The sequence below is a fragment of the Corythoichthys intestinalis genome, unplaced genomic scaffold (assembly GCF_030265065.1).
Source record: "Corythoichthys intestinalis isolate RoL2023-P3 unplaced genomic scaffold, ASM3026506v1 HiC_scaffold_23, whole genome shotgun sequence".
Classification (NCBI taxonomy): domain Eukaryota; kingdom Metazoa; phylum Chordata; class Actinopteri; order Syngnathiformes; family Syngnathidae; genus Corythoichthys; species Corythoichthys intestinalis.
Genome location: NW_026651592.1, coordinates 8533455 through 8638148, shown reverse-complemented (window position 1 = coordinate 8638148; position 104694 = coordinate 8533455). Strand labels below are relative to the sequence as shown.

The 104694-nt window shown below is 40.9% G+C and overlaps 3 protein-coding genes across 5 annotated transcripts; all 3 read right to left on the bottom strand.

Moving 5' to 3' along the window:
* Positions 1 to 8494: 8494 nt before the first annotated feature.
* On the bottom strand, positions 8495 to 17163 carry LOC130911119 (uncharacterized). The gene has a single exon (XM_057828838.1). It carries the CDS (start codon positions 15837 to 15839, stop codon positions 9891 to 9893), a length of 5949 nt encoding a protein of 1982 aa, XP_057684821.1. The 5' UTR covers positions 15840 to 17163; the 3' UTR covers positions 8495 to 9890.
* A 216-nt stretch (positions 17164 to 17379) lies between these two features.
* LOC130911123 (dicarboxylate carrier SLC25A8-like) lies at positions 17380 to 32753 on the bottom strand. 2 transcript variants are annotated; one of them, XM_057828841.1, is made up of 6 exons: positions 32545 to 32753; positions 32277 to 32484; positions 24788 to 24991; positions 21177 to 21278; positions 20918 to 21098; positions 17380 to 20854 (listed from the first exon to the last, which is right to left on the bottom strand). In XM_057828841.1, exons 1-6 carry the CDS (start codon positions 32671 to 32673, stop codon positions 20740 to 20742), a joined length of 939 nt encoding a protein of 312 aa, XP_057684824.1. In that variant the 5' UTR covers positions 32674 to 32753; the 3' UTR covers positions 17380 to 20739. The 2 variants fall into 2 exon arrangements, with proteins under 2 accessions (XP_057684824.1, XP_057684825.1); XM_057828842.1 differs by lacking the exon at positions 24788 to 24991.
* A 175-nt stretch (positions 32754 to 32928) lies between these two features.
* Positions 32929 to 100663, bottom strand: LOC130911118 (C2 domain-containing protein 3-like). 2 transcript variants are annotated; one of them, XM_057828836.1, is made up of 31 exons: positions 100451 to 100663; positions 95201 to 95470; positions 94982 to 95139; positions 93337 to 93509; positions 93167 to 93270; positions 84098 to 84203; positions 83882 to 84022; positions 83673 to 83817; positions 83488 to 83597; positions 76522 to 76713; positions 76326 to 76441; positions 76044 to 76162; positions 75822 to 75947; positions 73827 to 74246; positions 72035 to 72186; positions 71625 to 71871; positions 68103 to 68464; positions 67761 to 67933; positions 64255 to 64390; positions 63920 to 64188; positions 63768 to 63845; positions 54990 to 55586; positions 53419 to 53724; positions 51980 to 52118; positions 48645 to 48906; positions 48300 to 48430; positions 47937 to 48104; positions 47689 to 47852; positions 47129 to 47603; positions 44965 to 45061; positions 32929 to 33214 (listed from the first exon to the last, which is right to left on the bottom strand). In XM_057828836.1, the coding sequence occupies exons 1-31, from the start codon at positions 100500 to 100502 to the stop codon at positions 33080 to 33082; spliced, it is 6123 nt and encodes a 2040-aa protein (XP_057684819.1). In that variant the 5' UTR covers positions 100503 to 100663; the 3' UTR covers positions 32929 to 33079. The 2 variants fall into 2 exon arrangements, with proteins under 2 accessions (XP_057684819.1, XP_057684820.1); XM_057828837.1 differs by having other exon boundaries at positions 83888 to 84022.
* Between the last annotated feature and the right edge of the window lie 4031 nt (positions 100664 to 104694).

The following is a 104694-nucleotide window of genomic DNA, read 5'->3' as shown; positions in this document are numbered from 1 at the left end:
TTAATGTAAATGCCATCTTGAGGATTTATTGTCATAATAAACAAATACAGAACTTATGTACTGTATGTTGAATGTATATATTCGTCCGAGTTTTATTCATTTTTTTCTTAATGCATTGCCAAAATGTATATGATCGGGAAAAATGATCGGGAATGATTGGAATATAATCAGGAACAAAAAAAGCAATCGGATCAGGAAATATCGGGATCGGCAGATACTCAAACTAAAACGATCGGGATCGGATCGGGAGCAAAAAAACATGATCGGAACAACCCTAGCCGCGACTGCAGCGATTCCAAATTAAACACTACAAACTTTCTTTAAAGAAAGGAATATTAACTTACGTTTGACAGTGGATGGACAAAAGTTCTCCTCAGACCCATCCTGCCATGTTAGCTGCACACCGCTCTCTCACCGTTAATGCCTTCGCCGTTTCGTTAAGCATGAATGAAGATGCGTAGCAAGGTTTTCAGTGTTCTCATAGCGCTGTCAGGATATTCCGGAATGGCTTTAATTGTCTAAAATGTACATTTAAGGTTGCCGTCATTTGCAATCTCTACAAGCTGATCCTCCTGTTGCACAGACATGCTCGAATCACTCGGTTTATTCACAAATGGGTCACGAATCCACTCCTTCACAGTTCGTGGGTCTTCGAGGTTGTAGGCTCATCTTCTGGCTAGTCAGGTGCCCTTTTTCGCCGTAAAAAATCTCTCCAAAGACGTCTGTTTTCCAGTCATTTTCGCGAGTGTGGGGGAACAAATGTGCTGCGCCCGGGGCCTAGTCATACGTTATTATGGAGGACAAACGCACATAGATATATATCATATATACAAAACAAGATGTACTGCTTGCAGTCCAATCAATGGATTTCTATGACGACAGTCTAATCTATACTGTAGTATTATATCTAGTGTAGACAGGGATATTGATGTGTTAAGCAGGGGCACAGGCCAAAGTAAATTCGGCCAGAATGCGGTCGTTGGTAAAATATTATTTCTGTGCGGCACAGCATTAAATGCCAACCCCTGACTTAATGTGCATAGTCCATAATCCATAGTCTTGGCTGTGCATTTGGGATGAAATGCATTACTGATGCTACAACAATCTAACGATATACTGGCAAGCGGGGTGGCCAGTAGGGTGGCCAACAAATTTACAGGGGTGGCCGTGGCCACCCCCTGGTGGCGCCACTGATTAAAACAGCAATATCACAGCACACTACCTAAAAATTAATATCAGCACACAGGTTAACATATAGGTTTTAAAATACAGTGCTGGCCAAAAGTATTAGCACCCCTGCAATATTGTCAGATAATGCTCAATTTCTCCCAGAAAATGTTTGCAATTACAAATGCTTTGGTAATATCTTCATTTATTTTCCTTGCAATGAAAAACAAACGAGATTATCAAAAAAATTAAAATTAAATCATTATCATTTTACACAAAACTCGAAAAATGGGCCGGACAAAAGTATTGCCCCCTTTTGAAAAATCATGTGATGCTTCTCTAATTCATGTAATTAACAGCACCTGTCACCTACCTGTGGTGGCAATAACTAAATCTCACTTGCAGCCAGTTAAAATGGATTAGAGTTGACTCAACCTCTGCCCTATGTCCTTTAGTGTACCACAATGAGCATGGAGAAAAGAAAGAAGACCAAAGAACTGTCTGAGGACTTGAGAAGCAAAATTGTGAGGAAGCATGGGAAACCTCAAGGCTGCAAGTCCATCTCCAAAGATCTGAATGTTTCTGTGTCTATCGTGCGCAGTGTCATCAATAAGTGTAAAGCCCATGGCACTGTGGCTAATCTCCCTACATGTGTACGGAAAAGAAAAATTGATGAGAGATTTCAACGAAAAATTGTGCGGATGGTGGATAAAGAACCTCGACTAACATCCAAACAAGCTCAACCTGCCCTGCAGTCTGAGGGTACAACAGTGTCCACCCGTACTATCCGTCGGCGTCTGAATGAAAAGTGACTCTATGATAGGATACCCAGGAAAACCCCACTTCTGACCCAGAGACATAAAAAAACCAGGCTGGATTTTGCCTGAGAAAAACCTTCAAAGAAAAGAACACGGTCCTCACAGTCAAACATCGCAGAGGTTCCCTGATGTTTTGGGGTTGCTTTGCTGCCTCTGGCACTGGACTGCTTGACCGTTTGCATGGCATTATGAAGTCTGAATATTACCAACACATTTTGCAGCATAATGTAGGGCCCTGTGTGAGAAAGCTGGGACTCCTTCAGAGGTCATGGGTCTTCCAGCAGGACAATGACCCAAAACACACTTCAAAAAGCACTAGAAAATGGTTTGAGAGAAAGGCTTCTAAAGTGGCCAGCAATGAGTCCAGACCTGAATCCCATAGGACACCTGTGGGGGGATCTGAAAATGGCAGTTCGGAGAAGAGACCCTTCAAATCTCAAAGACCTGGAGCAGTTGGCCAAAGAAGAATGGTCTAAATTTCCAGCAGCGCACTGTAAGAAACTCAATGATGGATGCCGGTAGCGGTTGTTCGCAGTTATTTTGTCTCAAAGTTGTGCTACCAAGTATTAGGCTTGAAGGTGCCAACACTTTTGTCTGGCCCATTTTTGAAGTTTTGTGTAAAATGATAATGATTTTTTTTTTTCATTGCCTTTTGTGTTTTTTCATTGCAAGCAAAATAAATGAAAATATTACTACCAAAGCATTTGTGATTGCAATCATTTTCTGGGAGAAATTGAGCATTATCTGACAGAATTGCAGGGGTGCCAATACTTTTGGCCAGCAGTGTATAACTGACTGACGACCTGTTTAACAGTGTTCGCAACTATTCGAAATAAGATAAATGAATTACTTCCAACTATTAGGTCTGATAAAGAGCCCCGTCTCATCTGGCTAGATGGACCTCTTCTTGTTCCTTTACTCCACTGCATGTTTACGGACTGTAACTTCGCCTGCTAATTCCCATTAGCAGTCCTGGGGCTTCCCGTCTATCCGTCCTGGGAGTGAATCTCTCCTGACAGTGGTACTCCCCAAGGTTTCTCATTTTCTCCCAAAGACTCTGGAGTTTTTGGAGTTTTTCCTTGCCCACATGGAGGGTCTAAGGATGGGGGATACCCAGGACTTGAACTTTATTTATTCATCTGTGTTGCTTCATTTGCTGTTTCTGATTGTGTATCATATTGCCTCTGCAAAGCCCTTTGAGACAACGTTGTTGTGATCCAGGGCTATACAAATACAATTGAATTGAATTGTCTGCCTTTGGCCTGAGGTCAACTGGGATAGGCTCTAGCGACCCTGAAAAAGATAAGCCATGTGGAAAATGGTTGGATGGAGGTTGACATGTTTCAGTGCAACTGACCTCCAATCGAAAAGAACTGGGATTAGTTAAAATGAATTATATAACGATGACAGTCAATAGAAGTCCAAGACTTAACGATCTGAAGCACAACGGGTTCGTATTTCGTTTTCACAAGGTAACCCATGAGGCAGCACTGCCCCCTGCAGGATTGGAGTAGAATATTGCATTCGATAACCTTCTAAATGCCAGTGCTTTTGTACATTTTCTTGACCTTCACATATATTAGGCAACCACCAACTATGTCACAGAAACCCATAATGAAACTTACTAGGACATTATGTAAAAATATTTATTGTATGTTTAGCCATGGGTTTATAATTTGAATATATTGTACAGGTAGTCCCTGGGTTACGAACGATTACTGTTCCTACACTGGCGACGTAACCCGAATTTCCGCTTAAGTTGCAATTCACCCTTCAAAAATTCAAAATAACTATCCAAAAAGTCCAAAAGTATTGTTTTTTGTTCAATGGTGGAGGATATAATGCCCACTGGTGGCAGCAGTGGGTCTGGCTGGACTGTCGTTCAATAATGCTTCCATTCAGGAGCACTCAGACGTATGACATGGATAAAGTATAGCGGCGCTCTGGTTTTGCCCACATAAGGCTGTAAATTGCTGTAGCTAATATATGTTTTTGTAATTACGTTTAGAGCTACAATTTGTGGACTTATGTGTGAGCGATTTGCTATGAGAATTGTAAATACGTTAGCATTCGTAGCATTTAAACTAGCAAACTTTTGTGAGGCAATTTAGGTAAAGTAAAAAGTAAGTAAAAAGCTTCCAAAAGCACAATTGCTTTGTCTTCGGCTAGGCTGAAAAACTTCAGTTTTAGTGAGGACAGAACAAATCAAGTTAATAAAGTAAAGTAAAAAATAAGATACTGTGAGGCACAGTGGGGCAAATAAGTATTTAGTCAACCACTAATTGTGCAAGTTCTCCAACTTGAAAATATTAGAGAGGCTTGTAATTGTCAACATGGGTAAACCTCAACCATGAGAGACAATGTGGGAAAAAAAAAAACAGAAAATCACATTGTTTGATTTTTAAAGAATTTATTTGCAAATCATGGTGAAAAATAAGTATTTGGTCAATACCAAAAGTTCATCTCAATACTTTGTTATGTACCCTTTGTTGGCAATAACAGAGGCCAAACATTTTCTGGAACTCTTCACAAGCTTTTCACACACTGTTGCTGGTATTTTGGCCCATTCCTCCATGCAGATCTCTTCTAGAGCAGTGATGTTTTGGGGCTGTCGTTGGGCAACACACTTTCAACTCCCTCCACAGATTTTCTATGGGGTTGAGATCTGGAGACTGTTTAGGCCACTCCAAGACCTTGAAATGCTTCTTACGAAGCCACTCCTTTGTTGCCCTGTTTGTGTTTTTGGGATAATTGTCATGCTAAAAGACCCAGTCACCTCTCATCTTCAATGCCCTTGCTGATGGAAGGAGATTTTCACTCAAAATCTCTCGATACATGGCCCCATTCATTCTTTCCTTTACAGAGTCGTCGTGGTCCCTTTGCAGAAAAACAGCCCCAAAGCATGATGTTTCCACCCCCATGCTTCGCAGTGGGTATGGTGTTCTTCGGATGCAATTCAGTATTTATTCTCCTCCAAACACAATAACCTGTGTTTCTACCACGTTTTATTTTGGTTTCATCTGACCATAACACATTCTCCCAGTCCTCTTCTGGATCATCCAAATGCTCTCTAGCGAACCGCAGACGGGCCTGGACGTGTACTTTCTTCAGCAGGGGGACACGTCTGGCAGTGCAGGGTTTGAGTCCCTGGCGGCGCATTGTGTTACTGATAGTAGCCTTTGTTACTGTGGTCCCAGCTCTCTGTAGGTCATTCACTCGGTCCCCCCGTGTGGTTCTGGGATTTTTGCTCACCTTTCTTGTTATCATTTTGACGCCGCGGGTGAGATCTTGCATGGAGCCCCAGATTGAGGGAGATTATCAGTGGTCTTCTATGTCTTCCATTTTCTAATAATTGCTCCCACAGTTGATTTCTTTACAGCAAGTGTTTTACCTATTGCAGATTCAGTCTTCCCAGCCTGGTGCAGGTCTACAATTTTGTCTCTGGTGTCCTTCGACAGCTCTTTGGTCTTGTCCATAGTGGAGTTTGGAGTGTGACTGACTGAGTATGTGGACAGGTGTCTTTTATACCGATAAGGAGTTAAAACAGGTGCCATTAATACAGGTAACGAGTGGAGCCTCGTCAGACCTCGTTAGAAGAAGTTAGACCTCTTTGACAGCCTGAAATCTTGCTTGTTTGTAGGTGACCAAATCCCTTTTTCCACTGTAATGTGGAAATAAATTCTTTAAAAATCAAACAATATGATTTTCTGTTTTTTTTTCCACATTCCGTCTCTCATGGTTGAGGTTTACCCATGTAGACAATTACAGGCCTCTCTAATCTTTTCAAGAAGGAGAACTTGCACAATTGGTGGTTGACTAAATACTTATTTGCCCCACGGTACATTTAGGTACTATTTGTGCGACAAAAACAAAAAAACACTGGAGACAAAATGGTGGACGAGACGCCGGCGTCGTAAAGTCAAAATCGCCTTAGTCGAGCACATCGTAACCCGTGGACTACCTGTATTTCACTTTTAAAATTCATTCTGAAACTGTGTCATTGAACCTCATCAACAACCAAGCAGGGCCGACCCAGGCCATTTGGGGGCCCTAAGCAAAATAATGCAAAGGGGCGCATATTTTTGGCCCACCATTTCGTCATAGTGTACTGTGAAACCCATGCATGCAATCCAACCCATTAGACCATAGTTTGTATATTAATCAGATTTTGTTGCACTGCATACTTCAAACTTCTCACCCCAAATGATTGTCAGTACTTACAGTAGATAGCGCCAAACCTTTTTCTAAAAGAGGAAAGAAAGAAGTTGAGGAAGAACTTTTATTTTTTTAAGCTTGTAATCAAGTATTAAAACTCACAAAAGTCAAATAAAGCGAACTGTAGTAAACAAAATAGAATATAAATGAAACAATTGCCAGATTGGGGGCCCCCTAGTGGTCAGGGGCCCTAAGCAGCTGTATAGCCTGCAACCAAAGCGTCTTGAATTGATAGATTACTGTTCAAACCTGAACCACTATTGTCATTCCCTGTTCCTCCTACTGCAAGGGTCGGGAACCTATTGTCACGAGCCAGATCTGGCTCTTTTGACTGCTGCATCTGGGTTGCAGACAAATCTTTAATTAGAGATGTGCCGATCGATCGGGTCCGATCACATCAATTTCAAAGTATCGGAATCGGCAAAAAAATATCGGCCATGCCTTTTTTTAATATATATATATATTTTAATTAAATTGTCTTCAACGTTACAGACATAACGTAACACTCATCCAGAGTCTTTAGTTTAGGCTTAAAGTAGAGTTATCAAATTTATCCTGATAACAGCGGCAATTATTATTATTATTTTTTAAAATGTGTCACGTTAAAAATATTTAGCGCAATTAATGCATTTGCTGCGCGACCCTCTCACTCATTGTCGCGCTCAATCTGTAATGACGCCGTTTTAACTATATAGAGAGATAAATGGCAGTGCAAAATGAGTAGAGTGAATTTTGGCAGCCTTTGGAGCCTTTTTTTAATTGGCTAAAGCCTTGCAATCCCTCTCCCTATGACTAAAAATATCATGGGAAGCAATGTGGGGAAGCAAGGTGGCAATTGATCTTTGTCTTAACACCGTGTGTTATTTCCCAACGCAGAGAAGATATATCAATTGGTAGCACAACGCACAGTCATGGTTCCACTTCCCATCATGCATTTGGGATGGCCACAGTATCATCTACTGAAAGCTCAACAAATACACTAGATGGCAATATTTAGTCACAATATACAAAGTCACAAGTCTTTCTATCCGTGGATCCCTCTCACATAAAGAATGTTAATAATGTAAATGCCATCTTGAGGATTTATTGTCATAATAAACAAATACAGTACTTATGTACTGTATGTTGAATGTATATATTCGTCCGAGTTTTATTCATTTTTTTCTTAATGCATTGCCAAAATGTATATGATCGGGAAAAATTATCAGGAATGATTGGAATTGAATCGGGAGCAAAAAAAGCAATCGGATCAAGAAATATCGGTATCGGCAGATACTCAAACTAAAAAGATGGGGATCGGATCGGGAGCAAAAAAACATGATCGGAACAACCATATCTTTAATTATTACAACAACCAAAAAAAAAAAGTTTCGTTATTATCCTTTGCGGATTGTGCGAAACAGCAACAGTCACCGGTTATATGCTGGTGTTGTCCAGTAATGAGCAGTGTATGTTAATTTTTTTAATGCACCGACAACACTTGCGCAATTAGCATTAAATATCATCAAATAGCAACCTAGATGTGCTACGTTAGATCCCCCCAAGTCCCATGCCATTGGCTGAGTGAGCCCAGGGTGATCATGGGAAACGTAGTCCGTATACTACAACCGGCGACTAGAAAGCCGGTTCGCAGCAATTTCAGTGGCAAACATCCATGTCATTGTATCTATCTATATTTTTATTCATCTATCAATCACATTGGCAACGCAGATGAGGCAGAGACACTGTTCAAGTGGGGTTGCAGTATTTTGCTTTCAAAAATAGCGGCCGATGTGCGCATGTGCGTGAAGTAAACTTCCCACGGTTTTAGTTTCATTTCCCGCGTTTGTCATCTAATTTTAGAAACCCTTTTGAGAAGATGGAAAACAGAAAAAAAGACGAGGAGTATGTAGTTTTTAGCGGGAACCGACAGAGGAATTTGCCTTAGTGGAGTTTTTGACAACTTTTCGAATAAAGACCGTCATGGTGCCAAATCAAATTGAGGCAACGCAAGTGAAGGACATAAATGCGACACCGTTTTTTCTCTCGCTTTGGATGAGTCAATAGACGTAAGCAATTCATCCCAATTCAGCGTGATTGCAAGGTTTTGACAATGAAAGGGACAACAAGAGGGGAGGATTTATTCAAGTCCTTCAGTGAGTTCGCAAAATAAAAAAATCTACTGATGGATCAACTTGTTTCGGTGTGCACTGATGGTGCTCCGTGCGTGGTGGGGAAAATCAGGATTTGTGGCACTTCGTTAACATGAAAAGAGACGCATCCCAAGTTTCTCAACGCCTGTGTAGCGCCTCTCTAGTGTGACAAACTATTATGAGAGGTGGCTAACCTGAGTTCTTTCCCTTTTTAGAAAAATCACAATTCAATTATCTTAATTCTTACTATCTGTTATATAGGCATTCACTGTGAATTTTGAAAATAAATATTTTCTATTAAATTATCAGTGTTCGATTTCTTTTCCCTAGTTTCTCACTATTGCAGTTTAAAATTCCAATTCAACCCTCACAAACCTCTTACCAAATGGCTTAATAAACACACCAGTTATGTATGAACTATATACATTTAATGAAAAAAATAGGCAGATTAAATAAAATTTGTTCTCCAAAAAAAATAAGTTTCAACACAAATTGTCCACACACACAAGCTAAGCTATGGGCCCAAATTAATAAGTCTAAAGCCGGCAAAAATTAACTAAATTTGTCTTACGTGGCTGGCCAGATTCGCTGCTTGCGTGCGTAGTAGCCTTAAACAAAATGGCTCCTTCACCCGAAGGCCAAAAAAAAAACTGAGGGTACCTTAATGAATGTTGTTTCCTCCAAACACTCAGAAAGGCAAATGTTCGTTGAACAGGCGATGCTCCACTCTCTCACGATGCCCGTAGAATCCCTCTCCGTCGGCGGGTCGGCGTCGTCCTCCTCGTCGGCTTCGGCGTCGAGTGTCCCTTCTCCCAGTTGGTTCGTCCACAAACGCTTCGCTCACTTGTTTAGCAGGTCGCTAGACGTTTAGCCAAGTGTTGGGGCTCACCACGAGTCTCTTTGTTAGTGACGGGCGTCGCTAGCTTCTCGGTTAGCGACGCGCGGCCGTTAGCCTCTGTGTTAGCGACGAGCGACTGTTAGCCTCTTTTTTAGCGACCAGCTCCACTCGTCCCGCTTGAGTAGACCACTCAAAGCATCCAACAATGATGGTTGACGTCCTCAAAGTCCTCTTTTTGAGCACTTTCGCCAAAAGTCAATCAACAAAGTCCACAATTTCTCAGCTCTTGCACTCGGCCGTTACCGGACGTCTTTCTACTCAGCCTTCTCGAACGTTCTTCCTCCTCTCTCTTCTCTCGCTCGCTCTCTCAACCCCGGAAGTCCTTACTCCCAAACGGTCATGCAATTAACATTTTTAAAAACTAAATATACATCTTTTTACATATAATTGTGCAAAACATCTCAAAAACTGTTTAAATGAAAAAATATATTTACAAACATGAAATAATTTTACAGAATATATTTTTTGCTCATAATATATAGTAAACACATAACTTGGTGGTTAATGGATGTAAACCTTATAAACTTTTATTTCTCCAACTATTAATATAACATTTGTTTGAAAATACTGATGTATTTTTAACTATGTTACACCCTCCCCCTTTTAAAATGTCTGTGTCCTCACCAGACACTAAATTTGGGCACTGGTTTGGGAAACAATTTAATGTTTACCGATCTTAATGACAATACCACGGTGAACTATAGTCAAAGACTGTTCACTAGGTTTACCGAGCTCGTCATATGTAAGTCTAAGAGTAGGTTTACGGAGTCTTTTAGAATCAGGCTTAGAACGAGTCTTGGGTGCTAGACTGCCTTCTGAATCTTCATTCTTGGGAACTTCTTCATCTGACTCCAACTCCACTTCATTTTCCTCTTCTGAATTCTCATCACATTCCTCATCTATCTTGTCTTGAGATTCATGGGTTATACTTTCTGGATCCAATCCATCCTCTTCCACAGATTCCTCTTCAAGATGCTCCTCTTCACTTAAATCCAGATCTGACTCCGAGTTTTGGTCATGTTGGGATTCAAAGATAGGATCATGGTCGAATTCAATGTCATTCTCTGTATTCTCTGATCTAGCAGCTTTCCTCACTCTTTGTGCTGTAGGTGACTTGGCAGTTTGGGGAATAATGAAATACTCCATATCAGACGATGAATCTGAGGTTTCTTGTAGCTCTCTCGTCTCTCGAGTTGGAACTCTCGGATTATTTCTGGAACTGTTTGATCTGGTCTTGGGCCTGGGAGGTGGCTCTTCAGCCTGACACTCAGATGGCATTCTAACAAACTGTCCAATAGGCAGAAGATGATCCCTGTGGATTGTCTTTGTACCTGGCCGTCCATCCTCGCGTTTGATTTTGAACACAGGCAGATTTGGCATCCTTCCTATTACCACGTAGGGTTCAGGATTCCACTTGCTCTCCAACTTGTGTTTTCCTCTCAGGCGCAAATTTCGGAGTAGAACTCTGTCACCCATCTCTATGGACTGAAAAGTTACTCTCTGGTCATACAGTTTTTTGTTTCTCTGGTGTCTTTTGTCTGCAGCATCAGAGGCCAACTTGTATGCTTGCTTCAAGTCTTCTTTTAGCTTTGCGACGTAGCGACTGTGGCATGCACTCTCTATGCCATCAGGGGACGTACCAAAACAGAGATCAACGGGTAGTCTCGCTTCCCTACCAAACATTAGGTGATAAGGCGAGTACCCCGTTGAATCACATTTTGTGCTGTTGTATGAGTGGACGAGATAGGGCACATGCTGACTCCAGCTACGTTTTTTCTCTCGACCAAGCGTACCAAGCATGGAGATCAGAGTTCTGTTGAACCTCTCTGGCTGTGGGTCACCTTGAGGATGATATGGCGTGGTTCTTGATTTTCGAATACCCATTAGGTTCAACATTTCTTTTATCAGACGACTTTCAAAGTCTCTACCTTGATCAGAATGTATTCTTGCAGGAAGTCCATAATGCACAAAATACTTTTCCACAAGTGTCTTTGCCACAACTTGTGCCTTTTGGCTTTTGGTCGGAAATGCCTGTGCGTATCTGGTGAAATGGTCAGTGACTACTAGGACGTTACTGATCCCCTTTGAGTCTGGTTCCATTGATAGAAAGTCCATGCACACCAAATCCATGGGTCCATGGCTTATGATCTGTTGCAATGGAGCTGATCTTTGCGCAGATGTCTTGTGAGTGACACACTCGCCACAATTTCGAATGTACTCTTCCACTTCCGATGCCATCTTGGGCCAAAAAAATCTACTCCGGAGCAGATCAACAGTTTTTTCTTGTCCAAGGTGCCCAAGATCATCATGCATGGCTTGCATAACATTCTTGCGGAAAATTTTCGGAAGAACCAGTTGACTGACCTCTTCTCCAGAAGGTTTTTTGCTTAGGCGGTACAACAATCCATCTTTCAACGAAAGTTTTCCTGCTTCTCTTTGAAGTCTAACTATTTCAGAATTTGTGGGTGCATCAGGCCAGTGTCCATGCTTTATGGCCTTTACAGCTTCTCTGATGGCTTCGTCTTCCTCTTGAGCTCTTGTCAGACTTTGCTTGGACATCTGTTCAAGGGAATTCAACTGAATTTGTGTGGGATGTGCATACAGGTCTGGAATGCACTTGGACGATGCACCTAACTGAGCGACATACACTGGTGTAGTATAGGTGGGTTCTGAATTGCAGGCAGGATGACAAAGGGTCTTGACCCCAGACGGTGGTATAGTTACCCAACTGTCATCTTCAGAGCTGACTTGGTTTCTTGACAACAGGTCAGCGTCGATGTTCTGTCGGCCTGGTCTATACTGGACATCAAACTCATATGTGGACAAGGCAGCGAGCCAACGGTGCCCCACCGCATTGAGCTTGGCAGTTGATAGTACGTACGTTAGAGGGTTGTTATCAGTACGTACCGTGAATCTTGCTCCATACAAATAGTCATGGAATTTGTCCACAACGGCCCACTTGAGGGACAAAAACTCCAACTGATGAATAGCGTAGTTTCGTTCAGATGCGCTTAACTTTCTGCTTGCGAAAGCAACCGGGCGCAGACCTTCCGGGTATTCTTGGTAAAGTACTGCCCCAAGTCCCTTCAAGCTTGCGTCCACATGCAGAATGTAAGGCTTTTGTGGATTTGCGAAAGCCAATACAGGTGCATGGGTTAGGCAATGTATGATTTTGTGGAACGCGTCAGTGCAAGACTTGTTCCACCTTTCTCCAAAAGGCTCTGACTCTTTCAGATAGACTTTGTTTGGATCGGGAGCTTTCTTCTTACTCTTCTGAGTAGGTGCATAGCCTTTGGTGAGTTCAGTCAGTGGCCTGACTATTTCTGCATAACGTTGGATGAATCTTCTGTAGTAGCCACAAAAACCTAGAAACGATTGCAGCGTCTTCAGATTTGTTGGCATGGGCCAGGTGGTTACTGCTTCTATCTTTTCTGGGTCAGGGGTGACACCATCGGCTGACACTATATGCCCCAGATATTTAACTCTAGGAAGACAGATTTGACACTTATCGACTGAAAGTTTTAACCCAACCTCTCCAAGTCTGTCTAGGACCTTGAGCAGCCTTTCTTCATGCTCTTCAAGTGTTCTACCGAAAACAATTAGGTCGTCAAGGTACACTAGAACTTGCAAAAGGTTCATGTCTCCCACAGCTTTCTCCATTAACCTCTGAAATGTTGCTGGAGCTCCTGTGATGCCTTGAGGCATTCGTTCAAACTGGAAAAATCCTAATGGGCAAATGAACGCCGTTTTTTCCTTGTCCTCTTCTGACATAGGAATCTGGTAATACCCTGAACGCAGGTCAAGCACGGAGAACCACTGACTTCCTGTCAGAGCGTTCAAAGCATCTTCAATGCATGGCGTCGTATATTGATCAGGTATTGTACGACTGTTCAATAATCTGTAGTCAATGCACATTCTCACAGTCCCATTCTTTTTCCTGACAACGACTATTGGAGACGCATAGGGGCTACGAGACTCTTTGATGATGCCAGCTTTTAGCAGTTCTTGCAAATGCTTTCTTACATCTTCAATGTCTGCTGGTGCTAATCGACGAGATCTTTGTCGAAAAGGCCTGGAATCTGTTAATCGGATGCTGTGCTCGGTCCCTTTTGCCAATCCCACATCCCACTCCTGTACTGAGAAGACATGAGACTTCTGGGCAAGCTTTCGTCGTAGTCTGTTCTTCCACTGTTCAGATATTGTGGAATCCCCGAAGTTGATTTGGCTTGCATCAAACTCTGAGGGAGTCTCCTCTTTGGGTGGAATGTTCTCCACTGAGTCAATGTGAAACATACTCCCAATTACTGTTCCCACTGGAAGAGAAATGTCTCTTGTTGATTCATTTTTTACCAGTATTCGGAAACTGTTGATTTCTAATGCTTCACTGGGCACAATCATTGGATGAATAAACACGTCAGCAGGTAATGTGGTTACTGGTGCCGTGTCCATCATCAGGATTTCTTGCTCAACTGGGTGCTTTAGGTCAACTTTGCACACAATTTGCATCGCTTTATCTGGTGACAGCAACAAAGGACCTGGTCCCATCCATCGAACACGCCCAGCTTCGTCGCCTTCTTGAGCTGGTAGCTCAACACTTGACGGCGTACTTTTATTTGTGCCGACAGAAACACGAAGCCCTAGTGCACTCATGACATTAGCATTGTCTTTAAACTGGTAGGCCAACCGTCTGACATGACTTGTGTTGGTGCCAACAATTATTGAAGCTTGTCCTTCCACTCTTGGACTGGGACATATGAGGGCTAAGACCGTGACTATTTGACTCGTCCCAAACACCTCAGCTGGATATTCAAAGTCGACTACAACATATCCACGGTAAGGATAGCTAACATCTGTCAGACTTAATCCCCATAAATCTAGTCCTTCAACTGGAGAAATGGGAACATCAGCCAAATGTTGCTGGTACCAGGAATCAAATATTATTGTCACCTGGGAACCACTATCCATCAAAGCAGTACCTTCGTGCCCATTTACTTTCAATGTCACCAAGCTAGGTGGTCCAACCAACCCCTCAGGAATTCCAGACATTTTTGGCACATCAATTGCACTTTGTGTGACTGAACAGTTCACCTGAGTTGTTTTGGCCTGATTGCATGCTTGACTGTTTTTTGACAAATTCAGCGCTTGAATGAGCTTCTTTATCACTTTAGCTTTGTTTTCCGAATTTGGGCACTTGGCAGCAAAGTGTCCACCTTCTCCGCATTTATAGCAAAATCGCTCCTCCGAACTTTGTTGCTGGCGTTGTGGATAGGTGCTAGCTGGTTGGGACATTTTCACTGATGAGACAGCCACTTGAGGTTCCAACACTTTATTGCTGACTTTTTGTTGCAAGCGTTTTAACTCTTTCTTCAAAGCAGCAACTTCTCGATCAGCGTTACTATCACTGTCTTTTGCATTAACGGGACTCTTTGGAGCATTTGTGGCTTCGGGAGTCGGGTTTGAGACTACTGCAGCTACTAAAGCTTTCAATTCCTTTATCTCAGATTTTAATTGTTGTATTTCAGTTGTTTTTACATCAACAGCTTGTTGTACATGTGAACTTTGTACAACAGGAAAATGTTTTCTTCTTGAAGCTTCATATTCTTCTTCTGTGCGAATCTCCTTTAGCAATTGGAGAAACGATGGGGGTTTAGCTTTTCTTTCTCTTAGTCGAAGATTAACCAGCATCATATCTGAGGCAACTGCACCCCGCAACAACTGTTCTAACCTTACTTTGTCAGCACAATTAGCCAAAAGACCACCTCTTTGGACCACCCTACTCAACGACTGTTCTAGACGTCTGAGGAAGTCTGAGAGTTTCTCCGCTGGCTGCTGCTGCAACAAACGAAAGGCAAAATACAGCTCTTCTCCTGATTCTGCTGTCCCAAAAGCATGCTCAAGTGCTTCTAAACAGTCTTCTGGACTTACTTCAGGATCACCAGTGCGTGCTGCCTGAACAATATCAAGGGCTGGTCCTCGCAAACTTTCCATCAATCTTCGCCTTTTTTCTTTGCCAGAGCATTCACACTCTTCCACAAGTAGTCGTGCCTGACGTAACCAATGTTCAAATTGTTCCTCTCCAGCCGGAGTGGGCAACAATCCTGAAAATGTTCGTAAACGGCGATAGCTTCCTAAATCGTTCGACGGTTTAGTTTTGCCGAGCAACTCACTCACTGCTTGTAGAATGGCTGCTGTAGACTTAGCCGCCTCCTCGGTGTTGGGTGATGGTGCATGCGCGTTCGTTGTGGGATTGCTATCTGCTTGCTCTTGTTCGGTCATTTTCCGGTGTGTTTCACTAGTTACTGGAAAGTGATCAGCTGTGAGCACAGTCCAAGGTCCTCCACCATCAATGGGGTAAACATCAACTGGGACCGATTTACGTTCGACAGTTTCTTTGCATTCACACAAAGCTAGAAATTGTTTCTGTTGTAGGCTTGACGTTCTAGCTCGAACACGTACACGTCCAAGACTCTTCACCGTTTCCATTGTTTCTTCAATGGCTTCTGTGTTCACATCTTCAAACATGAGCACCAAGACCGCATGAGCCTGCTCTAAAGACTCACTTTGGCACCAATCTTTTAATTTTTGTACTAACTGCACTTGAGTTTCCATTTTGGGTTTAAATGAATCACTGACTAATCTACACAATTTACTAACAAACTTCACAGAATGCGCAAAAAACTACAAATTATCCCAGCGGTGCCTCCATTTTTATGTAGCGCCTCTCTAGTGTGACAAACTATTATGAGAGGTGGCTAACCTGAGTTCTTTCCCTTTTTAGAAAAATCACAATTCAATTATCTTAATTCTTACTATCTGTTATATAGGCATTCACTGTGAATTTTGAAAATAAATATTTTCTATTAAATTATCAGTGTTCGATTTCTTTTCCCTAGTTTCTCACTATTGCAGTTTAAAATTCCAATTCAACCCTCACAAACCTCTTACCAAATGGCTTAATAAACACACCAGTTATGTATGAACTATATACATTTAATGAAAAAAATAGGCAGATTAAATAAAATTTGTTCTCCAAAAAAAATAAGTTTCAACACAAATTGTCCACACACACAAGCTAAGCTATGGGCCCAAATTAATAAGTCTAAAGCCGGCAAAAATTAACTAAATTTGTCTTACGTGGCTGGCCAGATTCGCTGCTTGCGTGCGTAGTAGCCTTAAACAAAATGGCTCCTTCACCCGAAGGCCAAAAAAAAAACTGAGGGTACCTTAATGAATGTTGTTTCCTCCAAACACTCAGAAAGGCAAATGTTCGTTGAACAGGCGATGCTCCACTCTCTCACGATGCCCGTAGAATCCCTCTCCGTCGGCGGGTCGGCGTCGTCCTCCTCGTCGGCTTCGGCGTCGAGTGTCCCTTCTCCCAGTTGGTTCGTCCACAAACGCTTCGCTCACTTGTTTAGCAGGTCGCTAGACGTTTAGCCAAGTGTTGGGGCTCACCACGAGTCTCTTTGTTAGTGACGGGCGTCGCTAGCTTCTCGGTTAGCGACGCGCGGCCGTTAGCCTCTGTGTTAGCGACGAGCGACTGTTAGCCTCTTTTTTAGCGACCAGCTCCACTCGTCCCGCTTGAGTAGACCACTCAAAGCATCCAACAATGATGGTTGACGTCCTCAAAGTCCTCTTTTTGAGCACTTTCGCCAAAAGTCAATCAACAAAGTCCACAATTTCTCAGCTCTTGCACTCGGCCGTTACCGGACGTCTTTCTACTCAGCCTTCTCGAACGTTCTTCCTCCTCTCTCTTCTCTCGCTCGCTCTCTCAACCCCGGAAGTCCTTACTCCCAAACGGTCATGCAATTAACATTTTTAAAAACTAAATATACATCTTTTTACATATAATTGTGCAAAACATCTCAAAAACTGTTTAAATGAAAAAATATATTTACAAACATGAAATAATTTTACAGAATATATTTTTTGCTCATAATATATAGTAAACACATAACTTGGTGGTTAATGGATGTAAACCTTATAAACTTTTATTTCTCCAACTATTAATATAACATTTGTTTGAAAATACTGATGTATTTTTAACTATGTTACACCTGCATGAAGCTTAACCCCACCAAGTATCAACCAGACTACAAAGCCATCAGCAAAAGCAAGCAGCACCAGAAGTCGCATTAATGGTAAGAAATACCCATCATTGATTAGCAACAGCGTAACGATGTTATTAAAAATAATTCAGACTAACACAAACCCTTGTACCTTGAAAGTGTTGAAATTACATAAGATGCACACATTACTTGTACTGTATTTTTAGTTTTAAACTTATTGTATGGCTCTCACTGATTTACGTTTTAAAAAAATGTGGTGTTCATGGCTCTCTCAGCCAAAAAGATTCTCGACTCCTATCCTAGTGGCTGCCTTCACAAAAACAGTTTGCATTTGTAGCACCATCCAAATTGCAAGCAGACAGCTGTATCACTCTCAGCTACTGATCTCCTCATAAGAAGCCATTCAACCTTCATAATGTTTTTTTACCTCAAGAAAATAAGGGGTCGGGGTGAAAATGTCATGACTCAGTATCTAAGAAAACACTACGCTTGAAAAGAGGTGCTTGGTTGCACCTCAGCCTCAACAGAGCCCAGTTTGTTGGTGTAAAGTGGGCGTGGTTGGGTGAGGGGTGTGTCAAACAGAAAGGTAAGATGATGCTTATATCATGTTTTTTGCTCCCGATCCAATCGTTTTAGTTTGAGTATCTGCCGATCTCGATATTTCCCGATCCGATTGCTTTTTCCAATCGTTCCCGATAATTTTTCCCGATCATATACATTTTGGCAATGCATTAAGAAAAAAATGAATAAAACTCGGACGAATATATGCATTCAACAAACAGTACATAAGTACTGTATTTGTTTATTATGACAATAAATCCTCAAGATGGCATTTAAATTATTAACATTCTTTCTGTGAGAGGGATCCACGGATAGAAAGACTCGTAATTCTAAAAGGATAAATGTGAATTAGTATATTGTGACTAAATATTGCCATCTAGTATATTTGTTGAGCTTTCAGTAAATGATACTGTGGCCATCCCAAATGCATGATGGGAAGTGCACCCATGTCTGTGCGTAGTGGTACCAATTGATATATCTTCTCTGCGTTGGGAAATAACATAAGGTGTTAAGAAAAAGATCAATTACTACCTTTCTTCCCCACATTGCTTCCCACGATATTTCTAATCATAGGGAGAAGGATTGTAAGGCTTTAGCCAATTAGAAAAAGGCTCCAAAGGCTGCCAAAATTCACTCTACTCCTTTTACGCTGCCTTTTAGCTCTATATATAGGTAAAACGGCGCCATTACAGATTGTACGCGAGAATGCGTGAGTGGGTCGTGCAGCACATGCGTAAATTGCGTTAAATATTTTAACGTGATAAATTTTTTAAAAAATTAATTACCGCCGTTAACGGGATAAATTTGATAACCCTACCTTAAGCCTAAAGACTCTGGATGAGTGTAACATATTATGTCTGTAACGTTAAATACAATTAGAAAACAATTTAATTAAAAAAAAAAAATATATATATATATATATATTAAAAAAAGGCATGACCGATATTTTTTTGCCGATTCCAATACTTTGAAAATGACGTGATCGGACCCGATCGATCGGCATCTCTAGCTTATAGCTGTAATATACTGTACAGGTGTCAAAATATCAGGTACGAGGGGTGGGGGGGGCTGTTGCTACGCATCGCACCCGTGGCCCTGTTCACATTTGTTCCGCCACTGGTGCTTTTGGGCGGAACAAGCTTAAGTTTACAGGAAAACACGCCACTGTCTGCGGAGATAACAATCCTGAAAAACTTGAACAGCCAGCAATCAGGTTCGACAAATAGGATTCAATTCTGTGAACAAAGTCGATTCTGTAGACATTATGCCCATGGAAATTTCTAGTTTGCCTCCCATAAATGCAACATTTAAATGTTGTTTTAGCTCAACTAACAAAGGAAAGATTTGTATCTTTTCAGCCTGTTTGCATATGACTGACTGACTGAGCTTTTTATAGCAAACAAAACTTGATTAAGAAAAAGGATCAGAGCAAGTTACATTTTTTAGCTTTATTGTGCCACAGATATTCAAAGAGACCCTCGTTTCAATACTTTGTCAATCCTCCAAAAGAGGTAATTGCAGTTTTCTGCATAGGTCCATGTTCAGTTTACCACAATTTCTGTAAGACTACAAACGGCCCTGGGGTAACACAAGTTTCAATACAAATTTCATATGAAAAATATAGCGATTCCTTGAAATTGAAAATTCAACTGCAAATAGGACGCACACACATGGAGATGAACAGTGTTATCGTCTTATACGAATTTCCCGCTTTAACCCTTAAAGCAACACTAGATAACTAAGAGGTAGTGTTTTGCCTGAAGGAAGACTGCGTTTCCCATGAGGATGAGAGCACACCCGCACAGTGTCGTAAAATCCTGATCTTTCTGTCACCTGCAGATGGTTTAAACGACATTTCTGTTTCCAACGGCTGTGTGAAGGATAAGGAGTAATAAGGTAAAAATCCTGTTGTGGCAAAACAATAGCATATAACGGTTAGCAACCTGCCTAAGTGCTTTCCTTCAAACCATTTTCTAGTGCTTTTTAAAGTGTGTTTTGGGTCATTGGCCTGCTAGAAGACCCATGACCTCTGAGGGAGAGCCAGCTTTCTCACACTGGGCCCTACATTATGCTGCAAAATTTGTTGGTAGTCTTAGGACTTCATAATGCCATGCACACGGTCAAACAGTCCAGTGCCAGAGGCAGCAAAGCAACCTCAAAACATCAGGGAATCTTCGCCATGTTTTTTCCCCCCTGTAAACTCTGTTTCCCCAAAAAACTCTACTTTTGTCTCATCTGACCAGAGAACATCCTTCCAAAACATTTTAGAAATGTTTTTTTCATATTAGAAAAAAAAAAAAAAAAATGATTTGAATGAATGATTTACTCCATCTGTTTCTCTCTCTCTCTCTCACTTAAAAAAAAAAAAAAATTTATAGATGGGGCCATTCTCAACCGAGGTAGATTTAATTAAAAAAAAAAAAAAGCTACCATAAATATGTTATAGTATATGTTATATTTATATTACTCTCATTACTTAGTTGCATTTTCATCAAAATCAAATGAATTAGCAATTCTTTTCTCAAATACAAGAAAATAAATGTACTCAAATGTACTGTACTGATATTAGTACGTACTTTTATTATTTACAATTGAAAAATTCTGTGAGAATACTAAGTAAAAATTTTCACAGGGGGAAGGAGCGCAAAATTCTTTTTGTTAAATATGACAAGACTTTCCTTCATTCATCTTCTGACTTGATTAGGTAAATATTAATGCACTGAGTATGTAAATAGGTGTGTAAGATTAAACAATGGAGCCCTACTCGGGCCAGTTCATAGCTCAATGGCACCATCCCGCGCCATGTACTATAGTATATGATTTATGTATCTTAGCGGTAATGTCAAGTTTTCCCCTTACGAAATGACAACTGGTTGGACGGGTTAAAGCCGCGACTCCAGGGACTTGTGCAGTCTTGCTATCCCTCTTTTGATTTGCTCGTAGCTCATAAACATAACTATGTTCCACGAGCCCAAGCGCAAGAAGGATGCCAGGAATCTAAAAAAAATGAGGAAAATATCAAATTAGATATGCACTTTTAGTCTTTGTTTTTCATAATACCCTTTATAAAAGGCTGTGGGTCCTTCTTTGAACAGCATAGTGAAAGCGCAATTAAAGGCGCCGCTATACTGTCCAGGTAGGGAGTTCATGTAGCGCGTTTTGATCACGTCCACCGGAGACGCCACCACGGTGGTGCAGAAGCCGGCGGCAAAGGCAGCCGTGAAGTGGCAGGGCATGTTATCTAGGGTGGCGGGGTTAGGAAGATAGGCGTTAGGAATATGTTGTGGTGATCTTTCAACGTGCGCGAGATTCTACTTGCCAGTCATCAGCTTGGACCGCAGGATACGCTCCTTGATGATGTCATAGGTGACCATCTCGCAGCAATTCACGATGGCATTGCGAGTGATATTTGGCAGACAACCTGGGGATTTCACTTTACATTACTATACATTAATCATAATCGAGATAGAAAGTTTAATCCTGATTCAGATTTTTTTTCATAATTGCTCAACCCACTGATGCACTTTAGAGATGAAAATAAGGGAGAATGAGATGAGGGGACAACCAAATAAAGCAATGTATTACTCAAAGATAGGTTAAGTTGAATACAGACATTTATTCTGGAAGTTTTGCAAATGTTTGAGTTTTTTTTTTTTTTTTTTTTTTTTTTTAATAAAGGTTTGATTTAAATGGTCTATAACCTGAACCAATACGAAAACAAGAAAGTTAGTATGCAGTGGTATGAAAAAATATCTGAACCTCTTGGAATTTCTCACATTTCTGCATAAAATCACCATGAAATGTGAGCTGATCTTTGTCAAAATCGCACAGATGGAAAAACTGTCTGCTTGAACTAAAATCACCCACACATTTATAGGTTTTCATATTTTAATGAAGATAGTATGCAAACAATAACAGAAGGGGAAAAAAATAAGTACTGGTAAGTCAGTGCTTCTCAATTATTTTCTGTTACGCCCCCCCCCAAGGAAGACGAAAAAGTTTCGCGCCCCCCCCAAACTCTCTGCCGCCACTGTAAATAGTATCATTTGTCTATAATATTACTATTATAAGTACACCTCTGCCTAACATTGTGTCCTTTTTTCTATTAAAGAAAAAAAAGTAGCGTAGATCAAATTATAATAAAGTATAACTTTATTAGCATTGTTTTGTTTGTAACAGAAAAGACTTACCGTGCACCAGTTTGCTTAAATTAAAAAAAAAAAAAAAAAAGACGTCCAAACTATAAAAGTTCACTCAAGGTACATTTTTGACCATTTGATACTGAAAAATAAAATGTAATAAAATCAGTAAATAATAACAAATTCAAATTGATTAGAAACATTAACTCATGAGGACAATTTGCCCCAAAAATTGACCGAAAAAACAAAGCTGAATCGAAGGGGGGGGGGGGGGGTGTCTTTGGACAGAAGGGCAGTTTTTATTTTCACTGCTCACAGTATCCATTCCTTTGCAATGGTGTGGGGTTATTTTGCACTGAGCATGCTAACAGTGCTCACTGGTTTACTGATATAACACTGACAAAGCGGGACGATTGCTGGCAATATTCGGCACGTTTTCACTGAAAAACAATCAAGCGGCTTATCAATGAGATTGAGGTCTAATGTCTTTATGTGGCATCTTAATTGATCTAGCTTCCAGCTGTCCGCTAAATCATTTTTGGACGCAGTAAACAGTGGTCTTTCCTCATCTCCCACTGCATTAAAAGTCAAAGCCAAAAGGCAAAAGGCCCGAAAAAAGCGCATTCTCGGCGGCCGAGAGAGAACCGTAGGTGAGGGCGGTTGTCGTGACGATCCCAAGCCCAAAATGGCACTTCTCGGGCGGACACGTGAGAACCGGACAAGACAGTGGGTCGCTACGTGAGTCTGGCCGGAAAACGGCTTTCGAAAACGGCGCACAGCTCTTCTTGTCTCTTGTCTGTGTGCTTTTGCTTACTGTAGTTCAAAAATACTGCGCGTGCTCTTGCTTACTTAAAAAATACTGTGCGCTCTCTGACAATGCGAGTGCCACTGCCACCCACTGAGTGGATGTGCAAATACACGTTATTCTCGTGGCAAAAAAAAAAAAAAAAAGCATGTTCCCCGAGGTCACATGCGCCACCCCTGACATCGCTCGGGGGCGCGCCCCACTATTTGAGAAGTACTGCGGTAAGTGAACCCTCTCCCAAAGGACACTTAAAGAGCAATTGAAACCAATTTTTACCAAACAATTTAAGTCATGTGTGTGCCCAATCACTGATGAGTGCTTTAAAGCTGCCCTGCCCACTATAAAACACACACCTGGTAAGAATTATCTTGATGAGAAGCATTGTCTGATGTGCATCATGGCTCGGTCAAAAGAGCTGTCTGAAGACCTGCGATTAAAGATTGTTGATTTGTATAAAGCTGGGAAAGGAAACAAAACCATCCAAGTCTGGATGTTCATCAATCGACAGTCAAAGAAGTTGTCTACAAATGGAGAGAATTTGGCACTGTTGTTTCTCTCCCTAGGAGTGGCCGTACACCAAAGATGATGCCAAGAGTTCAGAGGAGAATACTCAGAGAGGTAAAAAAAGAACCCTAGATTGTCTGTTAAAGACTTAAAGAAATCAATGGCACAGTCCAATATCTATGTGCACACATCAACTATATGTAAAACTATGGTCAAGATTGGTGTTCATGGCAGTATTCCACGGAGGAAGCCACAGCTGTCTAAAAAACATTGTTGCTCGTTTAATGTTCACAAAAAGGCACTTGGAACTCCACAGAAGTTTTGGCGAAATATTTTGTGGACTGATGAAACCAAAGTTGGATTGTTTGGGAGTAACACACAACTTCATGTGCGGAGGAAAAATGGAACAGCTCACCAACATCAACACCTCATTCCCACAGTGAAGCATGGTGGAGGGAGCATCATGATTTGGGGCTGTTTGCTGTATCAGGGCCTGGACAACTTGCAATCATCAATGGAAGAACGAATTCAAATGTTTATCTGGACGTTTTTCAGGAAAACCTGAGGCTGTCTGTCAGACAGTTGAAGCTAAAAAGAGGATGGATGCTGCAGACAATGATCCAAAACACAGAAGTAAATAACCTTCAGAATGGTTTCAGAAGAACAAAATAAGCGTTCTGGACTGGCCAAGTCAAAGTTCAGGCTTGAACCCCATTCAGATGCTGTGGCATGACCTAAAGACAGCAAATCATGCCAGATAGCCCAAGAATCTGACTGAAATACATCAGTTTTGGAAAGAAGAATGGGCCAAGATTAGTCCTGTTCGATGTGTCAGACTGATCTGCAGCTACAGAAAGCGTCTGGTTGAAGTTATTGCTGCCAAAGGAGGGGGGGGGGGGGGGGAGGCACACAAAATATTAAATGTGATGGTTCACTTACTTATTTGATTTTGACAAAGATCAGATCACATTTGATGGTGATTTAATGCAGAAATGTTAGTAATTCCAAAAGGTTCAGATACTTTTTCATACCACTGTAAGAGAATAAAGATTTATTTTTGCATTGATCATTTAGCCTATCAATTAATTCGGTTCATATTTGTCAGAAATGTAGCCCTGACCCCCGCTCACCCAATCTTTTTGGTCTGATTAATGTCCTGTGTACATGCAGGTTACGTTGTTGTATCGTCCCTCACAATGTTGACGCCTTTGCTTTAATCACATACTTATCTGAATTTTATACCCTCAAACAAGCGGCCTAAAAATTTTCTAGTAGACGACCAGACGACCAAAAACAATACTCAATTTCAGGTTAAGGCCAATATTCTGATGTTTTTAGACATTCAGAATTATCCGTCATGCACAACTGTGTAGATTTTTAATCAATCTTCCGCATTTTAGCGAATACCGGCAAACTTGTAACTTTTTGTTTGTCTTGTTGTAAATTTCACTACTAGTCACATTATACATTTATACGCAAGACCTTTCCAAAGTCCTCGGATCCCTTCGTCCCTGGCTATGGTCTTGTAGGCTTCCATGGTGCTGGTGTACCTGGTTGCCGCGCTGCCTTGCGGCATACGGACCTGCGCCTGGAAGCGGATTTTGACCACATCGGTGGGCTGGGCCACCGCCACCGCCATGGCCCCCGTGGTGCAGCCTGCCAGCAGTCGAACCACAATGCTGGCATCTACAGGAAAAATTTACATTAAAGTCATCTTTTTTTAAATTGAGAATTACAAAACTTTGACAATATTGACTGTTTAGTTCTTTTTTTAATATTATTTTAGTTAAAAATATACAAACTATTTTGTCCTTCGTTTTCTTTATTTTATACATACTTCCAAATCAATCAATAAATTATTTACTGGGATCCCCACTTTGTACAAAAATGTACCAAAAAAAGATACTTAATTGTAAGAGGCTCAATTTTTAGGTCAACAATGTCTAAATGATGAAATAATTGTCAATAATGACATTTTTAAGGCATTTAAAAGTTTGCTACATTGACTGCCATTGAAGACAATGGACGTTTGATCCACTTCAACTGGGAGAGCCTGGCCAATAAATAATCGCTGAGAGACTTCCCTGTGGAAATGAACCGGGCATCTATTGCCGTCAATGACATCCAATGAGTTAAACGTGCAAAATAGTTAGCGCTGTGTTCGCACTAAATTTTAGGGTAATAATGTCAAAGGTCAAAGCTTATACAGGTCACAAAATAAATTACACAATAACTCAAGAATGCATGAAGGAATGCATTAAGGGATGCTTAAACTTGCAAGGTATGTTTTGTAACATGAAGAGGTGATTCCATTTTGTGGTGATGAGGTCAAAGGTCAGAAAATGAATTTTGCAATACGTAACTCAAGAATAAAGAGATTATTAACAAACTTCAAATAAGCAGGACGTTTTTTTTTTTAATATGAAAGAGGTGATTACATTTTAAGGCCAAAGGTCAAAGCTCACAGAGGTAAAAAAAAAAAAATTGCGCTAACTCAAGAATTAATGTATTATTATGAAACTTCAGTGGTACCTCTACAAACGAAGTTAATTCGTTCCAGCACCTTGTTTGTAAGTCGAAAATGTCGTATGTCAAGCAGGATTTTCCCATAAGGATACATTATTATTGCATTAATTCATTCCACAGTCTGAAAACCTACACTAAATCCTTAATAAATACTGGTGGTACCATTACAAATGGCAACTACAGATAGCAAAACAAATAAATTATAAATAAAAATCGGAATAATAATTCCGGTAATAATGCAACGAATTCGGCGGATGTGTTTTGTATGCTGTACCTGAACACACCGCGAGGCTGACGTGACAGTGAGATAGGTGCGGTAGAGATTTTACTTTCTCTTTTAATGTTTTCTTGTTGACGTCAACTGCGGTGGACAGTAGGCATGTTGTTTTGCACAACTTCTAAAATGAATGATTAAAAACCTGCCAAAAATGGCGATTTCTTTGGCGATGGTACAACAATAATAATTGTCACCTTAACTTATAAAGACTGGCGAACGGAGGTCGGAGGAGGACTATTGAGATTGCAGACATTCTAAGGCCGTATTGTCGAGCCAGTTCAAGGACGCGCACAACACGCTAATATTTTTCTATCATTTCCGTCTTCATTTCAATGGTAAGCGTTATCTTTTTCCCTTTTTTACCACGCCTGAACTAACCTTCTCGGAACCCATGTTGATTTCGCTCACAAGAAAACCATGCGTCAAGCCTGCGTCCGTCATGCAGAAAACCAAAGAAAATGCGGCGCTGTCATAAATCGTCGTACATCGAGCATGTCGTCGGATGTAGAAACAAATGGCGAGTCAAATTTTACGTCAGATGTCGAAAAGATCGTGTGTCGAGGTACCAATGTGTTAAGTTTGTAATACAGTGTATCACAAAAGTGAGTACACCCCTTAGTAAATACGTACATCCCTAAATGTCCAAATTGAGTACTGCTTGTCATTTTCCCTCCAAAATGTCATGTGACTCGTTACAGGAGTGCTGTCAGCATTGCTGCAGAGATTGAAGAGGTGGGGGATCAGCCTGTTAGTGCTCAGACTATACGCCGTACTCTACATGAAATTGGTGTGCATGGCTGTCACCCCAGGAGGAAGCCTCTTCTGAAGACGGTACACAAGAAAGCCGGCAAACAGTTTGCTGAAAACATGTCAATAAAGCACATTGATTACTGGAACCATGTCCTATGGTGTGATAAGACGATTAATTTGTTTGGTTCCGATGGCCTCAAGCATACAGTGGGGCAAAAAAGTATTTAGTCAGCCACCAATTGTGCCAGTTCTCCCACTTAAAAAGATGACAGAGGCCTTAAATTTTCTTCATAGGTGTACCTCAACGATGAGAGACAGAATGAGAAAAAAACATCCACAAAATCACTTTGTCTGATTTTTAAAGAATTTATTTGCAAATTATGGTGGAAAAGAAGTATTTGGTCACTTACAAACAAGCAAGATTTCTGGCTCTTACATAGCTGTAACTTCTTTAAGAGGCTCCTCTGTCCTTCACTACCTGTATTAATGGCACGTGTTTGAACTCATTTTCAGTACAAAAGACAACTGTTCACAACCTCAAACAGTCACACTCCAAACTCCACTATGGCCAAGACCAAAGAGCTGTCAAAGGACATACCAGAAACAAAATTCTAGGTCTGAATCTTGCTGGGAAGACGTCATCTGCAATAGGTAAGCAATTTGGTGTGAAGAAATCAACTGTGGGAGCAATTATTAGAAAATGGAAAACATGCAAGACCACTGATCATCTGCCGTGATCTGGCGCTCCCCGCAAGATGTCACTCTATGGCAGTGGTCTCCAAACTATTCCACAGAGGGCCACAGGATTTCATTCCAACAAAACAAGATGACACCTTTGCACCAATCTGGTGTCTTACAAGTGTAATCCGTTGATTGCAGTCAGGTGCTGCTTGTTTTCGTAGAAACTTCATTGGTCAAACTGTTGTTTTCGTAGAAACTTCATTGGTTAAACTGTTGGTAATCGATCGATTGGAACAAAAACCAGGACCCACAGCGGCCCTTGAGGACCGGTTTGGAGACCCCTGCCCTGTGGGGTCAAAATGATCCCAAGAGCAGTGAGCAAAAATCACAGAATCACACAGAGGGAGCTCATGAATTACCTGGGGAGAGCTGGGACCAAAGTAATAAAGGCTACAGTAATTTCTGGACTATTGAGCGCCACTGATTAAAAGCTTCACCCAGCACATTTTTAAAGGAAAAACCATTTTGTACATACATAAGCCTCTCCTTCCTATAAGCCACGTGTGCCCACTTAGTAACAAGAGACATTGACAAAGAAATATACGGTTTTCAAATTTTAATAACACACCTTAACTTTTCGTTCCAAACAGCGCCCGCAAACACGGCAGTTATATCGCAACGGCACGGAAGTTACATAACATCAGCATGGAGGTGCAGCACTAATTGTGCTGGTTAATAAAAACATAAAAGTCTTTGTTAGCAATCTTCATCTTCCTCCTGTGCATTCAAACCATGGAAGTCTTCACCCTCAGTGTCGGATATGAAGACGCTCAGATGCATTTCGGCACACACCTACTCAGTCTCCTTCGCTGTCGCCTTCAGTGTCTCCCATAATGAGGCAAATTCATTCCTAGTCCGTGCTGTCCTCGTCACGCAGCAGAATGGCCCCTTCAAAACCCGTTGGTGATGGCGGACTCTTTCACAGCGCTTCACGCTACCAGGCTCCCCTGGCAAACCTATGCAAAAGCTGCTCTTTGCATGCGGCGAGTCTTGGCAAACGATCTCTCGCCGCTCGTCATCAAAGCTTCCCATACAACTCGGATGGCCAATTTAATTTCTTCAAGCATTTTCCATGATGCAGGTATGCCAATTCTACTCATGCACAAAGACGGATGCACAACGCACAAAGTTAAACTACCGGTAATAGTGCAAACTAGCGTCTTCCTCCACACATATATTCCACGTGTCTCACTCCCACATTCCATGCTCGAGCGCCCCTGGCGGCCGTCAGAAAAATACACAAATTGGCCACATCATTGCAGGACCCAAAATGAGGGAAAAAAAGTAGCGGCTTGTGGTCCGGAAATTACGGTACTATCAATACAACACTCCGCCACCAGGAACTCACATCCTGCAGTGCCAGATGTGTCCCCCTGCTTAAGCCAGTGCACGTCCAGGGGCCCATCTGAAGATTGCGAAACAACATTTGGATGATCCAGAAGAGGACTGAGAGAATGTCATATCGTCAGATGAAACAAAAAATTGAACTTTTTGGTAGAAACGCAACTTTTTGTGTTTGAAGGTGGAAGAATGCTGAATTGTATCCATACCCACTGTGAAGCATGGGGGTGGAAACATCATGCTTTACCACATTTTTTCTGCAAAGGGACCAGGAGACCTGATTCATTTAACGGAAAGGATAAATGGGGCCATGTATTGTGAGATTTTGAGTGAAAAGCTCCTTCCATCAGCAAGGGCATTGAAGATGAAACGTGGCTGAGTCTTTCAGCATGACAATTATTCCAAACATATTGCCCGGGAAACAAAGAGTGGCTTCGTAAGAAGCATTTCAAAGTCCTGGAGTGGCCTAGCGGGTCTCCAGAGCTCAACCATATATGAAATCCTTGGGGGGAGTTGATAGTACATGTTGCCCAACGACAGCCCCAAAACATCACTGCTTTCGAGGAAATCTGCATGGACGAATGGACCAAAACAACTGCAACAGTGTGTGAAAAGCTTTGAAGACCTACAGAAAACGTTTTGACCTCTGTCATTATCAATTAAGGGAATATAACAAAGTATTGAGATGAACTTTTGTTCTTGACCAAATACTTATTTTCCATCGTAATTTGCAAATAAATTCTTTAAAAATCAGACAGTGATTTTCTGGATTTTTTTTCTCATTCTGTCATCGTTGAGGTACACCTATGAAGAAAATTACAGGCCTCTGTCATCTTTTTAAGTGGGAGAACTGGCACAATTGGTGGCTGACTAAAAACTTCTTTGTCCCACTGTATGTGGCGGCGACCAGGTGAGGAGTACAGAGACTCCTGTAACGAGTCACGACATTTCGGAAGGAAAATGACAAGCAGTACTCAATTTGGACATTTAGGGATGTACAGTGCCTTGCAAAAGTATTCGGCCCCCTTGAACCTTGCAACCTTTCGCCACATTTCAGGCTTCAAACATAAAGATATAAAATTTTAATTTTTTGTCAAGAATCAACTACAAGTGGGACACAATCGTGAAGTGGAACAAAATTTATTGGATAATTTAAACTTTTTTAACAAATAAAAAACTGAAAAGTGGGGCGTGCAATATTATTCGGCCCCCTTGCGTTAATACTTTGCAGCGCCACCTTTTGCTCCAATTACAGCTGCAAGTCGCATGGGGTATGTTTCTATCAGTTTTGCACATCGAGAGACTGACATTCTTGCCCATTCTTCCTTGCAAAACAGCTCGAGCTCAGTGAGGTTGGATGGAGAGTGTTTGTGAACAGCAGTCTTCAGCTCTTTCCACAGATTCTCGATTGGATTCAGGTCTGGACTTTGACTTGGCCATTCTAACACCTGGATACGTTTATTTTTGAACCATTCCATTGTAGATTTGGCTTTATGTTTTGGATCATTGTCCTGTTGGAAGATAAATCTCCGTCCCAGTCTCAGGTCTTGTGCAGATACCAACAGGTTTTCTTCCAGAATGTTCCTGTATTTGGCTGCATCCTTCTTCCCGTCAATTTTAACCATCTTCCCTGTCCCTGCTGAAGAAAAACAGGCCCAAACCATGATGCTGCCACCACCATGTTTGACAGTGGGGATGGTGTGTTCAGGGTGATGAGCTGTGTTGCTTTTACGCCAAACATATCGTTTTGCACTGTGGCCAAAAAGTTCAATTTTGGTTTCATCTGACAAGAGCACCTTCTTCCACATGTTTGGTGTGTCTCCCAGGTGGCTTGTGGCAAACTTTAAACGAGACTTTTTATGGATATCTTTGAGAAATGGCTTTCTTCTTGCCACTCTTCCATAAAGGCCAGATTTGTGCAGTGTACGACTGATTGTTGTCCTATGGACAGACTCTCCCACCTCAGCTGTAGATCTCTGCAGTTCATCCAGAGTGATCATGGGCCTCTTGGCTGCATCTCTGATCAGTTTTCTCCTTGTTTGAGAAGAAAGTTTGGAGGGACGGCCGGGTCTTGGTAGATTTGCAGTGGTCTGATGCTCCTTCCATTTCAATATGATGGCTTGCACAGTGCTCCTTGAGATGTTTAAAGCTTGGGAAATCTTTTTGTATCCAAATCCGACTTTAAACTTCTCCACAACAGTATCTCGGACCTGCCTGGTGTGTTCCTTGGTTTTCATAATGCTCTCTGCACTTTAAACAGAACCCTGAGACTATCACAGAGCAGGTGCATTTATACAGAGACTTGATTACACATAGGTGGATTCTATTTATCATCATTGGTCATTTAGGACAACATTGGATCATTCAGAGATCCTCACTGAACTTCTGGGGTGAGTTTGCTGCACTGAAAGTAAAGGGGCCGAATAATATTGCACGCCCCACTTTTCAGTTTTTTATTTGTTAAAAAAGTTTAAATTATCCAATAAATGTTGTTCCACTTCACGATTGTGTCCCACTTGTTGTTGATTCTTGACAAAAAAAATTTAAATTTCATATCTTTATGTTTGAAGCCTGAAATGTGGCGAAAGGTTGCAAGATTCAAGGGGGCCGAATACTTTTGCAAGGCACTGTAAGTAGTTGCGGTGTACTTTTGTTGCCAGGGGTTTAGATATTAATGGCTATATTTTGAGTTATTTTGAGGGGAAATACATTAACTCTATTATATAAGCAGGACAGACTACTTTTCATTGTGTCAAATTGTCATTTTTTCAGTGTTGCCCCATGAAAAGATATACTTAAATATCTGCAGAAACGCGAGGGGTGTACTCACTTTTGTGATACACTGTATGAAACGGAAGAGGTGATTACATTTTGGGAGGTCAGAAAAAGAATTTCGTGATAACTTGTTTTATGCTTATAAGGAATACCTACTCTACAAAATATGGCGATGCTTTGAATTTGGCTTCTTAGGTGGGACGTGTGCTCTCATAGCGCTCCTCTCTCTAGTCTACCACGTGTTTTCCCCTAAAATCACATTAATGAAGTTATCAAGTTGAAGGCTGAAAATGGGGAGCAGGAAAAATGAATGGCCGCTTTGGTTAGTACGCCCTTGGTGTGTAAGGTCTTGAGTTTCAACACGAAACATTAATTAGGTGTGTGTGGGGAGGGCGCTCCGGTCAAACTGGTCTCACTGGCAACAGGTATAGTTTTACTCGTCTTACCGACAACCTAAAACAATTTAATGACACAGAAGAAAAAGCCTGCAGCAAAACCACGTGGAATGTATCGATTGAGTGAGCACAAGTCAGGACGTTTCCTATTACTGGTGGCACTCACTCTCTGAGCCGCTGCTGTAGAAGTGCTTCATGGTGTCATACAGGCCAACCCGCACTGATGCAAAGCTCATCTGTCTGTGCAGGCCGGCGATCAGTCCGTTGTAAAGTCCCCTAGCCCCCTCAGAGTTTACGATGGTGAAGATGGTACCAAACACACCTTGGTATGTGGCCCTCTGGCCTCTCACCAAGGGTTTGGCTTCGCCTTGTATCTAGAACAAATGAATGCAGTGACCCATCTATCGAGCTGAGGATCTCCCATTTCTGCTCACCTGCAGCCTGACTTTAGCAGTGTCCAACGGGAAGGTGACCAGGTCCGCCACACATCCGGCCGCCCCGGCCGAGAAGATTTTGACAAGCACTGACGGCTGCAAATCAGCAGATCTTCCTCCGTCAGCCATCGTCAAAACAAAAATGTTTGGCTGAGGATCAACAAAAACAACTACGCACCTCTGGGAGTTGCATTATAGTGACTTCAAATGTCTGTTAGGAGGAAATATTACAGCTGAGCGCTGGTGTCGCGCCTCTAGCCGTACGAGAGCTGCAAATTGTCATGCCGCTATTGAAAAAGAAAAGAAAAAGACTGGCAACCGGTTGCTCAGTCTGTTGTGCGTGCACGCTCGTGAAAACGTCAAGCGAACACGCCCGACGCAAAGCCACGTCACCAGTGCAAGTATTTGACTCCAAACTTTGAGCAAGCACATTGAATGGATAGCAAATATTTATTTAGAAAATAAATTTCTATGACACTTTACAGTAACTTTTTTCTCTCATTTCTATACATTAAAAAGCACAACATCATGTCGACTAATCATCGTCATCTAAGCGAGTGGCGCAGATTCTGGCAAATCTTTCAGTCTCTCTCCTCCTGGAGGTGGGCGACATGGAGGGACAGCGCCAACGACCCTTGTGAGGGATGTGAAGAGGAGGAAGGCCACCCTCCTGTCGAATAGCAAATTAGATATTAAAGGACAAACACAAAAGATAGATAACAAAAGGGTTGGGCAATAATCACACATTTGAACTCATTGGCTACAAATGACAGCGCTAGACATTTGACTGGGAGAGGCTGGCAACGAATGATGGCTCAAGCCCTACCAGTCAAAATGGATTGGACATTTACCACCATCAATGGCACCAAATGAGTTAATATCAAGTAATAAGCATGAGATCCTTACATATGGACATCCAAAAGTGCCGAAATGATTTTAAATGAAGATTTAAAACAAAACAAAAAAGAAAAAATAAGCTTATATATTTCAATTTTTTTTCAGATATATATACTAGTCCTTCACAAAAAATTAGAATATTGTGATAAAGTTCATTATTTTCTGTAATGTACTGATAAACATTAGACTTTCATATATTTTAGATTCATTACACACAACTGAAGTAGTTCAAGCCTTTTATTGTTTTAATATTGATGATTTTGGCAAAAAAGTCAAGAAAAACCAAAAATCCCAATCTCAAAAAATTTGCATATTTCATCTGACCAATACAAAAAAAGTGTTTTTTAGTACCAAAAAAAAAAAAAAAAAAATCAACCCTCAATTATTCATATCAGCTATGCACTCAATACTTCGTCGGGAATTCTTCTGCAGAAATGACTGCTTTAATGCAGCGTGGCATGGAGGCAATCAGCCTGTGGCACTGCTGAGGTGTTATGGAGGCCGGGATGATTCCATAGCGGCCTTAAGCTCATCCACAGTGTTGGGTCTGGTGTCTCTCAACTTCCTCTTCGCAATAGTCCACAGATTCTCTATGGGGTTCAGGTCAGGAGAGTTGGCAGGCCAATTGAGCACAGTAATGCCATGGTCAGTAAACCATTTACCAGTGGTTTTGGCACTGTGAGCAGGTGCCGGGTCGTGCTGAAAAATGAAAACTTCATCTCCATAAAGCTTTTCAACAGATGGAAGCATGAAGTGCTCCGAAATCTCCTGATAGCTGGCTGCACTGACCCTGCCCTTGATAAAACACAGTAGACCAACAACAGCAGCTGACATGACACCCCAGACCATCACTGACTGTGGGTACTCGACACTGGACTTCAGGCATTTTGGCATTTCCTTATCCCCAGTCTTCCTCCAAACTCTGGCACCTTGATTTCCGAATGACATGCAAAATTTGCTTTCATCTGAAAAAAGTACTTTGGACCACTGAGCAACAGTCCAGTGCTGCTTCTCTGTAGCCCAGGTCAGGCGCTTCTACCATTTCAAGCACATGCCTGTGCACGGTGCCTCTTGTTTCTACTCCAGACTCAGTCTACTGTTTCTGCAGGTCCCCCAAGATCTGAAATCGGCCCTTCTCCGCAATTTTTCTCAGGGTGCGGTCCCCTCTTCTGATTGTGCGGCATTCCCTGCCACGCTTTTTCCTTCCCACAGACTTCCCACTGAGGTGCCTTGATACAGCACTCTGGGAACAGCCTATTTACTCAGAAATTTCTTTCTGTGTCTTAGCCTCTTGCTTGAGGGTGTCAATGATGGCCTTCTGGACAGCAGTCAGGTCTGCAGTCTTGCCCATGATTTCGGTTTTGAGTAATGAACCAGACTGGGAGTTTTTAAAAGCCTCAGGAATCTTTCAGAGGGGTTTTGAGTTAATTTGTTGATTCAGATGATTAGATTAGTAGCTTCTTTAGAGTACCTTTTCATGATATGCTACATTTTTTTAGATAAGGATTTTTGGTTTTTCTGGATTTTTTTTGCCAAAATCCTCAATATTAAAACAAGAAAAGGCTTGAACTTCTTCAGTTGTGTGTAATGAACCTAAACTATTTGAACGTCGAATGTTTATCAGTACATTACAGAAAATAACGATCTTCATCACAATATGCTAATTTTTTGAGAAGGACTAGTATATATACTATATATATATATATATTAAGGCTGTCAAACGATTAAAATTTTTAATCGAGTTAATTACAGCTTAAAAATTAATTAATCATAATTAATCGCAATTAATCGCAATTCAAACCATCTATAAAATATGCCATATTTTTCTGTAAATGATTGTTGGAATGGAAAGATAAGACAAGATGGATATATACATTCAACATACGGTACATAAGGACTGTATTTGTTTATTATAACAATAAAGCAACAAGATGGCATTAACATTATTAACATTCTGTTAAAGTGATCCATGGATAGAAAGACTTGTAGTTCTTAAAAGATGAATATTAGTACAAGTTATAGAAATGTTATATTAAAACGCCTCTTAATGTTTTCGTTCTAATAAAATTTGTAAAATTTTCAATCAAAAAATAAACTAGTAGCCCTATTCTGTCCTCAATGTGTGTGAGTACACAAATTGACAGATAGCGAACATAAGTTCCAAAAAGAAATCAGACGGTGTGGCAAAGTTGCATGGGCTTTACTGAAGTCATCTCTTTTTGACAGGAGCACGTTTCTTGTATTTTTGTAAAACTGAAAATAACAAGGCAATGTGTCAATAACTTGCATAAATCACAAAATAACATAAAATGTACAAACACATGTCCATTTGAGCAGTAGCACTAGTCAATTCGCTCACAAGCATCTAACAATGTAACTGCATTTCACCATATATGTGAACAAATTCAAATACACATCATCAAGAACTATCTAATGCTCATGAATATAAACAAAGGAGGAATATAACTCACAAGCGATGCATGTATCAGACACAAACATTGTGATGGGGCTATGAGAACTGCCACTGAATACTGGATGCGGACGTTAGCTGGTCTGAATAGCACTGTCTATTAGTGTGAGTTCGCGTCGACATATAATCACGTCAGAAAAGCGTGCTGAAACCCAAATAATCAGCTGCACTGAATCGCCAGCAGAGGGCGACATTACGCCACATAACATATGCAAGTCACACCCAAGCGCCAGCAGAGGGCGGAAAAACTCCATAAAACACAATTAACAAGTTGGCCTTTCACTGTACTGACATTTAAATCTGTCTGAGCGGGCCTAGTGCGTTAATTGCGTCAAATATTTTAACGTGATTAATTTAAAAAATTAATTAACGCCCGTTAACGCGATAATTTTGACAGCCCTAATATATATATATATATATATATATATATATATATATATATATATATATATATATATATATATATATATATATATATATATATATAAAATTCAAACATTTTCAAAAAATTAAAGAACTTTTCCATTATATCGTAAAAAAAAAAATTCAAACATTTTCAAAAATTTAAAGAACTTTTCCATTATATCGTAATTATCGTAATTATTTGTTAAGTGTTTATACATTGTTATATAAATATTTAAAAGTGTTATTGGTAACACTTTATAATAACTATCCGTTTTACTAGTTAATATATTATTAGTAAACTGTTGATAAATGATTTATTGTTGATTTGTGAAGTATTTGTTAACAGTTAGTTAAGCATTTACAGGGTGTTCCAAAATGGTTGACCCCATTCTAAATGCCCATGCTAGTTGATGGATCTTAATAAAACTATATACACTTCATGTTGAAGGTCATAAGTTTTAGTGGTTAAATATACAAAGAAAAGTACAAATATTTGTTGGTTCTATGGCAGATTTTCATAAATGTGCAACATGAGCGCTGCCTGCAAAATGCTTTTTCAAAATGCCTTGTCTTTTGAAGTGAACGCCATTTCTTAACCTCAAAAGACAGAAATGGCAAACGTTACACACAAAAAGTTGAAACGTTTCTACACAAACCATGTTGCAGGTTAAGAACACCCTGTAAATTCTTAACAAACTGTTAACAAATACTTCACAAATCAACAATAAATCATTTATCAAACGTTTACTAATGATCTATTAACTAGTAAAACGGATAGTTATTATAAAGTGTTACTGTGTTATTAAATATGTTACTATTTCCGGATTAATTTATTTTATGACTCATTTGAATATTTATCCATTTATAGTTTCTTTAATGGTATTTCAGTTTTTATTCATTTACATTGGTATGAAAAAGTATCTGAACCTTTTGGAATGTCTCACATTTCTGCATAAAATCACCATCAAATGTGATCTGATCTTTGTCAAAATCACACAGATGTAAAAACAGTGTCTGCTTTAACTAATACTACACACACATTTATATAGTTTTCATATTTTATTGAGGATAGCATGCTGGATGATTACTATTTTTTCGTATTGAGCCCATACACCTAAAAGTTGGTCATCTTTCACCTAAATCAAGAAAAAAAAACTCTTTCAAATAATGTTTTGAACAATATTCTTGAATTAAGAACATTTCTGACAAACAGGTTTTTTTTAAGATTGAATATTGAAGCTAAAACAGCCGCACCGGACTATAAGCCGCAGCTGTCCTCACTGTATTATGGGATATTTACACCAAAAGATAATAACCGGTAACACTTTACTTGACAGCGGCATCATGAGACTGTCATAATTATGACATGACACTGTAATGAGCATTAATGAATGCTTATGACAGATGTCATTTTGTGCCATCTGGCAAATGATCTCACTTTTGAATGGTTGTGAAAGATCCGAGAAATGAAACCTCGGACATAAAGACTTGTAGGCTCTGATAAGCAACAATTGTTCTCTTTTACTAAAATATGTTATTACAAACACATATATTTTTTGCCATTGATTTAAAAACCTATAATATCTAGTATATGTTTTGTCCTGCGGAGGGCGCCATGTTTTACCCGCACAGTGCACGCTGGGGTTGATGACACGGTTGCGCTGGACTGGGAGAATGGCTGTGCTAGCTAGCAAGCGAAGCTAATATGACGACTGGCATGATTTTGTCACATTCTGCTGCTGGCCAGATTGTTTTGTTACAGAGCTGTGGGATGAATTCTGAACGTCGTACGTGCATCCAATTCCAGCTCATCAGCAGTGTCTTTAAACCGATCCTAGGCAGCTTGCCGAGATATTGACTTGCTGCCATTTGACAGTTTGTATATACCTTCGTTGCTAGTTCCATCATTGCCTTGTTTTTTTTCGTTTGTCTGTCTCACACCGCGGTTTTCGCCCGTTTTTAATTGGTTTTTTTTTTTTTTTTTATTGATCTCGACCTACTGTCACGGACATTTTTTGTGTCTCACTTTTCACGATCGCGTGTTTTTGTGTGTCCAATGAACTCTTCTACGCAATCCCAATGTTATTCTTGTCTACTTGATGTCTGAAGTGAGGTGTGTTTTCCAATTCCTTGGTCAAGCCGATATTTACCTGTTGATTTTCAGTTACTTCCTGTTGATTTTGGGGTATTTTATGGATCACTTGCTGTTTATTTTGCGTTACAGAACAGGAAGTGACCTAGGAATCACCCAAATGAATAGGCAGCGACTCAAACTCAACAGGAAATGACCTGTAAATGCCCTAAAATGAAAAGCAAGTGACCTGTAAATGCCCCGAAAATCGGACTGAATGATTGTGAATGCTCTAGTTTTGAACGAACAAACTTTCCCAGTCTAAATGGATTGGGTGGCGAGCACCGTCAAAGGCAGCCTTTTTTTTTTTTTTTTTTTAAATTGATACTGTTGAAATTCGCCCCCCCCCCCCGGCCCAGACGCACCCGGGGACAGCACCAACCAAAACAAGTGCCGCTCGGCTGACGCTGCCCCGCGTGCGCCTGCCGGGAAGGCCGAATCTCGCGCGTCCTCTTATTTTAACCCTTTGTACTGACTCCATGTTTCAAAAGCTTGAAGAACACTCACCGAAAACAGGTTGACAATTTTTTCGTCGACAATGGTAAAAACAAGGCAAAAACAGACGACGGAGGGACAATTCTGGATCCAAAACAAGGCTACATGCTTCCGAGCAGAAAAAAATCTGTCTTATCTCAGTGTCCAGTCTTTTTAAAGTCTTTGCTGACGCGGGTCATGTCGAAGGCGTGTCCGAAGGTGGGTCTGGGCGTTGCTTTTGGGTCTTCCCCTTGGTGGCCGGTTTTAGGCGGCTTAGGTTTATGCGCGGATTGGGACGCCCGCTATCAACTTTGCTGTCCGGGCTGGTTGTACTTGTTTTAGGACAAAGCGCTTTGTCCTTGGAGTTTGCTGGGAGAGCTGATTGCACGAGTTGGTGCGTCAATCTTGTGATAAGACGGCATTGTGTATCTCTTCTATTTCTTCTCATTAAACTATGGTGTGCTATTTATTTTATATTAGTAGTGTAGTCCTACCGTAAATATAAAAAAGATACTATTTCCTGATGAATTATATTACGTGTGATAGAGTAATGCAAACAGTTAGACTGTGCCAACCTGTACCAGATCGCAGGACTCGGAACTCGGAGAGTGCAAACGTAGAACGTGGACGAGCGTAGACGGCGCGCGGCCGTTGGCCGAAACGTAGACCGCGGCCCGCCTCCTCCTCGTGTCCTAGAAAATCCCGCGTCGCCGTTGGCCGAAACGTGGACCGCGGCCCGCCTCCTTTTTTCGGCCGCGGCCAATCGGCTCTCCTCGCCTACGACCGCGGACGCCCGTGATTGGCTCCGCGAACGCAGACCGCGGCGGCCCGCCTCCTCCTTACGACGCGCCTGCGGTTGGCCCAAAAGACGCAATCGGCGAAAAGACCCACGCGCTCAATCGACAAGCCGAAAAGGTAAATATTGTGTATGAAATTCGCCAAAAACGATGCAAACCGAGAGTTGTTTTTCAATTACCGATTCGAGCTAACGCTAGCTAGGCTAGCTGGTGTGTGTGTGGATAAGCCGTGTTGTGCGCCGCGCTAATAATAATTAGCCATGTGCAGGCACGCACGTAACGGTAACATTTAATGACTCCGTGTGCTATACGTCTTGTATTACTTGTAACTAGTCACAAATTTAACCAATAACTCATTCATTTCACTTGTGTTCAATGCATTTTTTTGTTGTGACGTGATCCTCCCTAGTATGATGGCCACACTGTAAATGCTCTACTACATAGACGTCATCATTTTGTAAGTGGGCCAATTTTGCATTTTCCCCAATAACTTCGGTTTTATTTGGAATTTGGGAATTAGATTAACTCAAGACACCCCTCTCAACATTTTAGCATCTCTGAACATCAAGTCATTTTTCTTTTTCTAATTGCCAGCTAGGAATGGAGGCATCCTCTTCAAAACCAACAAAAACGCAATTTTATTATTACCATCATCTAGAATTTTTCCTCCGTGTCATGTCCTGCTTTTGTGTTGACACTTGCCTCTGTGTTTCTCAGTGTACATCAGAAGCGATGACCGGCCACCACGCTTTGCTGCCTAAACTGCGCTTGAGAAGTACATGTACAAACAAGGTATTGTTCTGGATGCCTTGAAAAAAAAAAAAAACATCTCCTTCATTTATAAAATGAATTGAACTATATTATTACTTCTTGTCTGATGTGTTTTTTTTTTTTTTTTTTACACCTAACAGGTAGGAAAAACTGCCTTGCCGTCACCGCAGCTCCAACAGGCCAGCAGATCCCGGCCAGCTCACGGTGACCTTTGGGAAATACAAAGGCAAGACCTTCATGTGGCTTACGGAGGAAGATGTCGGCTATGTCAAGTAGTGAGTATATATAAGAAATTGATAATAGGCAGTGGATTGTGTGTCTTTGTTACCCAAAATAAAAAAATCGGTTTAAAACAACTACTGCATGCTCTCTTAAAAAGTCTCCTCGATGGCCACGTGAAGGAGGGGCGACGACAGAAGGGAAGGTGCGACACCAAAACTGGGGAGTGGAGGCTGAAGGAGCAGCTTCTACGCTCCGTGGATATGTTCCCTCCGGTGTCATGCCACTTGGAGCAGAACATCGACCGGGCCATCTGCGGGCATGGCCGCTTCCGGTCCTTCACGTTCGAGGATATGTGGCAGTGTTATGACTTCTCCAAGCTCATCCGTAACGATCTCCAGGCCGAAAGCGCAGAAGAATGGAAGATGGCCCAGGAAGCCTTCTGCTTTGTGCGTCAGTGGCTACTGATGACGGAGTAGGACATCAATGTCACGTTAAGAGATTTCGATTGTACATCCTCACAAAGGAGGAGGAGGTTAGTAGGTCGATTAAAAAATAACATAATTTCCTTTGCCAGTGTTTTAATGCATTTCAGGGCTTACCCGTGATATTTATTTTTTGTTCTGTAGCGAGCTAAAGGCAAAGTTGCACCAGCTACGCCCCTCACGTCAGCTTGTGCATCAGCATTAGCAGCAGTATCAACATGACCTGCTGTAGCAAATACACCATCATCAGCAGCAGCAGTAGCAGCAGCACAACAACAAGCACCACCACCACAAGGTGATGATGAAGACTGGCAATGTAAAATACTACGCGCCTGGGCGCTTTGTGGCCAATCCGCACAGGGTCACAAAAAATATTTTAAAAAAAAACAAACAAACAAAAACTACAAGGTCAAGGCGTCCACGTCCAAAGGACTTTCTGGCAGGTCTTTTGAAAACTTTGTAAATTTTAAGGAGGCGGTCAATGACCTTGTAAAATAAAACACATTGATATGAACTTCATGTCTCAGCTACTTTTTACACACACAAATATGCAGTATGTTCGGCATAGCATATAGTCCTGTATATTGTGCACTTTCCCAATGAGTGCAGACAGAAAATTAAAAACCTAGTCCTTATTTCTCAACACTTAACAATATCTGCAAAACACTTGCTTATCATTAAACTTATTTAAGACTCAATACAGGCTGCTTAACTTTTACTGTGTACTATAGCTCCTTTATTGAAATACAAGAAAAAAACTGGAATTTGAGTGTTATAACAAATACATTTAAAGCATACAGAGATTGGGAAAAGTCCTAATGCCCTTAATTGAAAGTGGAGAAAAAATAGGCCAAGACAACACAACAGCTAAAACGCAGTAGTGATGAAATCTATAATGCTGCGCTTCGGACTACGACGTCACTTGAAGGAAACAACGTCAAACTTTGGTCCCGCCCTCCCGCAGCCTCTGAACAGATGCTCAACCACCCTGCGGAATGGAAAGATGCCAAGACCACCCAGAGGTAACTTGTTACCTGTTGGGCAGAATGACCTCGTGAATGAAAATTTAAAACCTAGTGACTTACTTCTAATGGAATACTAGTTTCTTAACACTTGTATATCTGATTAACACTTGCATATTGCAGTTTGCTATTGGCGTAGTTCAGGAGTCAGCTATCATTTTATTTATTTCAACATCATCCTTCGTACACTGCTTAGTTTAAATTTATTTTTAGGTAGTAGTAGTGTATATTATTTATTTATGTATTGACATTAATTTATTGTGTGATGCACTGATAGGGTGTTGCTATTTTTAATGTCATTTTACTATTTGAATGACAAAGCCTATTCTATTCTAACATTTAAACAGCCGTATTCAACCGCCTGCAACTACCACAGAAAAGACAACACACACAAATTGACCTAAAATATGAATGAATCAGCTCATCTGTGAATACGTATTTTATATAACAAACAAGGCATTTAGGATTCTTTTACATTGGCCAAAAACACACTTCCTTAAAATAAATTCCTATATGTAATCTTTAAAAAGCTTTGAAATGTCATATTCTTAATTCCAGAATAAATATGGTTCAAAACATTATTTGAAAGCAATTTTTTTTATTTAGGTAAAAAATGAACAACTTTTAGATGTATGTGCTTAATGAGAACAAATGGCAATATTTACTGAAGTAAGTAAGTGGAATAATCTCACATTCATCTGTTAAATAGTCTTTAACGGGCAAAACATGATGGAGAAAATGATTTGACTAGACTATGTGGGCCTAAAGTGCAGTAAGCAACCGGAATTAGTGCTCATTGTTTAAATACACTTTAAACTCATTCATAAACTGTTTTACAATAAACTCACAGCTGCCACCCTGGAGGGGATGTTCAATTGGAGTGGGTTCGGTCACACACAGATTGCAGACCGGAAGGAGTACTGGCCAATCAGAGCAGGCTTGGGGTTCCACCCCACAGTCTGGACTGATGACCAATCAGAGAGGGCGTATTTAATTGTAGGGCAGAATTGATACAAATCAGTCAACGTTTCGCGATTTGAAGACAGAGGCCGCATCGCGCTCGACCTTTGACCCTTGACTGTAAAGTTTGGCCCCGGACCTCAACGTTGAGCGCAGGTGTCGCTAGAGTTCGATTGCACTTCACGTGGGAGGAGGCCCATATGTATGTGTTAGACTTAGAGGTGTGCAAAATTTCCGATTCTTAGATTATTCGCGATTCGGCCGTGGAAGATTCGAGAACGATTCACAAACATCCAAATTCCGATTATTGAAATATGCCAAGTAAAGCGGAAGTACAACACACTCAGCGCGCCGCGCAGTCATTGAGCAACGGAGCGAGAGTAGCTAAACATCATGCTTCTCATTACCCGGCCCCTCGGGGAATGCCAATGCTCAACTCACGGCTCTAGCTCAACTCATGCCACGAGATAAAAAAACACAACAACATACCTGACTCCTGCTGAAAAGCTGCTACAAAAGTACGTCATCCACATAATGTTACGGTAGATATCATTTATATAGGACTAGATGCACTACGGTAGCGGTAGCGTTAGCAGCGCATCTACAAAAAGCTAGATGCAGACGTAGTAAACGGCCGCCATCTTAAAGCAGTCCACTTCCCTGCAAGGCTGTTGTAGCGAACCTTCCAAGCAAACCTAATTAACTTTTTATCTAAAATACTCCTAAATCGGTAAAATATTGACTTGAATCTATCTTTAAAATAGTTTTAAAACTTTCACGTGTCGAAAGTAGACAAAAGGGAAATTATGGATTGACGGTATCAATTTTAACAACTTTAACGGTTGATTCACAACTTTAAATTAATTGAATGTAGTTTAAAGCTGCTGATACAGAATGGGGACTGGAGTTTTTTATTTACTGTTATTTTTGTATATTTGTTTACTGCTATATGTTAACTTGATACTGAAATAGTAGTTTGGTTTAGCCTGAGAGTATTTTTGAACAATTTTGGAACTAATGTACAAAACATTGGAAAAAAAAAAAAAGGAGGGGGGTGCATCAATAATCGTTTTAGAATCGAATCGGAGCATCTGAATCGTAATCGTAATCGAATCGTTAGGTGCCCAAAGATTCCCAGCTCTAGTTAGACTATATATGTGTTAGACTAATGCAAACAATTATATGGTGTGTGCGATGACGATATCTTTTCCCCTTTAATACCTTTTTAAAACGATATCTCGATTCTTGACAGGAGCATATAGATAACCTTTTGGGATACAGAGTACCACGATATATCACCATTTCGATATTTTCGTCACACCCCTATTACCCATTAACCCAAATAAATCAACAAATAAGCCACACTGGACTATAAACCGCAGGATTCAAAATGAGGGAAAAGAGTAGCAGCTCATATTTTGAAAATTACGTTTATCACCTCATCAAAAGTAGAAAAACTCTTTACGTGCTATTAAAATCTCCCCTTATCCTTGAAATAGTAAAAGTCGCCTTTTTGTCTTGTACAACAATGGAAAATAAATGCTTTGACGCTTGGGACTATAGTAACTACACTTGCTGGAGTCCACTGCTTTTCACTTCCTGACACAGTCTACGTCAGCCTTCGTGGCTCCTCCTGTTTTGCGCTTGCTGCTGGCCACTATTCACACTGGGCTGTCGCTAGTGTGAAACAGCTTTTACATTGTTCTTTTGTAAGTGTTTCCCAAGACCTAGCTTACCCATCTATTATAAGCATTTCTCAACATTTTCTCAAAAAAGCTAGACTACTCACAGCATCACTTGACGAACTGGAAAGTAAGGGCGCCAGGTGTACCACTTTCAGAGAAGCCTCCAACTGATGTGAGGGCAGGAAAAAGTTGGGAAGAGAGCTTTTGGAGCAAAGAGTTAAGTAAAAAATATCACATGATGGAAACTGACCAAAATATTAGAACCTTTAGGACATAGTTGCAGTGTTGTTAATAACAGCGTAAGATACGGCGTTATTTTTCAGTAGAGAGTAGGGGTGGCAATCTCTTGGTATCTCACGATACGATATGTGATACAAAGCTCACGATAACAATAATCTGACGATATGGCGATACAATGATTATCGATACATTCAGGAAATAAATTCTTGGATATTCTACAAAGTAATAAACAGAAAAACAAGCTTCTGCTGTGAATTGGAAAGACTTTATCACTAGAAGACGTCCAATCCATTTGAACAGGGAGGGTGGCAGCGAATGAACGAATGTTCATTCGCTGCCACCCCATCCACTCAAACGGATTGAACGTCTATAGCCGTCAGTGGCAAGCAATGCCATGCATTGAGGGAATTTTGGGCCATTTCAGGTCATTACCTGTTGACTTTCGTTACTTTCTGTTGATTTTGGGGCATTTCATGGGTCACTTCCTGTTTATTTTCAGTTAAAGAACAGGAAGTGACCCGCGAATCTCCCAAATGATTTGGCAGTGACTCAAACCCAACAGGAAATGACCTGTAAATGCCCTAAAATGAACAAAAAGTTACCTGTAAACACCATGAAAATTGGAAAGAATGATTGTTGATTGTGTTATTGTACAGTTTTGATGTATGTTCCATGCCTGAATGTGCGTCTATAGCTGTACGGGGACGGGAAACTGATAAGCATATGCTTCATCCCGTCCGCCTTTGTCTTCTTATTCGGTTCCTTCAGGCAAATCATATCACATTTTGCAATTGTCAATGATTGTCAATGATACCGATGATGATGACAATAAATTCCATTCCAAAGAATGATTGTGAATGCTCTGGTTCCGAATGAGCGAACCATCCCAGTCTAAATGGATTGGGCGTCGATTACCGTCAATGGCAGCCACTCCCACTTCTATGGTCATCAGTGATAGCCAATGCCAGGCAACAAGGTAATTTTGGGCCATTTCAGGTCATTACTTGTTATTTTAAGTCACTTCCGGTTGATTTAGGGGCAATTTATGGGTCACTTTCTGATGATTTTGGGTCACAGAACAGGAAGTGACCCGGGAATGAATAGCCAGTGACTCACACTCAACAGGAAATGACCTGTAAATGCCCTCAAATGAACTGAAAGTGACCTCTAAATGCCCCGAAAATCGGAAAGAATGGTTTTGAATGAACGACCGTTCATTCCCCCTTCCCATTCTTAACGGACTGGGCATCCATCGCCGTCAATGGAAGCCATATAGTTAACTGAGACACTATTATGGTGGAAGATTTTGGTAGCAACTTGTTTGTTTTTTTTATTTTTTGAACACTGACACCTTTTTTAAACGGTACCTCAAAAAAATTTTTTAAGCCTGAATAGTCATAGAATATAACAGCATTTAACACTACGTACCTCACAGTATCTTATGTTATACTTTATCCTATTAATATGACGTATAATACATGTTTTTGGACCGGTATTTTGAGGTTCAGGGGGTATCTTGGGGTCCTTAAAGGGTTAATTCCGACTTAGGTGGAAATTTGGGTTACATCGCCAGCCAAGGAACGGAACTTGTTCGTAACCCGGGGACTACCTGTACAGTGTTTTTATTCTTCAATCAGTTAATATAAGCATCTTTGATGTGAATGATGTTATAAAATGTAATGTATAATGTAATAACGTGTAGAACATGAGAAGTAACGTCAGCTACTTTGCTGATTAACTAATTACTCTTACAATGAGGTAACTGAGTTACTAACTCAATTACTTTTTAGGAGAAGTAATTCGCAACTGTAACTAATGAGTTTTTTTTTAAAGACAGATGAACAACACTGCATACTTGCACCAGGAAACAAACCGTTCTAGGAGTGTCGACTGTCCACCACTGGTTTTTGACTTATGAGCTTTTTGCTTGGCTGAACAGAAGAAGAGAAAGGACTATAGTACGTACAGTGGTGGTTTCTGTGATTACAGCTCATCTGCAGAGAAATTTTACAGGCCAATCAAGGATACACTTGGTTCTCTGACGTAGACTTTGCCTCACTGGCCGCTGCTGATTTGTTGTCATCGTCACTAGGAGAATTTGAAGCTTCTTCGAAATCTCCGAATAAGTCTTCTAAACTGTTGGCTCGGTGGCGTTGAACGACGACGTCTTTTTCCTCGCTGGGTTTTGTCAGACTCTCGCCCTGTTCTGATAGGATGCTATTCCATGGCGTGGTCTTAACCGGGGAAAACATGATTTCATTCAAATGCCTTGGCTCCAACACCTCTTCCTCGTAATCTTCCTCGTCTTCTTCGCTGCTAAAATGCGATTTACATTCTTCATCATCGACTACATTTTCCTCCCTGTGTCCGCTATCCTGTTCTTCCTCAGACTGAGATGTCGGAAAACATGACCGTGGACAAGATGAGGATATTAGCATCTTAGTATGGTTCTCTTTGGCTGGGCTACAGTGGATGATGGAGGAAATGGTTTGTTGGTGATGACCTTCGAATTAAAAATAGTCAAAAGGCTGAGATGTCATCAACTGTAATGACATTTAACTAGGGAATGCCAGAGCATGAAGGCTCACCATTGTGGACATCGTCTGCGAAATGTTGGGAAGTGACGAGAAGCACATCCTCATTGCTCTCAGCCTGCTTCTGCTCATCAGGTACTGAAGCAGGTGGGAAAGTAGGTGACGTGAGCTTGCTGCTGAAGTATCTCTGGATGTTATCTTGATCGCTCATAATTTTCCTGTATGTTAAAAAGTTTCGTTTAAGGTCAATCTCCTATCAGGTGAAAACGGGAGTGAGAATTAAGTGCTGCTAGTGCTGCTACCTGATGGTGGAGAAGAGCAACGAGCCGGAAGGGTTGACGTCACTGATGCTGTCGCAGGATGAGTGCGGTGTGGCTTGCTCCTGGAGACTCTGATGATGAAGACGCACCTTTTGCATGTGCTCGTGGTGGCGTTCACTCTCACTGGGCACAGGATTAGTCAAAGGATGCCTAAAAAGTAAATAAAAATACTGTAAAAATCTGTCAAATTTTGTGTCATTTCTATGCAATGTATTTTTTAATGTAACTAATATTTTTACTTCTGTATGTTATTTATTTCAATTAAAGTGGTACCTCTACATACAAAGTTAATACGTTCCAGGACCTTGTCTCATTAATGGAAAAAACTAATGTGAAGGTACAAACTTTTTGGGAGAGAGTGCCTCCCTGTGGTCAGGTGAAGAGATGTGCTGCTCAGGGAATCGACTGACGTGAGAAGGGAAGCTGTTGTAAGTTCCGGTGGTCTGGTAGCTGCAAGATGCAACCTGGGACAAAGGCTGTGAAGAAAACAGACACTTTTAACTCATTAGCTGCTATTCACGGCTAGAGACGTCAAATCCATTTTGACAGGGAGGATTACCAGCGATAATTCGATGCCAACACCTTCCAGTCACAATGGACTAGATATCTACTGGTTGTTTACAATATACCAGTAAATTTTCTTCCTCCTTTACTATAACATTACATACTCTGTGTGCATCTTTATCTTACCTCCCTGTCCAGAGCAGCTTTTCTGTGCCCGCGGAGATCCTGCACCCACTTTAGTGGTGTGACGGCCAATTTGAGCTGACCTCTACAATGCCCGCTGAAGTCAACGACGTTGTACCAGCCGCACAGCGACTGCAGTCCACAGAGTAACGGGGACAAGTCGACGGACGTGAAGCCGATCACCTGCTCAGCTCCTGAGGGGTTTTTGTGGAGGACTTTGAATACCAGGCTTTGTTGTGGGTCAAGTAGGAGTTGCTTGGAAAGCCTGGCGATTAAAATGTAGAAATTCATTTTTTAGATGTCCATGGTAGGGACGGGAATCGAGAACCGGTTCCTATGGAGTACCGGTTCCGTGTATTTCAATTCCGTGGAATCGTTTAGCAGTTTATTTAACGATTCTCTTATCGATTCCAAGCAGCACAAATTATGTCACGTATTTTACGCATGTTACACACAGTCGAATCCACAAGTAAGACTATATACAGTGCCTTGCAAAAGTATTCGGCCCCCTTGAATCTTGCAACCTTTCGCCACATTTCAGGCTTCAAACATAAAGATATGAAATTTAATTTTTTTGTCAAGAATCAACAACAAGTGGGACACAATGGTGAAGTGGAACAACATTAATTGGATTATTTAAACTTTTTTAACAAATAAAAAACTGAAAAGTGGGGCGTGCAATATTATTCGGCCCCTTTACTTTCAGTGCAGCAAACTCACTCCAGAAGTTCAGTGAGGATCTCTGAATGATCCAATGTTGTCCTAAATGACCGATGATGATAAATAGAATCCACTGTGTGTAATCAAGTCTCCGTATAAATGCACCTGCTCTGTGATAGTCTCAGGGTTCTGTTTAAAGTGCAGAGAGCATTATGAAAACCAAGGAACACACCAGGCAGGTCCGAGATACTGTTGTGGAGAAGTTTAAAGCCGGATTTGGATACAAAAAGATTTCCCAAGCTTTAAACATCTGAAGGAGCACTGTGCAAGCCATCATATTGAAATGGAAGGAGCATCAGACCACTGCAAATCTACCAAGACCCGGCCGTCCTTCCAAACTTTCTTCTCAAACAAGGAGAAAACTGATCAGAGATGCAGCCAAGAGGCCCATGATCACTCTGGATGAACTGCAGAGATCTACAGCTGAGGTGGGAGAGTCTGTCCATAGGACAACAATCAGTCGTACACTGCACAAATCTGGCCTTTATGGAAGAGTGGCAAGAAGAAAGCCATTTCTCAAAGATATCCATAAAAAGTCTCGTTTAAAGTTTGCCACAAGCCACCTGGGAGACACACCAAACATGTGGAAGAAGGTGCTCTGGTCAGATGAAACCAAAATTGAACTTTTTGGCCACAATGCAAAACGATATGTTTGGCGTAAAAGCAACACAGCTCATCACCCTGAACACACCATTCCCACTGTCAAACATGGTGGTGGCAGCATCATGGTTTTGGCCTGCTTTTCTTCAGCATGTACAGGGAAGATGGTTAAAATTGACAGGAAGATGGATGCAGCCAAATACAGGAAGATTCTGGAAGAAAACCTGTTGGTATCTGCACAAGACCTGAGACTGGGACGGAGATTTATCTTCCAACAGGACAATGATCCAAAACATAAAGCCAAATCTACAATGGAATGGTTAAAAAAAAATTTATCCAGGTGTTAGAATGGCCAAGTCAAAGTCCAGACCTGAATCCAATCGAGAATCTGTGGAAAGAGCTGAAGACTGCTGTTCACAAACACTCTCCATCCAACCTCACTGAGCTCGAGCTGTTTTGCAAGGAAGAATGGGCAAGAATGTCAGTCTCTCGATGTGCAAAACTGATAGAAACATACCCCAAGCGACTTGCAGCTGTAATTGCAGCAAAAGGTGGCGCTACAAAGTATTAACTCAAGGGGACCAAATAATATTGCACGCCCCACTTTTCAGTTTTTTATTTGTTAAAAAAGTTTAAACTATCCAATAAATGTTGTTCCACTTCACGATTGTGTCCCACTTGTTGTTGATTCTTGACAAAAAAAATAAATTTCATATCTTTATGTTTGAAGCCTGAAATGTGGCGAAAGGTTGCAAGATTCAAGGGGGCCGAATACTTTTGCAAGGCACTGTATTTTCTCAAAGAGTGCCCACTCACCACGTATAATATGAAGAGTCGCCACCGAGTGATTTTGCATTGATTTTCACAGGCCAGGTCATTATTCATGAGACTACAAAAAAAAAAAAAAAGTCGATTTTTTCAGAAAAGTCTATTGTATTCCTCGTCAAATTCTCTATTAGAAAAATATGACATATACGTATGCACCTAAAATAATCCTAAACGATTTTATAAGCTATTTTAATACTCCTGTTAGAAATGTTCCTTGGGTATGCGTTCGTTCCCACAGCTACCAGTCAGTTACTTCCTGTTATTATCCTATGTCACACGCGCTGCGTATTCTGGGACCGAGAATAGGCGTAAGGTGCGCATTTCGAGCAGAGTGCGGCGACCTGTTAATCTGTGTGCGTCCATGAACGAATTAAGTATTTCCTCTTCATGTCATAAAGTTCTTATGATAAGTTAGAGCCGTTATCAGCGTGACCGTTTTGTGTTTTTACTGTTATGTCGGCTGGTTGCTGCCGCTCGTTCTCGCTGCGTCGAGGAGAGCGTTGGGAGAGCATTGTTTCCATTATATTCACATTGCACATTTGTGTTAAGAGGGAATGTGTTAGTTTAGCATCTTAAGATGATGTTGTACATCCATACAGTATGAGTGTAAAGTGCTTAGTTTTCGCCACTTCTATGGCCAAGCTGACCGCACGTGCTTCCGGGTAGTGCGCGCGCACTCGTGCCCCCCCCCCCCTTTGTGATCATTATACAGTCCGAGTCATGTATGTGTGTCATTGACTGCTTTACAGTCAATTTGCATTGTTTATTGCATCAGCACTAATATGATGTAATTTACTTTCCTTTCAGAACCACACATATACCCACACATTCCAGTTTTCCACACGCATACAAATACATCAACATCTTTCCACGCATGCTCTCATCTGCTATTACCTGTAATATATCTGTGCCTGTCGCCAAGTGTGATTAAAAGTGCCAAAGGCCAACTCCACTCTCCGCTCTTTTTGTTCTAACCGACACCCCGAGGCGAATGAACCATAAAACACATTGAACCCAGAACCTCATACAGTCCATTAGTCCAAATTAGAATCGATAAGAGTATCGATAAAGAATCGAATCGTTAAGCAATATCGATAATGGAATCGTAATCGTAAAAATTGTATCAATTCCCATCCCTAGTCCATAGGGAGATTTTTTTTTTGTAATATGTGTCGGAAAATTGGTCTAACCTGGTGTCATGCTGGTGGTCCCAAATGGGGCAGTTGGTGTCAGCCACCACGGGCGTAGTTACGGGTTCTGCAGTGTTGGCAGTAACATATGAGATGAAGCAGCATGCTGCCGGAGTGCTGCTGTCAGATGGGGGTTGGCCTAACAAAAAAGGAGCAAGTTATTCACAGTAACTAGAGGAGCCAAATGCAAAACATTGCCATATTTCTGACCTCTGTGACCTTTGATCCTTTCTTTTCTCATCACACCACCTACTCTGCAATGTTCGTTTTACAGAGCGTAATCTGTTATCAAGAAATTCCTTGACTAACCTCTGTGATCTTTGACCGTTATCCCGTTCTTTACCCTGCAAATTTTAGTTAAAGAGGTTCGACCGTCATCAATAAATTCCTTTTCTAACCTCAGTGACCTTGGACTTCATTACCCCAACTCTTGTCACCTTTCATTTCATATTACAAACATATCCTGCAGGTTTTGATAATACAGGACAGGTACTCCCTGGGTTCCGACGTACTCGACTTGCACGACTTCGACTTTACGACGCTGGAGTCTCATCTGCCACTTTGTCTCCAGTCTTTTTTTTTTTTTTGCCCTAACAGACACAACCTAATTGTACCTCACAGCATCTTATCTTTTTAACTTTACTTCATGACTTTATGTCCTCACTAAACTTGAAGTTGTTCAGCTTGACAGACAGCACACAAAGCAATTGTGCTTTTTGATGCTTTTTACTTCCTTCACTTTGGACACTTTGTAAAGCTGCAACACACGTCTGTTCGAAACGATACGCATTTCAACAATAAAACCCTCGACACAAAACAACTGGTATTCAAACGTCCATCTAGTCTGATCAATACTTAAATTTCGTAGATTAAATTACCTGATTTGCTTCACAAAAGTCCGCTGGCTTAAACGCTACAAATGCTAATGTATTTACAGTTCTCATTGCAAACCGCTAACACGTAACGCCACAAACTGTAGCATTAGACTTACTTACAAATGCATACGCAACTGAAGCAACTTACAGTCTTATGTTGACCAAACCAGAGCGCAAGTTATTCTTTATCCATGTCAAGATGTCTGAGTGCCCTTGTAAGGAAGCAATTTAGAATGACAGTCCAGCCAGACCCAACACCGCCACCACCGGGCAGTGTATCCTCCATCCTTAAACAAAATACCTTAGGACTTTTGGGTAGTTATTTTGAATTTTTAAAGGGTTATTTCTGACTCACGTGGAAATTCGGGTTACGTCGCCAGCATAGGAAGGAACTCCCGTAACCAGACTACCTGTAATCTATTTTTCCGTTTTTGAGTTATTTAGAATAAAGATACGGAACCAAATAAATAACCTCAATCTACCATATGCTTCATCTACCGGCAGAGGGGGAAAAAATGTTGAAATGACTGCTTGGGCAGGGTTAATAATAGCTTATGAACTCACCATTTATATTTACATCGAGGTTCTTAGCTCGGTGCAGGACAACAGTCGCTGGGAAGGATTCGTCCTCGTTAATTTCGTCAGGCTGCAATATTACGTCGTCTGGAGTGGTTTGGCTTTGTGTCATTCGGTTCGGGGAAGAAGGTGGCGTGGGATGTAGTGGCCCCTCTACTAAGGTCTCCTCCTGGCTGTCGGAGCCCGCCGGGTCGTCTTCCACAGTGGGAACGCAACCAGAGGTCAGGCCGAGGTGAACCCGCAGTGCGGCGCCCTGCAGGTCTGCCGCTGAGCGTCGGAAAAGTGGATACACTCCTGACAAACAGGATAGGACGAGTAGAAATTAACAGAATCAGCTCTTCCGTTTCACATTACAAACATCCTGCAAGTTTAATAGAAATTCCTTTTCTTCATTTCACACAAACATATTTAATATTTTTAATCTTTCATAACTTAAAAAAAAAAAAAAAAAAAAAAAAAAGCATCGCTGTTAAATGGGTAAAATGGTTAAGACAAAATGTTATTATTGACAATTTGACAGTCATTTGTTTACAAACATCGTTCACCTAAAAATAATCTTTTTTTCAGGCTCTTACAAGTAAATAATTTCTCTTTTCTTATTTACTAATACTATTTTTTCTTTTACACTATTAAAAAAACAAACTAAGAAAAACAAGTAAAAATTGTCTTTTTGCATTGTATTTTTATTTTTTAAAGGAAGGATACTAGTAAGTGCTGCAACAATAAATCGATTAACTCGAGTATTCGATAAGAAAAAAATATTCGAATTAAATTCTGTTGCTTCGAGTATTTGTTTAAAGTGGCATTGTAATGGTTAATTTTGAAAGTGTTTGCATGTAGTTTTATTGATTAGGGTGGATACATTGTCCTGTGGTCTGCCTCTTTTCACATGGCTGAATCCAACTGTTCCCTGTTAAGACCAACGTAAGCTAAGTTTTGTTTGAGCTAATGTTTTTTAATGCATTCATAATTTAGTTTATAGGTATATTTAGCCATTTTTCCGGGAATATGTGTCCGAACCATTTGTTAAGAGGATTGTAAAAAAAAAAAAAAAAAAAAACTTTAGCATTTTATAGCATCTAAGCTAGCTGACTTTTTCTGTGTAAGTTAGCCAATTGTTCTTTTGTTGTACATAGATTCTTATTTAAAAAAAAAAAAAAAAAAATCATACTGTTTGAGGCTCAGCTCAGGTATTTATTGTTGTTTATTGTAGTAATTGTTCATGTCCCTTATCCGATTACTCGATTATTCGAACTAACGAGTCTATCGATTAATCGACTACTAAAATATTTGATAGCTGCAGCCCTAGATGCTAGCCTTTATTATTATTTTTTTTCCATATTTTTAATGGATTCTAATTAAAATTACAATGAAAAATATAATTTAAATAAAACAAGAATGACAAAAAACTACCAATATCTTTAGATTTCTTTAGTTCTCGATGAAAACAGATAATTACTATGTAATTAATCAAAATCAGATATTTCTAAGAGCATAGTTTTTTTTGTTCCAATGCACATTTACATCTAAAATGTAAATTCATTTCGATTATTTCCTACCGCTGATAGTCAACTTCGGCTGGTGAGCTTTGGCAAAAGAGGACAGATCAATGAAGGCGGAACCCAGTAGGCGGTCCGTGTCCCGTGGCTTCTCGCTTTTGTCCTTCTGGAAAGCCACCCATACCTGGACCTCCAGCTTCTCCTCTCGAAGGTACCACAAGAGAGCCTGGGAGCGGTTCAGCTCCACGGTGCGGCTCCCCTGGAACATTACGGTAGCCTGTTTGTCATCGCCCACACACGGGTGCTTCATGTGCGAGCAAAAAGTGTCGTGGTCATAGAATCTGTATCGGAGGTAGCAGTAAGTGGAGCGCTGAAGAGTGTCGTGACCCGGCAGGAAGAAGCAGTGAAGGGGTAACCACGCTCTGGGCATGGAGAAGGTGATGGATAACTTCTTGGTGCTCAGCTCCCAGGCACCTTGGTCATCACAGTCTATCTGAGCCTGGGTCAGATCCCAGCCCAAATCTTCAGCGGCATGAATGACCCTCTCCCGTTCAGAGTGGTGTGCAAAGCCAACTGAGATCTCTAGGCCTCCAACCAACGTGTGCCGTCTTTGAAGGGAATCACATTTAGCGGAGATGCTGAACCAACCAGAAATTCCTAAACATATGACAGAGGATATAGGACAAGAATTTATATATGGCGGAAAAAACTCAGGTGACTTGAAGTTCCGCTCTGAGACCCCAAATTTGGTAAAATTTCAAAATTGTCCGATATGCATGTGTGATAAATCATCGGAAAGCTTAAAATCTCAAATTTCCGGGGGAGGAAAAATTCTGAACAGGAGGGCATTTAATCTTTTTTTTTTTTAAAACAGGAAAACCCTATCTGGAGGTGAGCGCACGCGAGAGCAGAATTACAGACACCATCCATGACTTTAACGAGATATTATCGCGTACTTACCTTGTTTTGATCCAAAAACTCCATGTATCACCTAGGCATGTGCCGGTATGAGATTTTCACGGTACGATAACCGTGAGCAAAAATACCGCGGTTTCACGGTCTCACGGTATTGCAATTATAGCTCCAAAATTTTGAGATGTATGGGTTAAAAAAAATTTTTTTTTTTTTTAAATCCATTGAACAGGATTTTTTTCAAAACATATTTGCAAATTGGAACATGAATATAATGTGAAAATAAATAAATTAACAAAAAATAACAAATATTATATAAAATTAAAATAAATAGAACCTAGACTATTCCCACAGCCACAGCTCAAGTTGCTCAATTTTAGAGTAAGAACAAAATAATTGCTATAAAAAGTAAAAACACTTCTAAATAAAATTAAAAATATATACTGTATGACTTTTTTTTGAGGGGGGTTAGGGTGAGGCTCAAGTGAAGTTTCACCATTTTCAGCCACTGTGTCAACTCTAGTCTACATGATGCCATGCCTTTGTGTTACAAAGAACAAAGAATTCATAAGTTAATAAGTTAGTTAAAAATGTATAAGTTAGTTTTATAAATTAGTTAAAATGTAAATATTGTAAAGGTTTCATCTAAAAAAAAAAAAAAAAAAAAAGTGAGGAGTGAGACCTCCTCTCTCAATTAGCGATCTTTGACGCGTTTCTTTTTCTTCCCCCCTGCATTCAAGCTTTTCTCTCACTCAGCGGCTGTGAGACATAAAAGAAGCTGCTTTCCCAGTTTAGCCTAGGCTAACATTCGTCTTTGTACATTTTAGTTTGTATATTGAATTTGAAAGGAAAATGTGTGTTTTGTTTTGGGCGAACTTTTTAATGGAGCTACTGCTATCCTGTTGAACCTAATCACACGTGGAAAAATACAATTGTACAGCGTTTTAAATGTATTTATTTGTATATTTCACCACGATTTGAGAGCTCAATAAATTGAAGAAAAGTACGCCTTGTGTTTGGAGGATTTGTTTTTGGGTTTGCTGGCTGTTTAGTGACACTCACGGCAACAAACGGGAAGGGGTGCGCGGTGCTGCACCAAGCCACTTCGGCTGCATTTTGGCACATGATAAATAGCGAATACCGTACTAAGGTATGACGGAAAATTTTAGTGGTTTTGAAACCGCGACGTTTTCACACCACGGTAAACCGTGAAACCGGTAACCGGCACATGTCTAGTATCACCGAGTGTTAAGACACAACTGTGAATGGCCACAGCTGGATTTTTTGGGGATTTTCTTTTTCATATATTTACCCTTCTAAACGTTTTTTTTTCTCTCTCTCCAATTTTTCTTGTTTGGATCCATTATTTATCATCTAACATATTGGAGAAAATGCGACAGTAACATAAAAAATACAATTAAGCGATAGTTATGAGGTAGATATCCGATATCATTTTTTTTTTTTTTTTTTAACGAAATATTAGACATCAATTAATGATTCAAAGCTAAAAATGACAGACATTTGGAATAAGAAATATAATTAATTACCTTCGTTTTATGGCTGGGTTGAAACAAAAGCAGTTGCGCAACGTCTGCAAACGGGGGTTTTCAGGGTAAAACGGACAAATTAAAAATAGTATGAGGACTTAATGCACCATGAATCTGCTAGGGCAGCATATATGGTAGCCCTGTTGTTCTATCAAACAAAACAGTTGCTTTGGCTTAAAATACAGCAGTTCCTTTTAAAGAGGAGTGCAAGAGCAGAAACTGCTTTTTCAGTCTTGTCTGTGTTTTCCCGCCATATATTTTTTAATGTGAATATCGTGACGTAGCTATCGTTTTCACTCCATGGTCTCTCAACATATTTGCTTGAAAGACGAATGAGTATCGTAATTAGAGATACATCTGGGGTGCTTGTCACCTTACTTAGCTGATCAAAGGGGGTAAAAAGAAAGATGATCTACTGGTGGGAATCAAATGTAGCAGGAAGAGCATGTAATAAGTGCTTTAACACTAAATGAGAATAGCTGTGCCTCGCCAACACAACCACTCGGAATACATCTTGCCTCTTCTAGAAAGGGAAGTAGTGCTGAAACGATTAATCTATTGACTCGAGTAACTATTACAAAGAAGCTTTAAATCAAGTTTTTTAGCTTCGAGTATTCGTTTAATTGGAGTGGCGTTGTAATGGTTTGAAGGGTCTGCATTTAGTTTTCTTGATTTGGTGACTTGGGTGGATACACTGCCCTCTAGTGGCAACAGTGAAAATGACATAACTTATTTAAAATGGCTGAATCCAGCTGCTCCCCTGTTAAGTTTTTGTTTGAGCTATTATGTTTTCAAAGCATTTGAAATTTAGTTTATGGGTATACAGTGATTCCTCGCTACTTCGCGCTTCAAACATGGCGCCCTCAATCCAATGTGGACCCCCCCCCAGCCCCCCTAATTAAAAAAAAAAAAATAAATGCAGGATTTTATAGAGATGTCCAATCCGATCACGTACAGCCTCTCTCTCCCTGAAACTTTTCTTTCTCACCTGGTAAAGGCAGTTGCAGCTTGTTTAAGTTAATGATGAGTGACAAGGGAGCTGTTTTGAAGTTGCCAGAGAACTACCTTTCAAACCCGGCTCGTTTAACTTGTGAAACACTGGATGTAGTCGCTATGGCAACTCGTTGTCTTGTGTCTAAGCAGCATGAGTTGATTTTAGAGGACTCACACAAGGAAGAATTTAATGCGGAAATATGCTTTGGCGAAAAAAAGGGAAAAATCATGTCTTATGTGTATCGCTGTACAATGCTAAATCTGAATAAAGTGAACACACCCAAAAATTAAGTGATCTCATTCCAATCTGTACTGCTCAGCACCATAAGCGGATTTTATGGGGAGGCTGGGGGGCCAGCCCCCCCCCCCCCCCCCGGTGGCTGAAAAGTGCCATTGCATGAAATAGACATATATATATATATATATATATATGTATAAAAGGGGCCTGGCCGGGCTCAGCCCGAAAAGGCAACGTGGGTTCCCCTTCCCATGAGCTCACCACCTGTGGGAGGGGCCAAAGGGGTCGGGTGCGTAGGGAGTTGGGCGGCAGCCAAAGGCGGGGGCCTTGGCGGTCCAACCCCCAGCTGCTGAAGCTAACTCTTGGGACATGGAATGTCACCTCTCTGGCAGGGAAGGAGCCTGAGCTGGTGTGTGAGGCAGAGGAGTTCCGACTAGATATAGTCGGACTCTCCTCCACACACAGCTTGGGTTCTGGTACCAATCCTCTCGAGAAAGGTTGGACTCTCTTCCACTCTGGAGTTGCCCATGGTGAGAGGCGCCGGGCAGGTGTGGGCATACTTATTGCCCCCCGGCTTGGCGCCTGTACGTTGCGGTTTACCCCGGTAGACGAGAGGGTAGCCTCCCTCCGCCTTCGGGTGGGGGGACGGGTTCTAACTGTTGTTTGTGCTTATGCACCGAACAGCAGTTCAGAATACCCACCCTTTTTGGAGTCCTTGGAGGGTGTGCTAGAGAGCGCCCCCTCTGGGGACTCCCTCGTTCCACTGGGGGACTTCAACGCTCACGTGGGCAATGATAGTGAGACCTGGAGGGGCGTGATTGGGAGGAACGGCCCCCCCGATCAGAACCCGAGTGGTGTTCTGTTATTGGACTTCTGTGCTCGTCACGGTTTGTCTATAACGAACACCATGTTCAAACATAGGGGTGTCCATATGTGCACTTGGCACCAGGACACCATAGGCCGCAGTTCGATGATCGACTTCGTAATCGTGTCATCGGACTTGCGGCCGCATGTTTTGGACACTCGGGTGAAGAGAGGTGCGGAGCTGTCAACTGATCACCACCTGGTGGTGTGTTGGCTCCGATGGCGGGGGAAGATGCTGGCCAGACCTGGCAGGCCCAAACGTATTGTGAGTGTCTGCTGGGAACGTCTGGCGGAATCCCCTGTCAGAAAGAGTTTCAACACCCACCTCCGGCAGAACTTCTCCCTTGTCCCGGGGGAGGTGGGGGACATTGAGTCCGAGTGGGCCATGTTCCGCACCTCCATTGTTGAGGCGGCCGAACAGAGCTGTGGCCGTAAGGTGGTTGGTGCCTGTCGTGGCGGCAATCCCCGAACCCGCTGGTGGACACCAGCGGTAAGGGATGCCGTCAAGCTGAAGAAGGAGGCCTATCGGGCCTTTTTGGCCTGTGGGACTCCGGAGGCAGCTGACAGGTACCGGCTGGCCAAGCGGACTGCAGCTTCGGCGGTTGCCGAGGCAAAAACCCGGACATGGGAGGAGTTCGGCGAGGCCATGGAAAACGACTTCCGGACGGCTTCGAGGAAATTCTGGTCCACCATCCGGCGCCTGAGGAGGGGAAAGCAGTGCACCATTAACACTGTGTATAGTGAAGATGGTGTACTGCTGACCTCGACTCGGGACGTCGTGAGCCGGTGGGGAGACTACTTCGAGGCCCTCCTCAATTCCACCGACACGCCTTCCTTTGAGGAAGCAGAGTCTGGGCCGAGCCCATGGTGGGCTCTTCGATCTCTGGGGTTGAAGTCACTGAGGCGGTTGGAAAACTCCTCGGTGGCAAGGCTCCGGGGGTAGATGAGATCTGCCCGGAGTTCCTGAAGGCTCTGGATGTTGTAGGGGTGTCGTGGCTGACACTTCTCTACAACATCGCGTGGACATCGGGGACAGTGCCTCTCGATTGGCAGACCGGGGTGGTGGTCCCTCTTTTTAAGAAGGGGGACCGGAGGGTGTGTTCCAATTATAGAGGGATCACACTCCTCAGCCTCCCTGGTAAAGTCTATTCAGGGGTGCTGGAGAGGAGAATCCGCCGAGAATTCGAATCTCGGATTCAGGAGGAGCAGTGTGGTTTTCGCCCCGGCCGTGGAACAGTGGACCAGCTCTACACCCTCGGCAGGGTCCTCGAGGGTGCATGGGAGTTCGCCCGATCAGTCTACATGTGTTTTGTGGGTCTGGAGAAGGCGTTCGACCGTGTGCCTCGGGGAGTCCTGTGGGGGGTGCTCCGGGAGTACGGGGTACCGAGCCCCTTGGTAAGGGCTGTTCGGTCCCTGTACGACCGGTGTCAGAGTTTGGTCCGCATTGCCAGCAGTAAGTCGAATTCGTTCCCAGTGAGGGTTGGACTCCGCCAAGGCTGCCCTTTGTCACCGATTTTGTTCATAATTTTTATGGACAGAATTTCTAGGCGCAGCCGAAGCGTTGAGGGGGTCCGGTTTGGTGACCTCAGCATTGAATCTCTGCTTTTTGCAGATGATTTAGTGCTGTTGGCTTCATCAAGCCGTGACCTCCAACTCTCACTGGAGCGGTTCGCAGCTGAGTGTGAAGCGGTTGGGATGAAGATCAGCACCTCCAAATCCGAGACCATGGTCCAGTCAGAAAAGGGTGGAGTGCCCTCTCCGGGTCGGGGATGAGATCCTGCCCCAAGTGGAGGAGTTCAAGTATTTTGGGGTCTTGTTCACGAGTGACGGTAGGAGGGAGCGGGAGATCGACAGGCGAATTGGTGCGGCGTCTGCAGTAATGCGGACTCTGCACCGTTCCGTAGTGGTGAAGAAGGAGCTGAGCCGAAAGGCAAAGCTCTCGATTTACCAGTCGATCTACGTTCCTACCCTCACCTATGGTCACGAGCTTTGGGTCGTGACCGAAAGAACAAGATCCCGGATACAAGCGGCCGAAATGAGTTTCCTCCGCAGGGTGTCCGGGCTCTCCCTTAGAGATAGGGTGAGAAGCTCGGTCATCCGGGAGGGACTCGGCGTCGAGCCGCTACTCCTCCGCGTGGAGAGGAGCCAGCTGAGGTGGCTCGGGCATCTGGTTCGGATGCCTCCCGGACGCCTCCCTGGAGAGGTGTTCCAAGCATGTCCCACCGGCGGGAGGCCCCGGGGACGACCCAGGACACGCTGGCCTGGGAACGCCTTGGGATCCCGCCAGAGGAGCTGGTTGAAGTGGCTGGGGAGAGGGAAGTCTGGGCTTCCCTGTTAAAGCTGCTGCCCCCGCGACCCGACCCCGGAACAAGCGGAAGATAATGGATGGATATGTATAAAAGTTGTAAAGCAATAAAGCATCAACAAAAATGAATGAAATGAACAAAAAAATATTTTTATAATGGGTCAAAATTATTTTTCGAACAGATCATGTGACTAGCACCTTAGACGTTCATTTGCTTTGCATATAATAAAAAAAAAATTAGGGGAGGGCCATTTTATTTTTCAAATGATTTTTTTTCTTTGATTGAAAATATTATTTTTTGATTGAAACAACTTTTTGGGGGCTTGAATGATTCAGACACAAATGTCCTACCCATAATATGGCCCCAACACAAAAAGGATTGCTTCAATCAAATGAAACTTTTTCAATGAAAAATTAAGTGTTCAAATGCAAATTTTTCAATCTCAAATATTTTTTCGCATTCAAAGACGTTTTCTATGATTGAAATTTTTCTCTTTTTTTTTTTGAAGTGATTTTTCTTATTGAAAATATACATTTTTGAAGCAACTTATTTTTTGATCGAATAATGAAGACAAAAACGTCCTAGCCAAAATGTGGCCCAAACACAAATCAACATTTCTTAAATGAAAAAAAAGAAAAAAAAAAAATTCAAAGCGAAATGGCTTTCGCATGCTTCTTTTTGAGTTTCAAATTCATTTTTGGATTAACATTTTTTTTTTTTGAAGCGACTTTTTTTATTGAAAATATATATTTTGATTGAAGCAACGTTTTTTTTGGATTGAATAGTAAAGAAACAAATCTACCTCCATATGGCTCCGCCCATGGGATACACAGTTTTTGACTGGGGTAACTACATTGGCACAACACCGGCGGGCGTACCATATTCAATGCTTGACGAAAAGTACTGCCTAAAGCAGCCTGATTTAGATTTCCCCTCAAGAATGATTGGAAACAAAAAACGCTCATTGTCAACTTATTATTATAAATATTCTTGTAAGATAATTTTATAGCTGACACTGCGTTTCGGGGACATCAACATGTTGTGCCCCCCCTGCCCCAAAAGTCAAACTCCGCCTATGCTCAGCACACATATGCTACCAGAAAAAAAAAATCCCATCACTGGGAAAAACAGAAGGCTAAAGTCTACAAGCTTTGGCATTGTGTGCAGAGGACCACAGATCTGGAATGAACTGGATGAAAAACTTAAAATGTCACACTCCATCTCCATTTTTAAGAAAAAACTGAAAACTCACCTCCTTGCAATGTGTGCTTAATATGCCAAGTCTTTGAATTACATTACTAAGGTATCACATGTCAAATCCGATGTAATCAGACTGATGAAATTTTCCACAATTGTATGTATGTGTATGGGTGTGTGTATGTGTGTGCTGTTCGACTTATTCGGAGTGTCCCTTTCCTGCATCTTATCAGATGAGCTGTTTGTATATATGACCATGTTCTTGTGTGTACCATGATACGATGTGTGAATAAACTGAACTGAACTTAGATCAGCATTTTATTTATTTATTTTTCATACCGTTTGAGGTTTAACTCAGTTATTTTCATTTATTTTTAAATGAAAGTGGGATTCTGCATAGTTTGAAGAAACACATGGGAATTTTATTTTGTATTCGCATTTAATGCTCTTTTTAAAGTGCAATCTTAGCAAGCCTATGTTTTTCATCTCCTAAAATTTATTCTGCAATGCATTAAATGTTCCTAATCCGATTACTCGATAAACAAATTGATAGATTAATCAAGTACTAAAATAATCGATAGCTGCAGCCCTAAAAAGAAGTACATGCAAGAACAGTTTGCTTAATTTTCAGCCACCAAATTTTCAGTGCATCTCTAACATTGCGATTATTCGCTGACAATCCCTCCCAGTTGGAATGGATGGATGTGTATTTCCGTCAATGGCACTAACTCTCCCAAGGGATAAATAAAGTTTATTGAATTGAATTGAAGCAATCATTCACCTGTTGTTTTATGGAGGAGTTCGATTAAAGGTATTTTTACTGTGCCCAACATCACATCCGGAGCCGTGGCAGTAACACCTGGAAAGAAAGACATTAAATAAGTCCAGATGTCATGGACTAGGAAGAAAAACAATCATTCCATTGTATTAAACCTTTACGGTTGTCTTTGTTCCAAACAGTGAAAACAGCCGAAGCTTCAGCCAGCCGCTCGGCCAGACTGCAGGTTTCGCCACCACTTTTGTGGACGAGTAGGTCACAGCGCATCTCAGCACGGTGGTCAAACTCCGGCCAGAAAGTCCTGGCAGCCACGCGGGTGCACGACGGCTCCTCGTCGGGCAACATGGACAAGTGAACGCTCACATAAGAGTTGACTCCCACGGTGGCAAAGTAGTCGAACCTTTCGTCTTGCTGGGCTATGACTCTAGAATTGACAATTTGAAGTTAGCAGTTGTGAAACCAATCTGTGGGATAATGAGAGGGCATATACCTGGCTGCTGCCTGCAAACCACACCCTCTGTGTACTTGAACCACGAGTGTTACGGAGGAACAGGCGGCTCCTCTGCCAGTCAGTTTGTCCACTCTCATCGGACGGTACTTGTACCGGATGCACACATCAAGAAGGCCTGACAAACATTTAAAATTCGAATATATCACAATTTTAGAGAAGTTTTAAAAAAAACTGCAGAATATAATAGTCCTTCTCAAATAATTAGCATATTGTTATAAAGTTCATTATTTTTTGTAATGTACTGATAAACATTAGACTTTCATATATTTTAGATGCATTACACACAACTGAAGTAGTTCAAGCCTTTTATTGTTTTAATATTGATGATTTTGGCAAAAAAAGTCAAGAAAAAACAAAAACCCCTATCTCAAAAAATTAGCATATCATGAAAAGGTACTCTAAAGAAGCTACTAACCTAATCATCTGAATCAACAAATTAGCTCAAAACCCCTGTGAAAGATTCCTGAGGCTTTTAAAAACTCCCAGCCTGGTTCATTACTCAAAACCGCAATCATGGGCAAGACTGCCGACCTGACTGCTGTCCAGAAGGCCATCATTGACACCCTCAAGCAAGAGGCTAAGACACAGAAAGAAATTTCTGAGCGAATAGGCTGTTCCCAGAGTGCTGTATCAAGGCACCTCAGTGGGAAGTCTGTAGGAAGGAAAAAGTGTGGCAGGAAACGCTGCCTAACCAGAAGAGGTGACTGCACACTGAGAAAGATTGTGGAGAAGGGCCGATTCCAGACTTTGGCGGACCTGCAGAAACAGTGGACTGAGTCTGGGGTAGAAACCTCTACAGCCACTGTGCACAGGCGTGTGCTGGAAATGGGCTACAGGTGCCGCATTCCCCAGGTCAAGCCACTTTTGAACCTGAAACAGCGGCAGAAGCGCCTGACCTTGGCGACAGAGAAGCAGCACTGGACTGTTGCTCAGTGGTCCAAAGTACTTTTTTCAGATGAAAGCAAATTTTGCATGTCATTTGGAAATCAAGGTGCCAGAGTTTGGAGGAAGACTGGGGAGAAGGAAATGCCAAAATGCCTGAAGTTCAGTGTCAAATACCCACAATCAGTAGTGGTCTGAGATGCCATGTCAGCTGCTGGTGTTGGTCTACTGTGTTTTATCAAGGGCAGGGTCAATGCAGCTAGCTATCAGGAGATTTTGGAGCACTTCATGCTTCCATCTGCTGAAAAGCTTTATGGAGATGAAGATTTCATTTTTCAGCATGAGCTGGCACCTGCTCACAGTGCCAAAACCACTGGTAAATGGTTTACTGACCATGGCATTACTGTGCTCAATTAGCCTGCCAACTCTTCTGACCGGAACCCTATTAGAATCTGATGGGATATTGTGGAGAGGAAGTTGAAACACCAGACCCAACACTGTGGATGAGCTTAAGGCCGCTATCGAAGCATCCTGGGCCTCCATAACACCTCAGCAGTCCCACAGGCTGATTGCCTCCATGCCATGCCGCATTGAAGCAGTAATTTCGGCAAAAGGATTCCCGACCAAGTATTGAGTGCATAGCTGATATAATTATTTGAAAGTTTACTTTTTTGTAATAAAAAACACTTTTTTTGTATTGGTCGGATGAAATATGCAAATTTTTTGAGATAGGGATTTTTGTTTTTTCTTGACTTTTTTGCCAAAATCAATATTAAAACAATAAAATGTTTGAACTACTTCAGTTGCGTGTCATGAATCTAAAATATATGTAAGTCTAATGTTTATCAGTACATTACAGAAAATAATGAACTTTATCACAATATGCGAATTTTTTGAGAAGGACTAGTATTACAACCTGTCTCTGTCAATGGCAGGCAGTGAGTTACATTACTATAAAGATTTAGAAAAATGTTCCAACCCTTTGCAAACCTATTATTCGTGGAAAACACACCACAAATAATTATTTACCAGAGGTATCATGATAAGGTCTGGAACAATACATTGATGGGTCAAGTGATGATCCAACTAAATCGATTGAAATGCAAAACATAGTTGAAATGCAAAACGTTGTTCAACACTGTCATCTTTTATAGATGTTGTATTTTATTTTTTATTTTTATAAAGAACAGTTTTCATACTAATGTCTGAAATGTTTCAGCAACAACATTTTCAAAAACTTCGCTTAGTATTTTATTGCTTTATGGGAACTGAAACTGTGTTAAATCCCTTGAAATGAATCGAGTTGTGGCCAGTTTTGTAATATCGGTAAACAAATTGCTGTCAAAAAGAATCGGTATCATGTCAAGAGGTGCACCAATCCCAATTTTCCGACCAATCACAGATTTTTGTTTCTCAAAAAATGGGATTATGTTTAAGCCAATTTCTTCAGATTTCCCTATTACTTATCATAAATTATTATTTTCTTTCAGTTAAGATGCATCACTCCTGTGAATCCCTGCATATTTGCAGTTTGGATAAGGCCAATTTGCCTATTGCTAATTTTATGGTTGGACCAAAGTAATTAAAGTATTCCTTTGGTGCCATCTATCTTTTGGCATACAAATTCTCTTATACAGGTAAACTGGGAGGTGTGCAAGGAGGAAACCTTTGCTCTCCAAGAAGAACATGAAGGCCAGACTGAAGTTTGCCAGAGTAAATGTAGACAAAGACCAGGACTTCTGGAATAACAGAATACTTTGGACAGATTAATCTAAAATTGAATTATTTGGACACCAGAACAGACCACATGTTTGGCGTAAACCCAATACAGCATTCCAGGAAAAGAAGCTCATACCAACTGTGAAGCATAGAGGTAGAAGTGTCATTGTGTGGGGATGCTTTGCTGTAGCAGGACCTGGCTAGCTCACCATCATAAAATCCTTCATGAATTCTATCGTGTATCAAAGGGTACTTGATGAACATGTGAGATCATCTGTGGAAAAAAAATTAAAGCTGAAACGAAACTGAACCCTGCAAGATGACAATGACCCAAAACATACCAGTAAATCCACCAAGGACTGGCTGAAAAGGAAGAAATGGAGAGTCCTGGAAAGGCCGAGTCAAAGCCCAGATCTTAATCCCATTGAGATGCTTTGGGGCTAATTGAAACGGGCTGTACATGCAAGAAACCCCTCAAACATCTCACAGCTGAAAGTATTCTGCGGTGAGGAGTAGGGCAAACTTTCTTCAGACCGATGTCAAAGACTGGTAGATGGCTACAAAAAGCGTCTCACTGAAGTTATTTCAGCCAAAGGGGATAACACTAGCTTTTAGGTGGTAGGGTGTCCTAACTTTTTCCTCAGTTAGAATATGCATTTTTGTTGATAAATTTGGTTTAATGAGTAAAACAATGTTCATTTTTGTTGTTTACCTGCAATTTAATCACTTTCTTTAAAAGAGATAAAGAAAAACAAAATCAGACATTAACATGAGAACATTTCGTAATAAAGAACTGAATATTTAATTGGGTGTCCTAATTTTTTAACATGTATACATGACATTCTTGTACTTATGAATAATTACAATCAGTTGAGAGTGCGAACCAGAGGAATGAAGCTGATGTGCTGGCAGGCCATCCGCTTTGGTGAGTAGAGGTAGCGAAAATTTCTCGGCATCGTCAAGATGCCGTCCCTGCATTGTGACCATGGCACACAGCTTAGACAATGGCAGAATCCCTTTGGCCACCAGCTGGTCTCGGACATTGGGATAATAATATCTGCGGGAACGGAAGCATATTAAACGGCGTCACACTGCGTCGTACTTTCTGCAAAATTTTTTGCAAATCCCTGGCATATACTGTTATGTCCCATTTCTGACAAATTTTGTCATTAATTTGAAATTGAATAAATGATATATAGATTTTTCCATCTCACTGCTTTACAAACCTGCACCAAACTTCAAAATTCACACCCCCACCACCTCTCAGACCTTGGCTGGAAAGAGAGCTGAGTAACAGCTTCTGAACAGGAACACCCTCAGGTACCAACAGGGCGTGTGTCTCCGTGTGCCCGAACAACGGGTCAGGAACGCACAAAGTAGTTGTGGTCCGAAAAGGCTTCAGGTTGGTGTTACTATATCCATCCAGGGTGGTGTCAAAATTGGCAACTTCTTGACAGGGGAAAGTGTACTGAATATAACAGTCGGCCTCGCCCCACACTGTAGATTGCAGAGGGGTCAGGCCCGACACCTTTTCCACCTGGATGGTAAACACGTGCTCAGTCATTGCTCGAGCTGGTGAAGTAATTACCTGAGGGGAAAAAGACATTTTTATTGTAAATTAAATGTTAAATCAACAACTAATCGATTATTTCAATAATCAACAATAACTGCAATTTTGGGACTATGAAACACTATTTTTCCCCCTGCTTTGAACCCTGCAGCAATGACGCTTGTATATGTACAAATGATGAAAAATATGTAACTATTTTCCCCTTTTTTGTGAAATTTGGTGGATTTGGCTTATAGTCCCCCTCCGTGAGTCATCATCTTATCGTGGTGGAGGGGTTTGCATGTCCCCATGATCCTAGCAAGTATATTGTCTGGGGCTTTAAGCCCCTGGTAGGGTCACCCATGGCAAACAGATCCTAGGTGAGGGGCCAGACAAAGCATGGCTCAAAATGACCCCAATTGACGAATAAAATAAATGGACTCAAGTTTCCTTGCCCAGACGCGGGTTACCGGAGCCCCCCTCTGGAGCCAGGCCTGGAGGTGGGGCTCGAAGGCAAGCGTCTGGTGGCCGGGCGTGTCCCCATGGGTCCCGGCTGGGCACAGCCGGAAAAAGCAACGTAGGTTCCCCTTCCCATGGGTTCACCACCTGTGGGATGGGCCAAATGGGTCGGATGCGTAGGGAGTTGGGCGGCAGCCAAAGGCTGGGCTTTGGCGGTCTGACCCCTAGCTGCAGAAGCTAACTCTTGGGACATGAAGTTTGACTTCTCTGGCAGGGAACGAGCCCGAGCTGGTGTGTGAGACAGAGAAGTTCCGACTAAATCAGGGTCCCCCCAGGATTGATAAATCTAAATTCAAGACTTTTAAGACCTTTTTTAATGCCATTTCAACTGAAAATTAATACTTTTCTCGCACCCATTATTTAGATAATATTAAATCATATTAAAAAAATAAAGCACTGAACATCAAATTTAACCTCAATTACTAAGCGTGTTTGACAAAAGAATGCACATTTACTGAAGATACAATTAAAACACATTTAAATATAAGGTCTTTCAGTCCCCAAAAATTCCAGACTTACGACAGCTAATTTAATACTTTTAATACCTATAATAATGGAAAACTAAATTCAATGCTTTTTAAATACTTTTAATAACCCGCGGGTACCCTGTAAATATAGTCGAACTCTCCTCCACACACAACTTGGGTTCTAGCCCCAATCCTCTCGAGAGGGGTTGGACTCTCTTCCACTATGAAGTTGCCCACGGTGAGAGACCACGAGCAGGTGTGGGCATACTTATTGCCCCCCAACTTGGCGCCTGTACATTGGGGTTTACCCCAGTAGACGAGAGGGTAGCCTCCCTCCGCCTTCGGGTGGGGGGATGGGTTCTGACTGTTGTTTGCGCTTATGCACCGAACAGCAGCTCAGAGTGTCTACCCTTTTTGGAGTCCTTGAAGGGTGTGCTGGAGAGCGCCCCTTCTGGGGATTCCCTCGTTCTTCTGGGGGACTTAACGCTCACGTGGGCAATGACAGTGAGACCTGGAGGGGCACGATTGGGAGGAACGGACCCTCCGGTCAGAACCCGAGTGGTGTTCTGTTATTGGACTTCTGTGCTCGTCACGGTTTATCCATAACGAACACCATGTTCAAACACTGAGGTGTCCGCAGTTCGATGATCGACTTTGTAATCTGGTCATCGGACTTGCGGCTGCATGTTTTGGACCCTCGGGTGAAGATAGGGGCGAAGCTGTCAACTGATCATCACCTGGTGGTGTGTTGGCGCCGATGGCGGGGGAAGATGCTGACCAGACCTGGCAGGCCCAAACGTATTGTGAGGGTCTGCTGGGAATGTCTGGCAGAATCCCCTGTCAGAAAGAGTTTCAAAACCCACCTTCGGCATTACTTCTCCCTTGTCCCAGGGTAGGTGGGGGACATTGAGTCCAAGTGGGCCATGTTTCGCACCTCCATTGTTGAGGCGGCCGATCTAAGATGTGGCCGTAAGGTGGTTGGTGTTTGTTTTGGCGGCAATCCCCGAATCAGCTGGTGGACTCCACCGGTAAGGGAAGCCGTCATGCTAAAAAAGGAGGCCTATCGGGCCTTTTTGGCCTGTGGGACTCCGGAGGCACCAGACAGGTACCGGCTGGCCAAGCCAACTGCAGCTTCGGCGGTCGCCGAGGCAAAAACTGGGACATGGGAGGAGTTTGGCGAGGCCATGGAAAACGACTTCCAGACGGCTTCGAGGAAATTCTGGACTGGTCCACCATCCGGCTTCTGAGGAGAGGAAAGCAGTGCACCATTAACACTGTGTACAGTGAAGATGGGGTACTGCTGACCTCGACTCAGGATGTCGCGAGTCGGTGGGGAGGAAACTTCGAAGCCCTCCTCAATTCCACAGACACTCCTTCCTTTGAGGAAGCAGAGTCTGGGGACTCCGAGGTGGGCTCTCCGATCTCTGGGGTTGAAGTCACTGAGGTGGTTGGAAAGATCCTCAGTGGCAAGGCCCTGGGGGTCGATGAGATCTGTCCAGAGTTCCTAAAGGCTCTGGATGTTGTGGGGCTGTCGTGGCTGACACGTGTGGAGCTGTCGTGGCTGACACGCCTCTACAACATCGCGTGGACATCGGGGACAGTGCCTCTGGATTGGCAGACCGGGGTGGTGGTCTCCCTTTTTAAGAAGGGGGACCGGAGGGTGCGTTCCAATTATAGAGGGATCACACTCCTCAGCCTCTCCAGTAAAGTCTATTCAGGGATGCTGGAGAGGAGGATCCGTCGGGAAGTCGAATTTTGGATTCAGGAGGAGCAATGTGGTTTACGTCCCGGCCGTGGAACAGTGAACCAGCTCTACACCCTCGGCAGGGTCCTCGAGGGTGCATGGGAGTTCGCCCAACCAGTCTACATGTGTTTTGGGGATCTGGAGAAGGCGTTCGACTGTGTGCCTCGGGGAGTCCTGTGGGGTGTGCTCCGGGTATACGGGGTACCGAACCCCTTGGTAAGGGCCGTTCGGTCCCTGTACGACCGGTGTCAGAGTTTGGTCCGCATTGCCGGCAGTAAGTCGAATTCATTCCCAGTGAAGGTGTCAGCATTTTTTGTATTTTTTTTTTTTTCAAATAAAATAACACCAAATTATTAAGGGGGGCTTGAGAATATTTTAGGGGGCATGAAGCCCCCCTAAAATAGGCCTAACGACGCCACTGGGCAGCCATATGGTAATCATTGATTAATAAAATGAAAGCAGTGGGAACCTTGGCGGGTGCACTGGGCTGGTGGTCAAGTAGATGCAGCCTTCTGAGGGAAGGGTGGCTCGGCGAATCGCGCTCATTGTCTCTGGCGCGCTGCAGGGCGAGCACCTGCTCGCAGAGGCCCATGGCCAGTGTGACTCTAAGGCTTCCTCTGCAGCCGCCAGAGAAGACGTCCACTACCGGCATGTAGCAGTCCACCCCTAAAACTGGATACTGCGCCTGGAGAAGAAGGTGGGCAATTTGGGAGTCCCTGCGAGTGAAAACGAGCAGAGTTGCTGAGTAAGAAGAAACGAAGACATGCCTGGGGGTAAAAGAGCTTGTTTCAGTGCCATTGACAACAACAGATGTCAATCCTCTTCAAGTGGTAGGGGCAAGCAGCTATCGCTGTCAATGGTAGGCATTAAGACACTTGCCTGAAGGACATGTAGAACTGGTGTAAAGGAAGTTTGACAAGGCCGAGGAGTCTCTCATGGCTGGAGCCACTTGTCTTCTGCCACACTTCGATCACCATCAAGTTGTTCTTCATTCGTTCCAGTAAGTTTGGAGTTAGAGCCACAGGGGTTACCTATAGGTATTAGAGGTAAAATATTTTAAACGTATTTCTTTTTTGAATTATAAAAAAAAAAATGTTTCCTAATTAAAATACAGTGATCCCTCGCTATTTCACGGCTCAACTTTCGTATCTTCAGTGCATTGCAGACTTTTTAGTCTTGTTATAAGGATAAGAGTTCTAAAAACATTCATGTATCCTTTATTTTCATCTACAGGAGTTGGACAAAATAATGGAAACACCAAACATTTTGGCATCATAATCATAGAACATAATTGTTAAATAATGGCATAAGGAACATTCTAATGAAGTTGAGCATCTCATATGGCCGGCACAATCCCCAGACCTCGACCTTATTGAGCATTTATGGTCAGTTTTAGAGATTCAGTTAAGACGTCGATTTCCACCGCCATCGTTTCTAAAAGAGTTAGAGGGTATTCTAACTGAAGAATGGCTTAAAATTCCTTTGGAAATAATTCACAAGTTGTATGAATCAATATCTCGGAGAATTGAGGCTGTAATTGCCGCAAAAGGCGGACTACACCCTATTAAAAATAGTTTTTGTAGATTTTTTAGGGCGTTTCCATTATTTTGTCCAACCCATGTATGTATGTATGTTTTTATGTATGTACAGTGGGGAGAACAAGTATTTGATACACTGCCAATGGGAAAACCCATTGGCGGTGTATCAAATACTTGTTCTCCCCACTGTATGTATGTATGTATTAACACACATTCACACGAATCATATGAGAGAATAATGTATTATTTATACATTATATTATGTGTTATTTATGATATCAATATTTACATGTTTCATGTTACACTTATTGATATTATATAAACAGAGGGCGTAGGTTTGCATAGGGACGGTAGGGACAAAACACTACCAACTTCTCAGAATGCTCAAATTGTCCCCATTAACCTTTAACAACTTTATTTGCGTTAGATAATGACTTCAGTTAGATCATTTTAGATTGTCTGCCCATATGTTTCAATGGTTGCAATTGACCCCACCATTATTAAGTGAATTATTTTCATTATGTTTTGACTTACATGTACCTCTTTTCACTTGCTGAATGTGCTGGTTCATTTTTTTCCTCCTAAACGCACATTTGATTGCTAATGACTTGACCACCCCCCCCACACACACACAAACACACATTAGATATTAGGGATATTGGAAGTATTTTTTTTCTAGCCAGCAGCAGCCACTGTAAGAAATGTAAAAAGACATCAATGTTGTGGAGGTAGGGATCACAACACCAATTTTGCCTCTGAAAGTCCAACCTGCATCAGCGTTAGCATAACATTAAACTGTGTGAACTTGCTAATCTGCAAAAGTTGAGTAGGAAGCTGCTTAGAGAAGTGTCCTCCTGCATGTGTTGTCTACTGTTAACGTTAATTAGACTGAGAAATGTAGTTAACCGAGGTTTAACTCTTTCTCCCCAATTTTACTTTTAATTTCATCCATGTGGTCTTAAAGCAGCCTATGGGGGGGGGGGGGGGGGGGGGCAACTTTGTGTTTTTTGGTTTTTTTTTTTTTTACTTTACGCGATTGGTTCTGTTCCCCATTAACAGCCATAAGTAAGGGATCACTGTACTGCACTTCCAAAATGACCCATTTTAAAATCTTTAATGAAGTCACGTCCCACCTGGACAAAGTTAAATGAAGGATTGGCACGGCCCCAGCTGACAACAGACCTCACCACCTCGTCGCACCAGAAGAGTTTACAGTTCAAGTAGACGTTGACAGCCTGCGCCGGGCCACTGTTAAAGTTCTTGCCGTCCGGCACCATGAGCAACGTGTGCAACAGGACCTCGGGTTCTTCTGGTGTCAGACGTCGTGCCGGGTCCGGCGGTGTGTGCCGTGTCGGATAAGGGGTGAGCATGGAATTTTGAAGTGGAACATTTAGTGCAATGTCTTCTGAAGAGCGGCCGGTGAGATGATTCGAGTAAATGTCGACAAACTGCGACGTAGTAGAAGACTCTCTTTGAGGGCTGCGTGAAGATGAGGAGTCTCTTTTTTCAGAAGTTTCAGAGACTCCATGGTTGGTACAAAGTTGGAGCAGCACCTGGGAAATGAAAATGTTTCTTCTCTTCAAAAATTGATTTTTATTCTGAAGAAATACAACTTTAATCCCTTAAAACTAAAGCAGTTTTTCAAAGGAATGTTCGACTTAAAATTCAGACTTCTCACAATATAGGATTGTTTTAGATTTGTTATTATTGACAGTTCAGAAACAGGTGTCTTTACTCTTTCACCTTCATTCTTGCAAGTTTGAATTGAAAAATTAACAAATGGTAAGTACATTTGAGGAAAGCCTGATAGTTTTTTGTTTTTTTTTTTAAATCCAGTATATATTGTAGAACCTTCATCATAATATTCTAATTAAAAAAAAAAAATACTCAACTAAAATTACAACTGTTTTTCTCAGATTGTTTTTCCCCCTCAAAATATTGTTTTTGTTCCTGGAATTCTGCTTGTAAAGTTTTAACTTGTGTTCCAAAAAAAAAAAAAAAAAAAAAAAAAAAACTCAAAAGATTTTGACTGTTTCTCATACACACAGTATAATTCAATTATTTTATTTATAAAAGATAACATCCTTACAACAGTTTGCCTTTTTAAAAAAAAAAAAAAATCCACCTTTTTTCCTAAAAAATAGGACTATGTTTGAATAATTCTAACTTTTCTTTGATAAACTTTATACCTTAAAAAATTCTCTTACTACGGTTACACAATTTTCTTGGAGAGAGTCAATTCTTTTTATCTAGGACTGTAATTCGAAAAATCTGATTTAATTCTTGAAAAGTATAAGTACCCGCAGCAGATTAATCCCTAAAGCAAAACAAAACAAAACAAAACAAAACACAACGATAACAACAAGTGCCGCAACGATCAATCGATTAACTCAAGTAATTTGATTAGAAAAAAGGTTCGAATCAAATTTTGCTGCTTCGAAGATTTGTTTAATTGAAATGGCGTTGTAACAGCTTGTTTTGAAAGTGTTTGCATTTAGTTTTCTTGATTTGTGTGGATACACTGCCTTCTAGTGGCAACAGTAAATATGACAACTTATCCAATATGGCTGGATACAGCTGCTCCCTGTTAAGACCAACATAATGTTGTACGTTTTTGTCTAAGATCATATGATTGTTTATGCGTTCGTAATTTAGAGGTACATTTAGCATTTTTTGCGGGAATATGTGTTTGAACAATTTGTTAAAAGCATTGTTAAAAAAAAAAGTTTGCATTTTATAGCATTTAAGCTAGCAGACTTTTGCTATACAAGTTAACCAATTGTTCTTATGTTGTACTTCGATCCGTATTTTTGTTTTATTTTTTATACCATTTGAAGCTAAGCTCAAGTATTTGAATTTATTTTTAAATGCATTTATTGATTTTGTGAAATTAAAGTGCAATTCTGTATTGTTTGAAAAAACACTAGGGAATTTTGTATTCGCATTTAATGATCTTTTGAAAGTGCAATCCTAGCAAGCCTTTGTTTTACATTTCCTAAAATGTATTCTGCAAGGCATTAAATGTTCCTAATCCGATTACTCAATTATTCGAACTAACTAATTGATCGATTAAATAATTGCTAAAATAATCAATAGCTGCAGCCCTAATTACAAATACACTCATTTACCCTGAGAACACAAAGTTCCTGTTTTGCGCCCTCCACAGCATGCACAGGCAGTGTGAGAGACTCGCTGAGCTGCTGGCTCTGCAGCAGACAACGCAGTGGATAAGCGACCTCTCCGATTAGAACAGCCTGCAGGAAAAAATAACAAATGAGATCAATACTGTGCTCTCGCCACTATGTAGGTATGGTCACATTTTAATATTAATCTGTTGTCATAAAACTCACCTTATTTTGGTCATGTTTTCGAGCGAAAATGCGGAAAAGGAGATCACTTGCCCACCACCTTTTAACTGTTGTTTTGCTGAAGCGGACGGGAAACATGGAGAGCTGATGGAAGCTGACCACTTGAAATATACAAACAGAATACAAGCAACAGTACATTATGTACAGAACTTAATTCATTCGCTGCCATTTACGGCGATTTTTGTCTAATTCATTTTGAATGTCACAATGGATTGGACATTTATAGCCGTCAATGGCAGCCAGTGCATTAAAAATACACAATACCTCCTCCTGCAACATTACTGGAAGCAGCCCTGGTCACATCCACCCCGGGCACCAAATTTCGTGCCGGTCGATTGGAGGAGGAAGTCTTGGGGAACGCGTACTCGACAAAATATGTGCTGCAAAAATGAGGGGAGCTTCCTTAACTATTGTATTTCAAAATATAGATTTTGTACAAAAAAAAAAAAAAAACACCTACGTTTTCTTTCTACGTAACAGGGAAGGAGATTTGCATGGGGTCTTCACGGACGGGGGGCTGGCACAGTCCTTAGGCACACTCATTGAGTCGACAGTCACTTTGGCTGATCTCATGAAACTCAAAAATGCCAGCTGCTCCAGGTTCAGAGGAATGTCGGCATTAGCTAGATCGCCTTGAAGCTCTAAAACAGGACTAAATCATAAAGAAAAAACATAGTTTTCATATTGTATTGACGGCTCAGATCGGTCATGCACTGTGCCTCGCATTCAAGTAGGGAGCCCACATCAAGAAGAGCTATTCACAAACACGCTTGCAGCGATCTAATGCCGGATTTCTATTGAAAAAGTACGAAAGCTGTACCGCATACAAACAGGAAAGATTGTGTCAGGAGTGATTTGTCCGAGGATTCAAGGTAATGATTATATTTTTCATACCATGCATGCCTTTTGAAACTTTGTGAAAAAAATCTATGGGAGAAATTAGCCGCTACCACATTGGCATCATAATTCGCAATATTTACGTAAAATAAATGCTAAATGCACGTTTTTTTTTTTTTTGCTTTTAACCAAGAAACGAAACTGTTTTATGTCCATATCTATAAAGAATTCGGGGATTTAAGCATTTATTCACAAGATTTTTTACCGGAAAAGCTCCGTTTACATCAGGCGGCAGCTGGCTACATCCACTAAAAGACTAGCATTGTACTTCGACATATTTACCTAACATAAACGCTAACTGTATGTTTTTTTTTGTGTGCTTTTAACCAAGAATCGAGACTGTTTTACATACATATCTATAAAGAATTCAGGGATTTAACCATTTATTCACAGGAATTTTTACCGGAAAAGCTCCGTTTACATCAGGCGGCAGCTAGCTACATTCACAAACACACTAGCATTGTACTTCGATGTATTTACGTAAAATAAACGTTAACTGCACGTTTTTTTTTGTTTTTTTTTGCTTTTAACCAAGAATCGTTTTACGTCCATACCTATAAAGAACTCGGGGATTGAAGCATTTATTCACAAGAATTTTAAATGAAAAAACCTCTGTCTGTGATTCAACTCGGTCAGCTTTGACGACTTCGCGGCAGCTAGCTACATTCACTAACAGACTAGCATTGTACTTGGACATATTTACGTGAAATAAACGCTAAATACACGTTTTTTTTTGTGTTTTTTTTTTGTTTTGCTTTTAACCAAGAATTGAGACTGTTTTACATACATATCTGTAAAGAATTCGGGGATTTAAGCATTTATTCACAGGAATTTTCACGGAAAAGCTCCGTTTACATCAGGTAGCTGCTAGCTACATTCACTAACACACTAACATTGTACTTCGATGTATTTATGTAAAATAAACGCTAACTGCACATTTTTGTTTTTTTTTTGCTTTTAACCAAGACTCGAGACTTTTACGTCCATATCTATAAAGAACTCTGGGATTTCAGCATTAATTCACAAGAATTTTAAATGAAAAAAGCTCTGTCTGTGATTCATTCCACTCGGTCAGCTTTGATGGCCTTGCCAACAATGCACGCCCCCTATTTATCGGCCCCGCGCCCTGTATCCTGTCAATACATTATAAAGTCTATAGAAAAACTTACATGGAAAAATAGCCAACTTTAATACATATTCATCTTAATTATATGTCAAACTGTAAAAAAATGTAAATGAAAATATTTCCCAGAAGTAGGGAAAATAACCATTGTCAGACCTTTTTAAATGACAGTAGCCATTTTTAGCCTCTATTTTTCACATGAAGGCCTTTTATACTAGGTGTCGTCTGTTGCTTTATATTATAACTTTTCGTTAAAGCAACACTAGGTAACTTTTCAACCTTTATAAAATATTTTCATAACATTTGCATTAAAATTGGTCAGGGGTTAAAAAGGTGAGAAGGAAAGTGTGGAGGAAATATGTTCTGGTATACTGTGCAACCCAACAAAATATTGAGCACTGTCGACCCACAGTTTCAGTGATCTGCAGGAGGCACCACACAGTGTGTGGTCATCTTAGGGACCCCATGATTCGATTCGATTCAAGGTGCTACGATTCGATTATTGAACAATTATCACGGTGCTGATGGTGATCGCGATTATCATGTTTATCGATGCATCATATATTACGAATGAATAAAGTAGCCAAACAAATTTATGCCCATTATTTATTTAAAATATCCTAATGATTCAACAGGAACGATGGAAACATGACTATACAACAAAAAGCTGCCCTTAAACTGTTTTTTTTTCTCTTTTTTATAAGAAAGTGCAAAATATTAACCATTTTAAAGACTACTTATTTCTCAACAATACATTAGCTGTTTCAAACAGCAGTACTTATTTCTCCCAACAATACAAAAAAAAAAAAAAAATTAAACTGGTGGAATGAATTCCACATTTTCTGGAAACAAAGTGTCTTTTGAAATAAGACTTCTTTTAACCAATATACTTTGTTTTTACAGATTTCTGTACTATTTCCCATGTTTGTAGTGTTACCACTGTACTTAATCCTGGGTTTACACGTTCTGTATCTGAATTAACTTTTGTACACCACCAAACAATGCACAACTTGACATGGAAATACATGTTAGTGAAGCCGCTAATAAGCAGAGTGCTCGCCGCTAACTAGTAACATCTCAAAAACAACAATAAATTAATTAGCCATATATATATATATATATATATATATATATACTGAATAATTAGCTAAACAGTACAAGAGGGTTCGTGTACTCACCTCTTGCACACGGGACTTAGCAACACACTAGGGACATTTTCCAATTAACACAACTTGAACATACTGCTGGACAACTGAAAGGCAAGAAAAAACGAACTATCTCTCTTCTACTCTCGCTCTAAAAAAATAACTTGCACACAGAAGTGCGACCGCCGGGTTCCTGGCTGTCTCATACACAAATTAATTTTCAAGTCTTTTGAAAAGGAGTAAATCTCTCGCTCAGTAACCAGCTGCAACTATCATAACATTGTGCGTCCGTGCGTGCTTCCGTGCGTGCGTCCGTTAAAGGTGTCCGGGCGGCACCCCCTTCCCCTAAAAATTGTCTCCTTGGATCTACACAGTTCACGTAGGTCACCCTTTTTGACTTCAAAACGGCGAATTTTGCTGAAAGGTGAGAGATTTTCATGCCTACACTATGACAGTGTGTGCTGGTCCTCATGGGAAACGCAATCTTCCTTAAGGCAAAATACTACCGCTTTTGTCCACCAACGTCGCTAAAATCGACCAAAACTGAAAAGTTACATAGTGTTGCTTTAAATTAACATCATTTGCCCGTACAAAAAAAAAATCACTACTGTCGCCAGAGACATCAAGCAGAGTGTATTAAAGGTTTTTAAAAGTTGAAAGGATATGGTAATTTCTTGGTATTTTTTTATCATTGACATGCCTGCTACTATTGTTTTAGTACAAAATAAAATTAATATATTACAAGTTACCCATAGTAAAACTAACAATAAAATACATCCAAAGTATTATGAGAAAGAATATTTGTGTGGGCAGGCAAAGGAGCCCTTTATGCAAGAAATGAATGACGAAGTGATAAGAACAAGCCAGTCGTTGCTGTGAGGGCAAAGGGCAGGGTTAGATGGAGGCAACTGATTCGTTGTGGCGACTAGAGGTGGGAATCTTGGGGCACCTAACGATTCGAATACGATTCAGAGGCTACGATTCGATTACAAATCGATGATTGAAACACCACCCCCCACACACACACACACACACACACCCTCTAAGGCTAAACCAAACGACTATTTCAGTATCATGTTAACAGTTCAAAACAGTAAATAAAATATCCCCATTTTCTATCAGCAGCTGTAAACTACATTCAATTAATGTAATGTTGTGCATCAACCGTTAAATTGTTAAAATTGCTCCCTTTATTTCATAATTTCCCTTCTGTCTACTTTCGACATGTTAAAGTTTTAAAACTGTTTCATCATTTAAAGTTAGATTCAAGTCAAGATTTTGCAGATTTAGGAATATTTTAGATAAAAAGTTCATTAGGTTTGCTACAACAGAGCCTTCCAGAGAAGTCTACTGCTTTAAGATGGCGGCTGTTACTAACTCCGGCAAGTCTGTCATTTCGCATCTAGTTCTCTATACATGTTCTAACGCTGCAGTCGTCTGTCATTTTGCATCTAGTTCAATATATATGTGATATCTACCGTAGCATTATGTGGCCGTATGTTTGTAGCAACTAGCAACTGGGCGTTGTTTGTAGCGGCTGTCGGCCGCAGTTAGGTGCCGGTATTATTTTTTTTTTTATCTAGCGGCATGAGTTGAACATGATATTTACACTCTGTCCATTCCTCATTGCATCCCGAAGACCACGCTGACTGTGTTTTAGTTTTGCTTCAACTGGTATAATTACATAATCAGAATTTGGATGTTTGTGAATCATTCTCGAATCTTCCACACCCGAATCACAAATAATCTAAGAAGCGGAAATTTCCCACGCCCCTAGTGGCTACCCCTGGAGTAAAAAGCCAAACGGAAAAGAAGAAGAGTATGCAGTTATGTGAAGATCCACGTCACACCCTCGCCATACGATAATGGGCGGATATATTGTTCTAAACTGACGTCGAATCAGCCCACTCCATGCAGACGCCCGACAGCACAGGCCACCACCTCTTTTGCTCAATCCAAGACTAGCGACAGCCCTGGCCACTACCCCGACAGCCCTTCCGATCGGCCTCCCTCCCTCCCGGCACCTTCAAAAAGACTGAACATTTCCTTCAGAAATCGTCACTTCTCAGGATGCCAAGTGTGATGTCAGTCTTGACAGTCTGACAGTTTTCATTGTTGTTCTTGCTATTTTTGACTGTTCTCGTCTTGGATTAAATGGTGTACTTTTTGGAAATTCATTGTTGTAGTCAGATAATGCTTACAACAACATGAATGTGTTGTGTTTGGCTAAAAGGTCAAATGCCAACAAAATAGTTGAAACAAGAGCCCCAACATATAAACTTAAAAATAGGAGTGGGAACCTCTTCGTACCTCACGATACGATACGATTTGCGATACAAAGCTAACGATAACGATGATCTGACGATATAGCGATACAACGATTTTCGATACATTGGTCAGGAAATCATTCTAGGATATTCTACAAAAAACTAATAAACAGAAAACAAGCTTCTGCTGAGTATTGGAATGAGTTTATCACTAGTAGACGTCCAATCCATTTGAACTGGGAGGGTGGCAGCGAATGAACGAAAGTTCACTCCCACTTCAAACGGATTGAACGTCTATGGCCGTCATTGGCAGCCGATGCCAGGCAATGAGGTCACTTTGGGCCATTTAGGTCATTTACCTGTTGATTTTCAGTTACATCCAGTTGATTATGGGGTATTTTATGGGTCACTTGCTGTTTATTTTGTGTTACAATTCTTGGACCACTCTTATTTAACATCTATATGCTTCCGTTAGCTCAGATAATGGAACAGTATGACATCTCCTATCACGCCTATGCAGATGACACACAACTGTACATTTCTGTGTCCCCACATGATTATAGTCCCTTAGTCTCCCTGAGTAAATGCATTCGTCAAATCAATGAATGGATGTGCCAGAATTTTCTCCAGTTAAATGTGGAGAAGACAGAGGTGATCATTTTTGGGCCAAAAAAGGAAAGGTCAAAGATGAGCAGCCAACTTAGCACAATGTCACTTACAGCTACAAATCAAGTCAGAAACCTTGGCGTAATTATTGACTCAGACCTAAAATTTGATAGCCATCTAAAGTCCGTCACTAAATCCGCTTATTACCACCTAAAAAATATAACCAGAATTAAGGGGCTTCTGACTCAACAAGACATGGAGACATTTTCAGTAGATTGGACTACTGCAATGGTATATTTACAGGTCTTGATAAAAAATCAGTCAGGAAGCTGCAGCTAGTACAGAATGCAGCAGCCAGAGTCCTCACAAATACAAGGAAGCTGGACCACATTACACCGGTTTTGAAATCACTACACTGGCTTCCAGTGAGTCAAAGGATAGACTATAAAATACTACTGCTCGTCTACAAAACACTTAATGGCCTTGGACCAAAATACATGCTTGACTTGTTAGATTCCTATGAGACATCTAGACCCCTAAGGTCGTCTGGAACGGGTCTTCTGCATGTTCCAAGAACAAGAACCAAGCAGGGTGAGGCAGCATTTAGTTATTATGCTCCTCACCTCTGGAACAAGTTACCCGAACGTCTGAAGTATGCTCAAACTGTTAGCTCCTTTAAATCAGGGCTAAAAACGCTTTTGTTTGGCACTGCATATCCATAACTGTCTATATATTTCAACCTACCTGCCTTCTATTCCTCTTGTGCTTATCCCCATTGCTGATTTCAATGATTATTATTAGTAGTAGTTTTTGCTTTATTTTTATTGTTGTTTTATTTTTATTTATTTATTTTTATTCTGTGATTAAATGCGATCTTTTGTCTTGGTTTTTACGTTGTGTTGATTTAAATGTGATTTTTATGGTCTTCATGTGATGTAAAGCACTTTGAATTGCCTTGTGTTGAATTGTGCTATATAAATAAATTTGCCTTGCCTTGCCTTGCCTTGCCTTACAGAACAGGAAGAGACCTGGGAATCACCCAAATTAATAGGCAGTGACTCAAACCCAACAGGAAATGACCTGTAAATGCCCTAAAATGAAAAGCAAGTGACCTGTAAATGTCACGAAATTCAGACTGAATGACTGTGAATGCTCTGGTTTTGAATGAACAAACGTTACCAGTCTAAATGGATTGGGCGTCGAGCACCATCAATGGCAGCCCTTTTTTTTTGATTGACACCTTTTTAAACCGATATCTCGATTCTTGACAGGAGCATATCGATAACCTTTTGAGATACAAAGTATCACGATATATCACCATTTCGCTATTTTGTCACACCCTTACTTAAAAAGCATCTATCATAATAGTAAACATGAAGCAGCCTTACTTTTCCCTTGACTTGGTCGCAGACTGTTTCAACCGTTTCTCAGTTTGAGATACACCGTTCTTCTGCCTTTCACCGTTACCTGCCATCTCCTCTGCTCTTGACTCTGACGTCTGACAAACAAAAATGTGTATAAAAAGACAAACGCCAAATGCGATGTTTATTTTTAACACATACTGTACACATACTGTTTTGTAGAACAGATTTTCCAGCAAGCTGTTGTCATACTGCGGGTCGCCGAGTTCACTGTCTCCACTCAAGCTGCCGTGACTGGATGGAGACTCGAAGAAGTCGGCCTCACCTTGCCACAGTGGAGGCACGGACGTCTTCGATCTAAATACAGACAGCATCACATGCATTAAAAAGGAATACCTCCACTCAAGCGCATGTAAAGTACCTGTACCCGAGTAGGAGCTCCACAGCTCTGCCATCCATGTCAGAAGAACAACCAAGACCACAATCGACAACTGCATTGTCTTCTGACTGCTTGACGGCTGAATCGGCAAGCAGGATGTTTTCAAAGAATATTTCGGAGGGGCTGAAGACACAGGAATAGAAAAAAATGTGCCAAATAAAATTGATTATGTCATTAAAGCACTTTTAAGACACTCACATGGTTGGAAGTTGAAAGTCTTTGAGAACCGGGATAGAAGTTTTGTCACTTTCCAGATCTGATGTTGCCATTGTGTCCCTAAGTTTGTTGCCACACTCCATAGAGGCTGAGGCAAAGTGAATGGGATGCATTAGTTGTACAGTATGCTAGTAGCAAGTAGATTAGGGCTACACTAAAAACATGTCACTTGAATTCTTTTCAAATTCTTAAAAGGAAAAATACCGTATTTTTCGGACTATAAGTCGCAGTTTTTTTCATACTTTGGCTGGGGGTGCGACTTATACTCAGGAGCGACTTATGTGTGAAATTATTAACGCATTTTTATATCATTTCACATGTTATTTTGGTGTTTTGGAGTGAAACTGATGGTTTGCTAAACTTGTTTAAATGTTTTTTATGCTATAGTTATCTGAATAACTCTTAATAGCTATGTTACGTTAACATACTGGCAACGTTCGCATTTTGTTGTTCATGCATCATGTAACATTATCATACTGTACACTTATTCAGCATATTGTTCTATATTGTATTTTTTATTTTAAATTGCCTTTAAAGATGAAATATCTGTTCTATGTGCTGGATTTTATCAAGTATATTTCCCCCAAACATGCGACTTATACTCCAGTGGGACTTATATATGTTTTTTTCCTCTTCATTGGGCATTTTATGGCTGGTGCGACTTATACTCAGGTGCGACTTATAGTCCGAAAAATACGGTAATTTCTTTTCGGAGAAAATTTGAAAATTTTCAAGAATAGTAGTCATTTTTCAAAGAAATGGTGTATGTAAAAGGGTATTTTTAGGGGCGGGGGACAGAATGCCACTAAATAAGGTTCAATTCTTTCAAGAATTGAGAAGAACTCTTGTACTATCACATGTACAATCTCATTTATCTTATATTAAAAAAAAGAACTGTTTCTTCAGTCACTTCAGTATTGTAAGGCTAGGTTCAGACCGCTGGTCTTAATGCACAAATCCGTTTTTTTCCTGTTTTTCCGACTCGAGTGATGGCATTAACTTGACGGTCTGAACGGGAGAAATCGCATGGAAGTGGACCATTTCAAATCCGATCTGTGTCACTTTTGTATGTGGTTTAAATCCGATCCGGGCCACATTTTTCCAGAATGTGGCGGCGGTCTGAAGAGTCCAGTCCCCCAAATCGGAATTAATGCAGCAATTATGTCAGCAAAGAGCGAGAGCAGCAGGCAGCATGGCAGCTATGTAGCTGTGCTTTAGCTTTAACGCCTAGCTTGAACTCTGCTTTTATGCAGGAGGCGGGCTTGACCACAGTCATAAAAATAAATAAATAAATGAATAAAATGATGAAAAATGAATGAAAAGGATAAGCCTGATAATGCTTGGTTTTCTTTCTGTGCGCCAAATAAGCTATATTTCCGTATTGCTTCCATGGCCGCAAGCCCGTCGACGGGGGGGACACTGGGTATGTTGTCCTGGGCCTCAGGACCATAGGAGCCCCGGAATGACCCATCATTTCACTTTACATTCACATATTTCTTTTTTATTTAAATCAGTGTCTGAGTAAATATTATGTTCGACTCGATATATACTTAAAAACTTGAACATATTAAATATTTCAAATAGGGCTGTCAAAATTATCACGTTAACGGGCAGTAATTAATTTTTTTAATTAATCACGTTGAAATATTTGATGCAATTAACGCACATGCCCCGCTCAAACAGATTAAAATGACAGCACAGTGTAATGATCGCTTTGTTACTTGTTTTTTGGTGTTTGGTGCCCTCTGCTGGCGCTTCGGCCCAAATGATTTTATAGGTTTCAGCACAATGAGCGAGCATGGTGTAATTATTGACATAAACAATAGCAAGCTACTAGTTTTATTTTTTGATTGAAAATTTAAAAAAAAAAAATTGAATAAAACTAAAACATTTAGAGGGGTTAATTCATTCATTCATTTTCCATGCCGCTTTTTCTCACGAGGGTCGCGGAGGTGCTGGAGCCTATCCCAGCTAACTCGGGGCAGGGGACACCCTGAACTGGTTGCCAGCCAATTGCAGGGCACAAGGAGACATACAACCATTCACGCACACACTCATACCTACGGACAATTTAGAGTGTTCAGTCAGCCTACCATGCATGTTTTTGGGATGTGGGAAGAAACCGGAGTTCCTGGAGGAAACCCACGCAGGCACGGGAGAACATGCAAACTCCACACAGGAAGGCTGAAGCCCGGGATTGAACCCTTGATCTTAGAACTGTGAGGCAGACGTGCTAACCACTCAGCCACCGTGCCGCCTTAGAGGGGTTTTAATATAAAATTTATATAACTTGTACTAACATTTATCTTTTAAGAACTACAAGTCTTTCTATCCATGGATCGCTTTAAGAGAATGTTAATGCCATCTTGTTGATTTATTGTTATAATAAACAAATACAGCACTTATGCACCGTATGTTGAATGTATATATGTCTTGTGTCTTATCTTTCCATTCCAACTATAATTTACAGAAAAATATGGCATATTTTATAAATGGTTTGAATTGCGATTAATTACGATAAATTAATTTTTAAGCTGTAATTAACTCGATTAAAAAATGTTAATCGTTTGACAGCCCTAATTTCAAATATATTTTTTTTCCTTTTTTTGCACAATGTCCCCCCCGACCCCCTCTGTCTTAGCAGAGAATGGTTTGACCCCGCACTGACGCACTCAAGGCTACACTACGTGCGTGCCCTGAAGCGGGAAATTAAAATCTGTCATTGTTATAAACTCTAAACATGGCGAGTCGTCATAATTCGGGTGCGCAGAAAAGAAAAGAAAAAAAAAATAGATGAAGGTCATAGAGGCGAACGTGAAAAAATGATGAAGTTTTTAAAAAGGGGACAAGAAGCCAGAGAATTAGGGCTAGAGTTGGCTGTAGACGGTGATGTCGGTAAGTGAACAACAGCCGCTAACACTGACCGTTCGCATTCGCGATCACCGTGACCAAAGCCCGATTCGAGTCTGTCACCAGCCGCTTGTAGCTTATTGAGCAGTATGACAAGACATGCTGCTTACGTTGAGCCGAGAAGAGAGAAGGGGATGGGAGATCAGGGATATAAGTCAGTCTGTGGGGAGCAGGTGCGTGAGGCTGAACAGACTCGGGTCCAGCGGCTTGATTTATCTTGGGTTTACAACCCACTGTGTATTATAGCAACCGCTAATACGAATCCATCACCGAAACAGCACAAACGAGCAACAGTGGAACAGCAGAGGAGCCTGTCAGGGAGAGACAGGGAGCTGTCAGGCAGCCCACAGTCAGAGCTGAGGAGGGGGTGCATCCCGGGTCCCACTCAGCGCAGCAGCCGCAGATCGGTAGGGAGCGTGTGTCAGTCAGTCTGCATTCATTATGAATGCTGTTGTTGTTGTTGTATTAGTAGTAATGAAGACCTATAAGGCACAGGATGTTTAGTTATATTGTTTTTATTTCTTAGCAGGCAGGCATAGCACTCTCAGTTGTATTGTATTGTAGCCTACTTGGGACAATAGATGGAAATGGTTTGTTTATATTGTGTCACATCACATTACGGTCTGTAAAATTTAACTGTCCATCTCAAATTAAATAATTTGAAAAATGAAACAGTCATGGCTTGCAAAGCGTTAAAAGTACTGCGTATGTTGTCGTGACAAGCCGGTGGCGGGGGGGGGGGGTCCTATAATGGTCTCTAGTCCCCGGGCCCCTACAATTCTGTTGACAGCCCTGCATGGCTGAGTCGGGGCACCTGACGCACACACGTAAGGCTTATTAGGTGTGTGCGTCATGCACCCACAGTGCGTGAATGCCTTCTATCAATCCATATAAAGTATATAAACTTTGAATATAAGACTATCTGTTATTAGTGTGTTCTTTTGGGAAATAAATATGATCACCCTGGAATGACATACAGCCAGCATGTGTAGTCATTTGTTTTGATGCTTCTGCGCATGCAGGTCAGTTTACTCAGCGCGTGTCGGACTGCAAATTAGTGTGCATACGTAATAATTGAACGTGCTCAATGGACAAAGGCAGTCCGAACAGGCATGCCAAATAAAACAGATATGACAAAAAAATCGGAATTGTGCATTAAGACCTGCTGTATGAACTTCGCCTAGGATTAGTACAAGTTTATAGGAAAAAAACAAGAATTGTTCACATATAGGCTGTATTGGCTGAGCGAGATTGTGTTGGTTCGTTCCACTCAAATACAGGCATGAAAATGGGTCAGGGGTTAAAAAGGTGAGAAAGGTGTGGAGTAAATATGTTCTGGCGTTCTGCCAAAATGTCCGCCGTCGGCAAAACGTCCTACATGTGGCGAATTTGACCATTTTAATTTTTCACATAAGGCTTAATATTCGAGTTAACGGGGGTTTAATTAGTTGAAGGAGTTGATTTCAACCACCATTGACTCGCGCTAGCTTAGCCACTCCGGAGCCCTGAAACTAACAAATAACTGTCAAACTGCACAGAATTTGTTCAAATCATTTCCAACGACGAATTAAACCCCGGCTAACTCAAAGATTAAGCCTAATGTGAAAACTTCTGAACTTCCCCTTTAAAATAAAGACCATTGAATATGGCCATTAAAATGTTGTCTATAAAAGTTTTAGAGCAATAAAACAAACAACAAAAATGAATCCGTCAAAGTATTTCATAATGGGTCCAAATTATTTTTCGAACAGATCATGTGACTATAGAACCTTAGAGACAGCCGTTTGCATTGCTTAGCCAAAACTACAGCTGAGGAGGCAAGATGGATATTTAGAATTTCTTTAAACCTAAGCTTTCAAAACCCTCAACAACAACTGAGCTTGAACCGAGGATTGAGCACGAGCAGTATCAAAAAGTCCTGGCTGTCGTGTTACCTGTTGTGCTGTAATTCCAAGTGGTGCTTGAATTGGATGCTTATAGCGGTCGACAGTCTTTTTGAGCCAGCGCAAAGTTCGCAGCGCACGGAGATATTTTTGTTATCTTTACTGGACAAAAATGTGAAGTAATGGCTGTGTTTCCAGTGTGCAAATGCAGCCGTTTGTAGTATATCTCCTGCCTATTTCATTGCATCCTGGCGAGGTAGCAAGGCTATGTTGTTTTGGCCGCAAACTCCCAGCGCTCACGCATCATGGTAATACACGTGACCCTTTTTGTTCCATCCCCGATTAAAAAATGTGACATGTGATGTCACTCCCATGACTACAGTATTCTTCATTCTACACACATTATGTAGTAATAGTAACGCACAGGCATCAAGGAAAGTAATTTTACTCAGATTACTGATTTAGAAAAATGAACGCGTTAGATTGTTCTTTACTGAAAGAAAGTAATCAGATTAGTTACGCATTACGATATCGCGTTATTGACAACACTGCTTTTATATTACCGTTAAATACACAAGCTTGACGCTACCTTAACGGGAGCTATTTTTTCACCGGACGCTCCGGCAGTGTTCAACGCAAGCTGCAACGAACGGCAGTAACTTTGTCATACCACAAAATATGAAAACGAAAACCATTACTCACTAAATTCAATATGCTGGCAAATGCATTCATCTAAAAACAATTGGGAGTGATACTTTACCTCCTCCAGCGAATGTGAATTTGTGCTTAGTACAAGATCATCTGTCGCAATTAGCGATCTTTGACGCTCTTTTTTTTTTCCCTCCCCGCATACAAACTTGTTCCTCTCTCAGCGGCTGTAACTAACCTCAATGAAGTTGATGTCCTAGCTAAGCCTTGCCTATCATTCGTCTTTGTAAGTTTTTAGTAACTTTGTGTATTGAATTTGAAAGGAAAATGTGTGTTTTGTTTTTGACGAACTTTTTCATGAAGCTAAACTGTTGAAGCTACTCACATGTGGAAAAATACGAGTGTACAACGTTTTAAATGTATTCATTTGGTATATTTCAGTTACCACGATTTGAGAGATCAATAAATTGAAGAATTTACGCCGTGCGTTTGGAGTGCTTGTTTTTGGGTTTGCTGGAATAGCGTCACTGACACACGCAGCATTAAACAGGGGAAGGGGTAAGCGCTGCCGCGCCAAGCCAATTCTGGCTGCATTTTCGACACATGAAAAATAACGAATACGTACTACTGTATGACGGAAAATTTTAGTGGTTTTGTAACCGCGACGTTTTCATAGCATGGTAATCCGTGAAGGTAACTGGCACATGCCTACAAACGACCCCCCCCCCCCCCTTAAAAATTTTCTCCTCGGATCTACACGATTCACGTAGGTCATCCTTTTTGACTTCAAAACGGCGAATTTCGCCGAAAGGTGAGAGATTTTCATGCCTGCAAATAGATCTACATGAACTCTGCTTTATAATATATACACCTCGCTAATTAGTATCCCCCAAAAAATTCTACTCACGGTTTCCAGACATTTTTTAAAATAATTAGCATTTTTGTGTCTTTTTTTTTTTTTTTTAACCTTGGCGCAGTGATATTGATACGGCGGAGTAGCATAGTCAGTGTGTGAAGCTGTTTTAGGTCACGTGCACCAATAGAAGACGAGGATCGTTGTCATGGTTTCAAAAACACACAACATGGCATCGACCGCGTCCAGCTCCGACACGAGCAAATATGAACAAAAGATAAGGAAACCGCCTTCCAAATTTAGTCGAAACGATGCTATATGCATGCCTCATCTGTCCAGGGCGAAGACGTGCAGGAATTTAGACCAGTGGTTCTTAACCTTGCTGAAGGTACCAAACCCGTGCATGAACCGAACCCTATAGAATTAGAAAAATCGCCCCCCCCACTTCAAAATCGATATATCTAAGCTAACAAGCCAAAATCTAAGTGAATTTTCATTTAAATTTCTTCTCATTTAGATGGCATGTTTTTAAAAAGGTCAAAATTTATATTTTTATATTTATGCCTGAAGCATCATCAGACCACTAAACCAAGACTGGCCCAGCATTATTTGAATAATAACGGAGGTTGGGGGGCTTCTGGTCAGATCACATATAAAGTTAAAACTTACAATGTGAATTCTTTTTAGTCATCCTTGTAATGCCAACTGCACATCCTCAATGTGCCACCCATTCCCAATGGGTGAAGCGGCACACATTTTACCTGTCTGACAATGTTTCATAATTGCTGCTTGGTCGTTTGCTCTTCTGCAATGTTGGTACAGGGCATCAGTTGTTAGGGGGATGGAAATATTTGGCAAGGCTGACGAGGACATACAGAAAGAAATCAAACGCCTTTTGCAAATAAACCGCATGTAGCATGTTTTATGAAAACCGGCGTCCTCGGGAGCATTGCCAAAATCCAACATTCTTGCACGGACCCAGCAGAGAAACCCATCGTCTGACATAGGCTCCAAGTTCCCCACCGTTTTTGTGAAAATTCCTGCACGTCTTCGCCCTGGACAGATGAGAGATGCATGTAGCATCGTTTCCATGCCTTTTGGCTAAATTTGGAATGCGGTTTCCTTATCTTTTGTTTATATTCGCCCGTGTCGGAGCCGGACGCGGTGGATGCCATGTTGTGTTTTTTTGAAACCATGACAACAATCCTCGTCTCCTATAGACCCTACCCACGTGACGTCACAACTCCTTCCTTCTGACTGGTGCCGCCCATTTGTCCGTCAACACATCATGTTTACCTGTTACGACTACGTACATTCCTCCTATTTACGACGTGTTTTTCTGCTCGTTAACATTAATAATCAAAATGGTGAAGGCGTGTGTGGCGGTCGGTTGCAAAAACAGAGAAGATAGATGGAGAAGACGGAGAGACTTGAAGTTCTACCGGATTCCGAGAGACCCGGAGAGAAGAGAGCGAGATGGGCTGCTGCAATTCGACGAGAAAACTGGGCTCCAAACGATTACCACAGATTATGTAGTAGTCATTTTATATCTGGTAAGATGCATTTAATATATATATAGAGGGTTTTAGGCTGACAACCACAATTAAGATCATTGCAAGGCTAATCGCCGACAACATACACGTATGTATGTAGTGAGAGTGCTATCGCTAAACCATATAAACATTAAAAGCCCTAACTCCATTGACAAACGACATGAAATACATTAGACTTGACAGTGGATGTTAGCAATAACAAAAGATTTTGAATTGAAAATTTCGTAACTCACCTTTCCAAGCACAAGATAGATTCCTGCCGAATTTTCGTGGACGAGGACCTGTTTCACCCAACCAGCAACGAAGTATTTATAAGCCACCAAGCTCTTAAAGTTTTTCAAACTTTAGTGAGAATAGGCTGATTTTGTGTGGACAAGATAGTTGTTCATATCAGGGTAGCTAGCAGATGTCAGGCAAATACGGCGGAGACAGCGGGTCGAAAAACATCGATTTAGGCATCAAATATGGATCTGGCGAATGGATAAACTGAAGCTTTTCCACATAACGCCTTTTATGCAACGCATCAAGTGAGTTTACGGCATCCGAAAGCACCGGGTCTTCCATGAAATGCATTATAAATTGCTCGATCAATTGAGACCATTGATAATACAGACACAAAATGACGGACAAGGGGGCGGAACCATACAGCGAGCACGTGATTTTGTGACGTCGGTGGGTAGGGTCTATTGGTGCGCATGACCTAAAACAGCTTCACACACTGACTATGCTACTCCGCCATATAAATATCACAGCATCACAGTTTAAAAAAAAATAAAAAAATAAAAAAAGACAGACACAAAAACGCTAATTATTAAAAAATGATGGGAAACCGCGAGTAGAACTTTTTTTGGGGTACTAATTAGCATCGTATATATATTATGAAGCAGAGTTCATGTAAATCCATTTTCTAAGCACTTTTGTTTTGTTTTTTTAACATGACCCCAATACAGTTTAATAGCTTTTTTTCTGCAATTTTTTTTTAACTTGTAAGAAAAACTATAGAGTTTAGAGAAAAACTTTATAGGCCTGTTGGGCTTTTCTCTTGGACAAGAACCACTGATTACATTACTGATTATGATTATTATTAATTTCTACAAAGAAATTTTAATGGTTCTGGAAAAAATTGTTTTTTTGGAAATGCATTTTTTTCTTTTCATTGTGGTCTTAATACTCATTTAGTCCTACATTTTCTTTTGTGACACACCTGAGAGGATGTCATTATTTGGCTGATCCACAGTGTTTTGACAGTTTGCTTGCAACTTTAAGTTCTCCAACGACTCGTCTCTCTCTACGATTTGATCTTCCTCTCTGAAAACAGAAAGCATAAGCATGCGTTTTCTCTAGTGTAAATGTGGGAAAAGGTCCTTGACCTACCGTAGCGTGTTTCCATCGCCGCCCTCATCTGATTTGGTGGCATCTGGAGCAGGATGCTCGTCAAACAGGGCCATTGAAGGTACCTGTGGAACACTGCTGGTGATGTAATTGGTGAGAATGGAAGAGCTGCGATTTTCGAACGCTCCAGCCAGAGGCTCCAAGTGAAGCGAGACCTACAAACAGAAACATGGATAAAGTTTGTTATTTACCCCCAACAAGGAACATAACATTGGCTGCGCCAGTTAGATGGCAAACTTTTCTCTTGGAAGTAGGGCTGTAGCGATTATTTTAGTAGTAAATTTATCTATGAACTAGTTAGTTCAAATAATCGAGTAATCGGATTAACAACATTTAAAGCTTTGCCGAATCAATTTTTGGAGATATAAAACAAAGGCTTCCTGAGATTGCACTTTCAAAAGAGCATTAAATGCAAATACAAAATAAAATTCCTGAGTGTTTCTTTAAACAATGCAGAATTGCATCTTTATTTAAAAATAAATTGAAAGACCTGCACTTAGCCTCAAACGGTATAATAAATAAATGAGGTACAACAAAAGAACTATTGGCTAACTTGCATAGAAAAAGTCCGCTAGCTTAAATGTTATAAAATGCAAACGTTTATTCACAATGCTTTTAACAAATCAATCAAACACATACTCCCACAAAAAACGGCTAAATATACATATAAATTGAATTACAAATGCATTTCATCAAACAAAAACTTTAAACTTATGTTGGTCTTAACAGGGAGCAGCTGGATTCAGCCATGTTAAATGAGTTACGCCATATTCACTGTTGCCACTCGTGGGCTGTCTATCAACCCAAATCGATAAAACTAAATGCAAACACTTTCAAAACAAACCATTACAACGCCACTCTAATGAAACGAATACTCGAAGCAGCGAAATTTGATCCGAAGCTTTTTTCTAGTCGAATTACTCGAGTTAATCGATTGATCGTTGCACCAATATCTGGGGTATTACTTTTTTGTGATGAATCAAAGCTCTAAGGCGAATATGTCGTGGAGATAAAAATTTGACTTTTTTAATCGTCAAATCAAACATTTTTATCAACTTTGATTGTAATCTAAAAAAAATGTATTACCTATTCTTGAAAAAAATACAGCAATTATTTAGGAAATTACAAATGTAATCTCACAGACAGTATCGTGATTTTTTTTTTCTTTTAGGTACCGACTATTTTTGAAGATTGTGTTCTTTTTCTAAAGAAAAAAAAATAGAACTGTTCAAAAAAATGTTTGGCTTTATTTGTGTAAAATGAATCATTTAATTCTCACAAGATGCTTGGATATTACTTTTTTTGTTTTCTTGTTCTGTTTTTTAGCAACAACAAAAAAATTCTGTCAAACAAAAAAAAACTTTTTCTGCGTAAGAATACCACATTGTGTGTTCCTTACAAGCTTGAATGTACAGTTCACAAACATTCAAAAGCAACGTGATGCAGTGTTCCTTAACAGGTAAAAAATTGTTGACAAATCAGAGCGCAGAACAGACCGTCGTCACGTGTACAACCAGAATGTTGTATTGATTGTACCAGTTGAGGAGGTACATGCTCTTCCACCATGTAATCACAAAGTTTGTTTTTGGTGGTTTGTTCCACACCAGGGAAACCAACATCGTCTCACCTCCACCTCGCCAAGCTTCTTCGATGTTGGCGACATCAGGGTGTGAAATCCAGTGATTGGCTGTGACTGGGAAAGGCAGGATATATCCTTCACTTGAGCTCTAGCGATGGGCAGATGACCCTGCTTGCTCAAAACCTCAAGCACCAAGTTTCCCATATCTGTTGAAAATTCATTTATTCATTAAAATGTTCGACGCTACCCAGTCGTGATTCACAGTACCTGCCAGGTACGCGGTGAACTGCTTGGGTCCACAGCGAACGGGGAAGCGCGCCGTGGTCCTGACGCTCTTCTGCGAAGGCAGCGCACTATTTCTGGGATGGAAGTGCGTGCCGTCCGAGGACTCCCCCCACCAACGCAGACGCACTGACGTCACTGGCGGAGGCTTGGCCACACTCCAGAGCAGACAGCCAACGGTCACGCGCAGGAAGCATCGCAGCTCACCTTCGACCAGGGGAGGCAGGCTAATGGAGGTTGTCACATCGCATGGGGCTGCAAAGACAGAATTAAATTGAATGTATTTGTCATTGTATATTAAATAAATTGTGGTGCAGCTCCAGTCCAACAAGCAATGTTGTTAATAACAGCATTAGGATGTAACAGTGTTTCTAACGGCGTTATTTTTTTCAGTAGTTAGTAATCTACCGTTACTGAGAATGTGAAGGGGGGTGTTTCTACGATTTGGTTGAATGAAAAGTTGTCTGATTTTGACAGATGCATGGATAGAGGAGAGCGGGAAGGGGGGAAGAAGGAAGTTGGTGGTGACACCTTAGCAAACGCGATGATGTTGATGATGATAGTTGGCTCGGAGTGTTAGCATAGCATTAGCATTCTCGTTAGCGTTAGCATTTAGCGTGGCGAGTGTCATCTTAAATTCTCGGGCAACTTTTATTTATTTTTTTACAAACAGTTCGTGGCGTCCAGTCCAGGTGAGTACAATTAATTGAAAATAATGTGCTGTTTTCCTGCTGAGTATGCATTATCATCAAGTTAGCGTTGCTTTGTAGACGCTACTATATATATATATATATATATGGCGGAAAGCACTCAGGTGACTTGAAGTTCCGCTCTGAGACCCCCAATTTGGCCAAATTTCAAAATTGTCCGATATGCATGTGTGATATATCATTGGAAAGCTTAAAATCTCAATTTTCTGGGGGAAGAAAAATTTAGAACAGGAGGGCATTAAAAAAAAAAAAATTGAACAGTAGAACCCTATCTGGAGGGGAGAGCATGCGAGAGCAGAATTACAGATGCCATGACTTTAACAACATATTATTGCGTACTTACCTTGTTTCGATCCAAAAACTCCATGTAGCATATAACATCAAGACATCAAGACAGACATAAGACATCAAGGAGGGGTCAAGATTTTTTTTTTCATATATTTACCCTTTTAAAAGTTTTTTTCCCCCAATTTTTCTTTGTTAGGATCGATTTTTTATCATCTAACATTACGGAGAAAATGCGACAGTAACAAAAAAAATACAATTAAGCGATCATTATTAGGTAGATATCCATGACTTTTTTACAGACACCATTTTTTACATTGTGATGTAATTTGTATAAAAGTTTAAAATTTGCGAGTGAATAATTTTTTTTAATGTTGTTTTTTTTTTCAAACGAAATATGAGACATCAATTAATGATTCAAAGCTAAAAATGACAGACATTTTGAATAATAAATATAATTAATTACCTTAATTTTATGGCTGGGTTGAAACAAAGGCGGTTGCATGACATCTGTAAACGTGGGTTTCCGCGGTAAAACGGACAAATTAAAAAGCGTTTGGGGGCTTAATGCGCCATACATCTGCTATGGCAGCATATAGACATACTGTTCTATCAATCAACAGCTGTTTTGGCTTAAAATACAGCAGTTTCTTTTACAGAGGAGTGCAAGAGCAGAAACTGCTTTTTCAGACAAATCTGTGTTTTCCACCATATATATTATTATTACCAAAAATAGTCACTTGCCCTAAACTTTTCTTAAATGGTGTATCCATGAATCTTGTATGATGTTTTTTTTAATCAAAACAACTCGAGCAAAGACAGGAAAGGCAGGAGATTTAGAGCCTCAGCTGCATATTGAAAAATATATCTATATATATTAGGGGTGTGACCATACACACAAGTCATGGTTCAGTACGTACCTCCGTACGGGGTTCAGTTATTTTTTGGGACAGGTAATTTGTAACTGTAACTAATTACTTTAATAAAGTAACATTAACAACACTGCCAACAAGTAAATAAAACTAGTGATCTTCAAAACTCTCCTACCACCAGTATCTTGATATGTTGGGCAGAAAGTAAATGTACAAGCCTGCAGCCCTTTGAACTTACTGGTAACAGTTTAGCACATCAACCATGCTTAAAGTGACCTCTAGACGTGTCCAAAAGCGTGTAAAGTAGAGAAGAAATGATTTATCAACTTAAATCAGTGGCAGATCTCTGCTGTGTATGATGCGAGAACATCAGTCTGTAAAGACCTTGATCATTCACAAAACCACTACTGGTCAAATTGCCTTTACATTGTACTTGTAAATGCTTACATTCATCTAACAACAAACTAAATAGCACAACTTGCAAGTAATGAAACAACTGTAATAGTAACTGAAATAAATATATATATATAACAGAACATGAACTTTGAATGTTACATTTTACTACATTATTTACATATTTTACTTTGCAGCTACTTGGGTCAAAGCAACAGAGGTGGTTTAATTTACTGTTTGGCACTATGAAGTGGTCGTGAAGCTAAAGAGGTCAACAATGTTGAGAATTCTATGGCATTATGTTTAAGAGACTGACATGAATGTGCTTGTGTTTCCATATAAATAAAATGCAAAAACAGCTGTAAGAAAAATTTGTTTTTAACTTTTATTTAGAAATAATAAATTTTCCAAAGTGTCTCGCTTTAGGCGGTTTCCGTTAATTTCACGAGCTAAAAAAATTATTTTCATAATTTTGTCTACATGCATACAATTGTTTTATCTACGTGGCAAATAGAAATTGGGAAAATGGGGTGGAGGCGGAGCTCTCATACTATGTTCTGGGTTTTTGGTTTTCACCAAACTATTCAAAAATACATTATATCGTGGCATATCGCTGACCTGAAATAAAATAGCTCATACCGTGATGGAGGATTTTCCACCATACTGCACATCACTAATTAAAAGAGTATAAAAAAATGACCAAATAGAGAGAGGGGAAAAAATTGCATTGGTGTTGCACTTTCCTGAATGTAGGGTACAGTACGGTATATCAAAAGTCATTCTGTTTATTTGTAATGTTAAAAATGGTAAAAGTAGGGCAAGACTTGCTTGGTGTGAGTATATTCTTTGGAAGGGCTATTCATCTTCGATTTATTTTTTAATGTTGTATCGTTTTGTAATGAATTATTTTACAAAACTTGTGTGTTGATAGTAGGGGTGTGACAAAATATCGAATTGGTGATATATCGTGATACTTTGTATCCCAAAAGGTTATCAATATGCGCCTGCCAAGAATCGAGATATCGTTTTAAAAAGGTGTCCCTGTTCAATTTTAAAAAAAAAAGGGAACCAACAAGTTGCTACCAAAATCTTCCACCATAATAGTGTCTCAGTTAACTATAAGGCTGCATTGACGGTACTCGATGCCCAATCGTTTAGACTGAGAACGTTTGTTCATTCGAAACCAGACCATTTACAGTTATTCTGTCCGATTTTCAGGGCATTTACAAGTCACTTGCTGTTCATTTTGGGGCATTTACAGGTCATTTCCTGTTGAGTTTGAGTCACTGTCGATTGATTCGGGTGATTCCCAGGTCACTTCCTGTTCTGTAATTCAAAATAAACAGGAAGTGACCCATAAAATACCCCAAAATCAACAGGAAGTAACTAAAAATCAACAGGTAAATGACCTTACATGGCCCAAAATTACCTCATTGCCTGGCATTGGCTGTCACTGACGGCCATAGACGTTCAATCCGTTTGAAGTGGGAGGGATGGCAGCCTCCCAGTTCAAATGGATTGACATCTACAAGTGATAAACTCATTCCAATTCACAGCAGAAGCTTGTTTTTCTGTTCATTAGTTGTTTGTAGAGTATCCTAGAATGATTTCCTGACCAATGTATCGATAATCGTTGTATCGCCATATCGTCAGACAATCGTTATCGTGAGCGTTGTATCGCAAATCGTAGCGTATCGTGAGGTACCAAGAGGTTCCCACTCCTAGTCAGTGTTGTTAATAACGGCGTTACAATATAACGGCGTTACTAACGGCGTTATTTTTTTCAGTAGTGGGTAATCTAATTAATTACTTTTCTCATCTTGGCAACGTCGTTACCGTTACTGAGGACGGAAAGGCGTGCGTTACTATGCGTTACTATATTGGTCGAAAAGTCTGAGGGAGACGGACTCACCGAGACGACAGAGCAGAGCAGGAGCGGGGAGGAGGCAAGAAAGTTGTGACGCCGAGCAAACGCGACGCTAGGTAGCTCCAATAATACATGTTGTAGCCGATAGCCGGACAAACTATGCCCGCATGTTATGGTAGATATGGTAGACATGGTAGATATCCCATGTACTGTATATAGATATAACTAGATGCAATATGACAGCCGCCATCTTAAAGCAGTAGGCTTTTTAGGACGGCTCTGTTGTAGAGAACCTTCCTCGCGAACCTAAGTAACTTTTTATCTAAAATACTTCTAAATAGGCAAAATCTTGACTTGAATCTATCTTTAAATGATGAAACAGTTTTAAAACTTTCATATGTCGAAAGTAGAGAGAAGGGAACTAATGCAATAATGGGAGCAATTTTAACAACTTTTAACAGTTGATTCAGGGTAAAGGGTAAATTAGGGTAAAGAATTGGGCTCGGGCCAATTGTACCAAAAACCTCCACAAAAAACTTCACATAGTGTGGCCAATGTTTTTTTTTTTTTTTTTTTTTTTTTGAGGGAAAAAAAAAAAAAGTAATTATCACCAATTACTTTGCCAAGTAACTGATTACTCTTACATTCAGGTAATTGAGTTAGTAACGCAATTACTTTTTGGGAGAAGTAATTTGTAACTATAATTAATTACTTTTTTTCAGTAAGATTAACAACACTGCTCCTAGTTGATAGTCACCTTTAGAGTAAACAAGTGTTTATTTGTTAGAAAAACAATATGCTCGTGATATAATACAAACTTCAACAGGCAATAATATACACTGAAAAACATAATAGAATCAAAGTAGGACTGCCTTTACATAACAGGACACAACACTACAGTATGGAGAGATTTAGCGATTAAAGATAAAATATTGCCATTCTAAATCAGAAGCCCCAACTGTTGCCTTTCAAGTAATTGAATTGTTTTCACACAAAAATAAAATGTCTAAATTGCAGTGACCAAAAAATATGACGTGTGAAGCACCTGACAGGCGGACAGCTACTTGCCAATTTAGCAAGCTAGCCAGCTAACAACAACAATACTTACCTTTATTCTTGGTGGCCCCGGCTTTGATGGAGATATGTCTTCGGCTCATCATGACGCCTCTCAGGTAAAATGCCGGGCAGAAGCGCCCGAGGAGGCAATGCCGACACCCTCAGGCATGTTTGAATCACGCAGCGGAGACTTAATTAAAAGTTTCAAAGGCGAAATACATTCAAGTAGACGCACAAATACACATTTCCGCGCCCGTCTGTTTAGCTCAACTCCGGAGTCCCCGGTCCCGCCTTCGCTGCCGCTAGCTGAGGCATGATGGGAAATGTAGTTAACATTTGACAGTAAGCAACGCCATTTTAGTGCTTCGGTTTTATGTGTGCGGTTTTCTGCTCGTGGACATTTAGCTATTTTATTTAATTTTAGAGTTGTAGATTTATAATGATGACACATTACAGTAATAATAACCACAACCGTGCGGTAAGGCCTTGTGGGAAATGAAGTTTAAAAGATATTTGCCATGCTCAGTCCAGCAGATGGCAGCACGTGTCTTTTCTTTCACTATCAACTCCACGTTTTAATTTTATTTAATTGACAATTTTTATATTGCAGTTTTTCGCAATTACTATGGTACGTTTTTCAGATCAGAATTGAAATTCTCAAAACTACTTGTTCAATTCTCACAACATGTCGCACAAGTAGAAAAACAACATGGATTACCTGCAAAAGCCAGTTTTCTTTGCAAAATACTTCATCTATCGCTCAAAATTAAATTTCTGTTTAAATGAACATGCTAGTGCTGTCAGAATTATAACTCCTTGTTTCATTGTGTACAGACAAGACAGTCAAAATGCTTATTCATGCTCTCAGTTGAACAGTTACTCTTCCTCTCTGTTTGGCCAGAAATGTTCATCCACGTCACAACAGATGTCCTCTCTTGCTATAAGCGTGGCGAGAATCTTCATGAATGCCTTACCCAGCCTCTGCAGGCATCTGCTGTGATGTCACTGCATGCTGCATTCATGGCATCCAGGAGAGTCATCTGATTGTGAGGCTGGCGATCATACACTTGCCATCTCAATGTGGAGAAAAATTATTCTATAGGATTGAGGAATGGGGAGTGTAGTGGTAAGAACGTCATTACCATTCTGTTTTGGTTTGCAAACCATTCCCTGATTATGCTGACGTGGTGGAAACTCACATTGTCCCAAATAATTACAAATTTTGGCAGGTTAAAATAAGTCGCGTAAAACCAGCAATGAAAATGCTCAGAAACAAGCACACACAAGTTGACATATTCTGACAACATGTTCATCCATTTTGCATGTAAAAGCTTATGAAATTAAGTAATGACTAGGTGTTGTGGGTGGTGAGACTATTCAATAGAGACTCATGATAATCCATTTTGACCATCATGGCAGTTGAAACTGATAATGTAGGAAACAGTTTAGATTTGCACAAAATCATTTGCATGGATGCACCAAAACATCTGCAACTTGCTGAAAGTTTTGAAAGAATTGCAAGTCTGATCATAGAAGCGTACCGAAGCAATTGAGAAACAACTGTAGTATATATGCCTTTAAATTAAGTAGTCAATATAAATATACTGTAGTAGCAACAGTAGTAGATAAAAGTTGCTCCACACCCGCTGCCAATCACAGGAATGATATAGTTTACCAGTAATAGTGACACACGTGACTGTAAAAAAACAAAAAACAAAAAGTTCCATGAAGCCTTTCTGTTTGCACCACATTGACAAAATAACACAATTACCAACTTGTCCATACAGCGCTGGCCAAAAGTATTGGCACCCCTGTAATTCTGTCAGATAAGGCTCAATGTCTCCCATAAAATGACTGCAATTGCAAATGCTTTGGTAGTAATATCTTCATTTATTTTGCTTGCAATGAAAAAACAAAAAAGAGAATGGGAAAAAAATTAAATCATTATCATTTTATACATAACTCCAAAAATGGGCCGGACAAAAGTATTGGCACCCATTCAAAAATCATGTGATGCTTCTCTAATTTGTGTAATTAACAGCACTTGTTACTTACTTGTTGCACATAACAGGTGGTGGCAATAACTAAATCACATTTGCAGCCAGTTAAAATGGATTAAAGTTGACTCAACCTCTGTCCTGTGTCCTTGTGTGTACCACATTGAACATGGAGAAAAGAAAGAAGACCAAAGAGCTGTGTGAGCACTTGAGAAGCAAAATTGTGAGGAAGCATGGGCAATCTCAAAGCTACAAGTCCATCTCCAAACACCTGAATGTTCTTGTGTCTACCGTGCGCAGTGTCATCAATAAGTGTAAAGCCAATGATACAGTGGCTAACCTCCCTAGATGTGGACGGAAAAGAAAAATTGACAAGAGATTTCAACGAAAGATTGTGCGGATGGTGGATAAAGAACCTTGACAAACATCCAAACAAGTTCAAGCTGTCCTGCAGTCCAAGGGTATTTCAGTGTCAACCCGTACTATCCGTCGGCGTCTGAGTGAAAAGGGACTCTATGGTAGGATACCCAGGAAGACCCCACTTCTGACCCAGAGACAAAAAAAGCCAGGCTGGAGTTTGCCAAAACTTACCTGAGAAAGCCAAAAAACGTTTTGGAACAATGTTCTCTGGTCAGATGAGACGAAGCTAGAGCTTTTTGGGAAAATGCATCAACATCGAGTTTACAGGGAAAAAACGAGGCCTTCAAAGAAAAGAACACGGTCCCCACAGTCATACATGACGGAGGTTCCCTTATGTTTTGGGTATGCTTTGCTGCCTCTGGCACTGGACTTCTTGACCGTGTGCATGGCATTATGAAGTCTGAAGACTACCAACAAATTTTGCAGCATAATGTAGGGGCCCAGTGTGAGAAAGCTGGGTCTCCCTCAGAGGTAATAGGTATTCCAGCAGGACAATGACCCAAAACACACTTCAAAAAACACTAGAAAATGGTTTTAGAGAAAGCACTGGAGACTTCCAAATTGGCCAGCAATGAGTCTAGACCTGAATCCCATAGAACACCTGTGGAGGGATCTGAAAATGACAGTTTGGAGAAGGCACCCTTCAAATCTCAGAGACCTGGAGCAGAAGAATGGTCTAAAATTCCAGCAGAGCATTGTAAGAAACTCATTGATCGGTACCGGAAGCGGTTGTTCGCAGTTATTTTGACTAAAGGTCGTGTTACCAAGTATTAGGTTGATGGTGCCAATACTTTTGGCCGGCCCATTTTTGGAATTTTGTGTAAAATGATAATGATTTTTTCATTCCCTTTTGTGTTTTTTCATAGCAAGCAAAATAAATGAAAATATTACTACCAAAGCATTTGTAATTGCAATCATTTTCTGGGAGAAATTGAGCATTATCTGACAGAATTGCAGGGGTGCCAATACTGTATATTGGATTAGTACGTGAAAAAAAGTAATTGGATCAATAAAGAGTAAGAAAGAGTAAGACAGTTTTCGCCCATGGGAAAGACAATTGGGTTAAATGTCTGTCTTGTGTGGCAACAACTCTCCTGCGGGGTGTTGGTTTGGTTGCCATTGCAAAGACGTGGTCTTTGCAGAGATTTCAAGCCCAGGCAATGAATGATGAAGCTCGCTAAGTTTCCTATTCACTCTGCACCGCCTTCATTTTTTGCTCTTCCAGATTCCTGTCACTCAAGCAGCACGGTGCATCACAAAAACACACGTGTACTGTGTGTGCTCAGGGGCCCCTCTGTGCCTTCGGGGCCATACCGACCTGTCTCACTCATTTTGGGGGCGGAACGAAGCAGCTACTTAGTTGAAGAGATGTAAAGTTGAAAGTATATATGGGACAGCCATTAAAACAGTATGGGGGCGTCACATATGGTTTTGTCAATAGAAAGTGAAGCTGTGTCATATTGGCTTAAAATAAACAACATGCAATTTGTTCCTTTGAATCATAGCTTTTAACGTCTATTTACAGCTTGGATTTTACTGAGCAGAGCTATCCCAAAAGTGGAATTCAATAGGACAAGATATAGAAATTATAACCTGAGGTTATCATTCTCCAATTTTGTCTGGTAATGCTACATTTCTATTTCTAATCTTGAAGGGAATAGTATCTTTTCTCATATTGACCGATTGACTGTATTACTCTAACACTCTTAATATAATCAATCAGGGAATCGTATCTTTTCTCGTATTTAGTGTTTGACTGTTTGTATTACTCTAACACACCCAATAAAATATAAATAGCATGTATACTATAGTTTAAGGAAAACAAGCAGAATATAGGGCATAAGAGATACATGACACCTTCTTATCACGGAAGCCCAAT

What these genes read in the sequence shown, in the direction of transcription:
- LOC130911119 (XM_057828838.1), bottom strand. Translation starts at nt 15,839, where the DNA reads ATGGAAACTCAAGTGCAGTTAGTACAAAAATTAAAAGATTGGTGCCAA.
- LOC130911123 (XM_057828841.1), bottom strand. Translation starts at nt 32,673, where the DNA reads ATGGCTGACGGAGGAAGATCTGCTGATTTGCAGCCGTCAGTGCTTGTC. An exon ending in GCGGTCCAAGCTGATGACTG is followed by an intron (nt 21,099 to 21,176) that starts GCAAGTAGAATC and finishes CCGCCACCCTAG; the next exon opens with ATAACATGCCCTGCCACTTC. An exon ending in CCCACAGCCTTTTATAAAGG is followed by an intron (nt 20,855 to 20,917) that starts GTATTATGAAAA and finishes CATTTTTTTTAG; the next exon opens with ATTCCTGGCATCCTTCTTGC.
- LOC130911118 (XM_057828836.1), bottom strand. Translation starts at nt 100,502, where the DNA reads ATGATGAGCCGAAGACATATCTCCATCAAAGCCGGGGCCACCAAGAAT. An exon ending in CGGGGCCACCAAGAATAAAG is followed by an intron (nt 95,471 to 100,450) that starts GTAAGTATTGTT and finishes CTGTCTTTGCAG; the next exon opens with CCCCATGCGATGTGACAACC. An exon ending in GCCGAAGTTGACTATCAGCG is followed by an intron (nt 53,725 to 54,989) that starts GTAGGAAATAAT and finishes CCTGTTTGTCAG; the next exon opens with GAGTGTATCCACTTTTCCGA.